Here is a 144179-nt window from a genome sequence, read left to right as displayed (position 1 = left end):
AAGGTCATCTAAGAAAAGGTCTCCAATGGGATAATGCTGATTAAGCCAGAAATACAATGGTACTGGGTGTGAAACAATTAGGGTTGATGCAGAGCAAAAGTCTCTTGAAGCCGACTCAAGCTGATTGAGCAGAAGCCAAGCTGCCCAAGACTCAAGACCACAAACCGACCACCATTTTCAAAACTGACCAATTTTTCCTTGTGTGAAACAGGAACAAAGCAGTGCAAAGAAAGTGGTTCAAAAAAAGAGAAGAAAAAGGAAAGACGAGAGGAGCCGACAAAGGGAAGTTTCTCAAATCTTTGCCTTTATTTGTCTTGCTATTGTGCATAAAATCTTGCCATTGATCTTTACATTTTTCCTCCTAGGATAAAAAGTCCTAGTCTGATGGATCTTCTCCCAATAAAATCTTAGTCTGATGAATTTTTTTCCTAAGATAGAGAACCTAGTCTGATGAACTTTCTCCTAGGATCAGAATCTTAGTCTGATGAATTTTTCTCCTAATATAGAAGACCTAGTCTGACGAACTTTCTCCTAGGATTGAAATCTTAGTCCGATGAATTTTTTCCTAAGATAGAAAACCTAGTCTGATGAATTTTCTCCTAGGATAGATTTCTTATTCTGATGAAATTTTCTCTTAAGATAGAAAACCTAGTCTGCTGAATCTTTCTCCTAAGATAGAAAACCTAGTCTGATGAATTTTCTCCTAGGATAAATGTCTTAGTCGGATGAATCTTTCTCCTAAGATACAAAAAAAACAAAAAAAAGAGAAAAAGGACCTAGTCTGATGAATTTTCTCCTAGGATTAACGTCTTAGTCTGATGAATATTTCTCCTAAAGAAAACCTAATCTGACGAATTTTCTCCTAGGATAATAATTTTAAAAAAAAACGGGGAAGTCTGAATTTTGAAAAAAAAAAGGGTCAATTTTTAGTTATCAATATCTAGTTTTCTTAAAATCAGGGGCCCCGCTTGGAGAATAAGGTCAGCCTTTACTTTAGTCAAGCTTAGTTTATAGTTTTCCTAGTCTATTCTTTAGTTTACTCTCATCATTGCATCAATAGTACAAGTGGTTTACAATTTTGCTAACAACTCACAAATCTTCCTAGTGCAAACTAGGGCAGAAAAAATTTCTTTTGTTTTGTCTGCTTTGTTGTAATCAGGCGTCCACCTGGAGAACAAGGGAAGATAGTTCAAATTTCAAGGAAAAAGCAGTTTCGAAGGAAGACAACTCAAGTTTCAAGGGAAAGCAGTTTCGAAGGAAGACAATTCAAGTTTCAAGGGAAAGCAGTTTCGAAGGAAGACAACTCAAGTTTCATGGGAAAGCAGTTTTGAAGGAAGACAATTCAAGTTTCAAGGGAAAATGGTTCAAGGTGCAAGGGAAAACAGTGTCAAGTAACAAGAGAAGACAATTCAAGTTCAGCAATTAGGCCCCCTCCTGGAAAATAAGAGAATTCAATTCAGAATGCAATTCAGGTCGGCAACAAAAGAAGCTCGCGTCAAGAATGCGAGTCAGCAGTCCGAGATGATCAACATAAGTTAGTCACAATCCAAAAAAAAACAAAAAAAACAAAAACAAAAAGAAAGACAAGAAGTGAATCCAAAAGCAGAAGTTAATGAAGATGTGAGCTGCTCAAGACACGGCTGAGGTTACAAGCTCTGCATGTCCTATCTTGATTTGAAAAAGCTGAAGAAGATTGAACCAACACCTGCAGCTAACAAGCATCAAGATTCAAATCAGAGTCCACATGAAGAACCAACCAAGACTCAAGATCAAGCTTCAGAAGACTCATAGATAAGAATCTTGTAACTCGTAGTTGACAGGCTTAGCTAGTCTTTTTCATTTTTTTTTGATTTTGATGTAATAATAGGACCGTGGATCGGAACCTCGGTGGAATGGCACCTCGACTGGCTCTCCTCCTCGGCATACTCCATCACCTCATTCACCTCTGAACTACATGTGACCTGATTCCTTTATAACCAAGGATATGTAGGCAGCTCAGATACCAGGGCTCGGTCACATTCCCCTCTCTTTTAGTTTTAGTCTCTCCAAATAAGGGTCGGGTCAAAAACTTGTCTAGTCGTTCTTTGTCTGAAAATTATTCGTCTTTCCAGTCAAAGAGGGGCAACTGTAGACATGTGATTTTTGATCCTCCCCAAGATTTTTTATATTTTAGCACGTAAATATTTAATTTAGGCTTAATATAGCTATTTCAACTCATTTTGACTCTTTTACTTTATTTTATTACAAAAAAAAAACGAAAATTACAAAAAAATATTTTAGTTTATGTATTTTTCATAAATTTAAAAAAATACAAAAAATAGTACCTTATTTTTATCTTTATATAATTTCGAAAACACAAAAATAGTTTCATGTTTAGTTTAATTAGGATTAACATTGGCATTGTATAGTATTTCTATCTTATTTTAAAAGGCATTGTGTAGTTTATGGATCCTTCTAGACTCTTCTTTGGGACAAAAATAAATAAATAAAAAGACCCTAAGGACTCAACACAAAAAGATCTAGGGACTAATTGGCAAATACACAAAAAATACACCTAAAACCTAGGCCTATATTATAGGTAACACCTGCAATGAGCGGGGGATATGGATATACACTGAAAGAGAGGAGCGCAACTTTTGGCAATGGATACCCCCACCATGTTCATATCTTCTTCAAAAACAAAAACCATAAAAAATTCCATATCCAATGAACCTAACGCCTAAGAGAAAAGGGGGACATTCTGCAAAGAAGAAGCTAGCGCTGCAATAGTGAAAAAATGAACCCACCCCCCTGAACTTGTCTCATTCAACATGCCCCACCTAACTTAACAGACCTAGAAAATCAGCGACAATCCAAGAGTAGGGCCCATCATCCGTCACCTAGCTCACCGGAAATCCGGCAACCTCCAAATCAGTGACGGACCACACCCATCGTCGCTACTTCTCCATCCCAGCAGTACTGTCATTCACCACCATAGCAGCCTTGTCCCCTCGTCGCCACTCCTCACTGCTCATACACATATACACCAACAGAAGCTTTGGTTTTTGTCACGTTTTAGTTTCCCTGTCTTCGATCAATTGAAAATTGAGTTTGAGATGCTTGAAGTTTTGGACAGCATGGTCTACATCTTATTCCGTCGAGTTTCGAGTGTCGTCCGATGAGATTCCGCCTCATCGAGGTCCTAAAATATTTTTCTTATTTGCTCTTGGATTACCTACTGGAAAGCTCATTATTTGGTTCAAGGTTTTCTTCTTCCTCCATTTCTTTTTCATTCCTCTTATGTGATGAATCAATTGTGATACAAGTTTAATATGAATTGGGAGTTTATGTTTGGTTGATTCTTTTCATCTGATCCTCTATAGTTTGAACTGATTTCCCCCTTGTTTCTATTGAACTCGTCTGATTTTTGTTGTAATGCTCCATGTTATATGTTGTTGAATGTCTGTTATGTCTATTGAACTCGTCGGGATACCTTAAGACTCTTTCCGTTTTAGTAACATAATTTGGTTGTATAGAAGAAAATATGTAGTATAATTCACCATTCAAGTGTTAAACCTTAGCTATATTCGATTTTTAGAACCTTTTGGACATCTAGACATGCTATATACCAAATTCTAGCTGGACCTTTGAAACTAATTGCTATTCATGTGTAGTAGTTCATTTTAGAATTTTGGGTAACTTAAATTGATGTGATATTGGTTCTCTCGGTTGTTATTGCTTGTGAAAGTTGTTCTTGGAAATTGAATGGGAAATTAGTTAACAATAGCGTTAAGCCATGAATCGTTTAATTTCAATTAATAGAAGCTGGTTTAATGTTTGATTGACAGTGGATAGTGGAGTGGCCTAGAGATAATGTTTGGGCCGGTGTTTAATCTGGTAAATTTGGTAGGCCGTGTGGATTTATGAAAGGTCTTGTTGCATTTTGTTGATCTTCTGAAGGATAAGTTTTATTCCATTGCTAAATCATATATGTAGTACTGAGTGTTGGTGATAATTCTGAAGATATGTTAAAGAGGTAGCACATTAGTATTTGTGGAATTCAATTGTGTTCGATTATTATAGTCGAATACAGATCTTTTCTTTTAAATAAATCGAGGTGTGCCATCAATTGAACTTTCCATGGCCCTCGCAAATTTAAAAACGCGTAGTTGCCTTAGGCGCGTAATTTAAAATTACCCTTCTTAAACTCGGGTGCACATTTATGTGACCCAAATCCAAAACCCAACAATGTTATATAAAATGTGTTGCGGACTGCATGTGCATTTATGTGACGTGGTTCAAAATATATTTTAAATGACGTTGCAATTTTCTTTAAAAATGAATAAAAGCGGTTAAAGGTTTAAAATTGCACCATAGGTTAAAACATGTACTAAAATCAGATAGCAGGCCAATAATAACAGTTGAGCGACCGTGCTAGAACCACGGAACTCGAGAATGTCTAACACCTTCTTCTGGGTTAACAGAATTCCTTACCTGTATTTCTGTGTTCGCGGACTGTAATACAGAGTTAATCTTTTCCTCGATTCGGGATTTGAACCGGTGACTTGGGACACCATAAAATTATCCCAAGTGGCGACTCTGATTTTAATAAATAAATCCCGTTTTGATTGTCACTTTAATTGGAAAAAACTCCCTTATACCCTTTCTGGAGGGTGTAGTAAGAAAGAGGTGTGACAGTTGGTAAAAAGGGGAAGTCAGAGAAAGCGCACTTTAACGAAAGTTATAGGCTTTGAAACTGATGATACTCGTTATTATTGATTTTGTATCTGACATTAAGCGAGGCGAACCAGATTCAATTAGAAACTCCTATATGCATGTTTTCTAGGTGTTACTGATTTTAAAACCTTTGAAGGCGTTACTGATTTCAAAACCTATGGACATGATATCTAGATGCTGAATTCTGTTTAAGACATGATGCCCAAGTGCAGTTGAATGTTTAAGTCCTAAGAGCATGGTATCTAGGTACAGAAATTTGTTTAAGACCTATGAAAATGATTTCTATAGGAGAAAATGGATATACAGGATTCAGAAAGACCTATAGCCATATTTTCTATATGCATTTGAGTGTGCAGAATTCGAAAACCTATAGACGTGGCATCTATGTGAGAGTGCAAAATTCAGAAATCTCTATAGGCATGACATCTATGTGAAAGTGCAGAATTCAGAAATACCTATAGGCATGGAATCTATCCTTTGCATACATAGTTACCCGCCCTTTAACTAACCAGCCCCAAATGTTTATTACAAAATTATTATAGCCCAGAATAAAGTAAAATACATCAGAAAAAAAATAAAAGTACAACCAAAGGAGAGCCTGATTCAGACTTCATGTCTGAAATATGAGGTAAACCAACTCCATAAGATCAAGATTCAAAGCCTTTCTCCCATTCGAGTGTGTCAAAGTTCCCTAAGAGCCTCAAAACTACTCCAGGCAATGCTCACACCCAAATGTATTATCAGATTAAGACAAGTACAGTATGGAAGGGTCATCCCTCAAGTGTCCAAGTTTAGAGGGAACTCAAGGTCCCAAGGCAAGGCTCACAAGAGGAGGGGGGCAGAACTTAAAAGACTAAGAGGAAGTGCAAGTGCAGAAAAGAATTCTAAGAGAGAAAAGGGGAAGGGAAGCAGCTACAAATAAGTACACATAGGGGTACAGGGGAATGGGGAGGTTGTAAAGAGCCAAGGGCAGGCTGTGGGCGAACCCAGCAATGGTGAATGCTAGCACACCCATAAACCTGTTAGAACACACTATTAGAGGCTAGGATCCCAAGGGATCAAGCTTAATTCATGGACAATAATATGCATATTGTCATTCCTTAAGCCATAGCTCAAACACATAGGGGGCAGGGGTTTGAGATTCATAAATAGAAACAGGCAGAAAGAAATGAACATGCTAATTTAAGTGTTGAACTATACAGAAACAGTAAGTAGGCATGGATACGAAAGCAGTAAATAAATACATTATCGTGGTGCTAAAGCTTAAATCAGAACATACCAGTTTCAAAGAAACAAATAGAGAAAAACAGTAGGTCTTGTAAACAGGCCACGATGCAAGCAAATAAGAGAGAATACTATTGTGTGTAAGTGTAGTTTCAGAAGAAAATTATGTGAGGGATCGATGCCTTGTGCTAATGAAAATGTAGTGTATTTATAGTGTGAAAAATAGGCAAAAATAAGGTAAGAAAACAATTAAGGGACTGGGGTATCAATTAAAAATCAATCAATACAAGATTTCCTTAATTAAGGAACTCAGATTCAAACGGAAAAACTATTTAAGGGAAGAAATCAAATAAACATCTTGTGCAAAGCATGAAATTAGGGGTAAATACATAAGAAGTTACTTAAGGGCAGAATTTTGAAATACACGGTTACATAAATAAGGTAAGAAAAATCAATTAGTAGCCAGTAAATCAAGGATCAGATATTTTGTAATCACTGGTCCATGAGTGAACCAAGTGAGAAAAGCTGAGAAAAGTTTTAACTTAAGTCGAGTCATAGGGAAATCAGCCAACAAGGAAAGAAATCAATCAAACCTATACAGAAGGAAGTCTGAACTAATCACAAATTTGAAAGCCATTTTAGAGGGAAGTAAGCACATATAACGAGCATATAAGCATGCCAAGCTAAAAGAAAATGATGTGTCATTGCAAAATCAGTAGATAATAAACTACAGGAGCATGGTAGTCATATAGGTTAGCAATGTAGAATATAAGTAGCATCAAATAGCATACAAAAGGTCCAGTGTAAAAGACCTTAGAAGAGTTCAGTGGAAAATCAGAATTGCTTAAAGAGACAGAGGTTGAAAGATTTCGAGACTCAGTTGAGAAACAAATTCAAAAACTCAAAATAGTTAGGGTTTCTGAAATCAGACGGTTTTAAAGATGAAGAACAAACATATCATATAGCCAATGTTCTCAAACTCGGATGAACCCCAAATTCTAGGGTTTTACCATCAATCGAGTGCCGAGATGAGAGGATAAGTAATCAAGAAGAAGATACTAGTCGAAAAACAAGTTCAAAGATCTCAGAAGGGAACTGGGGCCTTCGACATGATTTTTTAGTAACAGAAACTCATGAGAAACATAGTAAAAGAGTAACATGCGAATCACAGTAGAAGAGCTCAAAGAAACATAGTAGAAGAAACTAATAAGAAACATAGTAGAAAAAGACTAATCAGAACACAATAGGAGAAGCATATAAAGAAACATGGTAGAAGAAACTAATTAAGAACACAGTGGAAGAAACTTAATAAGAAACTCACAAAGAACATAGTAGAAGAAACGTAGTAAAAAACACACAAAAGAAAAAGAAAATCAGAGAAGCCTCTAAATAACTCAGAAACCCTAAGTCGGAAAAAAAAATAAAGTGTTTCGAAAACATAGATTTAGAAATATCAAGAAATCATTTAAAAACTTAGGGAAAACATGGATCTGGAACAGATCTAAAGAGATCAAAAAACCTCAAAAGCTAGGGTTTCAGAGGAACCCAAACGGTGAGAAAGGCCTGGATCAAAGAAGGAGGAATCGAAGCCAGGCTCCAAACAGACATAGCTTGCCGGAGCGAGGCCGTAGATGGCCATAAAACTTAAATCAACGAGGCCTGGATGAAGCTTCTTCGTGGTCAGGCCATGAAACCTCAGCAAATGAGCGTGTATGCACCATGGAAGGTTGGTAGGTGGTGAGATCACCATAGATTAAGGCCAGTAGATGGCCGGAGAAGATGGATGAGACTTATCGGAGATGAGGGGGAAGGGGAAGGCTCTAGAGAGAACCAGAGATAGAGAGGTAGAGAGAGCCCGTTGAGTGAGGGACCTGGATTAATTTAGGAAGGGTGAATGGTGACCGTTGATCATTTTGATCAACGACCTGGATTAAATGGGGATCCGAGCGGGTTATTCAAACGGGTTGTGGGTCGAGTAGATTTAGGATTTGATCTGGGTAATTGGGTTTGAGATTGGGTTTAATTAGGGGTTCAAATCTGGCCAAAATTGAAATGAAATGGGCTAACATTTAAATAGCCACTTTTCCCTTGTTTAATTTATAAAAATAGTAAAATAATTTCTGGGAGTAAAATAAAGGTACTAAAATAATTAATAATACATAATTATCCAATTAAAAAAACTGAAGTTAATTTTATAAATATAAACACCATTAAATCTTTAAAAAGGCTAATATCGCAATTACGTGCAATTTAGTTTTAAAAATACTAAAAAAATATGCAAAAAAATATGTTAGCTATATTTAATGTAAATATGAGAACCCAATATATGAGTCACCAAAATGATAGTTTTGGGAACAATTATTGGGTTTTTCTTGCTAAAATAAGGCAATAAATTGATTTAAAAATCCTTAAAATTAAGAGAAAAAATATTAAAACCTTGGGACATACTTATATATGCATATTCATGCTATTTTAAAAGTATTTTGCATATTAATAATATACAGGGAAAGATTGGGTATCAACAGCTACCCCTCTTTACCCGGGAAGGATGAAAAGGTTGTCGGGTAAAGATATGATGGCCAATTTTGACTGAACGAAAGGGTTCGAGGAGACTTAGGCCATACTCTGGTTTTGAGCTGCCTATATATCCCTGGTTTTACAGGAATTAGGCCATATGTAGTTCAGGATCCATCGGCGGAGTAGGCCTGATGGAGACTTTCAAGAACGGATGCAATATTCAGGTTGGGGTGGATGGTTGAAATCTGATAGGGATGCGGGAACTGGAGCGGGATCACTCCTGCTAAGATGGCTGTTTCTCGTCGGTTTACCTGCAAATAAACTAGACAAGCATATATTGTGCGTAAAATTAAACATGATGCAAATTCCCGTCGGACCATGAATGTTTGTCATTGGACGGTTAGGATGTCGTCCTCAGACCATGGTGTCCTGGGCCATGAAGCGAATAATAAAGGATTCGCAGGCCATGAAATGATGCTCTCGGGCTATGAAAATGATGCCTCCGAACCATGATGCCTTTGAATAATGATATGCAAGGGATTAAAAAGGAAAGGGGGGGGGTCCTCAGGCCATGGTATGGTGTTCTCGGGCTATGAAAATGATGCCTCCAAATAATGACACCTTTGGACAATTTGGCGATCTTTCAGCCCATGAAATGCAACAGGTGGAGATCTTTCAGCCCATGAGATGCAAATGTAGAGGTGGCGATCTTTCAGCCATGCAAATGTAGAGGTGGCGATCTTTCAGCCATGCAAACATAAATAAGATGGCGATCTTTCAGCCAATGCAAACATAAATAAGGTGGCGATCTTTCAGCCAATGCAAATGTAAATAAGGTGGCGATATTTCAGCCAATGCAAATGTAAATAAGGTGACGATCTTTCAGCCATGCAAATGTAGAGGTGGCGATCTTTCAGCCAATGCAAATGTAAATATGGTGGCGATCTTTCAGCCATTCAAATGTAGAGGTGGCGATCTCTTAGCCAATGCAAATATAAATAAGGTGGCGATCTTTCAGCCAATGCAAATGTAAATAAGGTGGCGATCTTTCAGCCATGCAGATGGAGGTAGAGCTTAACCTCGGAAGGCAGAATGGTAGCCTTATGCAATGCAGAAATGTAGATGGAGGTAGAGCTTAATCTCGGAAGGCAGAATGGTAGCCTTATGCAATGCAGAAATGCAGATGGAGGTAGAGATTAATCTCGGAAGGCAGAATGGTAGCCTTATGCAATGCAGAAATGCAGATGGAGACAGAGCTTAGTCTCGGAAGGCAGAATGGTAGCCTTATACCGGAAGTAAAGGCAACTAATAATAGAATTTTCTTAGCTGATAGCGGATTGCGATATTACGACTGCTGGGGATACTGTGTCTCCCGGGGACACTACGTGTGGATAACAGCTATGAGTAAGTGCAATAGTTATGAGAGTCGTATTTTTGAGCGATGTGAGTCTCGTGAGTGTATAGTATATTTGATGATTTTGCAACTTACGTGCCTGCATTCAAAGAAAAATTGTGAGTTTTGTAAAGGGGGGAGGTTAGTTCGTATCCCCGTTGGCTTTGCTTCACCTGCTCGGCTTGGATCTGGTGATACTGTACGTATTATTAGGGTAGTGCTGCTAAACAAAGCAATTTCAGAAATAAACATGCATGATTTTGTAAAAAATATGACATAAGTGTATAATCAAGAACAACTTTTAGATGAACCGGCGATTGTGACGTGGTCCAAGACATTGCAACCTTCCTTGTTACGGAATTTTGAGGGTCCTCCTCAAAATTCTGCCCTAGTTTACTGGGTTGCTGCTTCTGACTGCTGCTAGCGATGATTGGCTGAAATTAACTTCAGAATTTTGAGGGTCCTCCTCAAAATTCTGCCCTAGTTTCCAATTGCGGGGTGAAATGAAAGTTTTGTTGAATTGTGACCGAACCCATAGGGCTGCCTATGTATCCACTCTTAAACGGGAATCAGGTCAGGCGTAGTTCAAATTACATCACAAGGAAAGTATAAAGATTACACATAGTAGTTCTTGACTGCATCTGAATTGATCGGCTTTGGCTAGACTTTTCCGTCCATTTCCGCAAGTGTGAGGGCTCCTCCTGTTAGAACCCGGTGAACCATGTACAAACCCTGCCAGTTGGGAGAGAATTTCACTTTGGCTTCATATGGATGCGGGAAAATTTTCTTTAACACCAGCTGCCCTGGTGTGAACTATCTTGGCTTGACTCTTTTGTTGAAGGCTCTGGACATCCTGTTCTGATAAAGCTTACTGTGGCAAACTGCATTCATTCTCTTTCTATCTATAAGAGATAGCTGCTCGTAACGATTCTTTACCCATTCTGCATCGTCTAGCTTTGCTTCCTGTATGATTCTTAATGAGGGAATTTCCACCTCGGTAGGAATGACGGCTTCTGTACCATAAACCAGCATATAGGGGGTTGCCCCGGTTGATGTGCGAACTGTGGTGTGGTATCCCAATAAAGCAAATGATAGCTTCCCATGCCACTGCTTATGCTTCTCTATCATTTTGTTTAGTATCTTCTTGATATTCTTATTGACGGCTTCTACTGCTCCGTTCATCTGAGGTCTGTAGGCTATAGAATTATTGTGTTTGATATTGAAGGTTTCACACATGGCTTTCATCAGGTCACTATTGAGATTTGAACAATTATCAGTGATGATTGATTCCAGAATCCCGAACCGACAAACGATACGGTCGCGGACGAAGGCTGCTACGACTTTCTTAGTCATTGCTTTGTAAGATGCTGCTTCGACCCATTTGGTGAAATAGTTGATTGCTATTAGGATAAACCTGTGCCTGTTAGAGGCGGCAGGCTAGATTGGTCTAATAACATCCATTCCCAAGGCAGCAAACAACCACGGTGAGCTTGTTGCAGTAAGCTCGCTTGGAGGTACCTTTATCATGTTTGCATGCATCTGATAGCGGTGGCATTTCCGAACATACTAGATGCAGTCCATCTCTATAGTCATCCAAAAGTAACCAACACGGAGTATCTTCTTTGCTAAGACAAAACCATTCATATGTGGGTCGCAGGTCCCATCATGGATTTCTTCTAGTAGTTTAGATGCTTCCTTTTCGTCGACACACCTTAGTAATCCCAAATCAGGAGTCCTCCTGTATAGGATTCCTCCACTGTGAAAGAAATTCTTGGACAACCTTCGAAGTTTGTGCTTCTGAGTAGTGTTCACAAGTTCTGGGTATTCTCATTTTGCCAAATATTCCTTGATATCATGAAACCAAGGCTTTCCATCTGCTTCTTCTTCGACATGAGCACAGAAAGTTGGGTGATCATAGATCTTTACTGGAATGGGATCAATGAAGTTCCTTTCTGGATGTTGTATCATGGATAATAGGGTGGCCAATGCATCGGCGAACTCATTCTGGATTCTAGGAAAATGTTGGAATTTCGTCTTTGTGAACCTCTTTCTCAATTCCTGTACATGATGCAGATAAGGGAGTATCTTGGAGTTCTTAGCCGCCCATTTTTCTCGGACCTGATGTATAAGCAAGTCTGAATCCCCCATTACTAATAACTCTTGAATGTTCATGTTGATAGCCATTTTGCGACCTAAGATGCAGGCTTCATACTCAGCCATATTGTTGGTGCATGGGAATCTGAGTTTGGCGGACATCGGATAATGCTGACTGGTTTTCGATATGAGGACTACTCCTATGCCAACTCCCTTGAAGTTTGCGGCTCCGTTGAAAAACATTCTCCAACCGATATAGGATTCTACAATATTTTCTCCGATGAATGATACCTCTTTGTCAGGAAAATACGTTTTCAGGGGTTCGTATTATCCATCCACAGGGTTTTCAGCAAAGTGATCTGCTAGTGCCTGTCCCTTGATTGCCTTCTGAGTTACGTAGACAATGTCAAATTCACTCAACAAGATTTTCCACTTGGCTAGCTTTCTAGTATGCATGGGATTTTGGAAGATGTGCTTCAAAGGATCCATCCTTGATATGAGATATGTAGTATAGGCACAGAAGTAGTGCCTCAGCTTCTGAGCTACCCAAGTTAAAGCACAATAGGTGCACTCTAACAGAGAATACCGGGACTCGTACGGGGTGAACTTCTTACTGAGGTAATAGATAGCATGTTCCTTCCTCCCTGTTTCATCATGTTGCCCCAGAATACAACCGGATGCTCCATCCAATACTGCGAGGTAGAGTAATAGAGGTCTACCTGGCTCGGGCGGGACCAATATTGGTGGTGTTGACAGGTACTCCTTGATTCTGTCGAAGGCCTTTTGGCAGTCATCAGTCCATTTGGTAGTGGCATCCTTCTTCAACATCTTAAAGATTGGCTCAAAAATAACTATAGACTGTGCTATGAATCGGCTGATATAGTTAAGTCTCCCCAAGAAACTCATTACGTCCTTCTTGTTATTTGGCGGTGGAAACTCTTGAATAGCTTTGACCTTTGATGGATCCAGTTCTATTCCTCGGCGACTTACAATGAACCCAAGTAGTTTTCCAGCAGGAACCCCAAATGCGCACTTCACGGGATTCAGTTTTAGGTTGTACCTTCTCAGTCTATTGAAGAACTTCCTCAAATCTTCCGTATGATCAGTGGCTTTCTTGGACTTGATGATAATATCTTCTACATATACTTCAATCTCCTTGTGTATCATATCGTGGAAAATGGTGGTCATGGCCCTTATGTAGGTGGCCCCAGCATTTTTTAATCCAAACGGCATCATCTTGTAACAGTACATCCCGCACGGCATAATGAAAGCCATTTTCTCAGCATCTTCTTCATCCATCCAGATGATGATACCCCGCAAAACAATTTACAAATGACTACAACTCATGCTTGGCGCAATTGTCGATCAGTATGTGTATGTTCGGCAAGGGGAAGTCGTCTTTTGGACTGTCCCAGTTGAGATCCTGGTAGTCGACACGGACTCTAACCTTCCCATCCTTCTTTGGTACTGGCACAATGTTGGCTAACCACATCGGATATTCTACTACCCTGAGAACTTTGGCTTTGACCTGCTTAGTGACTTCTTCTTTGATTTTCAAGCTCATATCAGGCTTGAACTTTCTGAGTTTTTGCTTTACCGGTGGACATGTCGGATCAGTTGGTAGTTTGTGTGCCACAATAGATGTACTCAGACCAGTCATGTCATCATACGACCAAGCGAATATGTCTTCATATTCCCTTAGAAATTCTGTGTATTCCTTCTTTTCTGATGGCGATAAGTGGATATTGATTCTTGTTTCTTTGATGTTCTCTGCATCTCCCAGTTTAACAATCTCAGTCTTGTCTAGGTTGGACTTAGGTCTGTTCTCAAAATTCTCAACTTTCTTAACAATCTCTTCCGGTATTTCATCTTCCTCTGAATCTGTATATGTTTGTTATGTTGTCTCGTTGCATGTCACAGTCATTGGTTCATCAAGATAAGTAATGGTAATGTTGTATAAGCAAAGTAATGAGAGAGAATAATAAGAGTAAGATTCATAAAGAAAATCGAAATGCTTTGAAAAATTCCATAACTGTTTTGAACATTGAAGATCTTATTGCTAAATTTTAAAATGCGAAAGGAAAATCAACTAGTAAAAATGAAAAATAGTGCATGATGCTTGTTCAGCCTTGCTACCCCGAGGCTTTCCAGGCTCTGGTGGTTCTGGTGGTCCAGTTATTGAGGCATGCTCCTCTGCTCACTGCCTGTATGGAAGGGCCTTCCTCCCCCTCCTCTTCGAAAACAACACAACAATCCATATCATTGTCTTCCAGGAACAAATTCCTTACTATTGCAAGTGCTTCCTCTTCTTCTAACCCATAGATAACATCGGCTAGCTGGAATGTCTGCTTCAAATGTGGTATTGGCTGCTCCAGTAGATAGTAAGGATCACACTATAGCGGCGACTAGTTGTTGAATTCCTCCCAAGTGTACTCATATCCCAGACCGGAGGTGGTGCCATGTTTCTTTAGTTTGATAGGCTTAGCGATTCCTTGGAGGTTCTTGCCAAGTCCCTTTCCAGGTTCGTATCCACTCCAGTTCAATATGTTTTTCAATTTTATTGTCCCACCATTTGTCCTTGTCAATGGAATTTACCCGTTCGATGTGATGGTAAGTCTTTCCTCTCAACTTCTTTCTCCCCTCGATTGATGGAATGGTCTGGCGACTGTATATAGGATTGTTACCATCGCCGTGAATGATCACTTCCTGGTGATTCCATTCAAATTTTGCCGCCTGATGCAGTGTTGATGCTACAACCCCTGCAGCATGAATCCATGGCCGTCCTAATAGTAGATTGTAAGATGTCGGCATGTCTATAACTTGGAAATCAATATCGAACCAAGTAGGCCCCATTTGCAAACACAGACTAATCTTCTCAATAGTGGACCTTTAGGAACCATCGAAAGCTTTCACATTGATGGTTCCATCCTTTATCTCGTGCAGTCCCTTACCCAACTTCTTGAGTGCTACTAATGGACAAATGTTGAGACTGGAACCCCTATCGATCAGGATCCTGGTGATGAAGTAGTCCTCGCATTGCACAGTGATGTGTAGTGCTTTGTTGTGTCCCAACCCTTTGGGTGGTAGCTCATCCTCATGAAAAGTGATCTTGTGACTCTCCAATACCTGTCCTACCATGTTAGCCATTTCTCCACTGGTGATGTTTCTTGGTACATATGCCTCACTTAGTACCTTTAATAGAGCATTCTTGTATGCCTCAGAATTTTGTAGCAAAGCAAGTATGGAGATCTGCGTCGGTGTTTTGTTCAGCTGGTCGATGATCGAGTATTCCTTGGTCTGTATCTTTCTCCAAAGATCGTCTGGACTCGTCTCAATGATGGGAGATCGATTGGAGGCCTGCTTGCTTGACTCAACTAGGTGTTCCGGGGTATAGACCCTACTAGTTCTTGTCATACCCTGTGCGACAATAGTTTCCTCGAACCTAACCTTGACTTTCCTCCTTGCCTCAGCTGTATGGTCCCATGGTATAACCTTTGTGTGAAATGGTGTCACGGCTGACATCGCTACTGGGATCGGCGTGGCTATCTTCACCCCGAACGGAGCATGTCCCTTGGGTGGTAAAACTGCAACTTCGAATGGTGTAGGTGCATTTGCTGGTAACATAAATTCGACCTCAATCGGCGTTGATGTCTTTGTAGATGACGTTGTTTCAAACTCATGTGGCATAGATATATTTACCTCAGCGTCCCCAGACGGCTGAATCTGGACTATGATTGGATTAAGAGTAACTATTGGCGTTGTCCAAATCTTCCATCTTCCCTTTGTTCTTGTTTCTGATAGGACTAAGAGGATGAGTGGGTGGAGGGACCCTGGATCTCGTTGAATAAGATGATGTTGCCAGAGTGCACGAACTAACCTTTGGGGAGGGGAATAAATAAACAAAAAGTAGAAACAAAAAAGGTAATAAGTCAGTGAGGATTATAAGAAAGTGTTACGATATTTAAACACATAGTGCAAGAATGTAAATCGTGTCCTATTTGGGAGCCTCTTTGTGCCCGAGGTAGGCCTAGTGACAAGTTGATTTGGAGAACTTAGAATGCTAAATGCCTCATTTTATTGATAAAAAGTAGAAGAATCCCAAATCGACCCTAAATAGCAGGAAATAAAAATATCACTAATAGTCGTTGGCCTTGTTACATTTCTTAAAACTCCTATCTATTTGGTCCCGGAAGGACCTTCCCCAAACTCGGCATCTTTGGCTCCGTCGAACAGCTTTCCTAGCTCGCGAAGTCCCAGCAATAGATAGGCTCTGGCTAGATGTCCGCCCTCATTTCCCTCAGCATTTTGGCAATCCTTGATCCTTTTGAGGAACTTCCTTTCTAGCTCCACTATGCCTCGCTCCAAGTATCGCAGTCACTTGTTGGCACTGATAGCCATGTCTTTCCACTCCTCGATCAGCTTCTGGTTGGCTTCTTATATCTCACGGTGCTCGCTTTCACACTCCCGGATCCTCTTACATAGTTGATTATATTTGACTTGTGCCTCGACCCTCTCATCTATGATCCTGTGGCCCTAGCAAGTCCTGCCTGACCCAGACCATCATGATTAGATTCCAACAACCAGCATGGTATCTGTCTGGTTCGATAGTGTCTCTTCCCATGATGATCTTGCAATGCCACATATGCTGAGCTTGGAACTTATAAGTACTGTCATCCGCTTGGAAGTCGGCCCGTAAGTGACTCATCTTGTCTACCCTTGGTATAACCTGCTTTCTACCACCCTGTCTTATAACTCGGAGAGGGACATAAGGGTAGGTTCCTCTCAGACTGATTAGTATCAGAAACGGCGCATCCCTGGATCAGATGATGAACTTCTCAGTAGGGAACCACTCGAGAATCCATTGTACTTGATCCTCAGTAGATTTTCAAATAGCTCTAACCATCCCTTGACGTTTTCTGGCTAGGCGAACATGTTGGGCATGTAGTTCATTCGTTTCGGATGATGGAAAGTGATATGATCGTCCTAGTCTCTTCGCTGAATTTCCTATCGGTATTCACCCCTTTGGAGATGCTTCATGAGCCAAAGTTGAAGTAGCAAATTCAACCCTCAAAGCGTTTGGCTCCTCATTAACACTTCTCCAAGGCTCGGTATATCTCCGCAATAATCATGGGCACAATGCTGAATGGTTGCCCACCAATTCCTTCCATTAGAGTTTTGGTTACCATAGCTAGCCTGGTGTGGATCCTGACTTTCTTTATTGGAAACACTATCATCCCCAGGAAGCAAAACATGAAGACAAAGACCCTTCGATGAATATGCCCCAATGATGTGAGGGCAAACTCGTCAGGATAAGTACGGTAAGATTTGTTGTGACCGTACCTCTCGTACAAATAATCAAAGGGAATATACGACTCTTTCAAGTATGTAAAATCTGTATTCTTCTTTAGACCCATCATTTTGAGGAAACCTCTTCCCTTGCAATTTTCCGACATTAACAAACCCAGAGTTTCCCATGGTATACTAGCTAATCCTCCTATTTCTTCTAGCAGGGGCGTCATCTCAATGTCCCTGAAGCAGAACACAGACCTATCACAATCCCAGAACAGAGTAGCAGCTTCTATGATCTTGTTTTTGGGTTGGACTTCCAGAAGAGAAGGTAGATTTCCTAGGTATTTCCAAACAAGAGTATGATAATTGGAATGAAGATCCTCCCACCAGCTTAGCAATCTTGGGCGGATATTGGTGACCATGCCGAATCTGGGGACTTCGTGCCTCATAATTCTGCAAGACAAAAGGGTTAGACCTTTACCCCCACCAGACTCGACTAATTAATATCAATAATTGGCATAAACACATTTAGTTCTCCAAATAAATGCACAGAACGTGATGGTATCCATTTGGGTTTTAGGGAAATCTAGTGGTCTTTGGACAAGGCTATCTTAAAGAGTCATTAAGTGGACAACATAACTGACTCGGCTAGGTTTGACCATGATGCATGTGCAGTTAAATAGAGTAAGGTTTCTATAGGGTTTTAGACTGGTACCCTTGAGCGAAAAACTCAAGGGTAAAAGGCACGGAACCGTTGACTACACCGTTGATCGACTGGTTTTACCGCAAATACCCCTTTTCCGGATTTAAATGGGTGATAATATCGGAAGAGCGCAACCACTCATTATAAGAGTTGCTATGGTATTTTGTTTGGCACGAGTGGAATATGATGTTGAGCATGATTATGCAACAATTAAAGCAGGTTGTCACGTATTTGCATGTTAGGAAAGCAGTAAATACAACAATTTTTTTTTCATAATTTAAAGCGGTAGTAAAGGAAAGCAGTAAAGGAAAGTAATAAGGGAAAGAAACAAAAGGACAAGTCAGTTTTGCAATCGAAAAGAAAAATTGAATGATTGAAAGAAATAAACAGATAATTGCGCATAAAGAAGCATAAATTAACAATAATAGTCTGAAGTGGTAAAAGCCTAAGAATCCCCAGTAGAGTCACCACGCTATCGCGCCCCCTTTTTCTTGTGAAATCGGGTTTATGACATTTGGGAGGACAACTCATTCCCTTTTGGGAATTTGAGTTTGCATTTGAAGAGTCGCCACCTAATGATTAAGGTGCATTAGGATACCAAGAAGGTTTGAATTGAGTAACCAAAGATTAGGTACGGGCTTGAAATTATTCCAAGGGGAAGGTGTTAGGCACCCCTCAGAATCCACTAGTGTGGTTTCCGGCTAGACTATTGTTGTGAATTTAGGTGCAAATAACATGTAGGCAAATAGAACTTCAAATAGGAGGGGATTTTCACATAATGGTTACAAACAAAATTGGAAAGAATTAAAAGGAAACTGATTTTCTTAAAAGAAATAGTTTGAAATCTTTAGAAGAAACAAAGAAACAAAAGGGAAAAGGGGAGTCCTAGTTTATTAATAATATGGATCACCCCACACAACATCCGGTAATCACTCCTCAGTGAGGGGCTACACGAGACGTTATCGCATGGTCATCATATCCATATCTACCCTTTCCCACCATGTTGAGGTATTAAAGTGCGAAATGGTCTCGATTACTTATTGCATGCTATTACCTGTCCCAATCCTATCAGTCCGGAGGCATTTAGGACTACTAATCCTAAGAGGGAGGGATATTAGGCTTATTTGTAGTTTCAAAGGTAAAATTCTAAGGCGACATACAAAAACAGGTATAACAAGTTGGGGAAAGCACATAACAAGTAAAAGGCTTAGATATACCCCTCGAACAAAGAAAACACATAATTAGCATGACTTTCACATACTGTTTATGGTCTGAGAAAAACTTAAAGGCTGAGGCAGACTAATTTGTTACATAATTCAGATAAGAAGCCCGAATCAGGCTTGCCTACTGGTTGTAGTTAATAGCACAAATTCAGTTTATAACTTCACCCTAAGGCTTGCTAAGTGTCGGACAAGGATACTATAGGCATGGTATCTATTGAATTCAGGAAATCCATGAAATAATAAGGTCTCAAAAATAAACTGAGTACATGCTGGTAAAAAGGGGAAGTCAGAGAAAACGCACTTTAACGAAAGTTATAGGCTCTAAAACTTATGATACTCGTTATTACTGATTTTATATCTGACATTAAGCAAGGCGAAGCAGATTCAATTAGAAACTCCTATAGGCATGATTTCTAGGTGTTACTGATTTTAAAACCTTGAAGAGGTGTGTCAAAGTTCCCTAAGAGCCTCAAAAGGACTCCGGGCAATGCACACAACCAAATGTATTATCAGATTAGGACAAGTGCAGTGTGGAAGGGCCAGCCCTCAAGTGTCCAAGTTCAGAGGGAACTCAAGGTCCCAAGGCAAGGCTCACAAGAGGGGGGCAGAACTTAAAGACTAAGAGGGAGTGCAAGTGCAAAAAAGAATTCTGAGAGAGGGAAAGGGGAAGGGAAGTAGCTACAAATAAGTACACATAGGGGTACAAGGGAATGGGGAGGTTGTAAAGAGCCAAGGGCAGGTTGTGGGCGTACCCAGCAATGGTGAATGCTAGCACACCTATAAACCTGTTAGAACACACTATTAGAGGCTAGGATCCCAAGGGATCAAGCTTAATTCATGGACAATAATTTGCATATTGTCATGCCTTAAGCATAGCTCAAACACATATGGGGCAGGGGTTTGGGATTCATAAATAGAAACAGGCAGAAAGAAATCAACATGCTAACTTAAGTGTTGAACTATACAGAAACAGTAAGTAGGCATGGATACGAAAGCAGTAAATAAACACATTATCGTGGTGCTAAAGCTTAAATCAGAACATACCAGTTTCAAAGAAACAAATAGAGAAAAGCAGTAGGTCTTGTAAACAGGCCACGATGCAAGCAAATAAGAGAGAATACTATTGTATGTAAGTGTAGTTTCAGAAGAAAACTATGAGTGAGGGATCGATGCCTTGTGCTAATGAAAACGTAGTGTATTTATAGTGTGAAAATAGGCAGAAATAAGGTAAGAAAACAATTAAGGGACTGGGGTATCAATTAAAAATCAATCAATACAAGATTTCCCTTAATTAAGGAACTTAGATTCAAACGGAAAAACTATTTAAGGGAAGAAATCAAATAAACATCTTGTGCAAAGCATGTAATTAGGGGTAAATACATAAGAAGTTACTTAAGGGCAGAATTTTGAAATACACGGTTACATAAATAAGGTAAGAAAAATCAATTAGTAGCTAGTAAATCAAGGATCAGAGATTTTGTAATCACTGGTCCATGAGTGAACCAAGTCAGAAAAGCTAAGAAAAGTTTTAACTTAAGTCGAGTCACAGGGAAATCAGCCAACAAGGAAAGAAATCAATCAAACCTATACAGAAGGAAGTCTAAACTAATCACAAATTTGAAAGCCATTTTAGAGGGAAGTTCAGCACATATAAAGAGCATACAAATATGCCAAGCTGAAAGAAAATGGTGTGTCATTGCAAAATCAGTAGATAATAGACTATAGGAGCATGGAAGTCACACAGGTTAGCAATGTAGAAGAGAACTAGCATCAAATAGCATACAAAAGGTCCAGTGTAAAAGACCATAGAAGAGATCAGTGGAAAATCAGAATTTCTTAAAGAGACAGAGGTTGAAAGATTTTGAGACTCAGTTGAGAAACAAATTCAGAAACTCGAAATAGTTAGGGTTTCTAAAATCAGACGGTTTTAAAGATGAAGAACAAACATATCACATAGCCAATGTTCTCAAACTCGGATGAACCCCAAATTCTAGGGTTTTACCATCAATCGAGTGCCGAGATGAGAGGACAAGTAATCAAGAAGAAGATACTAGTCGAAAACAAGTTCAAAGATCTCAGAAGGGAACTGGGGCCTTCGACATGCTTTTTCAGTAACGGAAACTCATGAGAAACATAGTAAAAGAGTAACATGCGAATCACAGTAGAAGAGCTCAAAGAAACATAGTAGAAAAAGCTAATAAGAAACATAGTAGAAGAAGACTAATCAGAACACAGTAGGAGAAGCATATAAAGATACATGGTAGAAGAAACTAATTAAAAACACAGTGGAAGAAACTTAATAAGAAACTCACAGAGAACATAGTAGAAGAAACGTAGTAAAAAAACACACAAAAGAAAAAGAAAATCAGAGAAGCCTCTAAATAACTTAGAAATCCTAGGTCGGAAAAAAAAATAAAGAGTTTCGAAAACATAGCTTTGAAAGAATTATCAAGAAATCGTTTAAAAACTTAGGGAAAACATGGATCTGGAACAGATCTAAAGAGATCAGAAAAACCTTAAAAGCTAGGGTTTCAGAGGAACCCAAACGGTGAGAAAGGCCTGGATCAAAGAAGGAGGAATCGAAGCCAGGCTCGAAACAGACATAGCTTGCCGGAGCGAGGCCGGAGATGGCCATAAAACTTGAATCAACGAGGCCTAGATGAAACTTCTGCGTGGTCAGGCCATGAAACCTCAGCAAACGAGCGTGTACGCACCACGGAAGGTTGGTAGGTGGTGAGATCACCATAGATTCAGGCCAGGAGATGGCCGGAGAAGAGGGATGAGACTCATCGGAGAGGAGGGCGAAGGGGAAAGTTCTAGAGAGAACCAGAGATAGAGAGGTGGAGAGAGAGTCGGTTGAGTGAGGGAAATGAGCGGGGTTAGGGGGGTCGTTTGGTTTAATTTAGGAAGGGTGAATGGTGGTCGTTGATCATTTTGATCAACGACCTGGATTAAATGGGGATCTGGGCGGGTTATTCAAATGGGTTGTAGGTCGGGTAGATTTAGGATTTGGGCTGGGTAATTGGGTTTAATTAGGGGTTCAAATCTGGCCAAAATTGAAATGAAATGGGCTAACATTTAAATAGCCATTTTTTCCCTTGTTTAATCTATAAAAATAGTAAAATAATTTCTGGAAGTAAATTAAAGGTACTAAAATGATTAATAATACATAATTATCCAATTAAAAATAATGAAGTTATTTTATGATATAAACACCATTAAATCTTAAAAAAGGCTAATATCACAATTACGTGCAATTTAGCTTTAAAATACTAAATAAATTTATAAGAAATATGCAAAAATTATGTTAGCTATATTTAATGTAAATATGAGAATCCAATAGATGAATCACCAAAATGATAGTTTTGGGAACAATTATTGGATTTTTCTTGCTAAAATAAGGCAATAAATTAATTTAAAAATCCTTAAAATTAAGAGAAAAAATATTAAAACCTTGGGACATACTTATACATGCATATTCATGCTTTTTTGAAAGTATTTTTCTTATTAAAAATATACAGGAAAAAATTGAGTATCAATAGGGCCTACTGGAAATAAACTAGCCTGAGCCATAGTGTCCATGAACCGCAGCATTGTAGCCCATGACCTCCTGAAAGCTCGGTGCCATCATGAAATCTATCGGGGCTGGATCTGGAACAGGCACCTCACCCTGCTCCTCCATGATGGGATCCTCCGCTGGATCCGCTAGTGGTTCTACTGGGGTAGCTCTAGGACGCCTTTGTTCCCTACCTCGAGCGGGTATCCTCCCCTGACCTCTGCCTCGACCTCTAGCAATGGGGGGAGAAGCTTCTTCCAGGTTATGAACGCCCGCCATACGCGTCCTCACCATCTGTGAAAGGATAGAAGAAGGAGATTTAGTATACCATCAACTACACGATAGGAGATGAATAAAGAGTAGTTTCCTAACACCTTATAGCTTCTCGAAGACAAGTACATACGTCTCCGTACCGATCCATAAGTCTCTACTAGGCCTACCCATAACTTGTGAAACCTACGTGAACCTAGTGCTCTGATACCATGTTCTTACGGCCCAATTTTCATTTCAGGTCGTGATGGCACCCAACGCCATTGTTAGGCAAACCAACATTAATCATTCTAGTGGTTCTCCATTTTAAATAAGTTTTTAAGTGAATATTATTTTTCTCATTTAATCAAGGTTTAGTAGTTTTCAAATAAAATACAATGTAAGTAGAAGCAATTAAGTAAAATCAAAATCACGTAAACAGATCCAAAATCATAAGTCTACTAGCGTAATATAAAATGTGCAATGCCGAGGGTCGAGCGGCGCGAACCATAGATGCATCTATTCTCCTCGCTTGCGAATCATACATGCGACGCGGTCAAGTATAATTTTATCATTTAAATCATAACTCTTTCGTTGATTCTTTTTAAAAATGAAGACAATTCAACTTGAAACCTTTAATTCCTTAGAAATCTTCAATTTAATTCCTTTGTTACAATTAGCATGTATAATCAAAACACAATGTCCACAAAGCATGGAGTAAACCTAAAACTACCCGGACATAACGAAAATAGTAGCTACGTATGGACTCTCGTCACTTCGTGCGTACGTAGCCGAACAATCCAAAACTATTCAAACTCTCAAATCGAAGTCGAACAATCCAAAACTATTCAAATAGTGTAAAAACCAATCATTATAGGTTCAAAAGTTCATATTCTAACTATTAAAGTGATTACTCAACACAAAAGGCAAGATTCCTAAAATTCACCCCCGGGCCCACGTGCTCGTGTTCCGGAAACTTTTGAAAGAAGTTGTTACCCATAACCTAAGGAACATAAATATATGATTATCACTAAGTTTAATGGTCAATTTCATGGAAAAAATCTCATTCTTGTCAAACCCTAGGTTTTTCATCCAAGCCATGATTTCTACAAATTTTCATGTTGAAATCTACCCAAAATCTATGTATTGAACTCACAATAGGTAGAAATCGTTTACCTCCAAAAGCTAGGTGGAAATCCCTCTCAAAAAGCTCCAATAATCGCCCAAAGAATGAGAGAAAATGAGTGAAAATGGCTTAAGTCCCGTATTAATTGAACCTCACTACCCCAGCGATTTTCGCACATGTGGTGCATAGGCCGCACTTGCGGATCCTCTTCTGCGGATCAGGTGTCCGCTTCTGCGGTATTGGCTGGGCTGGCTGGGATCACTTTTGCAGATGGGCTCCCGCTCCTGCAGTCCAACTTTTGCAGAAAAAGAGCCGCATCTACGGAACCTGGGCTCCTTTCCTTGGGCCGCATCTGTGAGGCAAGGTCCACTTTTGCGGTCTCGCACCTGTGGCTGACCAACCACAGGTGCGGTTATGACAGCAGCTGGAGCTTCAGCTCTTGCTCCAACTTTCAACTTGGTTCGGGCCTCGTCTCATTGACGCTCGGGGCCTCCGGGGCCCCGCCCGAACATACCAACAAGTTTGGAATCATAAAACGAACTCGCTCGAACTCTCGAAATCCCGTTTGGAACTTGATATCACCAAAACCTGCTCTAAACCAAATTTAAAGAACTTTAAAGTTCTTCAAGAACAAACTTTCACTATTAGGCGCCAAAACGCTCTCAGGGCATCCAAAGCCCTATCTGAACATATGCCCAAGTCCGAAATCATTATACGAACCTATTGGAACCGTGAAATCCCAATTCTGAGGTTCTTTACTCAAAATAATAACCAAAGTCAAACTTGACCTTTTAAGCCAACCTTAAGGAACCAAGTGTTTCGATTTCAACCCAAACTCTTCCATATCCCGAACCAACCATCCCTGCAAGTCATAAATTAGTAAAAGCAAGTATAGGAAGTCTTATTTATGGGAACGGGGTTCTAGAAGGCAAAACGATCGATCGGGTCATTACAGTAGATACAGTCAAATCTCTTTATAACAACATCGGTTATTCTGATATTTTTTGGCTTTTATAATGAATAGCTGTTATACACCTATAACAACATTTGATGTTTAAATATTTTTTTGCTTCTATAGACAAAATTATCCGAAAATTAATTATTTTTCCTTTTTTAGTGTACATATAAAAGATAAAAAAATTATTCAAATTTAAAATCGTAAAAGATATACATATATTTCACTAATTAAATATTAGAAAATTAATATATTATTAATAATTTTATAACTAAAGCAATAAAGATTTAAACTCTAAGGCACACATTTGAAAGTTACTAGAAAAATAAATTCTTGCAAGATTGATGAAAGAACTTTGTATTTGTAGTTTGTTTCATAGGTTCCATTCTTTTTCTAGCGATATAATGCTTGAGTTGGCGAAGATTTATATCTAAACTTTCATCAAAAGGGTATCCGATAACCCATGAAGGCAATCAAAGAGTTTAATAGTTGAATCTTCTATCTAAATATTTTTTGGGATTTGTCCAATGAAAAAGATAACTGATGAGCTTATTATTGAGAGTTTGATTTGGTTATATTTCGGGTGATTATTAAATTTTTGGTGTGTAATTTGGTGATAATTTTATTAAAAACTCACATTTGTGTTTTGTTAATGTGCAGGCAAGTTCTAAGTGTAGATGTGAGAAGAAAATGGTGAAAATATCCAAGAATATACAAAATATAGCAAAGAAAAGTTTTTGATGATTCAAAACGATATTTTAGAAGTCAAATGGTGGAAAGGTCTGAAGATTCAAGCATTGAATAGTAGGATTTAGAGGTTGGAGCTAAAGTTTCTCTCTAGAAATACATGATCCAACTTCAACAGATGATATATCCTAATATACAAGGACTTTTATCATTATTCTTGTGGAGATGTATAGGTCTTTGAGTCTAGTTTCCAACAATTCAAACGGCTTGTCGTTTCGACTCTCCTATACAAAGTTATGATATTTTTACTGGACACTACCATAGATGCGCGCCCACATGCGCGCCCAAGCTTCTTGGTGCGCGACCGCATACGTACGTCTCCGGGAAATATTAATCAAGCTTGTTTTTGTAAATTGTGGGAAATCTCCTGACCTATATAAGCCTAAGGTCGTCTCAAATTAGGTATCTGGGATTTTGGAACAACTTTTGGAGAGAAGAAGGCAAGAAAACATCATAGACTTTGACTACTTCATCCGAATCATTCAAAACAAAAATTTGTTTGGATTAGTCGGTTGTAATGTTTTCTTGTTCTCTTAATAATCTTGTGGTGAACAAATTCTCCACTATGAGTAGTTTTTCATAGGGTTATTGACAGATGTTGTGAATTATTTTTATTCGAGGGTTTGATTTTTGTTACTTGCCTGAATTCGTTGAACGAGTTCTATTTGAATTGCATGGTTAATTGTGGTTTTACTTTAATCGAAAGGGAAGTATTGCTGCAATTTGCATTGTGTTATCTTGTTTGGATTGATTTCACGATTCTCATAGGTAATCGAAAGAGCTTGTAGAGTTATCAATTGACCCAGTTTAGAATAACAGTCGAGAGACATTCTTCGTAAGATCATTCATTCAACGTATTCTTGCATATGTTCACAACATGTGCTATTAGGTTGTTTAGTGAACTCTAATTCATTCGGAAGAAGAATCTGAATCCTTAATATAGCCTTATCATCTGTTGAAATCGAAAGAGTCAATTGAAGTTAAGAGTGAACTTAGCACATAGTTACCCAGAATAATAATTGTTCACATATCTTGTCAAAACCCTTATTTCTCACATTCATGTTCATTCGTTGCTACTTAGCTACCCAATTTCCATTATTCGTTCATAATTGATAATCTTGGTTTTATTCTTAGTCCGTTGATAACTCAAAATCAAAGGTTTATTTTCCTGAATAGTGTTGAGCTGAAGATTTCTTTGAACATTATTTAAACCAATTTCTGTGGAGATAATTTAATATTATATTATCGTTGACTAACGAGCCTAAGTTTTATACACCAGTTTTACGCTCGTCAAATTTTGGCAGCGTTGTCGGGGATTGATAATCAATAGTGTTCAAAACAATTTTTGGTGCTAATTCGAAAATTAATTTTTTTCTTCTTTTCCTTTTATTTATTTTTTAGTTAACTTGTATTCAAGATTTCTTTTGTAGTACCTGACAAGTGCTAGGAAGAAAACTTGAAGAAATATTCCTAGTATGAAAGACTAATTGATGTTGAAGATGGAGTACAACCAGCCTAAGAAAATGGTTGAAGAGTTAGCAACGGAATTTTATCACAAGTCTACTATTTGTTTTAAATGTAGTAGAAATCATCTATGGGTTGACTGTCAAGCAAGTAAGTATTCCTCCTATGGTTCATCTTTTGGAAAGTCTTACTCTGTTTCTAGTCCGTACAGGTATGAGGTTTCAATGGGTATAATCTGGACTCTAAATGGAATGAATGCCCTTAATATGACTGGAATGAAAGCAAAGTGAGACAACCACCTCAAGAGGAGAATGATAGTTTAGAAGAGCTTATGTATAAGTTCATGAATAGTGTTGCAGAAAAATTTATACAAAACCAAGAAGGACTTACACAAAATGCTAAAACCATTAAGAACCTAACAACGTAAGTGAGTCAAATAGTTAATATACTTTCAGAAGGCTCATTGAATATATGGAGGAGATACCTTGGGAGAATGAGTCTACCCAAGAGGATGAGCATCTACAGAGAGAGCTTTCCACATTGCAAGAGGACTCTGATTCAACTGAGATAATTGAAGATAAAGCTTTGGTTGAGTCTGAAGTAATGGAAGAAGAGTTCAAACCCCCATCCACCTTTTCATATTTACTACTTTTAGTAGAATAGAATGAGAAACAAATGGTCTTGGACATACCACGGGAATATTCACATGACCTTTCTTCTTTATTTCTTATTCTAACCTTGATCATGTAGATTTTATTATTGGGGATTTACAGGAAGATACATAGATTGATCCTATGAAATAATGCAAGAATAAGTTGAGGATGATTCTACAAGAACAATTCACCGCTCAAAAGAATATCAAGAAAGAAGGAAAAGAACGGGTCTTGCAGATATCCTCAGAGTACTTTGGCCTAATGAGCTCTATAAAGAATCCCAAAGAGCAAAAACAAGGAATAAATTAAGAATTATGGGTTGAGTTTGTAAGTTCTCGAAAGCGAAAAAAATGTAGGGGAGTTTTGGAAAGCTCATTCCAGGTGGATTTGATATGTTTCGGCACGAGTTTTGGAAGTTGAAAGATTCAAAGTTCATTGTGTTTGATTCGAGGTGCGATTCATCATTTTGATGTTGTTATGCAGGATTTAAGGCCTCGAGTAAGTCCATACCATGAAATGGGACTTGTTGGGATGTTCGAACGTGGTCACGAAGGGCTCAGGTGTGTTTTAGATCATATTCGGGTCATTTTCCTTTATTTTGGCATTGTTGGTTCAACTGAGCATCTGATTTCCTTGTTCGCGATCGTGTAGAGCTAATCGCAATCACGTAGATTTGTTTGATGGCTGGGTAGAAGTTGTTCATTGCATTCACAAGTCCTCAGACGTATTCATGTAGGTTGCTACAGAGTGAGTATCGTGTTTGTGCAAGTGTGCACGTGTTCGCGTAGTGGCTTTGGGCTAAGCTGGGCAGAGGTTGTTCTTCTTCGCGATACCACTGATTGTATTGTCATCGCATAGTTCAGATGCGTGTGTTAATCGTGTCTGCATGGATATTTACACGATCGCGTAAGGTAATTGTTGGGAGGCAGTGATAGTTATTCTTCGCGTTAGCAAAGGTTGAGCCGTGATCGCAGAGGGTAACTCTAGGAAGTGCATTTTTCTTCTTCACGATCGCGATGGTATTTCCACGATTGCGGTTCATTCATCTGCCCGATGTTTATAAAGTACTCTATTTCGGAGGTTTCTTCCAATTTTGCACATTTGGAGCTATGGAGCTCGGATTGAGACGATTCTTGAAGCAATTTTTGCCATATGGATTGGGGTAAGTGTTCTCTACTCATTTTTTATTTTATATCATGAATCTGTCTTCGTTTTTGGCATTTGATTGAGGGTTTCAAGAGAAAAATTGGGGGGTTTTGTCTAAAGTTTCATAGAGTGAATTTTGAGAGTTTTGGACATCGATTCGGAGTGGATTTGAGTGAAACTAGTATAGTTGGACTCGTAATTAAATGGGTTGTCAGATTTTATGAGTTTGTGGGGTTTCGAGGAACGAGCCGAGTTTGACTTTTTGGTTGACTTTGGGCTTTTAATTAAAGATCCTTTATCGATTGGGTTTGTTCCTTTGGAATTAATTAATGTTCTTGAGTTTCTTTGACTAGTTTCGAGCCGTTCGGAGGTCAGTACGCATGGGATGGCATTTCTGGAGCATCGTTTGGCTTGCTCGGTGTCGGATTTGGCTTGTTCGAGGTAAGTAACACTTCTAAACTTGATGTTGAAGGTATAAAACCCCAAATTATATGTTATGTGATTGATATTGAGGTGACACGCATGTTGGATGACAGATGTTTGGGCATGCACCGTGTGAATTATGATTTAGTCAATTCCATGGAACTGTGTAGCTATCTTATCTGAACATTTTTACTATACTCTATGTGTTAGAGCACTTGAGCTGTAATTTATACTAGAAATCATATTTAGGCTATATGCTGGTACTATTGGGACTCACAATAGTTGTTCTTTACTGTTGAGTTATTTTTTTAATTACAGTTATGTACTCAGCCACATTCATCATTACATATCATATCCCAGTCTCTGTTATCGTATATTATCACATCTGGTACCATTGATTAGGGTTGCTTAGCATGAGTGTTGTGATCACGAGAGACTGAAGAAATTGATGACTGAGTGAGGTCTAGGGCTTGTTGTGAGTGATATTTATGGGATTGGGCTGCATGTCGCAGCCACTTTATTGATTCATGCCAAGATTTGGCTTATTATAGTGCTTGGGCTGGATCGGCCCCTCCGAAGTCTGCACATCCACAGTAGGCGTAGTTGCTATTGATTTCTGGGTTGGATCTGCCCTGGATTCATTTGCATTAGGCTGGATCTGCCCTGGATTCATTTGTATTGGGCTGGATCTGCCCTGGGCAGGCTGCCCTATATAGTATTGGGTGACTGAGAGTGTTGAGTGTTTAACATGATGAGCGAGAATACGAGACAGTGAGATCGAGTACTTTGAGAATGTGAGTACATGAGTTCATCACTGAGGTGCATTGCATGTGACACACGTACTTGAGAAAAAGGCATAGATATACATTTTCTCATGCTACCCGATTTTGGTGACATTCATGATTTCACTTGCATAGACATGTAGGTATAGAGGTGTACTTCCCCATGCAATCTGAAAATGATACATCTTAATTATTATTGAAAGTTTTTTGGGGGAAAATAAAAGTTTTCAAACTTACTCATATCTCTGGTGATTTGGTGAAAAGAACTGAGTTTTACTAACATCTTTGAAAAATATGCCTATTTTCCCATAACTGTGAACGAGTTGAGCATCTTACCTCTGAATTATTTCTTGTACCATTTTTATTATGTTCTTATAAATTGTTGCTGGTTACTGGAGTTTAATACGGACCCTTGTCCCAGCTCGCCACTACTTTTAACCTAAGGTTAGGTTTGTTACTTATGGAGTGCATGAGGTCGGTTGTACTCATACTACACTTCTGAACCTTACATGCAGATGTTGGATGTTGATGTTGTTGCGTATGGCGGGAGCTTGATCTAAAGATGTACCTACATTCCAATTATGTCTATCATTTGTCCTTGGTGGCATTAGGTTCGGATTCTGTTCATTTACATTTCAAATAGATGTTGTAATTATTTCAATTCTGTAATGACCCAGCCGGTCGTTTCGAGAGTTGTAGCCTCGTTCCCCTATTTTCTGCTTCTTTTGTGTTCTACAGTTGTATTATGACTTACTGGGTTATTTGGTTCTGTCACGATCCAAGTTCACCCTCCGTGAACTGTCGTGATGGCACCTAGTCTCTACGACTAGGTAAGCCTAACAATTGTAGAAAAAGAACCAAAATGCGGAAAACTAATAAAAACTGAAGATAAACAAATATAGAAGTGTTTAAGATGCCGCTCGGCATATACCAATACAAGATCTCAAAAATTAAACAATTCCCAAAACCCAGAATCTCATGAAATCACAAGCTATTTAATAACTACAAGTGTCTAACTCCAGAATGTCTAAACAAAAGTAAATACAGAAGGGCTAATACAATGAGAGAGAATGGAAAGGGACTCCTCGATCTGCGGATGCGGCAGATATACCTCGAAGTCTCTAGAGAATCGCCTCGCCTCAAGGGTATTAGAACTGAGTCAAAGTACCTAGATATGCACATAAAAAACATGCGCAAAAAGGGCATGAGTACACCACAGAGGTACTCAGTAAGTACCAAGCCTAACCTCGGTCGAGTAGTGACGAGGAAGGTCAGGGCCCTACTGATTATAGCTGAAAAATGAGGTAAAATAGTATAGAATACGACAATATAATTAAATGCTAACAGTATGATGCAACACATGATAATAAGAATAACAACGACTATAACAGAGACAAAATAATCACAGAAGGAATACAGCTCAACACAGAGATAACAACCGGGGATCTCTCAGTATCCCGAGGATCTCTTAGTATCCTCAATATGTGTGTTGGGGATCTTTAGGTATCCCGAGGATCTCTTAGTATCATCAATATAGGTGTTGGGGATCTCTTGGTATCCCGAGGATATCTTATTTTCCTCAATATAGGTGTTGGGGATCTCTCGGTATCCCGAAGATCTCTTAGTATCCTCAATATATGTGCTGGGGATCTCTCGGTATCCCGCAATACAGTCCAAATCAATATATGCACAGGGGGATCTCCCGGAATACAAATTTATAGTCCCAAAGTAAGCAGGCAGGGGGACCTTCGAGGATACCGTCCCGTAGTCCCAAAATAAACACACAGCAGCAACATGAAGAATGCTCAATTAAATCCAAATTTCATACCAAAGTAAAACATGTGTTTCTAACCTAGCATGTTGCATATAATCCAAATAAGGCAGTTTGAGCAAGCAAAGCAATTAAGTCAATTAGACATGCTTCCTTAAGCTAACAGCAGGCTTAAATTGCAAGGAGTATAAACAGGAAAGGAAACACAATTATAGTTACCTAATGAAAACATGATTTTCAACAATTAGCACAAGTACGCACTCGTCACCTCACGTACAAGGCATTTCAAATATCAACAATACCAAATCCTAAGGGGAGTTCCCCGGCAAAAGGTTAGGCAAGCCACTTACCTCGAACCGGCTCAAAATCAATACGAAACCACGCTCTTGCCACGAGTACTCGACTCCAAATGGCCCAATCTATTCAAATCAATTGGTTAATATAAATATAACTTCAAGTAATTGATTCCACTGATTAATTTTAAGCTAATACGTGAAATTAGAAAAAATAACAAAAATGCCCCCCGAGCCCACATCTCGGAATCGGGCAAAAGTTATGGATTATGAACCCTCATTCACTCACGAGTCTAACCATACCAAAATTATCCAAATCCAATGTCAAATTCCCAATCAAAACTCAAAAATTAGGTCTAAGAATATTTTCCAAACTTTTCCCCAATTCTCACCCCAAATCCGAAATTAGATGATGAATTCATGTTTATATTAATGGGGTATAAGAAAAAAGGATTTAGGAATCATTAACCAATTTATATCTCTGAAAATCTCTCAAAATCTCGCTCAAATCCAAGATCCCAAGCTCTAGTTTTGATAAAAATGGCCAAACCCTCGGCTTTGAAATTTTATATTCTGCCCAGATAAATTCTTCTTCGCGAATGCGGAAGGACCCTCACGTTCATGAAGTACAACTTCGCTTGGTCCAGTGTTCATTCATCATGAACGCGATGACCTTATCGCGAACGCGGTGACCATCTTCCCCCCTCCTACGCGAACACGGAACCATCATCGCGAATGCGTAGGTATAAGACCCCACAGCCTCGCGAACGCGGGAAAACCTTTGCAAACGTGAAGCATTAAACTTCCACCAGCCCCATCTCCTCTTCGCGAATGAGATACCCCAACTCACGAACGCGAAGAAGGAAACTAGAACTGACGTGCTGCAATTTTTCTGCAAATTCTCTAAGTCCAAAAATGACCCGTTGAGCATCCGAAATACACCCGAGGATCCCGGGACCTCAACTAAACATGCCAACCAATCCTAAAACATCATTAAAACTTGTTCCAACCTTCAGAACGCTCAAAACAACATCAAAACACCAATTTAACATCGGATCCATGCCTAAGAACACCAAAAACTCTCAAATTACGCTTTCGATCAAAAAGTCTATCAAACCTCGTCCAATGACTTGAAATTTTGCAAGCACGTAATATTTAACACTAAGGAGCTACTCCAACTTCCAGAATCCCATTCCGACCCCGATATCAAAATCTCACTATCGAACCGGAAACTTCAAAAATGCAACGCATTTCAAGCCTAAATAAGCTACGGACCTCCAAACTACAATCTGAATATGCCCCTTAACCCGAAATCACCCAATAGAGCTAATGGAAATGACAGAATTCTATTCCAAGGTCGTCTTCACACTGCTCCGACTACGGTCCAAATTCTAAAGCTTAAGCTCTCTTTTAGGGACTAAGTGTCCCAAAACACTCCGAAACTCAAAACCAAACATCCCGGCAATTCAAAATAGCAGAAACAAATACGGGGAAAGTAGTTAATAGGGTATTGGGCATAATTTCTTAAAACGACTGGCCGAGTCGTTACAGGTTCAGGTCTGGAGTGATTTCAGAATGAATTGAGACACTTAGTCTCTTATTTGAAAGCTTAAGTTGGAAAAGTTGACCGGATGTTGATTTATGTGTAAACGACCTTAAATTTGAATTTTGATGGTTCATTAGCTCCGTTAGGTGATTTTGCACTAAGGAGCACATCCAGATTGTATTTTGGAGGTCCATAGTAGAATTAGGTATGAAATGCTGAAAGTTTGACCGGGAGTGGACTTTTTTATATCGGGATCAAATTAGATTTCCGGAAGTTGGAGTAGGTTAGTAGTGTCATTTATGACTTGTGTGCAAAATTTGAGGTCAATCGGACGTGATTTGATAGATTTTGACGTCGCTTGTAGAATTTGAAAATTTCAAAGTTCATTAGGCTTGAATCTTTGTGTAATTCATATTTTGATGTTGTTTGAGGTGATTTGAGGTTTTGACTAAGTTTGTATGATGTTTTGGGACTTGATGGTATGTTTGGTTGAGGTCCTGGGTGTGAGCACGTGATTTTTGCCTTACGAAAACTACTCCAAAATAAAATCAAAAAATAAAATAAATTTCTTTTACTGTGTAATTTTTGAATTTGTGTGGTGTTAAATATTTGTGTTATGACCATAAATGTTTACTTTGTCATAAATAAAATGAAAAATAAAATAAAATACATGTTGCATGCATATAGGATTTAATTATGCATTTAAAAGATAATTTAAATAAAATCACAAAAATATGCAATAGTTCTATTTTAAATATTCCACTGTGTGATTGATGTTTTGTCTATGTGTTAAATAATTTTTATAGAATAATTAATATATTTTTTGCGAAGTTAGATTTATTTAATAATTAAAAATTTAAATTAGAAAAAAATGAAAAAAAAACAATAATACATATACACAAAATCGGACCTGGATTAAAATCCAGGCCCAAATCGAATTAATTCCCCCTCACAGCCCAATCCAAACCAACCTGTCCGGTCCAACTCATGAGTAAATCCAAACGACGACGTTTGGTCACACTCCATCAAGGACCGTTGGATTAAATCAATCCAACGGCTGATATCCCCTACCCTTACCCGCAACCCGTAACCCGACCCATTGACCCGATTCAGTCCGACCCCAACGTTAAACCAAACGACGTCGTTTGGTTAAGTGAGTTGATCCTGGCCCTTCATTCTATCTAATCCAACGGACAATATCAATCCACCCCACCCCTATATAAGTCCCAAGCCCTACCCCGGCCCCAAACTAAGCACCCCCCCCCTCCTACACTGTTCATCATCGTCCCCCAAACCCCCACTCCTAACCCTAGCCGCCCTAGGTCCCACCACCTGAAACCCGGCGGCATCAACGCCGCCGGTCACCAAAATAACACCCTAGAACCCCCTGAACATCCTCTACACGAATCTGACCTTAGTTTCCTTTGAATCAGGCCCCAACTCTTCGAATCTTAAATCGAAGGTTGGCCTGAAAACCTGATCTTCTCCGATGGCTTCCAAAATAACACCACAACTTCCCCTAGATACCCTCATCATGGATCTGTTAGTTGCATGGTTCGAATCATACTGGAACTACTCGAATCTTCATTTGAAGATTCGAGTACAACCTGACCTTATCCCAACCTACTTCAAACTCACACCAATTACCCCCCTGACCTTCCTCGTGCCTAGAACATCTTTGGTTTCCCTCGAATCTAACCAGAAATGAGTAAATCCCAAATCGAACTTTCAAGAACCCTAAAAATACCAGACTTTTGGATTCTGTCCAGATTGAATAAAGATTGAGGTTTAATCGACCTTAGTCGAAGTATTTTCAGTGGAAAATACTTCGACTAAGGTCTGTTTGGTTTCAAACAAAATCCAAATCCAAGTCGAGTTGAGTTCAGTTGAATTTAAAGGTTTAGAGGTAATTTCTGTTTCTTATGTGCATTCTATGTGTATTCTATGTTCGTTTCATTAGTTTGTTTAATTTTTCATAATTTTCTAGTCAAATTTTTGTTATACTGTCCCCTACCCGTCAACTTGATTCTAAATGTGAATTGTTTCTGTTGATTGTGATTATGTACAATGTGTGTAATCGACTCGACTAAGTTCGTCGATTAGTTATATCATAAATCCTGCTTCTGAAAATGTTGACTGAAATAACCTGTTTTGGATGGATTATTTTGCTATAATCAGTTAATTAGTTATTGTTAATCAGTTGGTTCTTGTTTAATAAATCCATCAAATGGACGTTATATGTGTGTTGTTTTCTGAACATTAAGTTCAGAACATTGTCAATATATTGACAATGCTCCTGTTTGTTTGATCTTAGTTCAAAAGCTGAGTTCAGTTGAATTATTAGGCTGAATTCAGTATAATGTTGTTATGATATTAGGTTTAATTTCAATTTCACAAATGTTGGTTAGATACCATTGTGTTAGAAAAGTGCATTCTCAGTAAAGCTTCAGTCCAGAACTTGATAGGATTGATTATAGTTGTTTAATTCAGAAGGATAATCGATTCTGAACAATTTTTAAAATCTGTTTTTTTTATCAGATTCTGATTTCCTTGAGGGCTGTAATTACAGAAGGATTTCAGTTTTATTTTAGAATGAAACAGTAGGGTAATGTGATAGTGTGCTTTCAATAATATGATAGTGGCTATAATTTAAGTAATAATGGGGAACAAGGGATAATGGGGCTGCTGAAAAAAACAGGATAAATAGCACTTAGTTTTAAATTATTCAAAAGTAGTTTTAATGGAAAAAGTTTCTGATTTTTAAAGGAGAAAAGGGTCCATCCAGCACTAAATTGTATAGGACCAGCCCTGTATAAATACAGGGAGCTGGACAGACTTTAGAGGGCAGATTTTTGGAAGAAGAAAAATCTGAAAAGAGAGACAGAAAACAGATTTTAGGAGATTGGAAGAGGGAATTGAGAGAGAAAAAATCTGATTTAGAGTTTTCAGTTAGACAGAGAAGAGAGTTTAGAGAGACTTCATAACAGATTTTGAAAGAGAATTTAAGAAAAATACACCTAGAGTGAGATAAAAGAGAAAAATCCAGCAGAAAAATCAGATTCTTCTTGGAATCTGAAGAGGAAGAGGAAAAAGAAAAACAGAAACAGATATAGAAACAGAAAAGAAAATCAGAAACATACTTTTCTTTGGATCTGTCCGGGTCTATTTGTTTGATATTACTTGGATTAAATCTGAAAGTTTTCCCAAAAATCATGTTACTGTGCATCTGGGCTCCTCGGATCCTATTCTTGTTCAGACTTGTTGTGTTATCGGTACATTCTACTGATTTTGTTACTGCTGCCACTGCTGAAATTTACTCCTTCTACCTTCATTTTCAGGTACATGTCTTTTAAATTTTAAGTTGGAAAGAGATTCAACATGACTCATCAATGAAGCTTGAATTGAAATTCTGTTTTCCATTTGTCCAAGTTCATCAGTTTAAATTTCATTTTTGTTTCATGTTAGTTAATTAGTAGTGAATTCAATTTGATAGCTATGAGCTAATTGTCTTACTTTGAAAGTTCGTATAAAGCTTTGTAATAATGTTAGCCCTTCATCTCATTAGTTTAATCATATTTGAACTGTCAAGGTAGGAAACATGACATAAAGATTGGTCATTAACTAGGCCTTGTGGCGTTGTTAGAATAGAGTGAAAATATCAAAACCATATTGCTAGTTTATTCTTATACTTGATTTAGTTATGGATGGAATGATATAAGTTGTACGTTCTTATGTGGTATGATAACAGGTATTTATAGAACCATTAGTGGATGGTGAGTTGAGTTGTTATGGCTCATTATGATGTTAAAATGCTATGAATGTTTCAAGACATACAAATACGTTGCATGTAAGGCAATGTTGTCAATCAATTTGTATAATAATTCTTTTCTTATCAACTTGATGCCTATTCACCCTCATAAATAAATTAACCAAACAATTAGGCCAATTAGATCAAAAGCAAGTATATGAGAATAAAATGAGGTGTACAAGCATAAATTACAATACTTATATCAATGGTAAGTAGAAATAGAATTTGCACTAAATAAGAAATAAATAAAAATTGTTCAAAAATACTTCTTCCCTTCATAAATCATTTTGTGAGTTTCATATGTCCCTCATTCTTTGGTATATGTATATATGTTGTATTTGTGAAGAATAGTATTAATCATGTTCTTATTCTTTATTTTGAATTTGAATAGTCTTGGATGAACATAAATTATACGCGGAAATTCTAATCGACGGGCAACATTTAATAAATTGTGGATTCTTTTTCAAGAATTAAAGGATATCTTAAATGGAGATTTCTCGTGATATGATAAACAATTTGTGGAAATTCCATAATACCATTACAGTATTTTGCGCTATTAGGGATGCGTTCGCGTACCCTGATTATATTTAAAAGCAAATTCGGATTATGCGTACGCGCAATTTCGAGCGAATATTTTAAAGGATTTCTCCGCGGATGTCAAAATAATTTCATATAACCCGAGATGTGTAGTTCATTGTCCAAATAAAAGGATGATGATGTTCCGGATTTTATTCTTAATTTTCGAATATATATTTTTTATATAACATGGACAATTTTATTGTGTACACGTACGCGTGGCACAATCCCTGGTACTTATAAAAAATATATAATACGAATATACGTACGCGTAATTCGTCCATATAATTGTAAACAATAAGTAAAAAGCGGTAGTAAAATCATGCAATAAAAACGTATTTAGTAAAAATCAAGATAATTAAGCCAAAAATGAAAGCAGTTGAGCGACCGTGCTAGAACCACGGAATTCGGAAATGCCTAACACCTTCTTCCGGATTAACAGAATTCCTTACTCAGGATTTCTGGTTCGCAGAATAATAAACAGAGTCATATTCTCCTCGATTCAGGGATTAAAAATTGGTGACTTGGGACGCCTTAAAATTCCCAGGTGGCGACTCTGAAACAAATAAACAAATCCCGTTTCGACTGTCCTTCAATTGGAGAAAACTCCCCACGCGCCCCGCGGGCGCGGAAAAAGGAGGTGCGACACTGGGGGCCTCAAGTGAGTTTTGAGTAGTTAACGGATTATTTTTGGACATTGGTTGATAGCTGATGTCTGCTGTTGTGTTTTTTTTGTTTCCTCTTACGTGTCCGCGAAAGGAGACTCGTGTTCGCGAAGGGGGTTTTGAGTTGTGAAGATTTTGTTCTTCACATTCCAGAAGAAGAGGATGCGAATGCGAAGGTATATTCTGAGTGTGCATCGCAAACGCGGGAGTGGTGTCGCGTTCGCGAAGGGATGTTGAGGCAGCTGGGGACCCCAAGCCCTTGGTCTATGCGTCCGGGAGGCATGGGTCGCATTTGCAAAGGTCAGAGCTGTAAATATTTGCAAAGATTTGGTCGCATTCGTGAAGAGCTAAGCTGAGAGACAGTCAAATTGGTCTATGCAAATGCGAGAGGACGGTCGCATTAGCGAAGAAGGAAATCTTGGCAACAGTATTTAATTTCAAAAATGAGAGTTTGAACCCATTTTTCATATTTTGAGCTAGAGACCACAGATTTGGGTGATTCTTGAAGGGATTTTCATGGAGTTGATTGGGGTAAGTGATCCTACTTTGTTGTGGCTATATTCCATGATTATGTCTTTAATTTTATCATCTAATTTGTGATTTGGGGTAGAAAATTAGGGGAAAAGAGGAAGTGTTCTTGAGTTTGATTTTTGAGGTTTTGAATGAAATTTTGTTATCGAATTTGAGTAAATTTTGGTATGGTTAGACTCGTGAGTGAATGGGCTTTTAGGTTTTGTAACTTTTGTCGGATTTCAACACGTGGGCCCGAGGGACAGGTTCGGGCCGATTTTGAATTTTTGGCTATAATTTAGTACTTTTATGGTGGTCATGCTAGATATAATGTTTAGGCTTTATGCCGGTACTGTTGGGGCCCATAATGGTCGTTTATTGCTTTCATCTCACTGATTTCATTGATATTTTGTACTTAGTCATGTTCATGCATTTCATACATATCAGTCTAAATTGTTATTTATTGATACATTATATCATTGTTTCGGCTAGTTTTCATGATATTGTGAGCCCGTGAGTGAGACTGTAGAGATTGATGATTGAGTGAGGCCGAGAGCCTGATAATGAGTGACAGTTTTGGGATCAGGTTGCACGCCGCAGTGGTTATTCTGATTTATGATAGTGCTTGGGCTGTAAGAGCCCCTTCGGAGTCTGTACACACCCCCAGTGAGTGTGGTTGATATTATTGAGGGATGGATCTTCTCTAGACATGGATCTTGTCTGAAGTACTTGATACCTGGAGATGGATCTTCTCCACATGGATTGGCGTTCCTTGGTACTGGGTAACTTATGGTCAGTGATGTATATATTTCGGGATGGATCTTCCCTGTGCAGTATGGACCATATACAGTATCGAGTGGTTGAGCATTTGAGAGTGTGAGCACATGAGGCTGACAACATGGTGCATCACATACAACATGTGCATTGGTATGTAGAGATAGAAGATTTATATTCTTTACATTGTTTGAATATATTCTATTTTACTGTTTTGGGTTGCCTATTTAATTTGAAAGCATGCCAACGTTTCTGCACTGTTATTTCTGTTGTTAACTGTACCGATTGAGTTTGTCACTACTTTTCAGTCTAAAAGTCAGACTTGTTACTTACTGAGTTAGATGTACTCACGTTACTCTCTGCACCTCGTGTGCAGATCCAGGCATTTCTGGTCATCGTGGTAGCTGCTGATTGAGGCATCAAAGTTCAGAGACTATCGAGGTAGATGCATGGTATCCGCGGGCCTTGATTTTCCTTCTTTATCTCTATTTGTATTTCAGTTTTTATTCTCTAGACACTGTAGTGGATTGTATTCTGGTTTAGACGCTCATGTACTCAGTGACACCCCAATTTTGGGATGAATTGTATCGTATTTTGGATTATTTCCTGTTTTCAAAAAGGCTTTTCTTTAATATTAACAGCTTCTGTCTTTATTTTTAAAAGTTTTCACTGTGATGAGTTTGTAAGTTGAGGCTGGCCTAGTTCCACGATAGGCGTCATCACGACAGCTTATTTTGGGTCGTGATTAGTTGGTATCAGAACCTAGGTTACATAGGTCTCACGAGTCATGAACGAGTTTAGTAGAGTCTTGCGGATCGATACGGGGACGTTTGTACTTATCTTCAAGAGGTTGTAGAACCCTTAGGAAACTTCACATTCTTGAATTCTTATCGTGCGAATCCATTGATTTTGGTGACTAAACTTTTGTTATTCTATTCTCTCATAGATGGTGAGGACACATACTACTGGGTAGGACGGACAACTACCAGTACCACCAGTTAGAGCCGCGAGAGGCCGAGGTCGCACAGTAGCTAGGGTAGCACCTGCAGATCCACCAGTTGCCCCAGTTCAGGATTAGGTCCCAGTTAAGGATGCACTAGTGGGACCAGCTCAGGCACCAGTTGTGCCCATTGTGATTCCAGGCTTTTAGGAGGCCTTAGCTCAGATTTTGACGGTGTGCACTAGTCTTGCTCAGGCGGTCTCTGTTCCGGCAGTAGCATCCACTTCTCAGGCCGGGGGAGGTACTCAAACTCCCACCACCCGTACACCTGAGCAGGTAATGCAGGGACTCCAGACACCGGGGGCACTACCAGCCCAGTCGGTGGCAGCTGCCCAGGCCCATGTGGTTCCTGCTACAACTGATGATGAGCAGCGAAGACTAGAGAGGTTTGGTAGACTTTGGCCTCTAACCTTCAGCGGGGCAGAGTCAGAGGATACCTAGGGCTTGTTGGACAGATGTCAGAGGATCCTCTGTACAACAGGTATTCTGGAGACTGGTGGGGTCTCATTTACTACTTTTCAATTCACTAGGGCTGCCTTCACCTGCTAGGAGGCTTATAAGAGGCGTAGGTTAGTTGGTGCAGCGCCACTTACATGGCAGGAGTTCTCCATTCTCTTCTTGGAAAAGTATGTGTTGTAGTCTCATAGAGAGGAGTTGCGCAGATTGAGCAGTTACGTCAGGATTATATGATAGTGACATAGTACAAGATGAGATTGTCTAAGTTAGCCCGTCATGCGGTTTGGCTGGTTTCCACTGATAAGAAGAGGACCAGAAGGTTTATTGATGGCCTCACATTTTAGCTACGGGTGCTTATGACTAGAGAGAAGGTGTCTGGTGCTACTTTTGATGATGTTGTTGACATTGCTCGACAAATAGAGTTGGTCCGCAGCTAGGAGAGAGTTGAGAGGGAGGCCAAGAGGTCTCGTGGATCATGTAGTTTTGGTGGTGTTCCTTTTGGATGTAAGTTCCACCACGGCATAGGTCATCCTTACAAGCATGCTCAGACGGCTCGCCCAGTTCACCGTGGTGCATCATCTAGCCATGGTTCTTTCAGTTCTCATCAGGGTCACTCATCTCTCAATGCCCTTCCAACTCAGAGTTCGTCTCATGCACCATCAGCTTAGGGTTCATCTATGTCGAGGCCTTCTAGCAGTTATCTCAGTGCTCGGGGCACCCTTCAGTCCCCACCGCCATTTGCAGGGAGAGGTTTCTTTGAGTGTGGATATTTGGGTCATATCAAGAGGCATTGTCCTTGCCTTTCAGGAGGTTCATCTCAGTAGATGAGTCAGCCTTCGACTTCGGCACCAGTTACTTCACCACCCGCCCAGCCAGCTCGGGTAGAGCTCAGTCAGCTAGAGATCACCTTAGAATGGTAGGCCTATCAGGTGATGGTCAAGACCATTTCTATGCACTCCCTGCCAGACCAGATGTTATTGCTTCAGACACAGTGATCACAAGTATTGTCTTAGTATGTCACCAAGATGCTTCTGTACTATTTGACCCCGGTTCCACCTATTCATATGTATCATCATATTTTCCTCATTATCTGGATATGCCCTGTGAGTCTTTAGTTTCATCTGTTCACGTATCTACGCCGGTAGGCGATACTATTATTGTGAACCGTATGTATCGGTCGTGTGTAGTGACTATTGGGGGATTGGAGACTAGAGTTGATCTTCTACTTCTTAGTATGGTTGATTTTGATGTGATATTGGGTATGGATTGGTTGTCCCCATGTCATGCTATTTTGGACTGTCACGCTAAGACTATGATGTTGGTGATGCCGGGGTTGCCACGGATTGAGTGGCGAGGTTTTTTAGACTATGTTCCCAATCGAGTGATTTCATACTTGAAGGCCCAGCGGATGGTTGGGAAGGATTGTTTATCTTATTTGGCCTTTATGGGGGATGCTAGTGCTCAGACCCCTACTATGATTCTGTTTCGGTGGTGCGAGATTTTCCAGATGTGTTTCCTGCAGACCTGCTGAGCATGCTGCCCGATAGAGATATTGACTTTGGTATTGACTTGGTGCCGGGCACTCAGCCCATTTCTATTCCTCCACACCGTATGGCACCGACTAAGTTGAAAGAGTTGAATGAGCAGCTTCAGGAACTTCTTGGGAAAGGGTTTATTAGGCCTAGTATGTCACCTTGGGGTGTATCGGTTCTGTTTATAAAGAAGAAGGATGGTTCTATGAGAATGTGCATTGATTATAGGCAGTTGAACAAAGTCACAATCAAGAATAAGTATCATTTGCCATGTATTGATGATCTATTTGACCAGCTTCAGGGAGCGAGGGTGTTCTCCAAGATTGACTTGAGGTCAGGGTATCACTAGTTGAAGATTCGGGACTCGGATATTCTTAAGACAACTTTCAGGACCTGTTATGGTCATTATGAGTTCCTTGTGGTGTCTTTTGGGCTGATCAACGCCCCAGCAACGTTCATGTATCTGATGAACAGTGTATTCCAGCCTTATCTTGACTCGTTTGTTATTGTATTTATTGATGATATCCTGGTGTACTCTCGTATCTAGGAGGAGCATGCCCATCATTTGCGGATTGTGTTGCAGCAGTTGAGGGAGGAGAAACTTTATGCCAAGTTCTCCAAGTGTGAGTTTTGGCTTAGTTAAGTGGCGTTGTTAGGGCACATGGTGTCCAGTGGGTGTATTCAAGTAGATCCGAAGAAGATAGAGGTGGTTCAGAGTTGGCCCAAACCGTCCTCGGCTACCAAGATTTAGAGCTTTTTGGTTTGGCTGGTTATTACCGTCGTTCGTGTAGGGTTTCTCATCTATTGCATCACCGTGATGACCGAATTTACCCTTCATAAGGCGTCATTATGGCACCTAGTCTCTACGACTAGGTAAGCCTAATATTGCGGAAAACAATGAAAATGAAAACATAAATCTAAACCACTAACATCAACAGTAATGAAGTAATTGATAGAAATGTCGCTCGTCCTATATAATAACAACTCCCAGAAAGAATACATACAAAATCTTCCCAAAACCCGGAACATTATAAGTCACAAGCTCCTACGAATTTACTAAAAGTTCTACACATCAGTGTTTAGAAATAATAGAGGAAGGACTACACAAAAGATAAAGGGGGACTCCTAGGTCTACAGACGCGGCAAATGTACCTCGAAGTCTCCGTAACAACAGCAAATGCACAACTAATAGCGAGGTTGGAATGATGTACCTAGATCTGCACACGAAAATATGTGCAGAAAAGTAGCATGAGTACACCACAACGGTATCTAATAAGTGCCAAGCCTAACCTCGGTTGAGTAGTGACGAGGTCAGGTCATGGCCCTACTGGTATATACATATATAATAAGACAAAACGAAATATCGCAGTACAATAAAGACTAAAATTTAACAAGAAGGAAATAAAAGAAAATATATTAGCACAGTGAACAGAATATAGCAACAGGGGATCTCTCGAGATACCATCTCGTAGTCCCAAAAGTAAATATGCAGGGGGATCTCTCGGAATACCGTCCCGTAGTCCCAAAGTTAATATGCAGGGGGATCTCCCTAAATATTGTTCCATAGTCCCAAAAGTAATTGTGCAGCTCAAACAATGGAGATAACAGCTATAACACGAAAACATACAGCTTAGATTAAGTACAAGTCAAGGAAGAAGCAGGAAATCCACTAATCATGTTGCACATAGTTCATATAAGCATTTAAGACACGTAGACATGCTATTCTAGGCTAAATAGGATAATTACACATGCTAATATAACTCAATTAAACTGAAACAGATTATTACTCAATGAAAAATAGAATTTTACAACAAATAGACCGTGTATGCACTTGTCACTTCACGTACACGGTGCTCGCATAACACAACAGTACCAAATCCTAAAGGGAGTTCCCCCACATAAGGTTAGGCAGGCCACTTACTGCGAACCAAGCTTAATCAGTCGGTAATAATGTCTTTTCCACGAATATCCGACTCTGAATGGCCCAAATTTAGCCAAAAGAAATTACATATCATAAATATAACTATAAGAAACCGATCTAACTAATGAAATCAAGGCCTAAGCAAGAAATTAGAAAATCGCCCCAAAAAGTCTCCTCGGGCCCACATCTCAGAATCGGGTAAAAGTTATAAAATATAAATACCCATTCACTCACGAGTCCAACCGTATAAGAATTACTCGAATCTGACCTCAAATCGTCTTTCAAAACTCAAAATTTTAGTTGAAGAACTTCTTCCCATTTGCCCCAAATTTTAAACCCAAATCCGGAATTAAATGATGAAATTAATGATAGATTAATGGGATATAACTAAAATCAAGTATAGAATCATTACCCAAGCGATGTCTCTGAAAATTCCTCAAAATCTCGTCCAAATCTGAGCTCCCAAACTCAAGTTTTGATAAAAATGGCCAAACCCTCGTTTTTGAAATGTTTATTATTGCTTAGTGATTCCTTAGTCGCGATCACGAAAATAGCCTCGCGATCGCGCAGCACAACTTTGATGCCCTAGAAATTAACTCTACGCAAAGGGGGAAAGAAACACGCGAACGCGATGCATTGGCCCTCAGACTTACGCGATCGCGAACGACACCACGCGTTCGCGATGAACAAAGCGTGTGGTCCAGCTTCCGCCTCATAAACACTACGTGAACGCGACCTTATCCACGCGTTCGCATACTCCTGCCCGTGAACGCAAAGAACAAATCCTTCCACTGCCCATCTTAGCCTACGCGATCGCGAGACCTCTCTCGTGAACGCGATGAAGAAATGTCTATAACACAAAAATACCAAAATATATACTATCTTCTACAAGTCCAAAATGATTTGTTGAGCATCCAAAACTCACTCGAGGCCCCCGAGACCTCAATAAAACATATCTACCAGTCCTAAAACACCATACAAACTTAGTCGAGCCCTCAAATTATATCAAACAACGCTAAAATCACGAATCACCCTCTAATTCAAACTTAAAGAACTTTAAAATTCAAATTTCCACAACCGATACCGAAACCTATCAAATCACATTCAACTGACCCCAAATTTTGCACACAAGTCATATTCAACATTATGGACCTACTCCAACTTTCAAAATTGGATTCTGAACCCGATATCAAAAAGTTCACTACCGGTCAAAATTTATAAAAATCCAACTTTCACCATTTCAAGCCTAAATTAGCTACAGACCTCCAAAACACAATCTGGACACGCCCCTAAGTCTAAAATCATCCAACGGAGCTAACAAAATTGGCAAAACTCCATTCCGGAGTTGTCTTCACACAATTCCGACTACAATCAAAATCCTAAGGCTTAAGCTTCTGTTTAGGGACTAAATGTCCCAACACACTTGAAACCAAAAACAAAACCTCCCAGCAAGTCACATAAGCATAAAAAGGTACTGGGAAGTAGTTAATAGGTGATTGAGGCTATTACTCTCAAAACAACTGGTTGGGTCGTTACAATCGCCCTTGACCAAATTAACCCAAAAGGGTGTTCCTTTCAGGTGGTTGGATGAGTGTGAGGCGAGCTTTCAGAAGCTCAAGACTGCCTTGACCACAACTCCAGTTCTAGTTCTACTATTAGCTTCAGGTTCTTATACAGTATATTGTGATGCTTCTAGGAGCGGTATTGGTTGTGTTTTAATGCAGAAGAGTAGAGTGATTGCTTATGTTTTGCGTCAGTTGAAGCCCCATGAGAAGAACTACACTGCTCATAATTTGGAATTGGTTGCCATTGTTCAGGCGTTGAAGATTTGGAGGCACTATCTCTATGGTGTGTCTTGTGAGGTATTTACTGACCATCGTAGCCTCCAGCACTTGTTCAAGCAGAAGGATCTCAATTTGAGGCAGCGAAGATGGTTGGAGTTGCTAAAGGACTATGATATTACTATTATGTATCATCTGGGAAAGGCCAATGTGGTGGTCGACGCCTTGAGTAGGAAGGATGTGAGTATGGGTAGTCTTGCATTCATTCTTGTTGGAGAGAGACCTCTAGCAAGTTGATGTTCTGGCCTTGGCCAACCAGTTCATAAGATTGGATATTTCGGAGCCCAGTTGGGTTCTAGCTTGTGTGGTTTCTCGGTCTTCCTTATTTGACCGCATCAGAGAGCGCCAGTATGATGATCCTCATTTGCTTGTCCTCAAGGACAAGGTTCAGCACGATGATGCCAAAGATGTGACTATTGGAGATGATGGGGTGTTGAGGATATAGGGCCGGATATGTGTGCCCAATATAGATGGGCTACGAGAGTTGATTCTTGAGGAGGCCCACAACTTGCGGTATTCCATCCATCCCGGTGTCGCGAAGATGTACCGGGAGCTGAGGCAGCACTACTAGTAGAGGAGAATAAAGAAGGATATAGTTGGGTTTGTAGCTTGGTGTCTCAACTGTCAGCATGTAAAATATGAGCATCAGAGACCAGGTGGATTGCTTCAGAAGATAGAGATTCCAAAGTGGAAGTGGGAGCGGATCACCATGGATTTTGTAGTTGGTCTCCCACGGACTTCGAGGAAGTTTGATGCTATTTAGGAGATTGTGGATCGACTGACCAATTTTGTGCACTTTATTCTTGTGAGTAGTATTTATTCTTCAGATCAATTGGCTGAGATTTACATCCGAGAGATTGTTCGCCTTCACGGTATGCCAGTTTCCATCATTTCAGATAGAGGCACACAATTTACATCGCGGTTTTGGAGTGTCGTGCAGCAAGAGTTGGGCACTTAGGTTGAGTTGAGCATAGTATTTCACCCTCAGACGGACGGACAGTCCAAGTGCACTATTCATATGTTGGAGGACATGCTACGTGCTTGTGTCATTGATTTTGGTGGTCCATGGGACCAGTTTCTGCCGCTCGAGGAGTTTGCTTACAACAATGGTTATCAGTCAAGTATTCAGATGACTCCGTATGAGACTTTATATGGGAGGCGGTGTAGATCTCTGGTGGGTTGGTTTGAGCCGGGCGAGGCTACGCTATTGGGTACTGACTTGATTTAGTATACTTTGGACAAGGTTAAATTGATTCAGGAGCAGCTTCACACGGCGCAGTCACGACACAAGAGTTATGCCGACAGGAAGGTTCGTGATGTGTCTTACATGGTTGGGGAGAGGGTTTTACTGAAAAAACACCTATAAAGGGTGTTATGAGATTAGAAAGAGGGGCAAGCAGAACCCTCGGTTTATTGGGCCGTTTGAGGTGCTTAGGAGGATTGGGGAGGTGGCCTATGAGCTTGCCTTGCCACCTAGCTTGTCGAGTGTGGATCTAGTATTTCATGTTTCTATACTTCGAAAGTATATCGGCGATCCATCTCATATCTTGGATTTTAGCACGGTTCAGTTGGATGGTGATTTGACTTATCATATGGAGCCGGTGGCCATTTTGGGGCGGCATATTCGAAAGTTAAGGTAAAAGGATATAGCTTCAGTGAAAGTGCAGTAGAGAGGTCAGCACATGGAGGAGGCTACTTAGGAGACCGAGTGGGAGATGCGGAGCAGATATCCACACCTATTTGAGACTCCATGTATGTTTTTAGACTCGTTCGAGGATGAATGTTTGTTTAAGAGGGGGAGGATGTAATGACCCTGTCGGTCGTTTCGAGAGTTGTATCCCTGTTCCCCTATTTTCTACTTCTTTTGTGTTCTACATCTGTATTATAACTTACTGTGTTAGTTGGTTCGGGTCCGGAGTGATTTCAGAATGAATTGAGACACTTAGTCCCTTATTTGAAAGTTTAAGTTGGAAAAGTTGACCAGATATTGACTTATGTGTAAACGACTTTGGGTTTGAATTTTGATGGTTCTGTTAGCTCAGTTAGGTGATTTTTGACTTAGGAGAGCATCCGGATTGTGTTTTGGAGGTCCGTAATTGAATTAGACTTGAAATGCCGAAAATTAGAATTTTAGAAAGTTTTACCGGGAGTGGACTTTTTGATATCGGGGTTGGATTGGATTTTTTATTAGAGTAGGTTTGTAGTGTCATTTATGACTTGTGTGCAAAATTTTAGGTCAATCGGACGTGATTTGATAAGTTTTAACATCGCTTGTAGAATTTGGAAATTTCAAAGTTCATTAGGCTTGAATCCGTGTGTAATTCGTGTTTTTGATGTTGTTTGAGATGATTTGAGGGTTCGACTAAGTTTGTATGATGTTTTGGAACTTGATGGTATGTTTGGTTGAGGTCCCGGGGGCCTCTGGTGAGTTTCGGGTGGTTAACGGATCATTTTTGGACTTTGGTTGATAGCCGATGTCAGCTGCTGTGTTTTTTCTGCTTTCCTCTTACGCGTTCACGAGAGGAGACTCGCATTCGCGAAGGGTGTTGTGAGCTAGGAAGATTTTGTTCTACGTGTTCGCGAAGAAGAGGACGCGAACGCGAAGGTATAGTCTGAGTGTGCATCGCGAACGCAGGAGTGGTGCCGCGTTCGCGAAGGGATGTTGAGGCAACTGGGGAACCCAGGTCGCTGGTCGACGTGTCCGCGAGGCATGGGTCGCGTTCGCGAAGGTCAGAGTTGGTAAAGCTTCACGTTCGCTAAGAGTTGGCCGCGTCCGCGAAGAGTTAAGCTAAGAGGCAGTAAAATTGGTCTACACGAACACGAGAGCATGGTCGCGATCGCGAAGAAGAAAATTTGGGCAACAATATTTAATTTCAAAAACGAGAGTTTGAACCCATTCTTCATATTTTGAGCTAGAGACCACGGATTTGGGCGATTCTTGAAGGGATTTTCGTGGAGTTGATTGGGGTAAGTGATTCTTACTTGGTTGTGGCTATATTCCATAATTATGTCTTTAATTTCATCATCTAATTTGTGATTTGGGGTGGAAAATTGGGGAAAAGAGGAAGTGTTCTTGAGTTAGATTTTTGAGGTTTTGAATGGATTTTGTTATCGGATTTGAGTAAATTTGGTATGATTAGACTCGTGAGTGAATGGGCTCTCGGGTTTTGTGACTTCTGTCGGATTTTGAGAAATGGGCCCGGGGGTCGGGTTCGGACTAATTTTGGATTTTTGGCTATAATTTAGTACTTTTCTAGTGGAATTGATCCTTTTAGCCTATATTGATTGTATTGTCTACTTGTGGCTAGTTTCGGGACGTTTGAAGAACGATTTGAGAGGCAAAGCATTTTGGAGTTGAGATTTGCCCGAATTGAGATAAGTAGCACTTTCAAATTTAGTTCTGGGGGTTCGAAACCCTGAATTATGTGTTATGTGATTGGTATTGAGGTGACGCACATGCCAAGTGACAGGCGTGCACCATGAGAATTGTGACCTGGTTGATTCCATGGCATTGTATAGTGACTCTATCTTGTTGATATTAGTGTTTTCATCATGTGATAAAGTAGTTGAACTGTAAATCTTGCTAGATAACATGTTTAGGCTTTATGTTGGTACTGTTGGGACCCATAATGGTCGTTTATTGCTGTCATCTTACTGATTTCATTGATATTTCGTACTCAATCATGTTCATGCATTTCATATCATATCTTAGTCTTAGTTGTTATTTATTGATACATCATATCATTGTTTCGGGCTAGTTTTCATGATATTCTGAGCCCGTGAGTGACCCATCCCACCCGACCCCCTATGTACCGATCTGGGTTTCAACCGATTCTGACTATAGTCAAACTCTTAAGGATTAAGCTTCCGTTTAGGGACTAAATGTCCCAAAATACTCTGAAACCAAAAATAAAACCTCCAGGCAAGTCACATAAGCAGAAAAAGATACTGGGGAAGCAATTAATAGGGGATCGAGTCTATTATTCTCAAAACAGCTGGCCGGATCGTTACAATCGCCTTTGACCACATTGACCCAAAAGGGTGCTCCTTTCAGGTGGTCGGATGAGTGTGAGACGAGTTTTTAGAAGCTCAAGACTGCCTTAACCACAACTCCAGTTCTAGTTCTACCATCAACTTCAGGTTCTTATACAGTATATTGTGATGCTTCTAGGATCGGTATTGGTTGTGTTTTAATGCAGGAGGGTAGAGTGATTGCTTATGTTTCGCGCCAGTTGAAGCCCCATGAGAAGAACTACCCTATTCATGATTTGGAATTGGTTGTCATTGTTCAGGCATTGAAGATTTGGAGGCACTATCTCTATGGTATGTCTTGTGAGGTATTTGCTGACCATCGTAGCCTCCAGCACTTGTTCAAGCAGAAGAATCTCAATTTCAGGCAGCGGAGATGGTTGGAGCTACTAAAGGACTATGATATTACTATTCTGTATCATTCGGAAACGGGTTGACAAGGCATGTTTAACACCCTTAGGTTATGCTGATTTATGATAGCGTTTGGGTTGTAGGAGCCCCTCCGGAGTCTGTACACACCCCCAGTGAACGCGGTTGATATTATTGAGGGATGGACCTTGTCCGAAGTACTTGATACTTGGAGATGGATCTTCTCCACAGGGCTGGATTGGCCTTCATCGGTACTGGGTGACTTATGGTTAGTGATGTATATATTCCGGGATGGATCTTCCCTGGGTCGTATGGGAAATATACAGTGCCGAGTGGTTAAGCATTTGAGAGTGCGAGCACAGCATGGTGCATCATATACAACATGTGCATTAGCATGTAGAGATAGAAGAGTTATATTTTTTACATTTTTCGGATCTGATCTACTTTACTGTTTTGAGCTGCCTATTTAACTTGAAAGCATGCCTACGTTTTTGCACTGTTATTTCTATTGTTAATTATACCGGTTGAGTTCGTCACTACCTTTCAGTTCAAAGGTTGGACTTGTTACTTACCGAGTTAGATGTACTCACGTTACTCCCTGCATATCGTGTGCAAATCCAAGTATATCTTGTCACGGCGGCGTCTACTGATTGAGGCATCAGAGTTTGGAGACTATCGAGGTAGATGTATGGCATTTGCGGGTCTTGAATCTCCTTCTTTATCTCTATTTGTATTTCAGTTTTTATTCTCTAGACACTGTAGTGGACTGTATTCTTGTTTAAACGCTCATGTACTCAGCGACACCCCGATTTTGGGATGAATTGTATCGTATTTTGGATTATTTCATGGTTTCAAAAAGGCTTTTCTTTAATATTAACTGCTTCCGTTTTTATTTTTAAAAGTTTTCACTATGATAAGTTGTTAAGTTAAAGTTGGCCTAGTTCCATGATAGGTTCTATCACGACAGTTAATTTTGGGTGGTGACAAATTCAGTTTTGTAAAAATCTTAATGTTAGAAGCCCATGATTTGTACTACCAGTCCTTGGAAAATGTATAAAGGTTCAGTTATTTTATTTTTCAATTATCTCAATAAATCTCATTAAAGTTGATAATGGTTAATTGGCTTACCTAGTGGGGTGGGTTAGGTGCCATCATAACTAGTTGGATTTAGGGTCGTGACAAGTTAGTATCAGAGCTCTAGGTTCATAGGTTCTACAAGTCATGAGCAAGTGTCTAGTAGAGTCTTGTGGATCGGTATGATGACATCTATACCTATCTTGGAGAGGCTACAGGGCATTTAGGATAAACGTCCCATCATTCTTTCCTTATTTGCGGCATTGATTCATCTTGAAGCATAACTCTTTGAATCCCTTCCATGCATTCATATGCACATGTGAGCATCGGTATCAACTGTGCATCGATGGCTTGTGATTCCATGGTTGAGGCACGAGATGTGATTTTTGTGTGTTGATGATGGGCCAGTCTGGAGGACTTGAGGCCGGGTTTTGATTATAGCTTAAGCACGGGGATTTCGATTGTGTGAGCACGTGATCCAGTAATGTCCTTATGAGTTATGGCTTGATGAGTGGCTGGATGGATATATAATAAGTATGATGTGACTACAGGATGTGTTTAGATGGATTGAGCGTGACGAGAAGAGGTTGCTTAAGACATAAAAAGGACTATTGGGTGCTTGATTTCTGTCTTGATATGACGTATAGACTCGAGTTATAAGTATATTGGAAGGTCTTTCATATTATTTAATTGTGGCACAAATTAGATTCTCGTGTCGTTAAGTAGGTAGGTTATAACATGTAGGGTAATCTACGGATGTGTGAAGGCTTTTTTTTCTGCCAGTGGGTTATATTTGTGCCATTTGAGTTTGGATCAGTTGTAGTAGTTGACCTGACCGTCACGAGGATGAATGTGAGGTTTGCAGATGATTTGAGGTATTAGATGGTTTGTGTTACATGAGCTTATGAAGGATTTAGTTGAATCTCACTGCGGAATTATGGCAGTAATAGGGTATAGTTATTGTAAGTTATCAAATGTTTTATTCCATGGCTTTGAGCCAAGTGGGGGAGTCTGTTATCGATTAGTTGATTGCACGGTTATGTGTTGTATTGGTTTCTGTTTGAGGTATACTTGTGAATAAGTTATGACTTGCAGAGGTTGAGATGGACGATGACTTGAGTAAGAGAATTTCTGGATGCGAGCTATATTACACAGTATGGGTACATGAAAATCATGGAATGATTTGAGTTGTTATTCGTGATAGATATAGTGCGTATGGAGTAGGGATTCGCTCGGTTGCGTTAAGGCGCGATTACTTCTTTGGGGTGTTGTTGTGCTAATTGAGCATAAGTCGCCAGCCCGTTTGGGCCATGTAATTGAGATTTGAGCAGAGTTGAGGACTCTGTTCATTTACATTTTAAACAGATGTTGTAATTATTTCAATTCAATTTTATAAAAACTTAAATCTTAGAAACTCATGATTTGTACTACCGGTCCTTGAAAAATGTATAAAGGTTTAGTTATTTTATTTTTTAATTGTTCACTAAATCTCATTAAATTGGATAATGGTTAATTGGCTTACCTAGCAGGTTGGGTTAGGTTTTAGGTGCCATCATAACTAGTTGGATTTAGGGTCGTGACAAATTGTAACTGTAAAAGATGTAGGTCACGTATGAAGTTATAGGTATTAAAGTGCTTAGGGAGGTAAAGATACTCTTATATAGATTATATCCAACCGTCTCATAGCCTATGTTACAACCAAATGCAAAGTCCTACATGATCTAGGCGAGATTGTTACTACATTAGTGGAGAGTTACACGATAGCCAAGCTTATGGTACTCTTGAAAGCATGATTCACTTCTTTGTGTGGGTGAGTGATTGTTGTGTCATTGCCCTATGCTATTGTTTGCAATTGGTATGTGAATAGGCATTGTCTTTTTCTTGTGAGGTGCATTGAGATTTTCACGCCGATTTAACCATTGCACTAGTGGGATGTCATGACCGGGGTTAAGGTTGAATGTGACCACAGTATAGTATCTAGTTGATTCTGGTCGGCCACTTGTCTAAGGAGGTTACAGTGATATGAGAAATTTATTTATAGATTTGCTCAGGACGAGCAAAAGCTAAGTGTTGGGGTGTTTGATAAGCTATTAGGGTTTTATTTATTTATATTTCGGGTGGTTATTAGTTTTTTGGTGAGTAATTTGATGATAATTTTATTAGAAAAACTCATTTGTGTTTTGTTGATGTGCAGGCAAGTTATAAGTGTAGATGTGAGAAGAAAAAATTAAAAAGGTCCAAGAATATACAAAAGATAGCAAAGGAGAGCCTTTGATGATTGAATACGATATTTTAGAAGTCAAATGGTGACAAGGACTGAAAATTCAAGCAATGGATAGTAGGATTTAGAGGTTGGAGCTAAAGTTTCTCTCTAGAAATACATGATCCAACTTCAACATATGATATATCCCAATCTACAAGGACTTTTATCATTATTCGTATGTAGAAATGTAGGTTTTTTATTTTTCCAACAGTTCAAACGGCTCATCGTTTCGACTCTCTTACACAAAGTTATGATATTTTTACTGTACACTGCCATTGATGCACTCCCAAGCTTCCAAGTATGCGGCCGCGCATGTACGTCTCTGGAAAATATTAATTAGGCTTATTTTTGTAAATTGTGGGCAATCTCCTTGAGCTATATGAAGCCTAAGGTCGTCCCAAATTAGGCATCTGAGATTTTGGAGTGACTTTTGGAGAGAAGAAGGTAAGAAAATATCATAGACTTTGACTACTTCATCCGAATCATTCAAAATGAAAATTTATTTGGATTTGTGGGTTGTAATATTTCTTGTTCTCTTAATACTCTTGTGATGAAAAAATTCTCCACTATGGAGTGATTTTTCTTAGAGTTATTGATAGATGTTGTGAATTGATTATTATTTGAGGATTTTGTTTATGTTACTTGCATGAATTCATTGAACGGGTTTCTATTTGAATTGTAAGGTTAATTGTGATTTTACTTCAATCGAAAGGGAAGTGTTGCTGCAATTTGCATTGTGTTATCTTATTTGGGTTAATTTTACGACTCTTATAGGTAATCGAAAGAGATTTTAGAGTTATCAATTGACCCAATTTAGAAGAATAGTCGAGAGACGTTCTTCGTAAGATCATTCATTCAACGTATTCTTGCATATATTCACCACATGTATCATTAGGTTGTTTAACAAACTCTAATTCATTCAGAAGAAGAATATGAATTTTTAAGATAGCCTAATCATCTGTTGAAATTGAAATAGGCAATAAAAGTTAAGAGTGAACTTAGCACAGAGTTACCCAGAATAATAGTTGATCACATATCTTGTCAAAGACCTTATTTCTCATATTGATATTCAATCGTTGCTACTTGGTTACCCAATTTCTATTATTCGTTCATAATTGATAATCTTAGTTTTACTCTTAGTTCGTTGATAACTCAAAATCAAAGGTTTATTTTCCTGAATAGTGATGAACTGAAGATTTCTTTGAACATTATTTAAATCAGTCATTGTGGAGACGATTTAATATTATACTGTCTTTGACTAGCGAGGCTAAGTTTTATACACCGATTTTGCGCTCGTCAATATCATGTGCATATCTTCAAATCTTATGTTATATGCAAAAGGGAAACTTTATTCAATGGAAAAACTATTATACAGAAATAAAATATAACTTAAAAAATTGGTTCCGAAGAAAAATTAATTTTTATAGTGAATAATTGTTATATATGGATATTATATAGAGAGTTATGACTGTACATCACATTAAATTTTGTAATATTTTATCTTTCAAAAAATTTTATAAGTACGTGAAAGATGATAGTGACGTAAATCTAAAATAAAAAGAAAGAGGAAAGATGTGGTTATTTTTTAATGACTTGGCAAATGCTGGCTATTTTTGAATGACCAGTCCGAAAACTGGCTACCCCGTACTATTTTAAAGTTGTTCTCCTTTGTCCCAAGAAGATCCAATTAGGGATGGCAATCGAGCGGGGCGGGGCGGGTTTGAAAAAACCCACAAAAAATTTAACCCGCCCCGCCCTGCCCCATATAGTTATTTTTTTAGTTTTCAACCCTCCCTGCCCCACTTAATTTTTTTAACAAGTGATATGAGGACTATAACTCAAATAGTTAAGATATCAAAATTGGTTAATAGCAAAGGCATTAGAAGATTAAAATAGAAAGGTCATTAAGCTTATATAACAAGTGAATCTGAGGATAGCTGATACTTCCTCATCTAGTTTTAATTTCAACAACTTAAATAAGATTAAAATAGAAAGGTCGTTGTCCCGTTGAGCTTGCAAATATCAAAGTGCCAGACAACATTCGGCCTAGTACAAGTTGGAGATATTTCTCTGGCTAATTATCACCAAAGATACTTGTGGCATATCAATATACCACGAGCCTTGACATTAAAGGTGTAGCCTGTACCATTCTCTCATAAAATAAAATAAAAAGAGAGAAGAGAATGATTGTATTTGAAAAATAGTTAGTGTTTGAAAATCCTTTGAAAGTCGTCACTTTTAATATGAAATTTGAACTTAACCAGTAAAAAATTCAAGATATTGTCCCATTTTTTGAAATCCTTGATAGTGTCATGGATTTCGAACTTAAAAAAGTGTGAACTCCATGATAGTGTTCGGGCTCCAGGACAATATCATGGAGTTCGAAACCAATAACACCGTCACTCATTAAAAAATACGGCTATTTTTCAATGAGTTTTGAATTCTGTGACTATTTTCAATTATAAGGTTATAAAATGGCTAGTTTTTAACTTTTTAAATTTTCCGAACAAAAACGGCCCAAAATGAAATGTATTAATCCAGACCAAATAGAATGATGAATAAAGCCCATAAACAAGGCCCATCTCCAATCTCAACCATTTCATATTCCGTCCATAGCTTCGTTGCTTCCAATTTCGACCTTTTAATATTCTTTGCGTTCTCCGGTACGCCTGCAGGTACCTCAATAAAGACTCTGAAACCCTAGATCTCCGTCATCGACCAGAATTCACAATCCTCGAAGGTTTGATTTCCTAATTCGATCATGCTTTATATTTTTTCTTATTTTAGGAAAATTTAATTGATTTTGATTTAGATATTATGGAAAATCTACGTGCGCTTTGATATGGTATTCTTATATATTATCACAGTATGCTCAATTTTGAATCAAGTGGTAGTTATCGTGGATATGAAGTGATCCAATAGTGAAAAATTGTTGCTTGATTTGGTTTCTATCAATAACGTAGTAATTCAGCTGGTAAACCAGCTGACCATGCTTGTCAATAATCATATTGCAGCTTATTCTACTCTATGATTCCTTGGAGACAACAATTTTGGTCTAATATATTGCACATGTTGTTATATATACATACACATATCAGTTTGATATTCTGATGGATACCATGTATATGTGAACATTACGATAGATATATGTATATTTGATTGGAGTTCTTTCTTTATAAATGATAATGTGCTTTAAACATTTTACATCAAATATAAGATGCTTGAGGGGTGCTAGTGTGCTACCTACTCGAGCTGCACTAAATTTTACTCATTTGGAATCAAGTAAATTTTGTATTAAGGAAAGTAAATTTTGCTCATTTGGTGTGAAGTAGTTGCACTATGTACAGAAAAAACAATCTCTGTGTTACAATTCTATTCATATATTCAAAAACTAAGGGAGCTGATAAAATTCAAGAAGAGCCTCTGTTATTATTAAATCTACTTTACACCAAAAACCTAAATGATTTAAACGTTTGGCTCTCAATGAGGTGATACTGCCTTCGAACAAACATCCAATTCCTTTCTTTCCATAATAGACCAGATTATAACAGCAGGGTACGTTGGTCCAAACTATCTTGAATTCCTTCTTTGTCTTCACTAAATAAAAGCTTTTAGCTACTTCCGTCATAGTACCTGCCGTAACCCATTTTATCCCCCTGATGCTTAGTATATGTTCCAGATCTCTCTACCACTATACTGTATGTTTGTTGCTTATTTATGTAGTCCTTTGCTCTGGATATTTAATTTATCATGTTATGGCAGAGAATAATATACTGAAGCTGGTGAAATGGCTGACGACATTAAGGCAACTGAGGACCATAACTCCAGTTCTGATAATACTTTAGCTCCAGCGAATGGCAATGAGGTATCCATTGATTCCTTGGCTCGACAGGTCCAAGAATCTCTCTCCCTCGCAAAGAGACATAAGTTTTGGGAGACTCAACCTGTGGGTCAGTTTAAGGATCTTGGGGATGCAAGCTTGCCTGAAGGACCTATTGAACCTCCAACTCCCTTATCAGAAGTTAAGCAGGAGCCATACAACCTTCCAAGTCCATATGAGTGGACCACCTGTGATATGGACTCGGAGGAAATGTGCAATGAGGTCTATGTTCTCCTAACGAACAACTACGTTGAGGATGATGAGAACATGTTTAGGTTCAATTACTCGAAAGAATTTCTTCGATGGGCACTTCGCCCTCCAGGTTTCTACAGGAGCTGGCACATTGGAGTCAGAGTGAAAACCTCAAAAAAGTTGGTTGCTTTTATTACAGGGGTACCTGCAAGAATACGTGCTCGAGATACTGTTGTGACCATGGCAGAAATCAATTTTCTGTGTGTTCATAAGAAGCTTAGATCAAAAAGACTTGCTCCTGTCATGATAAAGGAGGTCACAAGGAGGGTTCATATGGAGAATATTTGGCAAGCTGCTTATACAGCTGGGGTGGTACTTCCAACACCTATATCAACCTGTCAATATTGGCATAGATCTTTGAATCCAAAGAAGCTAATTGACGTCGGGTTTTCCAGGCTTGGTGCAAGGATGACAATGAGCCGTACAATAAAGCTGTACAAGTTGCCTGATCAGACTGTCACACCCGGGTTCAGAAAGATGGAGCCCCATGATGTTCCTGCAGTTACTCGATTGCTTAGGAATTACTTGAAGCAGTTTGTGGTTGCACCTGACTTTGATGAAAATGATGTGGAACACTGGCTTCTGCCAAAGGAGGGTGTGATTGACAGTTATCTGGTCGAAAGCCCCGAGACTCATGAAATCACCGACTTCTGCAGTTTTTACACTCTTCCTTCGTCAATTCTTGGTAACCAGAATCATTCCACTCTAAAGGCTGCTTACTCGTATTACAATGTCTCTACAAAGACTCCGTTGATTCAGTTGATGAATGATGCCCTTATTGTGGCAAAGCAGAAGGATTTTGATGTTTTCAACGCCCTAGATGTTATGCAGAACGAAAGTTTTTTGAAGCAACTGAAGTTTTGCCCTGGTGATGGGAAACTCCACTATTATCTCTACAACTATCGACTAAAGCATGTTTTGAGAGCGTCAGAGCTTGGGCTTGTACTCTTGTAATTGGAGGTCGCAAAAACTGTTTGTCACTGTGGGGAAAGCATTTTGGAAATTTACACTAAATTCTACTGGAAAGTTACCTCAGTTCTGTTATATTTAGCTGGACTCCAACGCTGTATTTACGCTTGGATGTTGAACTTTTGAATAGTCTCTTTTGTTCAATATTTGTCGCCCTCTCAATGGAACTTTGCAGTTTCTGGTCTTCCCTGTTTCCTTGTGACTATGGATAAGATATAGTTCCAACTCCTTTTTCTTGGTAAGCTGTCATCTCGACATCCTTCCTAAGTCCGTTATTTGCTTGATTGTGGTTGCCATTAATAAAGCAGTTTTATCACATTCAGAAATATTTAGGATTGTAATTGGGCTTATTTTCTGTGACTTTATACTTGTTAGATTATACCAAAAGGTCAAATTGGTTATGGATTGTTGCATCAGGCAGTTTCAGTGAGAAAATATGCGTTTAAGGGAAAAATAAAAGAATAAGACTTGTCTAGCTGAGATTCTTGAGTTGTTGGCTTACTTAAATATCGTGCAGTATATCGTTTGAAGCGCATAGTTGAAAGTTGAATCCTCTACCATTGGGAGGGCACTTTTACAACTAATTCCCTTTGGGCTGAGTTTTCTCTCTAGATATGACAAGTCTCTTGGTATTTTTTTAATAATAATTATAATGTCCAGATCAACTTGTGTGCACCTTCATTAATTTCACATAATACTTTTTATTTTCTACCAGTAGAACCGTAGAAATATTGGATAACTCATCCACCAAGGCCTTGTTTCACGTATTACCTTTGTGTGAAAGCCAGAAAGACAACATAATCGTCGAATGTAATATACTCATCGAATAGGAAGCTGCCGCTACATTTTACTAACATTTCATTTTTGACCAGACGTATAATAAAGATTAGAATGTGTTTCCAGATGATCTTTAAAGGGCTTTCTCTTTTCTTTTTTCCTTCCACACCCCCAAGAAATAGCGAACCTCCTTTTTTCCTTTTTGTAGTTACTTGCAGAACTGAAACTGGCATTCCATGGCACGAAATACACAGCTGATTTACGCAAATGACTGGAGAAGTAGAGGACTTTAACAATTGAGCCTCTAGAGAATTATATAAAAAAAGCAGTCAGGTGCACTAAGCTCCCGCTATGCGCGGGGTTCGAGGACAAACCTGAAGAGTTTTTCATTCCTATTTTCTACCTATCCAAGTTCGACAGAAAATAGAACTAAAACTAACGTCAATAGAGAGCATGTTGGCACGCTGCTGGAGTTCGCACATCTAAGAGGTAACTCAAGAGCTAATTTAATACATGTTGTGCATCAGATCAAATATATAGTCAACATAGCCAATTAGCCAGATGCACAAAGGTAACCACAATAGAAACTAGTTGAAAGACTAGCATGCTGAGTAGTTGGAAAACAAACAGATACCCCCAAGAAGCTGGCTGATTACCTATACCCCTCAAAATTAACTCCTCCATCCATATTGTCTTCTCTCCGCTTAAAAAGACAGGAAAAATCATTAGCAAAGCTATGAACAGAAACTAGCAAAACTTAAATGTAAGGGTAACCTATAGCCTGTACTACAGAACTTAGATGGGTAGGATACACCAGATATTAATGACCGTGACGTCTGAAGCTTCAGGTGTGGCCACAATTTTTCTCAAGTATACTACTACAAATAAAAAAAAATAAGTTGGTTCTGGCATCCTGTGAACCCACTGCTATCAGAAAATGAAAATCGTCTCATCTCAATGAGCTGTATATACAATCCGTTGCTCTGACTGATCAAGCCAAGAGAACAATTTGACCTCGTGAACCTGGAAACAAGAAGAAATGAAGCAAATCTTCAATTAGTAACTCCAACCCAAAGGTTTGCTGACGGCTGCATTTAGATATTGAACTGTCAAAAACCTTAGTCATCCATACATATTTAGCGCACAAGGTAACAACCAGACACTTACATTGTTCATAGATCTCTTTGAAGAGTTGTAACATTGACTCAGCATCCTCAGCCATTTTTGACAACCTTTCTGCATTATCAACTGCTTCAGCCGCCAAAAAAGACTTCTCTTCTGCATCAGCAATCTTGTAAGCAGCAATCCTAACAGCTTCTTCCATTGTTTCACAGGACACTTTTACAGCTGAATTTGGGACTGGCCTTGGCAAGACATCTTTTTGTTTTGGAGTAGTTATTTCGGTTTCTAATGTTGCATCCTTAATTTTATAGCAATTCTGGACCTGCATTTCATCAAATAGAGAGAAAAATGCTAAAACTTCACTTCAAGAATGTGGGAAAGCAAGGTTTTCCTGAATTTCCCGTGTGTGAATACTACATCCACCCCCCTCCTCCCCCTTTTGGGGTAGAGGGGGGTGGGGTTGCAGGTTTGCCAAAAATTCTTGTGGCTTGAATCTGAAAGTGATGCTTAATGGCACAGTTGCAGATAACGAGCCAAGACAAGGTTGTGTGAAAATAGTTATGTTTCCCTTGATGTTTTCTGTCGCAAAGAACTGAACATAAGATGCCATCGCTCCGTGTAATTCAAAGAACACAATTCCGATCGAAGGCTGATCTGCAATTACTTTGCAAGTTGGAACTTTGAAAGAACATGGACCTTCATTTTTTTCTGAAGGCTGCAATATCAGGCTTAATTAACCAATGACTGCTGAGTTAAAGCTAAGTGCAATGACACTTAGGTGAATAAAATATAAACTGATGAATTGGTGAAGTTTCTCCCAGATAAGACAATAATAAAGCAATTTCAAGAAGCAGTCAGACTCTCGGAGCATATGTGCAAATGAGCTGGAGTGAGCTCAAAGCAACAGTGCATTTGAAGAGTAAACCGAGAAGAGCTGAGAAAGAAGAAAAAAGTGGGGAAAAAGGAAGAACAAAAGACAAGAAAATTAGGTTCATTCATCAACTACTCTTTACAATGCTTAACTTACACTATATAAAGGGGAAGTGGTGTCAAACTGGAATAATAGGACTAAGGCGGCGTCAAACTATAGTAATAGAAACTTGGCCTAATATCTTAATTCGTTACAGCATAGGATGCATCAATTGAACCACAGCTGTCCAAAATCCTCAAATTGAATGGTAAAACAAGTAGAATCATTCATCAACATGAGATACGTAGTAAATAATGAAGTAGATTAGTGTTGCAGTCAAGAAAATACACCAAGAAGCTTACTAAGGGATGCAAAATTATTTACCCTTTCGAGTTTTCCTTTTAAAACAAGTCTTCGCAGCTTGGAACTTAATAACCTTCTAAAATTTTGTGGTACTTCATGTCGTTGCTGCAATAAAGAGCAGAATAGAGTCAGCATCCTTTAATAAGTATAAATTCAATTAGTCAAACGGAAGTATCACTAAAAAGTTGAAGATCAAAGAATAGCGAGGGATAGAGTCAACTTCCTTTGTCAAGTATAAATGCAATGAGTAGTCAAAAAGGAATTATATAACAAAAACGTTACCAGAAGATCATACAACACTTTTTTTAGTTCATTTTTTTAAAAGCCAAACACAAAGGATCACATGCAGCAGTTGGATCTATCAACAGATCAAAAATCTAAGCAAAAAGGGCATCACTTACTCTATTTGGATTCAGCGTTAAATTTATACAACAAATGTGTGTCTGTATTACACCGAAGCCTCTTTTTCTTTAGTTATCAGTGGTCTCCAGCCGTCTGTCCAGCCCCACAAGCAAAGTTGCCATGGTACTCTTACTAGCCAAGCATGGAAGTGGCCTCGCAGCCACACCAAATTCCGTAGCTGTAATTCAAACCTGGGAACCCCAGGTTGTTACTCCATACCTCAACCGCTAGTATGGTAGCATAAGCTCACAGATTAAAGACAGGTTAAAGTATTTGTATGCCCAAAATCATGTTACTGCAAAACACACTTCAATACATTTTAAAATATCCTTAAATTCAACTGGTAATTTTCAATTTTTGGAAAATAAACCACACTCCAGGAGTGAATGAAGTCATTTTCTCTGCTCTTGTATTTGCCCTATGAGATCTATAATGAAGTTTAGAATTTACAACGTTCTCAGCAAAGGGAAAGGAGGCTGAAAAAAGGAAAAAGGTTATCTTGAATTGCATATTTCAATGTTTTCTAAATAGAGGATGAGAACCTGAAGGGCTGGCCAAGCACAAATCCCACAGGAAACTGAAAATGGTCGAAGCTTCACATGAATTGTCATAAACCTTTGGAAGATAACCATGAGTGTCAAATAAAAATATGTCTATTAACAAGTAGTATTAGATAAACATCTTACCTTGCATTGCCTTGTTATCGTGGAAAAAACTAGGGCAAATCTAGAACCTAGGATTCATCGGTACATTAAACATACATATTGTTTGCTGAAGGAAATTGCCTCCACATCAAACTAGTGCATCAAAAGTTCAAAACATAGTTACATATTGTGCAAGTCCCAATTGTATCTAACATGGCATCTACATCAGTACAGAGACTAGATTGCACCAAGAAGCTAACAAAGAGATAAAAGTTGATGCTTATGAAGCTAAAGCAATTCAAGCAGCCCAACACGCCATGTATAGTTCAAGTGACTTGTTTAAATCTGAAATTCAAGTAAAATTCATTAAGATGTCAACTGGAAAAGCAGAAGAAGCAAAACCAAACATGAAGATCATGAAGCCAAATAAGCATGACTTTCCCATAGAAGTTTAATGCAACAACTATAAGCTGATTGAGCTCACCTCAATAAATCCCACAATGACACCAAGATCACATCCATTTGAACACTTCAAGGATGATAATGCTTCAAAAATCATATCATTATACCTGGAAGAATGACAGAGACATGAACATATGATGATGAAAGCCACCAAACTTGCATAATAAAGTATGAATTTCTACAACAGGTCTAAGGATGGGTCAGTAGTGGAGGTAAAAGCAGGCTGAGAAAGATACATATCCTAAGCATTGCAAATGTAGACCCTGCAGGATCTCATTGAGAAAACTCAAGGTGTCCAGTACCCACAATCCTTAAAAATTGACTATAGCCATTCTTCCCAAGCCCAACACGAGCAACATATACTTTCTCGACCTCAATATGGCACATGCAATAATCTCATATTTACTTTAGTAATAAATGACACACAACCCGATTCTTGTGCAACCCGAGATATGTAGGAAACTCAAATACCAGAGTTCGGTCACAATCTTCAAAACCTCCTCATCCTCACTCGGTCATGTCGGGACAAAATTTAGTATGGCGTCAATATCTTTGTAGTCCCATAAGTAGGGTCTGGGGAGGATAGAGTGTAGGCACACCTTACCCCTGCCTTTAAAAAGGAAGAAAGGTTGTTTCCGGTAGACCCTCAGCTCAGGAAGGATAATGATAAACTTCAACAAACCAAAGATATAACCCAAAAGAAAAGATCCAGGCATCCACGATTTTCAAATATAAGAAACGAATGCAGAAAGCAAACTTTCGAGGGTCTATTGGAAGCCGTCTCTCTACCTTCACAAGGTAGGGGTAAGGCTGCGTACACACCACCTCCCCGACCTCACTTGTGGTATCACACTGGGTTTTTTGTTGTTGATGTTGTTGTTGTTGAATGCAGAAAGCCAACTGCTATGCAAAAGATCCTATTGAAACAGCTTTAACTTCTAGATAGTGAAAGACCAACCGGTACTGTCATGCAAGAAATGCTATTTCTGTTTTTTTGGCCTATATTCGGCTACATTCTTTTGTATCTGCCATCACAAATACACTTACGTAGTTTTCCTCTTTCCTTTCAGACACTTTTGTAGTTTTCCTATTTCCTTAGATTACTCCCTCTCCTTCTCTCCTTCTTCTGCAGGAGGTGGGGCAGGAAGAGGTGAGGCTAGTGGGGAGTGCAGGAGAAATTTCTTTCGCACGAAATTATAACTAATTTCTTGCTCCCCCTTCAGCTAGCGAGAAGAAGGAAATGATACTAACAAGCAAGTTTTAACAAAAGTTATTTCCTGACAGAACTTTTTAAGAAGTATAAATGCATACACAAATACTAAGTCTTGAAAAGTTCAATATAGCTGCTAAGCGTACAAGTAAGACAAGAAGCTAAAAGGAGTCACCTACTTCGGAGCATTCTTGCTTCCTTGTGGGCTTTCGAGAGAACCATCGATGGCGTCATTCTCGGGTGCTGAAGTAATAGCCAAAGGAGTTTGAACAGTAGAAAGTGCAAGTGCACTTATTGTCTTTGGTCTTGCACGAGAAAATCTGGATTTATCTTTAGAGCCTTGCGCAGCAGTGCTAAAACCCATATTTCGCCATTTATCCTATTCATAGAGACCAAAGAAAGTGTAACGACTATCATGTTGAGTCTGAAAACTAGCTAAAATCCTCTTCTGGATGAGAGACTGCCACATTTGCAATACAACAGAAATTGCAGAAGCAGAAATTCCACAAAGAGACTGAGATCTTAGCTCCAGGAGCAAAGGTTTCACTGCATATCTTATAACTAGAGTCCCACCTTTTTCTGATCAAGTTCCTTCACAACTGGAAAGTCCAGTTAGATTAAGATGTTGCACTTGTCTTAGTGATTGGAAGAAAACAACACTCTCTTTTGTAGCATTAAACACTTCTAATATAGTTTTTTTACCTAAATGGACATTGTCCAAACAAAATTTTGATAAGTATGTTAAAGAGGTTAAGTTTGGGCATAAGAACCAGCATAAATAAAGTTCCGTCTTTGATAAATTTCGTCTATCCACAAGTTGTTACCTTGACTCCATATGGGTATTATAATTATATGTTGGTTTAAGGAAGGGTGGGCCAAACTAGAATTAAAGGTAACTTCTTCAGGTTGAGTTAATTAGGTTAAAGTCCGGCCATATGACTTTTAAGATTGAAAAATATTTCATCATGAGGGAAATTAACATGATTTTGAAACAAACAAAAGAAACAAATGAAAGTCTTTTTTGCAATAAAGGAAGAATATAACATAGATCCCACTCCACAGATATACTCCATACTCTGTTCTTCTCCTATGAAAAGGCAAATCAAGGTCACTAACAATGAAAGCCGAATATATTAAACACCAAAGGGAAAGGAAGGTGAAATGACATTTTCGCAGCAAACCTAGTCTTTCATTGCAATCTTAAGCCATCTCATTTCAGGGACAACACAGGAAATGATACTTCATCCGGCTGTATTTGGTATCCTTAGTGGTTAAGTCAACAAAGACGCTATGTTCCCATGGCCGCAATAGAGATATAAAGCAGATGGGGAAAGGGAGACTGTTCCACCTCAGGTCCCAATTGCCAGATGATTTGAGAAGGACCTAAAAGACCTATAATGTGAAGGGGAAAATACACATCGAAGGAACAGCCAGGGAAAAACCAAAGCACAAGGAATTTTATGAAAATTGAGAACAAAAAGTATATACATACATACATATCCAGAATGAATGTTATGTAGAAAGGAAGAACTTAATCTTTGGGAATGTGAGAGGTCATTTATCCAGAAGTTAACTCGTGATAGTGGTCCAGCCCTATATGGAAATTACCTGAAAGTGTTTACTTTTTACCTCAAATTGAGATTGCCACTCAGCATTCCACATAATTGTTTACCAACTTCAGCAAGTTTACTATGAGTATGTAGTATTTTTTAAGATTTTGAAGAGTGGAAAGGTGAGAAAGACAATTTTTTAATTAAGTGTGACAAAGACAACATATGATGGTGATGTTTTCAACGAAAAATATTACGGATGTATTATCAAACAAACATCAATGGGATAAACCAGGAGACGTAAAGCAAAGGGATATAATTAGCTATACTGAAGAGTAAAGCAGCATGAACAACAACATGCAACTCTGTCACCTATCAGAATGGTTAGATGAGCACATAATCAGGGTGGTAAAGCAGATAAAGAAAACAAACCATAATCTAGTTTTACACTAGCATTTTCCACCTGAATAACCCCTAGAAGAGCCATCATAATCTACATTCTCTTAATATACTACAAAGAGTGGTGTATAGCAGTATAGCAATTAGCACCATCAAAGAGGAAGTTGGCTGATGACTCTACTTCAAGTCCTCGCACATGTTGCAACCATATCTTTTCATTGCTACAAAATGAATATAGCAATATTTAACTCGTTGAAACAAATAAAGGAGTTGCAATGCCCAACATTTATGATGCAATAGACCAGAAACCACAACAGTTAGAAGCAGCCTCATGACATATGAACAATATTATACTGATGCTCGATATTCCAAAACAACACGGGACAAAAATCACTACGATAAAACAACACACATTAACATCAAGGGAAACACATTAACCCTAGTCCTGAATTTCAACTTTCAAGTATAAATTCTGCGTAAGATCAACCCAAAACAAGAGTAAAAGAATACAACACACACAAACAAATGAATATACATCAAAAAGAAAAAAAAAACGAGAAACCTTGAGATCGATGTTGGAGCGATTAGTCAAAAAGCGCGCGAATTCAGGATCCCTGAGGATGTTCTTCCACCTTCCGGTTCCGTGCTTTGCCACACCGGCTTTTAGGGCTCCTTCTTCCTCCGACGTCCACTTCACTTTGTGGTTCCCCATCTCCCTCTCTTTCTCTCCGACGCTCAATCTTCTATAACCTACGAGCGTTTTCTCTTTCTATATATGTATCGGAGGAATTGGTTTACGTGTTCTCGAAGAAGAATCCAGAAACTCTTTCGACCATGGCGGAACCCCGCTGAGGGGAATAAAAGCAGAACGTCAACAATGTGCAAGCAGATTTTGTTAATCTGATATTCCCAAAGAAATAAATGAGTAATTTCCTACTATTATGAAGCTCCCGCCAGAGGACAAATTCGATCAGTTATGGGAGCCTCCTCTTTTCACCTTATTTTATTGTAATTTTATATTTTGACAGCGTTAATTATTAGTCCAAATTCAATTACTTTAACTAGGTAAAAATATTATATATAAAAAAAACAAATCAATTAGGTCGGTTTTATTAATTCGTTTTATGTCGGTTTTTGTCAGATTTCGGTTTTTCTTCGTTTACTTATCGGTTTTTCTTAAATATGAGACATGCACTGCCAAACACATATTACGTCGGCTATATTTTCAACGTAACACTGTCAAACTATTTGGTCTTTGAGAAATCTAGTATTTCTCAAGATATATTGATGATAATTGAATCAAATTGTGATGAATAATTTAAGGACCCAATCAAAAATATATTATTTTTATCATAAAATAGATTATTGTACTTAGCAAAAGAAAACTACCAATCAAAGTTGAATGTAAAGGAAAAGAACTAGATTATTATAATAGCAAAAAGCTAGACTAAGGGGTCGTTTGTTCGGGTGTATAAGAATAATATGAAATAAGGTGTATTAGTAATACATAGATTAGTAATGCATAGGTTAGTAATGCAAGCATTAGTTATGCATATATTGTTTCTTATCTATTGTTTGGTGTGATGTATTAAAATTATAAATGCATTGCATAATTTTAAAGAAAAATAGTTGTTTACAAAAATGCTCTCCATATTATCTAACTTTAAAGGACTTTTAAGGACAATCTTGTCTTTAACAATACTAATGCAAGCATTAATGCCTTGATATTACTAATGTCATAGTTTTCTATGCATTACTTATACATATGATAATACCAAGTATGATGTATAACTAAAAGTATTAGTTATACACAGGTTAAAAAATATATACCAAACAAGGTATTAGTAATGCATAGAGCTAATGCTTTCATTATTTTTTCTACGGCAAAGGGCTAAATATACCCCTTTACTTTCAAATATTGTTTACATGTACCCCTCGTTATACTATTGGGTTATCCATACCCCTACCATCATACTATTGGTTATCTATACCCCTACTGTCATACTTTGAAACAAAAATACCCCTATTTTGGATAGAGTGACACGTGGCAACACCAGTTTGAAACGACCCTTTTTTTACCCGACCCGTTTTTAAAAAAACCCACAATCCGACCCCTTTTCATTTTTTTCATTTTTTTAAAAATTTCAGTTTTTAAAAAACCAAAATACTTTGTTAAAAAACAAAAAATATTTTTTTCTATTTTTACAAATTTGTTTTTCTAGTTTTTACAAAATAAAATTCTTTTAAAAAACTGAAAAAAATAAAACAAATATTTTTCAAAAACGAAAATATTTTGTTGAAAATAATTTTTTCAGTTTTTAAAAAATAAAAATATTTTGTTAAAAACGATTTTTTTTCCTATTTTTACAAAAAAATTCAGTTTATACAAATTTGTTTTTGTAGTTTTTACAAAAAGAAAATCTTAAAAAAGCTGGAAAAAAAAATTAAAACATTTTTCAAAAACGAAAATATTTTGTTGGAAATATTTTTTTCAGTTTTTTAAAAACAAAAATATTTTGTTAAAAACTGAAGAAAAAAAATTCCAGTTTTTATAATTTTTTCAGTTTTTACAAAAAGAATATTTTGTTAAAAAAACGATTTTTTCAGTTTTTACAATTTGTTTTGCAAAAGCTTTTCAGTATCTAATCAGTTTAAAAAACGAAAATATTTTGCAATTTCTTTTTAAGTTTTATAAAAAGAAAATTCTTTAAAAAAACTGAAAAATGAAAATATGGTTCGGGTTGTGGGTTTTTTGTAAAATGGGTTGGGTAAAAATAAAAGGTCATTTTAATCTGGTGCTGCCACGTGGCACTCCATCCAAAATAGGGGTATTTTTGTTCCAAAGTATGACGGTAGGGATATGGATAGCCCAATAGTATAACGAAGGGTACATGTAAACAATATTTGAAAGTAGAGGGGTATATTTAGCCCTTTGCCGTTTTTAAAACGGGTCAGGTAAAAAAAAGAAAAAGTGCAAACAATTAACATGTACCATAAAATTTTAGAATGTACATTGTTGTAATAATAAATTTTAAATATGTATTTCTATAGTCGGTTTGGTTCGATGTTTTTATTTTTATTAAAATCAAAACCAAACCAAATTTGATCGGTTTTTAAATTCAAAATCAAAACCAAACCAAAGCAAATCAAAAAAGTATCGAATTTTTTGATCGATTTGGTTTGGTTCGATTTTTCGAGTTTTTAACTGCCATTAGACATGAAGTAGATATCATAGGGTAGACACTTACATGTATGCAGTGTTTATACTTAACAAAATAAAATTAACCTTACGAATCAACAAATTAAAGTAAAAATGCATAACACTTAGCCATGGTTAAGTTTTGAAGAGTATATACAGGACATATACTTTATATTCATTAGTACGCTATAAATACACGCTGTAGCTAAAAAATAAAATAAAAATCATAGCATATCAACACCATTTACTCAAAAAAGTTTATTTCCACTCCACACCGTTCTAGATTGAACACTTTCCAAAGCAAATATATGGGAGTCAAATATATTGAATTGTGTGAAAGAGCTTGCAAGTTTGAACTTTTACAAATAATAATATAGTTAGACAGAGCATAAAATGAATTGTTTAACGTTTAAATTAATATGTGAGCACAAGTTTAACCAGACTTTTAAAAAAGAAAAAAGTTGTTTTGTATAGTAACATACAGTCACTTTGGTCAAGCTACCAAAAACTGCTTCTTTTAAAAATTATTTTTATTCAACAAATTAGCATTTTGTGTTTGACCAATTTATTTGAATAATGCTTTTTGCAAGCTCATTATGTTTGACCAATTTTTTCAAAAAGTATTTTTAAGTATCAAATTATGAAAAAGAACAATAAATGTTCATTTTGCAATTAGTATTATTTAAAAAATTAAATATTTCTTATAAAAGAATTAATTAAAATATAAAAAACAAAGTAAATGTATAAATTAAAAACTCTAATCAATATAAAATATAGTTATTCCAAAGTAATAGCATTGAGTTTCTAGTATTACTTATTGCTTACATGATAATTTAAATATATCAAATTACATTATTTAATATAAATTAAAAATCTACTCTCAGAAATAGGAGAAAGAGAATAAAAATATGCATGATAGAAATAAAAAGAAAAAGGAAAAAATATATATTAAATTAATGAGTAATAATTTAGAAATATCAATTTATTATAAGGTTATTTTTGTCTTGAACAAATTAATTTTCTGTTTCTGCTTTTGTTTCTTGGAAGAAGTTAGAATTTATAGTTTCTCCCCAAAAGCAGATAAAACTGCTTCTGCTGCTACTCAAAAGTACTTTCTTCGTCTTGGCAAACATCTCACATTTTCTGAAAAGTACTTTTTTAACAAAAAAAATACTTTCGACCTCCCACAAGCGTGGCCAAACAGGCTCATAAACTGTTTCTAAGAACTAAGAAGCTAAAAGAATAGCTTCTTCCCCAATATACTTGGTTTCTCACCCAGTATCTGATACTCATATTGGAGCTCGATTATATCCGTATTCGTGCCGCTTAGGGCCCCATTTGAGGGGAAGGACTCCCTACCAAGGATTTTTCCATACCCAAGGCTCGAACTCGTGACCTCTGGTTAAGGAAAGATCAGTCTCATCCACTGGAACACATCATTTGATAGTTACTTTTTTATATTTTAACCAAGCACAAATTATTAATTATAATTAAAGTATTTTTTAAAATTGATTAATTAAATATTCCCTCCGTTTACTTTTATTTGTCTACTATTTATCATAATATACATATTAATTGATGCATATTTTAATGGATTTGAGAAAATGATTTGAAATGACTAATTAGTACTATGGGTCTAACAGAAAAAAAAAATTGTCTTTCTCTGAATATACTAAAAATAATACAAGTAAAAGTGAAAATTATTATGGACAAATAAAAGTTACTTTTCAAGTGGATAGAATACTTGTGAATAAGAACACTTTTCAAAATGAATAAATTTGTAAAGTCTGGTCAAATATGCTATTAAGAACTTTTGGCTTCCCACGCTATTATTATATCACTGTATCAGTGAAAGAACCCCAAATCCGCTAAACGCCAAAACCCACGTTTCTTCGACCACTGTTAAACCCCTCTGCATGCCCAAAATTCATCTATAATTTTTGATTTGCATGCCCAAAAATTCATCTATAATTCTAGAATCAAATGAATGAAAAAATGGAGGAGGTGGGTCCAACGGAGGAAGTGGTTCAGGCATTGCTGGAATGCATGGTGGAACCATTATTAGGGCGCAATTCTTTCAAATCAAAGGAAGTTCCAACACTTGATCAACAACGTTCCATGGCAAAACAGGTAGTACATTATAGCCTGCCACTCTCTGTTCATTCATTTGATATGTTCTCTCTTTTGGTTTTTATACAATAATTTGTAATCAATTTGTTCCATGAAGTTGTCATTTTAGGCTTACCTGGAGTCAAACAAAATTAACTCTGGCCATATCTTTTTACAACAATACTACCCAGCGTATTTCCCACAAGTAGGGTCTAGGTAGGGTAGTATATATGTGGTACTTACCCCTACTTGTGAAGGTAGAGAGGTTGGGCTCGATAAAGCAAAATCACAGAAGTATTGACCTGGCCATATGTTTTTAATACTTTTAATTTAATTATAGCAATAAGTGCAAAAGTTTGCAAGTTTTAGTTTAATACAGGTAATTTTAAATGTAAAAGTTACACCATAAACTAATTCATAGTCTTTTTTTTTCTTTTCCTCCGTATGCTCAACTTCTTTATTTCGTGAAATTGACTTTGGGGAAAAGATCTTATGAAATAGGAATGGAGGAAGTCTATATAAATGATATTAGTAGAGGTGAGCTGCATCATGCTTGAATTTAGATTAATCAGTACGATAGCATACTCAAGCTTGATATGGAAGTTGAATAATGAAGGATATGCTATTTTGATCAGTTGAAAACCTTAATGCAGGTGCTATGGTATGTTTGTTTTGTGGTACTTAATTCATTCTTCTACTGGTTGCTGTGGTTGCTGATGTTGACAGGTGGAAGCTGTTGTGTTGCTCTACAATTACTACTATAGGAAGCAACATCAAGATCATAAAATAGAGTTTCTTAATTTTACATCGTTTTGCCAATTGGCTGTAGTTTTGAAACCAAGTTTGATCACATATATGGAATTAATGCGTCGACCAGATTACACAGACGTGGACGATTTGGAAAGCCAAATCTCACTCACTGAGAGGGCCATTATGAGGGCATGTGATATATCTTCGGCGCTAGATGCTGCACAAGCTGATCCACTATCAGGGACATGGCCTACTTCCAAAGTTGTTGTATTCTTAGTTGACTCAAGGAGGGAGAATTGCTTGCTCATGCGTAGTTCTATGACCTATGCTGTTTGGTCCATTATTGAAAAACATCTTGACGTCTCCTCAGGTTCTCTTTTTAATTCAAAGTGTATAAACAAAAAGAAAAGGTCTACTAATATACCTTCAACCAGTTCTCAGTATGCTGATGGAGCAAGGCTCGAAGAGCTTGCGCTTTCTGCTGCCGCAGAAGCAACAGGTATATGCTTAACGATGAATCACAAATTCTAGAATTTTAAGTTAAGACTTGCAGTAAGAGCATAGGAAAACTAGTGAGGTAGAGCAACTATTAGTGCTTTTCATGCAGACTTGTTGAGCTATCTTCTTTCTATTTGTGCTGGTTCCCAAAAAAAACAAAAAACCTCTCCCGGTCTCTATCTCTGAGTTTTAGGAATCTTTTTCTTATATTTATTTCTTTGTTTGGCTGTTGGAGGTATCGAAAAATGCATTAATATCCTATCCTTGAAGGAACCTCAGTTATGTATATACATTCATTTCAAAATGTATATACACTGTAATATTTGTGGAATGACTAAATATTTCATGTAATTTGCATGTGAAACAGGCATCAATAGAAATGATCTGGTTGTCCTGGAGAGCCACCTTGTATATTCCTTAGATAAAGAAAAAGCAACAGCTCGATTATATCTTGTACAATTCACTAAGTCTGTCCATGAAGATTTTATGGTTCCTATTGGAGACGTCATTGAAAGGTTGGTCCACTTCTCTACATATTCAAGTTCATGCCTCAGGAAATTAACTGACAAAACACAATAGTCAACTGTGGACCCTTAAATCATATGCATCTCTTGTCAAATGTGAGATTTGTTACCAATATTTGATGCATAATCTGGAAAATCTTAATGTTCATCAATTTCGTATTGCATAAATGAATATTGCTTTAAGTTTTATTTCAGTACTATAAATATTGCTCCCATGACGAGGAATGACTATTTTTTTTATGAATCTGCTTCTGAAGTAGCTTGCAGGGTCCTCTAATCAAGAAAATCCTAAGTGGATGGGTGGTTTCTCCAGCTGTTGAGTATTTTCACTTGCTGCCCTACAGAGATATTTTGTCGAATTGGTATTCTAGGTAGAAGTTTCATCTGGTCCACTTACTTTTGGTTATTCTTTTGAAATGTTTAGTCAAATGTTGCACTCTAGTTTCTGTAGCGAAAATGCTCTTTACATTTCAATTTTATATGCTCTAGCAGAAGCTTAGCTGTTTCCCTTCCAGTGAGTAATTCAGAGTTCTAACTGTTCCTTGCAGCTATGTAAGCCCCCGCTTTGAGGTCTCTTACCAATAGGAGACTGTGAGAAATAAACACGAGAGAAAGAGCTTTTGGGAATACATGGCCTTTATGCCTTACGCTTCTATCTGTTTATATACATGTATTAAATGAGTGCTTTCTCGCTTGTCCAATGTGGGACACTAATATTTACAGTGCTATGCTAGCCTATCTAACAAAAATATTGTAGTTGAATAAGTCCAAGGTAACTGGTCGTGAGAGCATACTTAAGACGTTTGGTACTGCTGCTTGATACTGATTAAGATTGTATAAAAACTATGCTTATCGGTTGAAAAGCCTTACCTGTATCTGAGGCATATGATAGCACCGGTACTTTTGCCGTGTTGCGATTAACTGGTTTCGTATCTTGTACTGTGATTCATGTATTCTTTGGAGTGACTACGTGTTTGTTTTGTTTTACTTTATTTTATCTATTTCTCCTAAGAGGTTAAACCAAAACCCGTACTTCCAAATTTGCACTTATCCTGAAGCCCACCTTCAGTTTCTGTTTCTAGATAACATAAATATTTGTTTATTTCCTAGATATCTAGTTTCTGCTCTTTCTAACTATTGAGAGGAGGATACTAAGCATAGTTCCTTTTTTTCTTTTTACTACAATGAATTGTGATCACAGGGAGCTGTTACCAAATGGCCTGCAAGATCTAACTGTAGAACTGGTAGCTGGTCATGCATATGATGTACATATTAGAGGTAGCTCCAGTGAGAAAGAAGTAAACGAGGTGAAAATTAACTCCTATACTAATTACAGTATAAGTTTGTTATTACCTCATGCTTTCAGAGTCGATATTATGGATTTGACAAAATATATATATGATTAGCAAGATTATTGGAGCATGGATGAAAATGGTTGTGAGTATTCAGTTTTCAAGCATGTTGACAGGAGAACGTGGTTCGACTCATGATTAAGTCGTGCAATACTGATTGTGATGATGAAAAGATTATTGAAGCGAAAAGAAGAGGCATGCAGGGACTCTCTGCAGTAAGCTCGTCTCAGTTGGATTCTCAACATTCTGAGGATGTAGTAACCACTTTGGCTTCAAAGGAATCTGCAATATCACGATCTGCCTTGACTGTTCTTTTCTGGAAAAGAGAGAAACTGGTACCTGCCTTGACTGTAGTAACCCCTTTTGCTATTCTGCCTATGTCGTCCTAGGTGCATGTCATTTCTAGTTGACAATCCTTCATTCTATGGTTAACAAAGTATGGTTGCTAGTTTCACTTTTGGGCAATATTATTAACAACAGATCAGAATTTGCCGATGAATCTTTGGGTATTACATTTTTTGGAATTCGTAAGAGGAGAATTTGCACTAGTTTCTTTGACAAGTGACCAATACGCCATTCCCTGTTGATGAATTTTTCCCAATTTCCTTTGACGAACTTCTGACTAAAAAATTAAGAATTTAAAATTATTTGTTTCCTTTTATAAGAAGTTTCCATCGTCTTTCCGTTGATCAGGTGGTCTTGTTTCATTCCCACTTTTCTATTTTTTTTGGGGTGCCCTGGGGGGGGGGGGGGGTTCCCATTCATGTTGGGCATCGGACATGGAAGACCATCTGAGTGAAGGCTTCAAGGAAGTCAACATATTCAGTTATCTCGATATATGGTGGTAGAAAACTGTGGATTATGCTATTTATTTCCACTATTTGCCGTCAAACTTTTAAGACATTGATTACCATCCTGATATCTTCCTTTTTTTACTTTCAGAGTTCTCAGCTACGCACTTTGGAAGATGAGATTGCATTGTGTGATAAAACTATTCGGACAGTATTAAATGGTCTGATCTTTTCTTCTTTTCTAGCGTCATTCATCTTATTCAATGAATATTAAATTCTTTCCTGAAAGTTAGATTCTTATTGGGCAGGGAGTCTTTTTTGGTTACCTTTAAGGCATTGCATAGATAATGTGCGACTATTAGAGTGAATACAAACTGCCGACTGGAGGTTCCAAGTATCATCATTTTTTTTGTGCTCTCATATATATTCTTGGATTGCTATCTATCTTGCTATTAACAACTTGCAAAACTAAGGCATAAAAACTTCCCTTCTCGTGTTTCTTTTCCTCTTTGTTGTTCTTCAAGGATCATGTTCCTTAGAAATTGGTAAGAATTTTTTTTTCTTGTTTTACTTCCATGAGTCAGATAGATTGCAGTAGAGTAAAATAAAAAAAAATTGTATAACTTTGATGCTAAAACAATTACCTGACTGATAACATCATATGTGAAACTGGAGTGTGACAATGGTTTATGCCAGTCAATTTGGTGTCAGAGAAAGTAATTTCCTTTACTTCTCTGTGGTTCAACAGTGCAGTATCTTTGGGGTTATGGCTCTGGTAGACCTGCAGCACAATTTGGGAGCACCACTAAAATGGAATCTTGTCAAACAATTTCATTGCCTGGTTACATTGTTTAGTTTTGTTCTTGTATAAAGGGCATTTCATCTTCACCAATGTATTTCTCTCCTTGTTAAGCAAATTGCTTTTTCTCTCTAAAAAGAGTCGCATCTGATGAAATGATATAGTCAGACTTAACCAAGAAAAAGGAAGCTTCACCATTTTATAGGAAATTACTGTAATTAAGCTAATGTCACCCATTCTTGGTCTGTTCGTCATCTTTAAACCAGCAAAAGTTCCACTAGCTGCCTTTAATGAGCTGAAACAGTGGGCAATATCATCCTTCATGGAGAGTTGTTGCCTAATATTTTAATAAATCTGAAATCCACCTTGTAAGCTCCTTGATGAGTTGGATGAACAGGTGTACACGTGTAGTTTTATACTTCTGAAGAATCTCTTATATAGCTTATCAAAAAACCAAAAAAAAAGAGAAAAAAGTTTGTGTATCTTTAGAGAGGATTCTCACTTGATAGTGCATGCCTTACTAAAAATTCATCGGCTTTGTAAGAGAAGGAAGAGACGTTATATGGACAAGAAACAAGCATAAAAAGCGAGATGAACAATAATGCAAATGGTACGGAAAATGTTGAAACTTGTAGGATGTGAAAAAGTTTGTCAATGGATGAGCCTGCAAACGTCAAAGCTCAGCTTAGTCCATCAAATATATTTCTGGGTAAAGAGTTGGTGGAGTCTCCACATTTATGAAAGGTAAAGATCAAAGGAGGAAAGAAAATTTGATTATTTCTTAATTAGGTATCTTCAATCATACACCCGCTCTGTTCTTTTTAGAGATGCGGGCATAACATAGATCTAAAAGCTGCATTATTGGTAAGTTTCAGATTTTATGAGATAAATCAAGGCCCTGTTGTTTCTTAAAGAATGATACTGAAAAGATGATAAATAATGAAAGGAAATTCTTTTATTAAGAAATTAGCAACAGAGCTGACATTTCTGTGTCGGTTTAATTGGAACTGAGAAAAACAATGGACAGAAAACATTCTGGTAACTTCTCTTATGACAGGTGGCATTATCTGTTGCTAATGTTTGATGTTTTGATACCCATTTTCGATAGTTTATGTCAACCTCTGGGAGACTTTTCACTTGAATAGCATCAGTTTAAACCAATGATCTGAGAACTGTCAGCATAACTTCTTTCTTAATTTATATGCAGGGGGTGAAAATGATTTACCATTGAAGATTGAAGCTCTCGTAGATGGCTCTAATGACGCATGTGTGAAAGGTGAAGGAGTTGAGTACAATACCAATCAACTGGTAGAAGACCAATCTATTCATAGCAAGGGAAAAAGATTGTCCGAGGCCATTCTTACTTTGCAAAACCAATGTCAGGCAAGATGAGGCATCCGAATTTGACATTTCCTTTTATTTCTTCGCTTTTCTTATTTTCTGTTCTCCGTTGTTGGTTGAAAATTTTCTTCATGTTTGGTATTTCTGATATTTCCTTCAATATACATAGGAAGTCATTATTGGGAAATATAAGGGACATGTTCACTTTATTTGAACTAAGAAAATCAGCAGTTATTTTGACTTGAATGCATTTGTTTATTTATATAATATCTTTAGTATTGGATAAGCATATGGCAAAGTTAAGAACTTTCAACTGGTTATTTCTTTCTGAAATCCTATTGTGAATTTTTTTTCCTAAAAGTATTAGTGTCTTCTCTTTATTCTGATTTTTACTTGCTGCATATATGTAACGTCCACGCATTTATTCTTCAATTCTATGTCCGCAGCAATTGGATCAACTGTGCTGCAGGAGTAACTGGGCATTGCCAACATATCGAGTCTTTCCATTTGAGGGTAAAATATATGAAACTTTCCCATCTACCTCAAACGGATATAGTGGTCTTCTTTTATGATGCATGCTATTGCTATTGATGGGACATTTGATGAGATTTCTTTTCCACAAATGTGATAGCATGTGAAAGATTTATTATGAATTCTTGACCATTTTACTTCCACATTTTTTTTCGAATCGGTTTGATCTAGTGAAGAAATGGACCTTGGGCCTAACTCAACCCCAGAAATTAGATCTTGTGGCTACAGCAGAAGAGCCATCTCCCAATTTGTCTACTAATTGAAGCCTTGAATCTTGATTTTTGTTTTAGAATTACCTGTCCAATTGAGTGACTACTCTCCAATTTTCAAATGTCTTGCTCAAGTACTCTGCAAAGTTGAGCTAATCCTTGTCAGTGTTTGCTCCTTTAAAGGTGGATTTCAAGCCAAAGTCATTGTGAAAGGTGCCGATTTCGAATTTACCAGTGAAAGCAACATACATGAGAGTCCGCGTGAAGCAAGGGAGTCTGCTGCTGCGCGCATCATTGCAGAAGTAGCTCGCGTGCCAGGTCAGAATCAATAGCTTTGCATGGTTATGGCTCTTTGCAAATATCGAGATCAGACGTTTCCTAACATCTCATTCCCCTGTGTAAAATCAACGCGAGATATGTACTCAGAAATACTAGTTATGAAGGAATACTAACTTGTCTAACTCTAAAATTGGTATGCGCACAACCAAATAGATATCGGCGCTATTCAGTTATTTTGCTGCTTCTTTTACGTTGTAGTAGTGTCAAGAGTGCCTAAAGCAAAAGCGAATATCATTTCGTTATTTGGAGGAAGCAAGGTAAATAAGCAGTTTCAAGTAATCAAGAATCACCGTTCCTTAATCCGAGGGTCTATCGAAAACAGCCCCTCTGCCTTTCTAGGGTAGGGGTAAGGCTGCGTACACAATACTCTCCCAGATCCATAGTATGATATTATGCTGGGTTTTTTGTTGTTGTTGTAAGTCATCAGGAACAAATGGGGAATATATCCAAAACTCTCAGAATAAAGAAAGCAAAAAAGAAATAATATTATTGATTTTCATCTTAATATGATTTAAAATACTATTTTAATAATCACTTTTTATGGTGTTTGGTAACTTCAAATTGGTCAAGCCGTATCACGATGCTAACTTTGTACTATAAATGCAAGTAACTTTCCATTACAACTGGATATTTTTATTTTTGTTACTGCTTAGGACTTGATAATTTGTATCACCATGCCAGTGCATGCTTTCATGCACTATGTCCCTCCACTACGCCATATGTCATCAATTAATGTTGTGTCTAATCAAACATCTGAAATAAACTTTACAGATTATTAGTGTTGTACAATACAATCTTTTTACTTCTAAAAAATCGTTACTAGAACAAAACAATAGAAGTATTTTACATATAGTAGTGACAACAGTTATAAAGCAAAAGCCAATTTCTTTTCGTCATCTGGAACAAGTGGGGAATATATCCAAAACTCTCATAATAAAGAAAGCAAAAAAAAAAAAAAAACAAGAAAAATGTCGGAAATGGAAAGAGAGCTGCATTTTCAGAAATTGAGAGCTACTGTATCGCTGACCACTGACCTTAGCCCACCTATACGGCTATACCCTTCTTTTTTGGATTTTTTCATTTTTATACACTATTGATGTTCATGTTTAATAAATTACCCTACCTACGCAAGTTTTGTTTATAAAATATTCCACCTTAAAAGGCTCTCAATCCATTATTAGTGTCCTCATTTAAGCTTGTCTTTGATTGGCTTTATTTCCACCTTCTTCCGCCCCATTCTTATTTAATTCCCCTCGACAGTTTAACAATGAAACATCTTTTTTCTGTGAATAGTGAAAGATTAAGAGGAAAAAGAAGTTGGAAACGTTAAAAAACCCCAAGATATGATGATAGTGATACGAAGCAATACATAGAAACAGAATATCACAATTAGAAACGGAATATCTACCTGCTGGCTGCACACTCTGCAACTGACATGGCTCATCACCCGCCCCACTCTCCTTTGCTTCTTTATAATTAGAGTTAACCAAATCTCCTCTTACTTACTGTCGTCACATTCACATCACACTACTTGACTAGAGACCCTTTCACGGAATGCGATGAGCAATAATCCAAAACTGCACTCTTAGGGGTTGTTTGGTTATAGTTATCCCATATTTATTTATTTCGAAATTAATTATTCTAAAATACACTACAATTCCGGGATTAATTATTCCGAGATCAGTTATACCACAATTTTATACATAGTGAAAATAAATTTCATACAACTAATTATATATTATATAACTTATTAAAACTTTCACACATTATTTTTACCCAGTTAAATACAACTACAATAACATACAACTTAAATACAAATTTTATACAATATGTCTTTTGTATATTTTGTATCTGATTTATACATAGTAAAAACAAATTTCATACAACTAATTATATATTATACAACTTATCTACAATTTTCATACATTATTTCTACTCAGTTATATACAACTACAATATCATACAACTTAAATATAATTTTTATACAATGTTGTTCAACTTTCATACAATAGTTAAATAAATAAAAGAAAAATATATAAACAGCATAATACAATTTTTCTACAATTTTACTACAATTTCGTAAATATAATGTGTATCATGTCTTCTTCTTCTTCGACGAGTTTCAATCTGAAATTCAGCAAAAACTAAGTCTAATCTTCACCAAAACCCCTCAAAATTGAGATATAAACTCCAAACCATATTCCCAATTGTTTGCAACAACACCCAATCCAAACAAATAATGATTTTTGAAAACCCAAATTCGAATTCAAAGCTTCAAAGCTTTTTAATGGCTGTCAAAAGTGGAATTGCTGCTCTCTTTTCCTTTGCTTTACATTACTGAAATTAGGGATTGAGAGATAGAGAGAGACGTAGAGAGAATTCCCAATTCTTTGCAACAACATCTAATTCAAACAAATAATATTTTTGAAAACCTAAATTCGAATTCAAAGCTTCAAAGCTTTTTAATGATTGTCAATGGTGGAATTGTGGGCGGGTGCAAGATACGTGGGGGAGGGGGGTGGGACGTGGAGAGAGAAACGTGGGGGAGTGGAAGATATGTTAGAGTAATTTTAGGACACTAATTATTATCATTAATTCCCTTAAAATGTACAAAATGGTAATTGGGTATATAATGTAATTATAGTAAAACTTGAGTAGGGAGGGTAATATAGTTTTATATAGTGTATAACAATGTAAAAATTCCTTTTTTGGGGCAAAATACATAGTTTACCCATCAACCTTGTACCCAAATTCCTCTTACACACCTGTTCACTACGGGGATAATATTACACACTCAAACATTTTAAAGGTGTGCCAATAACACACCACTTTAACTACGTGGCACCTGCGTGTTCTTCACATAACACAAGGCGCGTAATGCTAAGAATTTCATGTCATAAGGTTTAAGAAGAATCCATGTGTCTAATTTTTAAGTTTTTTTTTTCTTTTTTACGCCAATTAACAAATTTAAAAAAATAAAAAATAACCCCTCCCGCTCTTGTCTTCTTCCCCGCCCCAACCCCCACCCCGCGTCTTCCTAGTTCCCCACCCCCAAGTTTCATCACCCCTCCCGCTATTTCGTCTTCTTCCCCGATTCAACCTTTTCCTATTCCATTTTCTTTTGGTTGCTCAAGATTCGAAATTTCTCCGAAAATTTCTTGGTGGTAGTTATGTCACTGAGAAGGACAGAATTGCAGAAGAAACTAAGTTTTCAGTTTCTTGTTTTGGAATTTTGTTGATAAAGTGGTCTTTTTGGTTCTTTCATTGTGCCAAATAAAGGACTGAAATTTTTCCTTTTCGTTATTTTCTTCTGGCTCACCATTATTGAGTTTTGTAAAAAAGAAGAGATAATACCAAAATGAAGGGTTGGTCGGAGATGGAGTTTCAAGCGAAATTCCGACCAGTAAAGTTTTTTTGGATATGTTATTTATGTGTATCTATTTGGGTGTTACGACTAGTATTTTTGTGGTAACTATGGCAGAATATTTTTTTTTTTTACAAAGAAGAAGGGTTTGCAATAGTGGAGAAGGTGGTGCAGTGGTGGGGAAAGTGGTGCACTAATTGTTGGATTTTTTATTTGAGTGGGTCGGATCTTTAAAAGGGTTGGGTGATTAAGTCCTTTTAATTTAGAGACGCGCGTGTGATACCCAGCATAGACTATTACTTGGACTGGTCAAAAGTAGTGTATTATTGACACACTTTTGAAAAATTAAGTGTGTAATATTATTCCCGTAGTGAACAAATGTGTAAGAGGAATTTGGGTACAAGGTCAATGGGTAAACTATGTATTTTGCCTTTTTTTTTTCTCTCCGAGCCACCTATGCGCATATTCGGACAATTAATATCAGAAAATCTCTGATTCAATTAATTTATTTTTATGACAGAGCTGGACACTTTTTATGTTTAAGAATTTTTTCATTTTCGATAATCAAAAGTCTTGAACTCTAAGCCTTGGGTGGCAAATATAATTTTAAGGCGATTGATTCATCTGAACTTAGTATTTTTTATGCAGAATGCAATCTATAAATATTTGTTACAAATATTGAACCTAAACTTATAATTTCAAAAGTAAAATCATTTTAGTACGGTAAACTTGAAAAATTGAATATATCAGGTTCAAACTCTATACATAATTATGAGCCAAAGAAAATAGATAGTCTCGTTTTTTCCTTTTACGTACAATTGTACATAACCTAAGTTTGTTAAATTTTTTATTCACCAAAAAAATGGGTAGTGACTGGGGAAGCTTGTTCTACGACAGCCACCAAAGCACATACACAAGCGAGGACTAATTTTTTTAAAATAAAAAAGACGAGAAGATAAAGAAAAAAGAAAAGCGAGGTGAGGTGGGCGGGGGAAGAATAACGCGATCTAAACCGAAGAATATTAGTCTATACCCTATAGTAGTTATTATTATTAAGAGCCGTAGGAGCCTCCTCCATTTTGGTTGAATCTGTTGTGTGTCCAATTCCACCCTCCACCTTCAGCCTACCCTTTCACACTGCTTTATTAACAATTAAAAGAAGAAAAAAAGGGGAAGATTTTCGATTTGGAGGTTTGGAACCATTATCATGACTTACGCTACTCACGTCCTTCGTCACTCCAAAAAGGTTTGATTCTGATTTCCTTTCTTTTTATCTATTCAATTTTTCAATATTGACTTGTATTCTTGAATCCCTAAAATCTGTGCGAAGAGGTTAATTTGTTGAAGGAAGAATTTGATTGTCTAATTAGTATGTGATCCATATGAGCCTGTGGTTGTGCCGCATTTCTAAGTCAATATTAAAAAGTATATGTATTTCTTATTGACCTTTTTCTTCAGTGCGGCAGACTTGTGATTGCCCGTGTTTTATTTTGTATGAGATTTTGGAATTGGGGTTAGGAGCTATGCTTGCAGTTGAGCTATAAACTAGTTTATGACTGTAGGGCTTAAATTTTATGAATTTGGAGCTTGTGATTTATATTGCTATTAGGTTGAATGAGGCACATTTTCTCACTGGCGATTTGATAGTCGGAAGCTGGTTCAATGCTCCCACCTAAATGAAATAACTCATTGCACATGAAGTGGGACATGAAAGTTCTTTATATTTTGCCAATAGCAGTTGTAGACTTTAGGCATCTGTTTACTGGTAAATATTTGTCTTATGGTGATATGAGCGCGTGGGATAATACTTGGTATGTTGTTGTTGTTATGATATGACCATGAATCTCATGCAATTAGTCTCACCATTTCGATCCTAGAAACTGTATCTAGTTATTTTTTGCCTTCCCTTTCTAGGCAAAAAGTATTCCTTCTTCCTCGCGGTTTTCTATATATGACTGTGGTGTTCGGGACGGTTTGCGCTCACACAAACTATTCCATCAGCTACCTGCTACCTCCTATCAGTATAGGTATCGGGTAACTCTGTCCACCAAGGCTTAGGCAGATGGGAAGAAATCACCTAGTACTTTTTGCCTACGCTGAGATCTGAACCTGAGGCCTCATGGTCTCCTCCCACTATATTAACCACTAGGCCACACCTCCATCACGATGCTAAAAAGGGAGAAAGAAAGAAAGGAAATACTTTAAATTATATAGTGGTGATGCATCTTATGTAGTTAGTCTTTTCGGATGCCATTGCCTAATCTATGTAATTTATCTGGTCCCGCCTTGGAACTTCCAACTGTGTTTTCAATTATTCCAGAACCTGTTCATCTCATATTATTTCTGTTTCCATTGCTTTCAAATTATTTGCAGATCAGAAGTTCTTCGAACTTATTACGGCATGACTCTGCTATTCTTGTCCGCTGGTTCAGTAATGGCACGAGGTCTTCTATGGAGAAGGGAGATGGTAAATTAGTATCTTTAACTATTGATATTTATAATTATCCGTATTATCATATGTTTTTCATTGTGTCCAATTGCTTAACATTGAATATGACAATGGCTGAACATGTCCATGAAGAATATCTTATCGTCATTCTTTTCTTGTTATTGCGACTAACCGTCTTGATGATCTCTTCCTGGTGATGTCTTCATTTTTCCGTGTGATGTTTGATTCAAATATTTGTGGCTTTTACAGATATATTAAGGTGCCAATTTGGTTTTGTTCATGTAGGGAGACACAGCATTCCCAAGTCCTTCAGTGGATGCAACTCAGGTCCAGCAGTCTCCAACAACCGTTGTAGAGCAGTGGCACCCACGGTTGTGACCAGACCTCTATTTCTTTTTTACCCTCCTTTAATACTTTGCTTTTTCCTGTTGAATCTTGAGCAGCAATGTTAACATCAAGATCGTGTTTCTAACTGTAGGTGTCATTTGTAGCAACACATAATGGAAATGCTTTGAGAACTGCAATTGATCCATGTGCCTCCACGGCTAGCATTGCTTTCATGAGAGGGTCTTCAGGGTTTGTTCTCTGGCTTACTTCTACATATTTTTGAAAATAATTTTTGATCATTGTCTTCAAGCAAATTCTGATTTGTCTTATTTGTGACAGATCACAAGTGCCTTCAAGGAGGTGTTTTTCCACTGCTTCAGGTACTTTTACTGTCACTTTGGCCTGTGGCTATTCAATTAGAAAATTTATTCTCAGGGCATCCTCCAGGATGCTTATAAACAATGTTTGATTTTATGGGCATTTATTTAATCACTGCAAGTTTGGTTCCTATTTATTGGTTAAGATTCACGAGAGGACAATGTCATGTCAATCCTCTCTAATTGAGTCATTTGCATTGCCATTTGGCCTATCTTTTAATTTAGTTCTATTTGTGTTTGTTTTTTCAACCTCTTGCTAGAGGGATCCTTCTTATCCTTAGTAGCTTCAAAATCGAAACATGGTACGAAAGTGGAAAACCCCCAATTTGCAATCAAATTAATATTGTATCTTTTCTGTTTTCAGATCTTCCTCCACACCAAGAGATTGGGATGCCATCTCTTTCACCTACAATGACAGAGGTATATAGCTCCTCTCATTAAAGATTCTCAGACCATCATTAGTCTTTTTGCGCTTCTGGTTGTCTAAGCGCCTCAGCAGTTTCTGATACTTCTATGCAGGGAAATATTGCTCGATGGTTGAAGAAAGAGGGTGATAAAGTTTCTCCTGGTGAAGTGCTATGTGAAGTGGAAACAGTAGGAACACTTTTTAGGTGCTATTATCATGATATTGTTGAGGGACTTTTTTTCCTTATGTGTCGTGACTTCTGCATTCTGGTATTTATGGTACTCATTTAATCCTCATAGGATAAAGCAACTGTGGAGATGGAGTGCATGGAAGAGGGATATCTAGCTAAGATTCTTCGAGGAGACGGGGCTAGCAGTATCAAAGTTGGAGAGGTATTGATTCTTAATCTAATTGATTGAGGGTACCAATTGAGTGTGTTTTATGTTGGTGTTACCCAACTTAGAGTCTAAGCCATGTGGTATAAGGGACTCACTATTATCTCTATTGTTGAATTCTTCACTTGTTTGTCTAGGATTTTCACTGTGTGGAATGTTATGCTACTTGTATAGATCAGCATCTATGTAATTGACACATCACACTGCACATTCCACCATAAAGGTTAATGCTTGGACCTCCTAGTTCCTTTTTGACTTGTATCTTTGTTGGTACTTTGTTTCTAAGCCTTCGCTTTGCTGACTTTTCATATTTTTAGCTAGTAGCTACATAGAGAACCCGATGATTCCCCTATTTTGTGATGTAATGCATCTGTTCAGTCACAGTAGGCTCCTAAACTCATATACTTGGCCCAGCAGAATTTTTCTTCCTCTTTGAATCTTTACATGGCAACAATAGCCAAATCATTGTGTGAACTAATCATAAAACTCATTGATGAATGCTGGAAATTCTGTAGGTGATTGCTATTACCGTGGAAGAGGAAGATGACATTGCAAAATTTAAAGATTACCAACCTTCAACATCAGATGCTACGCCTTCACCAAAAGCATCTCCTCCTCCACCTCCCAAAGAAAAGGTTGCCGAGAAACCTGTCACCCCATCAGAGCCAAAAGTTTCTAAACCTAGTGCACCTCCGGCAGATCGCATTTTTGCTAGTCCACTGGCTAGGAAACTAGCGGAAGATCACAATGTACTTATTTGCTCCAGTTAGGCTACTTTTGAAAGTATGATTCAGGTCAACATGTTTTAGCCATGACATTAATTCTGCATTTGTGTGAACATGAGCAGATACCTCTCTCGAACATCAAAGGAACAGGTCCGGAGGGACGAATTGTTAAAGCTGATATTGAAGATTATCTTGGTAACCTTTTCCCGATTCTGCATGTATACTTATATGCTAGATGATGTTACTGTTGGTTTTATGTCACTGAACGTGTCTCCCTTTTCCCTTATGGGAGGAGAGATCTCCCTTTAGAAGTTATGTAATTTAGAAGAATCAATAATCTCTTTTCTTTGATGTAGCTTCTCGTGGAAAGGAAACCCCTGCAGCAGCTCCCAAGGCTGATGCAGCTCTTGATTACATGGATATTCCAGTTTCGCAGATAAGAAAGGTATTATTTACCCCTTTGCGGGATGCACCATCATATTCCCAGAATTAGCCAACTTTAGTTGCTTGTTCGTGTTATCTACCATTCATCCCTTGTATTGAGTGTTAGATATACTTTTTGTTTACCCACTTCTTTTACATGCTCAAGGTTTTGTCCTAGTTATATCAGTTCTGGTGTAATCTGTGCAGGTGACAGCTTCTCGGTTGCTGCTGTCAAAGCAAACCATTCCCCATTACTATTTGACTGTTGATACATGTGTCGACAAACTTATGGAGTGAGTATTATTTTTCATTTCACAACAGCAGAATTAAACTTTCTGTTATTTATGTTGCACGCTGCTCGGTCTGCAGATTGAGGAGCCAGCTCAATTCATTGCAAGAGGCTTCAGGTGGAAAGAAGTTATCTGTTAATGATCTTGTAATAAAGGTATGAAACACTCCATTAAGATCCACCGTGCCACCCAACAAGGAGAAAGGAAAAAGAAACCAATGGTCTTTTTATCTCGTCAGGGAGACAATTCTGGCCTTCTTTCTGTAATTCGTGGAGGGTCCAGAAAAGAGAGAAAAAGTGACTATTCATGGACCTCTGTGTAAAAGTGGAGCTAGAATCTCATATATTCTCTCATAAGAAATCTTGAAAACTCCTTACTGGTTTGCTTAATCGCTGCAGCTTGTCCCAAAAAAAAACCGTTACTCCCCTGTCACATTATATATGAGGCTAGAACTATTTGGGAAGTCAAACATCTTCTTTGGCTACATTTTCTGGACGATAATACATTTTTTAACTATGAAAATTGTAGTTTTCTTTTTATAGGAAAAAATTTGTAACTTTCAGTAATACTTTTAATATAGTTTCTAAATATACCAATATTATTAAGTTGGAGAAACCACTGTCCAAATAGTATGGGGTGTATAAAACATAGTGAATCAATTATCAGTGATGATGTGTCTCAAAGAGAGATGACCTGGGTAACTTCATTGCAGGCTGCTGCTTTGGCTCTTCGAAAAGTTCCTCAGTGCAACAGTTCATGGACCAATGACTACATTCGCCAGTAAGTTAAATATGAGAAGACTTCTATAGTTGAAATTTGCAGTGGATATTAATAGTGCATTATTTCTTGCAAACACAGGTATCACAACATAAATATCAATGTAGCAGTGCAGACCGATAATGGGCTTTACGTTCCTGTCGTCAGGGTTTGTTCTCATCCCACTCTACTGCACTACAAAAATTGGATGTTTCTTGATTCTTACTATCAGTTATATTTTATCTTGGAAAAATTCATGTTGTCAGGATGCTGATAAGAAAGGTTTATCCACTATTGCCGAGGAAGTAAAGAGCTTAGCCCAGAAAGCAAAAGAGAACAGCTTAAAACCACAGGATTATGAGGTGTGCATTACAGTTGTTAAATATCTTCTTTGCATAGTTAGATTAAAGTATATTTATTCAATCACTTTTTTTTTTTTGTAGGGAGGGACATTCACCGTCAGCAATTTGGGAGGGCCTTTCGGCATTAAGCAGTTTTGTGCCATTATAAATCCTCCTCAGTCAGCCATTCTAGCTGTTGGGTCTGGTAAGTTTGCGTCTCAGTGGTTTGATATATTTTAGCTTGTGATATCTGTGCTCATCGTCATTGCTTAAACAGCTGAGAGAAGGGTGATACCTGGTACGGGCCAAGACCAGTATGAGTTTGCCAGTATGATGTCTGTAACCTTGAGCTGTGATCACCGGGTGATTGATGGTAAGTGGCTTGACTGCCTATTAACAGTTGATCTTCCTCTTTTGGAATCATGGTTAAACCTTTAATGATTTCAATTGATACCTTTGTCCAGGCGCGGTTGGTGCAGAATGGCTCAAAGCATTCAAAGGCTACATAGAGAGTCCAGAGTCTATGTTACTGTAGACTGATACTTCCTTTTCGTCTTGTCTTTTGAACTCTTCACGTTTTCCTCAATTAGCCGGATGAAATCTAGATGTATGATAAATGGGATTTTATGTGCCATGGCCTGATTTTATTGCTTGATATAAGCATCTTTACTAGGGAAAATGGCTAAACGACCTAAGAATAATGAGGCTGCAAGGCCATGTACCATTGATTTAGTCTTTCCCTCACGCAGAGTGTATAAACAAGTTTTTGCTCGAGGTCATTGAGTTGATCATCTGTCTGAATAAGTGGAATACTAGCTGGAAATTCATTGTTTTAATAAGATTCACTGAACTGTTAAGGCAGAGATGCTTCAACACGAGGCTGTTGCTTGAAGCCATGATTATCTTCTTTACTAACATATGCCATGCCAGTTCTGTCTGTTACTTTCGATATGTCTCTCCTCAGATAGAATTGAACCTTGTGGGTAATTGCCGTAGAGGTAGTTTACAGAAAATTTTGGGGTATATGATGGTAAGAAGATATTGGTGGAAGACTGAGGTAAAGAAAACAAACACCTCTCTTGCGATCCGCTCCACTTGATTCTAAGATGTACTTCAGCTTCTTCAACTAAGGACGAATTAGCAACTAGGATCAATGCTGCAGATGCTTTAGATCAGCTGGACAATGAGACATCATGTAGCAAGATCATATTGATTCTTGGGCCAAGATCCAACCCCCCATATAATGTCAGCTCGCAAGAGATGGTGTAAAAAATTAGTAAAAATTGCATGGGACGCTCTATTTGGTCGTCCCCTTTTAACTTATACCCGTTTTATTTTTCTGTTTGCATCCGTACCTAATTTTTGTTAGAAGCGTTTTAAAAAGACAATTTTGCCCTTCTTTAATAAAAGACTTTTGACAAATTGCAGGACAAAAACTTAAGCATGTTTAGGATGAAGTTTTAGCAAATGAACTAAAAAACTTCAGCTTGTTTAGATTGAAGTTTCGGATAAAACTCAGGACAAAACTGTAGACTGCGTTACAAAATTTCAGCATATTTTGGTATGAAGTTTTAGCAAATGAACTAAATAACTTCAGCATGCATTAACAAAAACTCAGTAGAAATTACATACTGCAAGACAAAAACTTAAGCATGTTTAGTCTAAAATTTTAGCAAATGAACTAAAAAACTTAAGCATGTTTAATTTGAAGTTTTAGCAAATGAACTAAATAACTTCAGCATGTTTAGGCTCAAGTTTCGGATAAAACTCATGACAAAATTGTAGACTGCAGGATATATAACTTCAGCATGCATTAGCATGAAGTTTTAACTTCAATGTGAAATAACTTCATGCTACATTAGCATGAAGTTTTAGCTTCAACGTGAAACAATTTCATGCAAATGTGATTCTAATGATGAATCTGGATAAGTTTCTAATTATTTATAAAGTTGTTGAGAGGAGAGGAGATCTTTTTTCACGAATGAGGTTGCAGATCACGAGATTAATGCGTGATGTAAGTTTTATATCTTTTGTCAGGGGTATAATTGTCATATTATTACGGATTTTTTGTCAGCTGGCTACCAAATCAATAATTTTTTAAAATAGGGTATAGATTAAAAGGTAGCACAAATATAGGGTAGGACTGCAAACCCCCCTCAAAATTATTATTTAAGACCACCTATATTGGATAGTCAAACTTCTCTATCACAGCCTCGTGTATTCGGTATTTTTTGACTGCTATAATAAAATATTGTTATAAAGGATATATATTATTATAACATGACATAAAAAATCGATTTGGAGAAAAGCGTAATTTGTTATAGAGGTTTGACTGCATTTTCTAGTCGGTTAGAAGTCATTTATATTGGAACCACTGAATTCGTAAGATAAGGATTCCTTACCCTTTCCTTTCTGATTGAACAAAAAATATAAATATCTCATCCACTTTCCCTTATTAGTTCCCTTGTTTCCTTTGTCAAAGCAAGTCTGTACAAGTTAATATAAAAGGGCAATCCCTGACCAGACTATTATGTTAAAGAAGCAAAATAAATTTAATTAAACGCTCACGTGTCAATATTTTTCCATCTTCTTTTTGTTAATGATTTTTAGAAGCTAAAGGAAGTACATCAAGATTATATGTAATGGCACAATAGGTAAAGACCCCCTAAATTTGGCATTTTTTAATAAGTGTACACCTTAACTACACGTGATTTTAATTACCTCCCTATGCTTATTTTTTCGGATTTTATTACCCCCATAAGTTAGTAAACCTCTCTATCGTGTATACACGCGTCGTATACATATAAATGCTTGCTGATATGGCTGTACACGTTGGAATAATTCGGGTATCCAATTAAAATACCCGACCCGCCTTGAAAATTAATCCCTCAAATTTAACCCATCCCTTTTACCAACGTTCATTTGATCGATAACATAGAAAAACTAGGGTTCACCACTTCACTCCCATCATCAATGACAGAGACAATTGTGCGTTCTTGAGCTTGATTTTGTGAGTCGATAGGATTCTCCGTTGAGGTACTGCTAAAAGCTACTGTGGAGGAGCTAAAAGCTACTGGGTATCTTTGATTCTCGCCAATATTTCTACCGTTTTCACTCTGAGTTTGAAGGTATGCGTGCCTCTTTCTGTTAGGGTAAAATCAGGGGTTTTATGTTGATTGTGACTTTTGCATGCATGCCGATTAGGGTAAAATTAGGGCTTTTATGTTGTTTGTTAATTTGTGGGGGTCTTTACCGATTACTGTTTATTTGTAATTTTCTGTATATAATTTTACAAACTTCTATCTTGAGAGTTGTTTTTTCCTTTTTCTTATTGCTATGTAGGGTCCCATGGATACTGAATCTAAGATGGAAAATTGGTGGGATATTGGTGAGTGAGGTAGGACCTCTATATGTTGGGGGTAGGGTTGAACATGTGACTAATGTCGACTGTGACCACTTGTCAATACCAGAGTTAGTTGATTATGCTAAGGATTTTGGGATTACAAAGTTAGGAAAAACTTATATTATGAGTGCTAAGGGTGGCATTTTGGTTGAATTAACAAAAGATAGGGATTAATATACCTTGCTATATTATTAAACAATGGAGACACAATAGACATTTTTGTCTCTTCTGACGCACAATTTGAGGAGGTGGATGCTATAGAGGGTAGCCAAATAAGCCACGTGGGTGAGCCTTTTAATGCATCTTCTAGCACACAACAAGACAATAGGGAATCTTTTGTTCCTTGTGGTCCTCCTTTAAATACTATTGCTGCAAATTCAGATCTAGGGTTACCTACTCCTTTGAATACCACTCAAGAAGAGGATTCACCCATAGATTGGACTTCCTCTTCAGAGGAAGAAGAATCTGTTGTTGTTGCTGATGATGTAGTAGACATTGCTGCTGATTCTCAACAAGTAGAACCAGCTGGAGAAGAAGAAGAAATATGGTTACCTACTCCTTTGAATACCACTCAAGAAGAGGATTCACCCATAGATTGGACTTCCTTTTCAGGGGAAGAAGAATCTGCTGCTGCTGCTGATTCTCAACAAGTAGAACCAGCTGGAGAAGAAGAATAAATAGCATCTGGTGATGAATCCGGAGGTCATTTGATTGTGGAAGTGATGTCCATGAAGAGTTAAGGGTTGTTAAAGAAGATCTAAAGAAATATAGACAAAAGAATAGGAGAAAACTTAGGAAGGAAAAACCTGATGGATCTTTAGGTGAAGTTGGAGTTGATGAAGGTTATGAAAACATAGATCAACCCCAAAAAAATATGAGTGACAAATTAGGAGGTGATGATGAGCCTTACTATGATAGTTCAGATCCATATAGTTTTGAATCTGAATCAGATCTGGAAGAGGAGGGTGATCCTGTATCTGATGATGATGTAGATGATATGGGACATTTAAGGGGAAGGAAAAAAACAAATAGAGTGTCTTATAATCCTTCTGCCAAAATTGTTACTTGGCAATTAGGGATGGTATTTGAGAATGTGAAGGAATTTAGAGAAGTAGTTACCAAGTATGCTATAAAGAAAGGTATTCAGCTAGTTAAGGATCCCAATGAGCCCCATAGAGTCAGAGTTAAATGCAAAACTGATTGTCCTTGGTTGTTGTATGCTAGCAGGGAAGGTAGGAGTACGAACTTCACAATCAAGACTTACAATCCAAGACACAAATGTCATAAAACCACTTACAACTATCTGTGTAATTCAAAATATGTGGCAAAGCAGTTCAAAGATAGAATTACCTCACAACCTAGAATTAAAGGTTGGGAAATTCAGGATATGGTGAGAAAAAAGCTTGGTTTTTATGTTGGTAAGGTTGTTTGTTTGAAGGCCAAAAAGATTGTGTTGAAAGAGATTATAGGGGATCATGTTGCTGAGTTTGGTAGGATTCTGAACTATAGGGATATGCTACTCAAAACAAATCCTGGTAGCACATGTGCAGTAAAATTGACAGACACAGATGATGGGAAGAAGTAGTTTGCCAATTTCTACATTTGTTTTGCAGCGATGAAACATGGGTTTATGGAGGATTGTAGGAGATGTATAGGGTTAGATGGATGTTTTTTAAAGGGTGTTTGTAAAGGGCAACTGTTGGCAGCAGTAGCAAAGGATGTGAATAACGAAATGTTCCCAATAGCTTGGGTTGTTGTAGGCACTGGAAAAAAAAAGCAAACATGGAATTGGTTCCTCAGGCTATTGCAAACTGATTTGAACTTGGGAGATGACAGGGAACTCACCATGATAAGTGACATGCAAAAGGTATGTAATATTGTTTTTCTATTTTTTTGTTGTTTAAATACTACTATTTTTCTGTTTTTTTGCTGTTTAACTACTACTGTTTTTCCAGTTTAAAACACTGTTGTTTTTCTAGTTTAAGTATTACTGTTTCTCTGTTTTTATGCCGGGTCTATGTTCAGCTGTTGAAGAGATTTTACCTGAATGTGAGCACAGAATGTGTGCTAGACACATTCTGGCAAACTGGGCTATAAAATGGAGAGGGATTGAAAGGAGAAAAAGATTCTGGAGTGTTGTTAGATCAACATTTGAGTCTGAAATGAAAAGAAAACTAGATGATCTTGATAAATTGGGTCATAACATTTGTGAAAACCTAGTTAAATACAACAAAGAAAGATGGTGCGAAGCATTCTTTCAAACATTCTCCAAGTGTGACAGTGGTGACAATAACATGTGCGAAAGCTTCAATGCTTGGATATTGGGCCCTAGACACAAGACAATCATATCAATGCTAGAGGAAATAAGGGTCAAAGTTATGATTAGGGTAGCAAAAATGAGAGAATTTGCTGAAACTTGGCAGGATGGTGTATCTCCAATGGCCATGATAGTGTTCAATACTAATGTTAAGAGGTCAATGAGGGTTGAATTCATGTTTAATGGAGATACTGGATTTGAACTCAAAGATGGTCCATGCAAGTTCATTGTAGATTTAAGAACAGGTTATTGCAGTTGCAAGTCTTGGGAACTTAAAGGCATTCCATGTCCACATGCTGTAACAACAATTTACTTCAAGAGACTTGATCCTTCAGAGCATATTGTACACTGGTACAGGAAAGAGACCTATATGAAGGCATATTCACACTTCATACAACCAGTTCCCAACATGATAATGTGGCCAGAAAGTAGTAACCCCAAGGTATTATCTCCTCCAGTTCAAAATATGCCTGGAAGGCCAAGAAAAAATAGAAGAAAGGAAGTTGGAGAAATAAAAAGGGTTGAAAAATTATCAAAGAAGGGAATAACTATGACATGCTCCATTTGCAAAGCAAGTACTCATAATATGAGGAGTTGTCCAACAAGACTAACAAGTAATCAAGAGGTACTTTCCTACCTTCTTCCTTTATTACTATATTCTTAGTTATCTAAGAGCTAATTCCTCATTTTTCTCATATAATAGACTACTAATTTCTCACAACAATCAACAACAAAAACTTCACAAAAGGTAGGCAGAAAGGAATCTGACAATGCATCTACAAGTAAGGCATCTACAAGTACTGGAGGAAAATCTGGGGGGGAGGGGGGGAAGAAGCCAATACAAGAGGCCTATGCTTCAAGGACATGGTGTATTTGTTGCACAATCTGATTTACAAGTATTAATGTAAGTGTATTTTTTTTGTCCTTACATTTTAGGCACAATTGTCTAACTTACTATATGATGTTATTGTCTAACTTTAAAATGTATCTTTTGGTTTGAATGTTATCAGCATGGTTTGCCTACAACCAAAAAGGTTTATACTGGCCCTTTAATTGATTCTACCCATGTTACTGGTGATATTGGATATAAGCCTTCTAAAGATTTGAAATGGAAAGGGAAGGAAGTTGTGACTCAAAGACAACTTCAAGTCCAAGCTGCAATGGCTAGAATCAAGACAAGGTCCCAACCCGGTGGAATACAAACAAGATCTAAGGTTATGGGAAAATCTCCCTCCAAGAAGACCACTTGAATTTCTTTACTGTTTGGATGTAGTATTTGATATACTAGACTTCTTTTTTTGTTGAATTCATGGGGTGGCTATTTTAGTTGAATTCATGGGGTGTTTGTTTTTTGTGGATACTCATGGTGGTACTAAACTTTATTTTGTGAACCTGTTTGTCATGTGTATGTCTAGCTGTATATGGACAACATAGTTTAACTCTATTGTTAGATGTTAAATTCCGACTTTCTTTGTCAAATTACCAGCTATGTTGACAAAATGTTGTGATTGTGTTTGGTTGTTTTTGTGGATAGCAGTGTCGAACAGCATATCATGTTGCTTAACTTCTATTACATACTACCAGATAACCATTATTTGTACATGAACAAAATCAAATTCAAAAGTAAACTGAAAAATAATAGAAACTTTAGCATTCTTTCCCTCTTCGATAGTTTGTTAGTCTTCTTCAACAATCCAGAAATAACAATGTTTGCTTGCTCCGGAAATGGAGGTTCATACCACTGAAAAAATCGACAAGAATTTTCTTCGGATAAAGACTACATCCAAAGAATCGTCGCCCAGGATATGCAGTAGTCCACGCAACTTTTAAAGGAGCTGGCTTGCCATATCTACAAAAAACATTCACCTTCTATCTTCCTGAAGACTTGGAAAGAAGCCAATAAATAGGGGTTGTTACCGTTGGGGGAAATTATTACCGTTAGGGATGGTAAATATTCAACTGATGTGGCAAAAAATATACTCCCCCACGCGCACTCAGCCATTTGAACAAACTTCCACTGCCATGTGGCATGTTAGGGGGGTAATAAAATCCAAAAAAGTAAGCATAGGGGATAATTAAAATCACGTATAGTTAAGATATACACTCATTAAAAAGTGTCAAATTAGGGGGATCTTTACCTATTCTGCCTATGTATTATTCATAAGAAGAATTTAATAACACAATTTCAAATCAGTCCTTCCTAATTCATTTTACGTCTCCGAGTTGAACCTCAATTTCAACGAAATCTTCCGCTATACCAAGACATAGACACGGTGTTCAAACTCAAAAGCAATTGCACATAATTCTACCAAAGAAAAGAGTGAAAAACAAAGAGATGCACCCCACTGCGGATTTATACACAACTCTGTTTGATCGGCCACGTAGCAACTAGCAACCTAATATCTCACCACAATAGCAAGACAAAGCGACTAACACCAAGGGGAAGAGAAAAATACATCTCGCCAAGAGACAAACACAGAGAGTTAACAACCAAAACTAGGAATCCCAGTGTAATTGCTGCTTTTTATTCCAATTTCAATCAACTCTGTACTTGGTAAAACAAAGCATACATATACGACGGCTCCATAAACAAAACCTAAAATTGATAATTATTTAAAAATGATGTTAGAGAAGTTGCACTTTTTTTTCGAAGTCGAAGAAAACTTAACATAACACACAACATAGAAAAAACTTTTACCTTCCCCCTTTATTGCAATATAACAATAGGACAAGACTTTGATATTATTAATGGATCAAGGCTTTAAACCTCTATGATAACATTGCTTTGTTTTCTCAAGCTTTTGAGGGGTTTTTCCCCTAATCTCATTGCGTTTGTCTCTTCGAGATTTTTAGTGTTCTCAACTGTGCTACTCGCGAGTGAACATACATGGCCTCTCATGGCATTTTCATAAGAAAAACTAAGGGGGTAATGCCCATGAATCAGGACTCCAACCTGAGGGTCAATACTGCCTCTTGTCGAGATCGAGACTTATTGGGAGCGAGAGAGAGAGAGAGAGAGAGAGAGAGAGAGAGAGAGAGAGAGAGAGAGAGAGAGAGAGAGAGAGAGAGAGAGAGAGATTAGATGAGTGAGTGCAAAGAGTGGGTTCACAGGATGGGCCAGTAAGATATTGGGGAGGAATGGTTTGTTGGAAGAAAGAAACGGGAGCACACCATAGCCAGATAAGGTAATAACCAGACCCTCTATGACTATGAAAGGAAGAGGAAATGAGAGAGAACAGAGATCGAAAGATCCAGGAGGGGGGGGGAGGGGATCGTAGAGGACGTGGCAAGAGAGGGGAAGGAAAGCATGGCTGAGGGTGTGTTTGAGCAACTTAGAGTTACAACTAAACTGCAAGACCCTTTACTTTGGACCAGTTTTGTGATAAACTACTCAAATACCAAAAAGAAGAAAAACTGAGAAAGGGAACTAAAAACTAGCTGGAAGAGCACATGAATTCAGACACTTGATAACAGTCATTGCAAAAAAACTAACTCCATCCTAGCAGCACTAGCACATGAATTCAGAGACACTTAACAACAGTCATTGGAAATAATTGCCATCAGAAGGGGTGAAAAGAATCATTTCAAAGTCCCATCCTTTATCAAGGGCAAGGAACTCAAAGCCCTTGCGCAATTACCCAAACATCATATGGCAGTACAAAGAGCTGGAAACAAGAGAACCAATAACATTCGACAATAGGGAAATACACAAGTTAGTGTAGTGCAAGAAAGATGCTATTTTTTTCCAAAATGCCAGTCAGCTCCTCCAGAAAACGGAGTATAAAACTCAATTCTTCCATTTTATCCTATTTAGTAGATATCTAAGTCTACCACCATCTTAGCAGCACTAGCACATGAAATTCAGACAATTAACAACAATAATTGGAAAAAGAACTGCCATCAGAAGGGATGAACTCAGAATCATTTCAAAGTTCCATCCTTCGTGTATCAACAGCATGGAACTCAAAGCCCTTGCGCAATGACCCAAACATCATATGGCAGTACAAAGAGCCAAAACATATAGACAATAAGGAAATATGGAAGTTAGTGTAGAGAAATAAAAGATTGTGTTTTATTTTCTCAAAAGTGCCAATCAACTCCTCCAGAAAACAGAGTATCAAAGTCATTTTTCCTTCTTAATCCTAGTCAGCATATATCTAAGTCTACCACTCTTAGCAGCGCTAGCACACAAAACTCAGACACTTGAAAACAATCATTGAATAAAACTGCCATCAGAGGGGTGAACTCAGAATCATTTCATAGTTCCATCCTTTGTGTATCAGTGGCATGGAACTCAAAGCCCTTGCGCAATTACCCAGACATCATATGGCAGTATAAAGAGCTGCAAAACAAGAGAACCAAAAAGCAGCACTAGCACATGAAATTCACACACTTGGCAACAATCATTGAATAAAAATGCCATCAGAAGGGGTGAACTCAAAATCATTTCAAAGTTCCATCCTTTGTGTATCAATGGCATGGAACTCAAAGCCCTTGCGCAATTACCCAAACATCATATGGCAATAAGAAAGATATAGCAATAATACTCTGCCATACATAGTGCACTGTCCAGAAATCTATTTAAGAGAAAAACTTCTCACATAACTAAAACTTTTTGCTGATAAATACTCTCATGTATAGCAAATACACTGCTTAAATCAATAAAAATTCACATTACAGTCTCTTTGAACAGAAAGCATGAGGATGAGGCACAAGGCATCTTATGATAGCATTGATTCTTCTCCAATTAAGGTTAGCTAAAATTCAACTACTTGGTGCCCCAAGTCTTTCCACAAACACTGCACACATGTATATACAGATGCAATTAATAACTAGCAGACTTCTACTCGTGAGAACCACAATTAAATTCCATGAGGTTATTCACCAAATGCTAGAACTATCTGGAATCAGAAAGAAACTCTTCCACCACCAAAACAACTAGCTGGAGCATGCCATCAACATTGCAGCTAGCAGAAAGTTGATCAAATGCACGGTATCTACTGAGCACACTCTTCAATACAGTGACACTTGACAAGTACACTTGGAAAAAAATTTAAGCACGAAAATAGTGCATTCTATCATCTATATAAAACTTCAACACAAGGAAGGATCGACATAAAAAGAAGTAATGAAATAACCATATCAAGATTTAGTTTTGTCAACTTTATTGGAGAGCAAGTCTCCTCTAAACCTAATTTCAGCATATATATTCAATAAATATGTTTAAATATAACTAAAAAGCATGCAACTTTCATGCCAAATTACATTACTTCGCAGTGTGAGAATCACATATCTCAAAGGTATCATATCAAAATTTTTAGAAACAAATAACAGCTACCAAAGATTGAGTGTCGACAAACCCAAAAGCACACATTCCTCAGATCGGCACATATCGTTTTAGCGCCTGTTTTCCGGTGACCCCCAAGCCAACAACCACGCCACCAATAACCCCAGCCACAGCCGCCGACCTCAGCCCCGCCGCCGCCCTGTAGAAAGCTCCAGTCCCTAATCCAGCAACCACACTGTTGATGACATCGTCCGTATCCCTAATAGCCACCATCCCACTCTCCATCCCAGCATAAAGCAGCCCAATGACGCCGGCCCGATTCCCAAACTTCCGTCCCGTGTGACCCGACCCGTTTAAGATTCTATTGATCTTAAGCTTCATGGTGTCACCTGGCTCCGAAGCTCTCACGCCGTCAACAAATCCTTTCCCGGCGCCAACAACGGCGCCGCCTAGATAACCGATGCCGGTGTAGTAGGTCAAATTTTCACCCCATGATCGACGCTGGGCGACGGATTCTTCCTGAAAAAGGAACTCCGGTGAAGTTGGAAGCTTGTAAAGTGTTTGAATTGGAACGTGTAGGTCTTGGTAAGGGTTATAGAGCCGGCGATTTTGGCCGTCGTCGTTTTCGCCGTTGTGATTAGGTGATTGGTGCTGATATGCCATTGCTCTTTGGGTTGGTCTAGGGTTAGGAGCTAGGGTTTTGGTTTGGCTTCAGAAAAAAAGAGATCGCAGAGAACCCAAGAGAGAAAGTGGGTTCCTTTTTCTTGAATATTACTACCACTTCAAAATGTGGCTTCGGTGTTTCTGCGGTGTTTTAATAAAATCGGACCGGTTCAAGTTTTTAGGTCGGCGGGTTAGGGAACCGGTTTTATGAAAGTGGGACTTTGACTGGTTCAATTCCATTGAATATTCCCATCCAATTCCCACCTTTGATATTCGAGTTTTTGACATAAATGATCCCTAGAGTTTAAGAGTTGGTCTCATCTTGTCCCTATTATAAACGAACATTGAACAAAAACAAGTTTTGGAAGCACTTTTGGTTTTCAAACTGAGAGAACACATAAAACAAGTTAAAATAAATGAAATTCGATCACAACCAAAAGTACATTGATATGTTTGACTATCTCCAACTTACTTTTTTTTTCCTTCATATTTTTGCGTATATAATATATGGGTAAAAAGGTCATTATTATCCCTGTACTTTTGAAATTCATGCACGTTCGTCCCCCGTTACATTTTACGTTCAATCTCCACTTTATCGTTAATAAAGTTTATGCAATTACCCCTAGCCCTAATGCCCCGTCCAAGTGGCAGCTGACCCCATCTCTTTTTTCCAAGTCAGTTGCCAACTCAGCTGCCAATTGGGACTTCCACTAACTTATTAGACCTAAACCCAAACGTACTCCCAAATCTTATTGACCCGTAACCCGTAACCGAAAACTCATCAAATAAATAAATTAAACCCATCTGAAAACACCTTATTCACTCATTTGCTCGAACCTTCTGGTACTTCAAAGAAAAAAAGAGAATCAAAACCGGTCAGGATCCTTGCTTCCAGTAGCGATATCAAGTAAGGTAAGAAATTTTTCTCCTAAAAATTAATTTTTTTGTTAGTTTAATCTCTTATCTTGAGTTATCCCAAAAAAATTTCCGAAGAAAGTTTTTCGAATCCCTTTCAGATTTGTTCTTTGTTGGTTATGGTTTTCATAAACCCTTTTCTTTTTTCATTATTTGAAGTTGATAGGTGCTTGTAGTTGTCATAGGGTTTCTAATTTTTTCTAATTTTGTATTTATTGAAGTTATGGTTTACTAAATAGTTCTTTGTTGGTTAGGGTTTTCACTTCTCCTATCTTTGACGATAATTTCAAGCTGGTAGTGTGTGTTTTGCTTTTGTATTCACTTGCATGTGATTTTATAGTAATAAACCCTAATTTTACTCTTTTTGTTTGCATGTGCCTCATCTGGTATTGGAAGTCTTTTGGTGGTTTAGGGTTTCGATTATAATATTTTGTGGTCCCAAATTATTTTGTTTTTTTGTAGAAAAGAAGTGAATCATAATTTTAATATTGAAGGGTGGGGCTGGGACACTTTATTTCGTATAGTACTTTAATGTATGATCCTCATATCCATGGCTGCATATATTAGTTTATTAATGTTGACTTGCATTATTCAATTTGTGGCTGATTCTATTTTACTATCTTTATGCTTTATTTTAATTGTCCTTATTCTTTTTCCCAATCCTAATTTTCTCAGTACTAATTTATTCAGCAATTTATTATCAATGGTCCTGCTGGATTTGATCTTTCATTATGGTGGAGAGTGGGTCAATAAGTCACTCATAGCATACTCAAGAAAATTCTGACACATTAAGAAATGTTTTGACTCTGACTTGCTTTCCTATAATGATTTAATGGATGAATATGTTTCTAACTTGGGTATATAGGAGTCCAACAATTAGTAGTTAATGGTCCTTCTGGTTCATATTATAAAATAGAAGGTGATTATGGCATTAGGACTTTACTGGACCTTGTGAATGAACAATTTAATGTTATTAACATATTTGCTGTAGAGGATTGTGAGCCAAGTAGTAATGTACCTAATATAATCCATCACAATGAGCATGATGAACCTGATGAACTTGAAGTTGCCACTAATTGTGATGAAAGTGATAGTTGTGATGATAATAAAAATGTTGTTTCTTCTAACTATGACTGTGATATACTAGAGAAACTTTTTAAACAAAAGAAGAGAGATATTAATGATAAATTAACTGACTATAAAGAGTTAGATAGGTCAATGACATTCAAAGATATTGCTGAAGCTAGGAAAGTTATAAATATGTATGCACTTGTAAATAGTTATGGGTTAGAGCAAGTTAAAAGTGACCCAACTAGGCTTAGGTACATTTGTGAAGTTGACTGCCCTTTTGTATGCCACATATCTAGGAATACTTCAGGGGGTGGGGTTGAATTCAGGACTTTACATTCTAAGCACACTTGTGAACCCTGCATATGAGAATCATAGGGTTAATTCCAAGACCATTGTTGAATCTGTACATATAGATTCTCATACTTCTTTTTTCCTATATATGTAGGGGCTAATTGACTCAATCTTAGGAGTGCTTCCCGAGGCACACCACAGATTTTGTGTTAGACACATAGAAGCAAACTGGTGCAAGAGATGAGGATCCGAGGAATACAAGAAATATCTGTGGTGGGCAGCTTGGAGTACCTATGACGAGGACTTTCAAGATCAGTTGTAGAGTATGAGCCAAGTGGATGATGATGGTAAAGCTACTTTTGAAGCTTTGTTAAGGTATCCACCTACCTGTTGGAGTAGGGCCTTCTTTGATACTACATGCAAGAACCAGTCAGTTGATAATAACTTGACTGAGTCCTTCAATGCATGGATACTTCAAGCTAGACAGAAGCCAATTATAAAGATGTTAGGGGAGATAAGAATCAAGGTTATTAATATGTTGAATGATAATGAAGCTGAAGTTATGGGGTGGGGAGGTGAGTACAGTCCTAAGACTCTAAACTTGTATAACCAATTTATGAGGATTGCACAAAAGTGTCATATGAATGGCAGTGCTGACCAAGGTTATGAGGTGACAGAAGGTAGTGATAGGCATATTGTCAATCTGGGGGCAAAAAAATGCACTTGCAGGACATGGGACCTTTGTGGAATCCCATGTCCTCATGCAATCTGTGCCATCTTGTACAAGAAGCAAGATCCTTTGAGTGAGATTCACTGGTTTCTTTCAAAAGAGGCATATCTCCAGACTTATTCTCATAAGTTGCAACCTCTGAGAGGAGAAAAGTTCTGGAAGATAGAGCCCTCCCAGAAAATGGAACCACCTGAATTTGTAAGGCAAGCTGGCAGACCAAAAGTAAAAAAGAACAAGAGAGGCAAATGAGTCAACCAATAGGCAAGGGCAATGGTCTCAATCCAGAAAAGGGAGAGTTATGACATGTAATAACTGTGGTGAAGATGGACATAATGCTAGAGGTTGTGCCAAGGTAATCTTGTTTGTTGAATATAATTGTGCCTTGTTCTGATTTTTTCTGCCTTGTTCTAATATATTATTGTGTTCTATTTGATAATAGCGCTCTAAAAGAAAACAACCAATGGGTGGCAATTCAAGGAGAAAGCTGAACAAAAAGCAAAGAACTTTGGTTGATGAACCTGTTGCTGAACAACCTACATCACCAGCAGCTGCAGATATTCCAACTGAAGATGACTTCCATTTATCAGCATCCCAACCAAGTCAAAACTGTCAGTCCAGCAACTTTGTGTTTATGCCAACCCCTACTGTTCAACAACAACTTTCAACTACCAATGATCCAGATTTTGAGATCCCTAACTTTGAACCTAAGCCTGACATATCTGTAAGGCCAAAGAGCATTTCAGAAGCAAGAACAAGACTCCAGCTGAGGCAGCAAAGTATACCAATTGCAACCAGGCAAATCGGAATTGTTGATGATTCAAGTGGTGCAAGTCAGCCTTCAAAGCTTACTTTCTCAGCAAAAGGCCTAACATGGCTTGGAAAATCTACCATCACTGGAAATCAGTTGAACAAGCAAATGTTGAAGAAGTTGAATGCAAGAAAGGGTAGTGGTAAGGAGCAAAAATGATAGGACTTTACTTCAAGTATTGAACATTTGTAAATTTTTGGATGTGTTGTAATTACTGCCATATCAGTAAATTTTATATTTTGGTTGTGGTTGTTTAGTTGTGACAGTTGGATGCCATGATATAAATAGGTGTTAGACATCTTTTTGGGGTTATAATATGGTATCCAACTGTCTTATAAACTCACTTTATGAATGTTGGTGAATGCTATGAATGTTGACAGTTGGTGTTCCATTTTTAATTTTAGTTTTCTGGTAATGTAGTTAGCAATTTTTACATCTAGATAATATGGTATTTAGTTTTCCAATTTTCCATTTTGTAAGTGTTTCAATTTTAAAGCAAGGTATCCAGTTATCTGCAGCTTGGATTGTTGCTGTAGTTTGTTTTATTTTGTTTTTCAATTTTGCACTTGGGTGTAGTTATTTAGAAAGCAAACAAAGAACATATTTAGGAACAACCAAACATATCTTATAAAGAAAACAAAAATGTTTAGGAATTGTAGTATACAATAAAGGAAAAAAATCCTTTCACAATAAATACTACTACAACATCATAATCAAAGAACATACAAATACTAGTACAACATGGCTACACATATAAAACTCAACATCAGCAACTTTGAATTTGCAAAATAGTCACTTCATCATCGAGGCCACAAAATAACCAATAAACAATCCCCAAGAAATCATAAGCAACATCCTTGTCTTTACAAGTTTATCTTCCAACTTGACAACTTTATCCACTTCATATTGGTGTATAGCCTTCATGACAATTACTTCTTCGTTCAATTTGTCCATTTTCATCTTAATCTCCTCAATCGACGATGTTACATCTTTAATATTAGTCCAATCCCTTCGCGGGAAGATTTCATCTTCCCATTCCCAAAACCCACATGAATTAGCCTGTCAAACATAAATCAAAAGAAGATTTAAGTTTCAAAATTGAAATAAAATTATTAACAAAAAAAGAAGAAGAGAACTGAAAAATATGGTAACCTTGGGCCTCGAACATTTGTAGAATTTTCTTCCAGGGTTATATGGAGTAGACGAAGTGAAATGCTTGGCTATAATGCCACATCGACACCTAATCTGTGATGAACATCTAGCTTGCGACATTTAACAACCAAAACTACGACGAGAATGAAATAAAGAGGATTTTTTTGGGAAGATTTCAGTCACATGGAAGGTTTTAGCAATAGAGTTTATTTTGGGGGAGAAGAAGAAGACGCCGGGTATGTGTCAAATTGATTTGACTGAAATTGGGTTGTGGGGGACTAGATGGTCGTTGGGTTTGGGTCTAATAAGTTAGTGGAAGTCCCAATTGGCAGCCGAGTTGGAAAAAAAAGAGATGGGGTCAACTGCCACTTGGACGGGCGTTAGGGTTTCCATAATAAAATTATCACCCCTACTTAGTGCAGTTTCCACCACGGTCAACGGGCTATTAATAATGCTATTATAGTTCAAGAAGCAATCCACTCTTTTAAAAAGACCTCCGGTGGTAAAGGAAAAATGATGCTTAAATTAGACCTAGAAAAAGCGTTTGACCACCTAGAATGGTCATTCATTAGAAATTCTCTACATGCCTTAAAGTTGTAAAAATAGCACGGTATAGCCAGTTTTTGGACTAGTCATTCAAAAATAGTCAACGTTTATCAAGTCGATAAAAAATAGCCACTATTTTGTTGCAGCAGAGACTGGTCCAGCATAATATACTGGAGTTCGGTGCACCTATGTATGAACTCCAGCATATTATGCTGGATCGGTATACTTTGCTGGCTCCAGCATAATATACTGGAGACAGGAGCACCGGTGCTCCAAACTCCAGTATATTATACTGTACAATTATACTTGCTGAAACTCCAGTATATTATGCTGGAGTTCTAGTGTACTTATGCTGGAATTCCATCATATTATGCTGGAGTTCTAGCATACTTATCCTGGAACTCCAGTATAATATGCTGGAGTTCCAGCATACTTATCCTGGAACTCCAGTATAATATACTGACGTATTTTTCGGGTTTGAATAGTATTTTCGCTCAGATTTATCTTTACATAAAAATTAGCTAAATTTCGATTACTTTTGAAACTTGGCTATTTTTGAATGACAAGTTGTAAATCTGGCTATTTTTAAATTTCTCCCCATTTTTAACCGTTGCTTTGGAAGTTCACTGTAGATTCAAATTAAATATGTTGCTCTCAACTTTGTTATATATGCTTCGTTAGTTGAAACCCAAAACTAACCGAAAAATGAACTTAAAGGATTATTTATGTGAAGTCTTTTAATTTAAGGATGATATAGTGCTAACTCTAAAACTTAAGGGAGCATTTATGTAAAAGAAACTCTGCGATATTACAGCATCGTAAGCTCAGCGTAAAAACAACAGCTGTTACAGTCCCATGTCAGACTTATACGACGACGTTTCAGCTTACTTCATCCATAATTTCCCACAAGCGTAGAGCATTTTGGGAGGGGGAAGAATGCATGCCGCCGGTGCTCCTCCGATTACGGCGTCGACGTCGACGTGGCCAGTTTATTCAGCGCCACGTGTAGACCGGAGATATTTGAGTATTCGAGCTTGGACTTCATTATACAGTGACAGTGAAAACCACCATTACAGTAGAAGGTCTCAACAGTACTGGGATAAGTTCTACAAGCTCCACAAAAACAAGGTATAAAGCTCCTGCCTTGTCCGCACTCCACAATAATGACCCAATTGCTTGTATCAACAAATATTTCTCAAAAATCAAATCTTTCATTTATAATCCCATATATTATACTTCCTCCATTCCAATTTACGTAATAGAAAGGAAAACTTTGAAACTTGTAGTTTTTAATGTGTCATAAAATTTAGGTGACTGTAAGAATTTCTAAGTTTAAAGTTGAAATGTTACCAAAATATGGAAATGCATTTTGGAACGGATTAATAAGAAAATAGTCACATAAATTGGGAGCGAGAGAATAGAATTCAGTTACATACATTTGCATATTCGGCAGTTTTTCAAGGACCGGCACTACTTGGAGAAGGATTGGAGAAGTTATTTTGATGATGAAATTGAATCTTCCCATGGGAAGGTTGTTTTAGAGGTGATTTCATTGCTGCTACTTATATACCTTACTCTAGTAGCTACCTGAAGAGTGTAACTGAATAGACATTAACAGGTGGGCTGTGGAGCGGGGAATACGATTTTTCCTCTCATCGCTACATTTCCGAATCTCTATGTTCACGCTTGTGATTTCTCACCCAACGCAATAACCCTTGTTAAGGTTTGTCAACCTTCTTATGTTACATTGCCATCAAGAGTAAGTTTACATTCATAGAGACTGCCAGTTTTTACTACTTGCATACCTTGAAAGAATCAATTTTTAGTTACAAGTTGAAGTATTTGGAAATTTGTTTGTATTTTCTCTGTCACGGTTTAATGGCTAAGGAGTCTTTCCAATATGGTCTGAACCTTATGGTAAATAATTGGATTTGGCATGATTCATCGTGTGAAAAATGAAACTAAAATTTAGTTCTGAAGGTCCTCAATGGAACTCTATGTTGCTCAGCATGGATCATATCTGAATTTTCTGCTTTTTGCGTAGAGGAACTTTTCATGTCTTTTGTATGTTTCATCTGCAACTTTTTAAGATCGTTACCAAATATAAGTATTTAAGTCTTATGGCTACTTTAGCCCTGTTGCGTTAGTTGTAATCTGGTTAGGATCTCAGTCAGTACCCCGATCATTTTTCTCTTTAGATAAACTGCTACACCAGTTTTTGTTCTCTAAGCTTTTTTAGTTTCCATTGAGTTAGTCTATTGGTTAATATCAGCAAACTTAACATTTCATATCTACAATATTTATTACTTTGTCATTTGCATTTTAAGTTTGCAATATTTTGCCTGCATTGCATTAATTGTAGTCTTCTTAGAATCTCATTGAGCATCATGACTTTGTTCTCGTAATGGCTCTCTGTTGAACTAATTTTTGTTCTTCAAATTTTGTTAGCTTCAATTGGATTATTCCGTTATTTGCATTTACTGTGATATGTCTGAGGAACTGTGCTTGTTCTACATTGCATGACAAACTCAAAGTGTAATCCTTTCTTTTCTATGGCGTGCTTGTGGCGTAAAGCTACTTATCCTATATGATGCAGCAGTTACACACAAACTCCTAAAGCTATTTGTCCTATATGATACAGTCACATGCAAATTTCAGTGCGGAAAAGATGAACGCCTTTGTTTGTGATGCCACAAAGGATGATCTCTGTGTTAACGTCATGCCTTCTACTGTTGATGTTGTAACCTTGGTAAGTGAAGGGAGTAAGTATAGTAATCAAATCATCACTTAAAAAAGGCAAAAAGTATAGTAATCGAATCTGAATCTGTACAACTGCTTAAAGCACAGAATATCCATATCTTCTTCCTTAGGGGAAGTCCAGAAGATGTATGCCTATATGAGCATCTAACTCCTTTAAGTAGATTTTTACATTGTCTGCAGTTTCTCCTGGGAAGATGGCTTCTATTCTAGAAAACTGTAAAAAAGTACTAAAGGTAAAACTTGAATTCAGGAGCATGCTTTGCCTCATTTTCCTTTTTCTTTCTCTAGTATTTGATAATTGAATGGATCTGCCATGCTCTTGCGATCTCATTTTGCAGCCAAATGGTCACATTCTTTTACGAGATTATGCAGTTGGAGATTCTGCTCAGGTAAACCCCTGTATATGCAGCCCTTGAATCTTCATATATACTGATGTGAGTGAGTCTTTTGTGTCTAGCTTCTACTTGTCACAAACCAGAGTTACATGCTTAATTTGTAATAGGTTAGAGATATGAAATGCATAACACAAGTCACATGACCAGCTTTGGTGGTACGGATTTGAAGTGGAAAGGGATTGCAATTGGGGGTGATGGGATCTCGCATATTAAGAAAAGACTAAAAGAGAGGAAATGGATTCGTTGAACCATTCACTTTTTGAAAAAGATGGCTGAAAATTAGGTAATTTTTCACTTTTGTTCCAATAGCTCAGTAAACAAAATTTTAGAGAGTTACATACTCACCACCTTACTTGAACAGGAAAATAGTGCTGCGTACTTGGGCCTTATTTATTTCAGTTGGCAAAGAAAATAAAGCACCTATTCGAAAAAGACAAAAAGAAGAAGATAAAGTCCTCTCTCGTTTCCTATCATTGATAACTATGTTATTAGATACTTGGTATGGCTAGTGCTGCAGATACCTCTGCCAAAATGGAAGTATGTCGGGTGAAATTTCAATGTGGCATTAATTATCATCTTGTTTCAATAGATCTTTTTGATTAGTGGATAACTGTTCTTTATAGCACTTCATAGCTCAGCAAAATGAAGAACTCTAATGGAGCTTTGCTTAATGATTTAGCTAACAGGAGAATATGATTACAGAGCATTCTGTATGGGATGTTTTCTGTCTAAAAGTGAAACATCATGCCTAAACATTTTTCATACTGAACTTTGTAATTTTGGCCCGTTTCTTCTGTTTCAAGTTTCTTGCATAATAGTAGTCCAAATTGGAAGCAGTTTTAGGTGGCATGAAATTTACACTCGGAAAGTTTCAGGTGAAATTGCATGACAGAGACCAGATGATTAGTGAGAATTTTTATTTTCGAGGAGATGGAACTGTAAGTATTCTCTGGAGGTTGTTTGTTTATCTGCATTTCCCTGCTGTAATATCAACTTCAGCTAAATCGCTGCCATTATGGCCTCAGTGTTCATTTTACTTTTCGGAGGCTTTCATGGCAACCTTGTTTCAAAGTGCTGGTTTTGTAATCGTGGATATTAACACGTATTGCAAAGAAATTACGAATCATTCTCGGAATATTACCATGCAGCGGTATCTCTCTTGATTCCTTTTTCTTACTGCTACTTATTTATTACTGACTGTACTATCGTCTATGAAATGAGGGAAAATAATTTCCTTAATCAACAAATTGGGTAAATCAGGGCTTTGTTGTAGAAACCTTCTTTTTCTACATTAGTTTCTCTGTATACGTTCGTTTACTTCAATAAATCTTTCTTTTACTAACATCTTCCGTAATTAAGTTAGATGTTGGACATGAATACCTGCTTAGAAAGGAAAAGAAAGATAAACGGATGATCCTAGAAAAGCATTACTATACTAACTTTATATTGGTGTATTCATATACTTTTGCTCTATTAATGCTCTACCACCTCCTGAAACTTTTTTGATCATGAATCTAATAATCAATAATAACTTATGCTTATTAACTTTGATTCCGCTGGGCCTTAACCTCTGTTTATGTGACTCCATATGCTTAGGCGCTGGATACGTGCCATATTTGGTCGTTCATGATTGCAAGTTCCTTTCTCCTCTTCCATCGTGGGTCCAAAGCCGGTAATCCATAAATTAACATGCCATTATCTTAGCTGTTCAACATGGTTTGTGCTGAGGTTTGTATGTTAGAGCAGCCCTTATTGATGAAGCCTGTGAGGCTGGAGGATATACTCGACAAGCTAGCACCTGAAATCGAGATACAGTTGGGAAAATGAGTATTTGAAGTTGAAATTGAAGTGTTAAAAAGCTACAATACAGTTTCCTGTGCCTAAAGTGCCTGATTTAGATTTTGTCATGATGCACTGCACTCTTTCCATTGTAGTGCTCTTTTTGTAATAGCTTGTTTGGCCAAGTTTCTCCGATCCTAGAAGCATTTTTCTTCAAAAAAAGTGTTTTTTCTTCAAAACAGGCACAAAAAGTGGTTAGCTAAGCTTTTGGAAGAAAAAAAGAAGTGTTTTTGAGGAGAAACATAAAAAAGTAGCTTCTCTCCAAAAACATTTTTTTTAAAAGCACTTTTGAGAAAAATATACTTAGAGCAATTTTTAAAAGCTTCGCCAAACACTAATTGTTGCTCAAAAGTGTTTTTCAAATTAATTAGCCAAACACAAACTACTTCTCACCAAAAGTACTTTTGAGGAAAAACACTCCTCAAAATAAGCTGATTTTTGCCCAAATAGGCTATAAGTTAATTGACAGGCTTCAATAAAGGGGAAGGGAAAAAAGGATAAAAGAAAGGGATGCATTTCATTAAATAACCATTTAAAAGATTCTTCAACTGTCTCTATATCTTTATCATCGTGTAGAGGTGACAAAATGGTTAAAAGAAAACAGTTATCCACCCATATTATTCATTAAAAATGGGTTGGATAATGAATTTTTTAAAACACAGGTCGAATATGGATAAAAACCATATTATCCACTTAGAAAATGGTTAACCAAATGGATAACTGATGTGTTTAACTTTTACATTTGTAAAGTCTCAAATTAGGGGTTTTTCAAGTTTGGGAGACTAGCAATTCTCTCATAAATGATCATATTCAAGAAGTCATGGGTAATATGGATATCCATATTATCCGCTGGATAATCCGTTTTTTTATCCGTCTCAAATACGGGCCGGATTAACTAATTTATCTATTTTCGACCAGCTAATATCCAAACCGACTCGCCCGTTTGCCACCCCTATCCTCACATAACAATATAACCAAATAAAGAGAGAATCTCGTTTCATTGTCTCCTATAGCTCCTCCTACATATCGGATAACTTTTCTGATTCTTTCTTTTTTCCAGAAAATATAGAGATCTTTTAATATTTATTCTTTCTTTTATTTTGTATATTTTTGGCTTGAGCATTTAAATGGAGAAACATGGTTATTGAGTATTCATACAATTGATCTCAACTTGTTTGAGATTAAGATGTATTTATCATTATTGTTTTTTTTTTCTCCAGAATTTGATTAAATATAAATAACGTGACTTATCACGTAATAGTACTATTAAGGATAAAAATAGTAAAAGTTCAATAGGACAGACATGGACTGCTCTCTTTACATGGATAATGCAGAAAGCTAAAGGGAGAACAACTACAACAAAGATTATCAGAATGACATGCAGAGTTCATACATGCAATATGGAAGGAAAGAAACAACAGAATTTTCAAAAGAGAAATTAGAGATCAAGAGAGCATAGCTAGAGAGTAGCATGTGTATGTAATATTAGAGGCACGAGTGATATGAGGAACCTGCTACAGAAGTTGATCTTTTAAATATGCAATCCATAGCCTAGCTTTACATGTATAGAATTAGACGGCTGGATAGAAGAACCAATAGGACATGAGAGATAGATTGTACTATTTTACTCAGAGTAGCTAGGTGTGTATAACTATGCTTGTTTTGTAATGATTTCACTGGTGATTAATACAAATATTTTAATTACCAAAAAAAAGGATAAAAATAGTAGTAATACTTTTTATTACTCAATAATGACAATGACAACTACGTTTTAGTTCTAAACAATCTATAATTCATTATATTATACGAAATAAATGTCGATAGAGATAAATGACGTGAAGTATGAATACACATATTTATACGAGAAAATTTCACTCTTCCACGAGTAATGGAAATCACTTTGTCCTTTTTAGCGAAAAATATTGTGTTTGATTGTATACGAAGTTTAATAAAAAGAAAACTTTTAAAAACTTGTAATATGAAATGAGTCATAGATATTTTTGTGTCTATAAATTATCTCATTAAGGTAAAATAGGTATTTTAAAGTTCAATTGTTATTAAATATAAAAATATATTATTTTTTTGGGACTGACAAAAAATAAAAATGTAACACATAAATTAAAACGGGGAGAGTACTACTATATATTTTCATCATTTGAAGAAATCAAATATTAAAAGTTATTTGATCAAGATACAAAATACTACACAAATGGTGCGGTGATCCTCTTCTATAAAAATGGACAAATGGTGAAAGCAGAAGTAAAGGCAAAATGCTACCCCTGTGTGACATAGCCACCAAACTTGGTTATTGACCTACCATCTTTAATCCAAAACCTTTCTTTATTAAGCCAAGCAAAGTAAAACCTACTCATTGCTCCCTTGTCCCATTTTCATTGGATTGTCAAAAATAGCCATTATTACTTTATATAATTCAATTCTTTCTGCTCTTTGATTGTAATGTTTGACGTGTTATATTTATAACGTTTTTGTTATTTTTCTTTAGTTCTAAAGTTGATCTGGTTTCCTTCACCAATCTTATTGAGCCATCAATTCAATTCTTATACGTTAGCCTTCTCTCTCTCTTTTTTTTTTTTTTTTAAAAAAAAAGAAAAATCTCAGAACGTAGAGAAAAGAAAAGTCTATTACGTATATATCTTGACTTCACCACTCTTGTAACGTTATGGTGCTTACTTGTCATTTTCTCCTCCCTTTTTGTTTATTTATATTTTTCTTGGTTTTACTTTTGTTCTGCTTTAGATTTGTCTGTGGTTGGACGTATCTTGAATTATTTGTTGTGGAACAGTATGAAACAAAACAAAACCCAAAAAATATATTTCAATAATAATTGGTTATAGTACTTCTATGCAAATTATGAGACTCTCTTTGTACTCTTATATCCATTCTGAAGTATTATTAATGGATAAAAAAAAGGGCTCCATATAATTAAATTTAACTTCTAATGTCTTGGAAAATATATTACTCCTAACTAATAATGCTTGACTAAATCAACTTCTCAAGCATCATTTTTGAGAAAGTCTAAAAATTGGTATGAGTAGGACACATCAATGCATTTTTAGATGCACAAGGAATCATAAAAGGAGACTTGATTTAGGACATTTTAGTTTGAAGAATAACCCAAATAGCCACTTATCCAAATGTTTAAACTAAAAATAGTTGGTGAAGGTGCAATATATGCATAATTTATGTATTATATGCGTATAATTATGTATAATCAGTGTGTATAATTATGTATATAGCTAGAAAAGTAAATAATAAATATGAACGGCTATTTGTGTAAAGATCCCTTTTAGTCTGAAACCTTCCAAGTTCAACCACTTATAAAAAAAATAATAATAAAAGAAACAAGCAAAGAAGAAGCACACATTTCAAGTTCAACCATTGCCTTTCAATGTATTTAGACAAACATTTTTTTGATGCACTTTCATGTAAATGATTTAAGAACATAGTTGACATAAATTTGCACAAAAAGAGGAAAAACCAATAAACCTTGTTTTTGATAAAAAAGAAAAGAGAAAGAGGGAGTGAATTTAATGTCAAATTTAATAGTTAGATACATTAGTTGAAAACAACATATAACCCCAAATACCTAATTTCAACAATAAAAAGGAGATGCAATATGCAAAGGTAGCAACAGACGTACATAAGTAGTAAACCCTTTGAAAAGAATGGAACACATGATAATTGACAAAGAAAATAATGGAGACATAATTTAGGTAATGGCTGACCTGCCAAGAAAGGACACGTGGTGTTCTCATGGAAAGTCCATGAACTCCCTTTTGATTTTTTATGTAAAAAATGTACAAAACAATTCATAAGCATTGTCTGTCTGGTGCATTGATTGGAGTTAGATAATTGTATCTACACGTGTCCTCTTTTGGAGTACACCAAGTGGTAAACATCTTTTCTTGAATCCCTTTGTTCAATTTCTCTCTCATGTGCATCTTCTAAAAAATAAAAATCTTGAGAATGAGGCATTTCTTTACTGGCCATAGTTAAGAGCCTGCAAGCTGTTTGATAAAAGGATTCTTGTTGGTAAGCATGACTTTCCTCTGTTTTGAGCTGAAGTTTTAGTAAATTTGGCAGCTTTTTTATGTTATATTAGGCAACTTGGATAATTTGTACTGCTCCTTAGAATCTGTTGTAAAAAGATTCTTTTTTTTTTCGGTTGGGTTGGAGGGAGAAGAGAATTTATTTAGTAAATGACTCATATTTTGAGAGGTGGACATGAGTTACCTCAGATCCATGAAACCCAAGTTACATGTGGCAAAAAAGGTTGTATCTTTTTAGGGTTTTCTTGTGATTCTTGTTTAGGTGTCTGTTTTTTTACCTCTCCTAGGTTCTTTTTCCATGATTCTTTTGCTTTCCTTTCTTGAATTTGTGGATAAGGCTTTGATTTTGTCGTTTTCCCCATGTTGTTGTGTATTTAAGGGTTGGTGGTGGTGGAGATAGGATTTGCTCTTCTTGTTCTTGATTTTTTCTCCTAAAGGGAATTGCATAATTCTAGTTTACAAGAAGTTTGGATCTGTTTACAGCTGCAGATCTCCCTCATACCCTTGTTTGTCTCACTAATCTGGAGCTTGTTCCACTTATTATTTGGTCTTTTTTAGTGTACCCTTTATTTCTTGTAGAGTACTGTTGACTGAGATCTTCTTGCCCATTCAGTTTTATCTTTCCCCATTTTGTGGATTCCTAGCTCATCTCCTTGAGCTTTAAATTTAGCTGTCTTTCCCCATTTTTGTGGATTCCTAGCTCATCTCCTTTTGCTTTAAATTTAGCTGTCTTTCCCCATTTTTGTGGATTCCTAGCTCATCTCCTTGCACTTGTAAATTAGCTGTCTTTCCCCCCTTTTTTGGATTCCTACCTCATCTACTTGTGCTTTTAATTTAGCTGTCTTTCCCCATTTTTGTGGATTCCTAGCTCATCTTTTTTTGCTTTTAGTTTAGCTGTCTTTTACCATTTTTGTGGATTCGTAGCTCGTCTTCTTGTGCTTTTAATTAGCTATTTTATCGCGCTTGTGAATTTTCCTTTAAAGCAGTCCTACTCTGCGAAACATAAAGCTTGGTGCAAATCTGTTGGTGGAACCGCGGAAGGGGCTTTCATGGGCTAATGTGGTTGACTCGCTAGTTTGGGGAGATTCATTGGTAGCTTTTGCATATTATTTTCCTCTAGAAAGAATGGAGGAGTTGTCTCCAGCTGTTGCTGTTACACTCAGCTTAAGCACCTCTATCTGTGATAACCCTGCAATTTCGAACAATATGGAAATCACAAGGCTCAAATTAGTGACTGACACAGCTAGCTTACTTTCAGATCATCCATCTTTGTTGCATGTTGAGCCCAATACCAGTTGGGATGGAAATAGCAACGGTATGAAAGCTGAGGTGGGTAGAGTTCCCTTTTGTGGTCCATTGCAGACTGTATTGGGAGCTGAAAATGGCCTGATTGTTAGCGATAGCATCATTCAGGGAAATGAAGAAGACGAGATTTTATCTGTTGGAGAGGATCCTTGTGTAATTAATGGGGAGGAGTTGTTGCCACTGGGCGCTAGCTCGGAGTTGAGTTTGCCAATTGCTGTTGAAATCGAGGGTATTGACAATGGTCAAATACTTGCCAAAGTCATAAGTTTGGAGGAAAGGAGTTTTGAGAGAAAGATCAGTAATCTGTCCGCCGTTGCTGCTATCCCAGATGATGAAATTACTACTGGCCCTACGCTAAAGGCATCCGTAGTGGCTCTTCCGTTGCCTAGTGAGAATGAACCTGTCAAAGAAAGTGTCAAGAGTGTGTTTGAATTGGAATGCGTGCCACTCTGGGGCTCTGTATCTATCTGTGGAAAGAGACCAGAGATGGAGGATGCTCTTATGGTTGTTCCTAATTTCATGAAAATACCTATCAAAATGTTTATTGGTGATCGTGTGATTGACGGACTAAGTCAACGTCTGAGTCACCTGACATCTCATTTTTATGGTGTATATGATGGTCATGGAGGATCTCAGGTATAGTGTTTCTTTTATGTGTTTATATTGATTGATTAGCCAATTAAATACTCCTTTAGATAAATCAAATTTTCCATACATCATTTATTTCGGACCTTACAAGTATCTTGTACACAGTGCACCAACCATTTCTCCATCCCATAATTTCAGCTGTGTAGTATTTCAGTAAGATCAAAATGTGTCAATTTAACCTAGTTCTCCAGGTCGAACTACCTGGTTATGTGTTCTACCATCAGTTTAAATCCTCATCAAGTCGACTTAATGAGAACTAAGTTTAATATAACTGACTGCTGTTTTGTCATGCAGGTTGCGGATTATTGCTGCAAACGCATTCATTTAGCATTAGTTGAGGAGTTAAAACTTTTCAAAGATGATATGGTGGACGGGAGTGCAAAGGACACACGTCAGGTGCAGTGGGAGAAGGTCTTTACTAGTTGCTTTCTCAAGGTTGACGATGAAGTTGGGGGGAAAGTGAACAGTGATCCCGGTGAAGACAACATAGATACCACTAGCTGCGCCTCTGAACCTATTGCCCCGGAAACTGTGGGGTCCACTGCGGTTGTAGCGGTGATATGTTCATCTCATATTGTAGTTTCTAATTGTGGGGATTCAAGAGCAGTCCTTTATCGTGGCAAAGAAGCAATGGCACTGTCAATTGATCATAAAGTAAATCACACATTTAGCATTACCTTTTGTCTCCTTCTTCTCCCTTTTCTTTTTCTTTTTTTTCACATACACGCTTGTCTTATTCTGGCAGGAAAGAATGTGGTTGATCCATTACCATCTCACTCTTTTACCTTGTATTCTTTTACCAGCCAAGCAGAGAAGATGAGTATGCTAGAATTGAAGCATCTGGTGGCAAGGTCATTCAGTGGAATGGACATCGTGTTTTTGGCGTCCTTGCAATGTCAAGATCTATTGGTTGGTCTACTAAAACTTTCAGCTTGCATATATTGAGTATTATCTACTGATGCTGTGCTGTGCAATGGATTTGTTTGATACCTGTTTTCTTTGGCTTCCATCAGACGGCTACCTTCTCGTCTTGACAGTCCGTTAAATTTGGAGAATTCTATTTGCTTCACCATAATCCAAAATGCTCCTTAGTGATCACACATGGTCCTGTTAGTCTATAACTATGACAAATGATGACTAGTTTGCATTTGAATTAATAAACTACATTGGCTCCTGACCTTAGGTCATTATATATGCCGACTGAGCTCTTCATCTGGTTTTTGTTGGAGATACTCTCTACATTTAATCCTCTATTTAAGCTGTTCTGCATGGCTTTGAGTTCTAGTTACAGAGAAATGCTTACTATTTGATCTGTAAAGAGATTGAGATGTAGCATCGCTGATTATTAGTTCCGTCAAACTTGAACTAAAACTTTTCAGCAGCAACAAATATGCCTCAGTCCCAAACAAGTTGGGGTCTGCGATATGAATCGTCATTCCGTCATTGAGCTCCACTCATATCATCATCATTACCAAAATAAATTGTAAGGCCCCGTAAAATTTCGTCAAGGAATTTAAGGTTTTATGGTGCCGAAGTAGGCAAACGTGTCGGAAAGTTGTAGAAAATTTCGCGGCGAGGGTTGTGCAATGCAAAGTCTAAAACCTATTCCCAACTACTCCAATTACCTATATGGATCTTTCTCGTCCATTGTGCCCCATTTTTTTAAGCTAAGTATGCATTGAGTCTAAGCATTTGTAGGTCTAACTAACACTTTTCAGGAACTAGACAAATTGAATTCTCTGGGAAACAATCAATAAAAGAAAAAAAACACAAAGAAATAAGGAACTGAAGATAAAAATGAGATTTACTGCAAAAAACATTGGTAAATGTAGTATGGTGAAATGTGACTTGGTAGAAATTTCATGGTAGTATCCATAAAAAAGAGAATTTGTGGGATTTTTAGGGAATGTACATCAGATTATGCATGCTAAAGCTGAGATTCAGCTATTATTGCCCAAGTTAGAAGACAGCTGCTGTTACAGAAGATGTTTTCTGCGCTTTGTTATGTTATTTTAGGTTCAATGTTGCCTAGGTGTCTTCTTGTCAGAGATTATTATGCCAGTAGAAAACGTAGGGAAAACTAGTCTAGAGAACTTAAATTTTTTAAATATCGGGTTGGATCTAAGTAGAGCCTCATGGATAGTGAGGATTCATATCGCCGACCCCAACTTAGCTTGGGATTGAGGCGTAGTAGTAGTTGTTTTTGCCTTTCCAAATTCTCACTTCTAGTGGACAGGATAACATAAGGAAATTTTTGGGAACATCTCATAGAAACGTATATAACAGTATAAACAGGCATTTCTCTGATTGCCATCAGTAAGTACTCCCGTGATCAATAAAATCTAGGAATACAATTTGGGAATGAGCAAAGACATTTATCCTTCTATGGCCCTACCTCTGCAATCTCGAAAGTATGTCTAACTTGATTTGTGTCGTCATTAAGAGTAAATGTTTGACTTGATTTTTATATTGAGTATATGTCAAGGTGTCATGTCGTTCTGCAGTCTCTTCCATATCATCCTGTTGAGTCAAATTATGCTCTTGAATCCTGATTATCGTCACAATTTCTACCAAACAAAACTTGATTTGTTTGTGGAAATGGTTGCCACCTTATGCGATGTCTGATAATCACAATGCATATTCATCATTTTGGTAGTCAATTTTTTATTCGTGTATACCCCTTTTTTTATCCTCAGGTGACAGATACTTGAAACCATGGATTATACCCGAACCAGAAATTATGTTTGTACCACGAGCCAGAGAAGACGAATGCCTAGTTTTAGCTAGTGACGGGTTGTGGGATGTCATGTCAAATGAGGAAGCTTGTGAAGTAGCTAGACGACGAATTCTGCTATGGCACAAAAAGAATGGGACTAATCCTCTGCCGGAAAGGGGCCAAGGAGTTGATCCTGCTGCACAAGCAGCAGCAGAGTATCTCTCGACGATGGCTCTTCAAAAAGGTAGCAAAGACAATATATCTGTGATTGTGGTGGACCTTAAAGCTCAAAGGAAGTTCAAGAGCAAATGTTAAGAGATGACAATGTTCACCCGCACTTTGGTTTTTAGTATAAATCTATATACGGCTATGGGGTATAATCTCATTATTACATAACTCGGTCCATCCATTTTTTATGGGCTTAAGGTCTGTGTATGAGAATAGTGTTTAGCATGTATTTATAGAAAAACAGTTTAACAAATGACGTTTATCCAAATTTTTGGTGTTGTTATGCCAGCAAGTGGCTATGTAAATTGAGCATGTTGTAGCAATATCAAAGATGCAAGTTCTTTGTTCTTCCGTTGTTTAGTTTATGATAAAAAAGAAAAGCCACAACAGCCGTTACGGATTCGCCTGAACCCGTAGTAGCTTTAGTTCAAATCCGTTGTATTAACAATTTCACTCAATATATATTAGAATCCGGAACAGTATTCCACGGTTATGGAAAAAATAATTCAATGATGACGTTGGCATCACTAGTTAATTCATTAATTTCTTTACCTACAGAGGTAATGCTCAAAATTGAATAAAAATAAAGTTATTTGTTTTTTTTAATCAGATAGATTGTATCCGGGTCAATAGCATCTTAACTTCAATTCCCTATAAGTAGTTTATGTATAGATTCCTAGGTTGGACGAAAACTCTAAAATGTAAACATTAATTAAAATTTAATTAATTTTCATGGATGAAGAATGAAGAAAACTGGAACACAAAAATCTATATATAATAAAAGTAGAGGCAAAAACACCATATTAAGACAAGTGGCATAACCAGAAAAAGCTAAGTGGCATTGTTAAGACAAAATAAACTACCTTTCTAACTAATTTTTTTTTTGAATTTTAAATTTTGAATTAATAAATATAGATATTTTATGATTATCTATAAAAATGAAAATATATAATAATAAAAAAAAACTACCAATTCAAATGGAGGAGTAGTTTTAAGTTGGAGTTTTAAAATTATTTAAAATAAAAAATAAAAAAACTTTTAATTTGAATTTGGGAGTAGTTTATTCCTAATATGATAGTCTATATCTATATCAATATCTATTTATATATCTATGTCTATCTATCTTCTATGTGTAATAAAAGGAGAGACAAAGACACCATAGTAAGCCAAGTGACATCATAATAAAAAATCACTTGACAATTTTAGGACAAAGTTAGTTACGTCAAGTAATGATTGTTTTTTTTTTAATTTAAATTTTCAAAAATTAAATTATGTATCATTGCTTATTCCATATTATGTAGATAATTTTTTTTTTATAAAAATACTGATACATTTTATATAAAATAATAGATCACCCGAAAGTTCAACCCCACAACTATGTCAACTGGCAACCTATCGGTTACATAAACAACTGGCTCCAAAGAGCACAAATAACTGGACAGGTTCACATTTGACTGATGCATCACCGTTTGGTGTATAAGCACCGGAGAATGTAGCAGTGTCTTCTGCAAGAGTTTGTTATTTTTGATATGTGATTTAGGAATAGCAGCCTCAACAAACCATTGACACTAAATATATTGTAGGAACTAAACCATCGACACTAAATATGTTGTAGGAACTCTAACTTCATCAATAAGGAGTGCTCGCTAATGTTGTTAAAATAGGTATTTGGATCCACGAAGAACTAAACTAAAGTGAACTTAATTTTATGTGCAGTTATCTTTTTGTGATAGGACTATATGTAAGTCCTCAGTTAGATTAAAGAACTTGGAAGAATAGCAATTGAAAGGGGAAGGCTATTTTCAAGAACTTTGGGCAAGACCAAGGTCAAGAGAAGGTTATATTATATATTTCTCAACCTGATAAAAAAGAACCTCTTTCTTAGTTCCATTTATCATCCTCTTTTAATATTATGTTGTTCATAAAGTTACGATTTGCTATGCTTATTCTTTTTAATGAATAAATCGTCCTTGGATTCAGGAATTAGTTAAGTTTGTATTTAATCATGTCCTGTATTACTACTACTTCTACTTCCATTCTAATAAATGGAACCCGCAATTCCTGTTTTAACCCTTCATGAGGCATTCGTCAGGGGGATCCTTTGTCATCTTACCTCTTCATAATGTATATGGAAATGTTCTCGCATAGTATTACTATATCAGTGGACTATCTCAACTGGCAACCTATTCGTCTTTCAAAAACTGGCCCCGAACTTGCACATCTATTCTTTGCAGATGACATAATTCTGCTTTTTAAGATCATTACCAAAAGTTATCATGCGATCATAGATGTAATCGACCACTTTACTAAGAATTCCGGGCAAAAAATAAATTTCCAAAAATCCATGATCTTTTTCTAAAAAAATTGCTCCCAAAATAATAAGAACTTTGTTCTTCAATCATTCCCAATCACGGCAGGGAACTCTTTTCGTAAATATTTAGACTTCCCTATATTTCATTCCCGTCCCAAAATGAGTGACTTTCAATTTCTATAAAAATCAGTTAGCTGGACGGAAAACAAAATTTATGACCATGGCAGGGAGAACTACTCTCGTCAAATCAATCCTGAATACGCTCCCCCAACCATGTTATGCAACACATCCATATTCCAACAAGTATCATTAATAAAATGGAACAGTACCAACCAACTTCCTTTGGGGTACAATTGCTACAAGAAAAAAATTACATCTCTTACAATAAAGCAAATTACAACCGCCATGGATAGGGGAGGATTGTTCAAACACTTAGAACTAAGAATAACGCTTTGCTTGCTAGCTTGACTTGAAGGATTTTTTAAACCCCTCATTATCTTTGGGCTAAGACTTTATTACGTAAATACCCCCGTAACATCCATCACTAATCACTCGCCAACTTGGCGAAATATTCTCAAAGGGTGGAACATTGTCAACTTGGTCTCCAGTAGAGAATTGAAACATGGCACAAGATTAACTTATGGCCAGACTCCTGGATTAAATCAGGGACGCTTTTGTGCTCTCTAATCCAAGGACCTCTGTCACAGTTTCATCAAACCTTTAAACTTTCTACTATCCTAACCTCACATGGATGGAATTGGGCCAATATACCTTTTGATATTCCTCCAAACTTAAAAAATACTATCAACAAGCACTACCTTTCGATAAACACACACCAATCAGACCAACTATTTGGGCCCTTACTAACAACAGACAGTTTACTATCCAACCTATGTATAAAGCCCTAGCTAATAACGACTCTCACATCACTCCTACGCACAACCTTTTTAGATGGATTTGGATATTGCCAATCCAACCAAAAATCAAAACATTCCTTTGGCTCCTCCAACATAATAGACTACCTACACGCCATTACCTCAATTCTATTGGCATATCAACAATAGCAAATTGTTCTACCTGTACGGTTGCCAATGAAACTCTAAATCACATTTTTCTAACATGCCCTAATTCTCAACAATATTGGGATTCCAAAGGAATCTAGGGTTACATCAATAACCTTTCAACAATGGATTCACCTAAGCTTTGGCTACACCCACTCATACATTCAAAGGCACTTCACTTCCCACATAAATTGAACCCTCACACTTTTATACTATTAAGTCTATGGAATATCTGGCTTACCCATAATCACAATCTCTACGACCATACATCCCTAACAACTAGTCCAAATTTTATGTTACATCAAGCTATTGAATTTGCATACATGGCTGCATCACAAACCACACAACCTAATAAGGTATGTCTAAACCTTAGATCGATACCACCCAAACCAAATTTTTACAAATTAAATACGGATGGTGCAACCCTATGTAACACTGATACAGATGACATCAGAGGAGTCATTCGAAACCACCTAGGTGCTTGTATTGTGGGTTTTGCTGGCCCAGTCACACATTTACATTGTATCACAGCAGAGTTGCATGCACTCATACGAGGACTAAATCTAGCAGTACAAATGCAACTATTGCCACTAGAAGTGGAAATTGATGCGCAGGAGGTAATAATACTATTAGCTACAGACAACATTAGATATACTAATATGATTTCTGATTGCAAGCACTTCCTCAGGATGCTACATGATCCAATAGTTCTACATGCGTACAGGGAACAAAATGGCATAGCAGATCAACTTGCAAAGTTAGGCAGTAGGATGCAATGCGATGCTGCTCTACAAATATTTGTTGAACCGCCACTTTTTGTGTCCAGTCAGTTGCAGGCAGATCAACTAGGAGCCACTACTCAATGCATTGTTTCAATCCTATGAGCACGGGAACCAAACTATCAGAATACCCGACTATGTTTTGTTTGTAACTTGATAGCTCCAGACACTTTTCACCCTACTATTTTGACTACTGTTAAGGCAGCACCAACCACTTGCAGTACTGGGGGTCGTCAACATGTTAGTATTAGGGACGACAACTCTAACTTAGCTGATACCGTGACTAATGTCTCTGTATGTACTAGGGTGCATGAGCACCAACACATGTACGCAAACTTTTAATTAATGTAATCTATCGTTTACACCCAAAAAAAATTATTTATGCAGTTTCTTCTTTTAAGATCCATATTATGCCAAGTGACAACCTAATAATAAGTTATGTGACATTGCTTAAGACAATTGATAATATTAGGATGAGATACGTAATTAATAATGTAATAAAATTAGTTAGTTTAAAATTAGTATGGTTAATTTGGGAATATGATTGTGAAATGCGGCATTTCTAATTATATTAGACAGATGTTGAAGCTTTTTTTTATAATTTATTTATGATTTTTGTTGCTAAGTTATGTGAAAGTTGGATGTACTTTTGTAACTATCAATATGAAAATCTATAAAATTATCCAAGCAGCAAAATTCCTACAAATTTAATTTAACATTTAAATTTCAAGAGATACTATTAACTTTGTTCCTAGAAAATACCTAACCCCAAAACCTTCTTTTAAAAAATAAATTATTGCCCTTAAATCCATCACCAAGATCTTCTCAATTAAAAATCCATTATTCTCAAAATTTCTATTTGATCCAACTATGCCAGCAGATTTCAGCATTCTCAGAAATGCTGCCAATTGTTACGAACAATATTCAAATGGAATTGTGTACAAATACTGCATATATCAAATCAACATTTGTGCACAATTCAGGTAAATTTTTAATCTATTAATTATATTATTACTTATTTGTTTTCATATTATTGCACGAATATTTATCAGTTTACGGGTTTATATAATAATATTATTTACTATTTCATGAAGAAAAAAATGATAAATATGTTACATCTCCCGTTTTCGTACATTAAAAGTTTCGTCTTCAGTTAATCGACGTAGACTCGGGATGAGATTATCTTGAGGTTAACATATTTACTCTATTTATAACAAGCGAGAAGTAAGTGTCATGAAGGATAAAAGGTACACGAATTAAAGAAAACGAGGTAGTTGAGTCTTGCGTTACTTTGTACCTTTGTAAGCCTAATCCGGTAGGGTTTTGTCTAAGATAGCTAGGGGCAATGTCGTGTCTTACTATTTTCTATTTTCGACGCAGGATCCATTTACTAGCCATTATTTTTGCTTTGCATTTTTCTTCTGCATTTTATGTTCCTTTTTCCCTATGATCTCCTCTTGATAGGAATATGTGGAGGTTGAGTATTAAGGTTGTAGGCTAGGAGGTAGCTGAGTATTGTCTTATGTCATAACTTTGGGGGACTAGTTTGGTAAGGATACTATTTTGCTTTTGCTTGGTATCATTCCTCTTGATTTCATGTTGTTCTTATTTTTCATATATATATATATATATATATATATATTGATTTCATGTTGTTCTTATTTTTCATATATATATATATATTTCTTTCATATTGTTTCTGTGGTGTTACTAATATTGTTTTCTTTTGTCCTTTTGTCTTATTGAGCCGAGGGTCTTTCGGAAACAACCTCTCTACTCCTTCGGGGTAGGAGTAAGGTCTGCGTACACACTACCCTCCCCAGACCCCACTAGTGGGATTACACTGGGTTGTTGTTGTTGTTGTTGTTGTTTCCCTATGATCTCCTTGGTGAATCTAATATTCTCTCCTTTTGTCTTTTTATTATCTTGAGCCGAGGGTCTTTCGGAAACAGCCTCTCTACCCCTTCGGGGTAGGGGTAAGGTCTGCGTACACACTACCCTCCCCAGACCCCACTTGTGGGATTTTACTGGATTGTTGTTGTTGTTGGTGTTGAATTAAAGAAAACGGGTTTCGCTGAAGGTTACCGATTTGGGATAAAATACGGGTGAGCGATAATATCCGATAACTATAAACTAGTACCATACAAGGTAGCATATGACCGTGATAATATGATGTATAAAGTATATTAAAAATAAGTAATTTTTTAGGTAATTTGAGATAATTCTTAATTATACGGATAATTGATTAATTATCGGGTAACAAGACATTACTTAATCACCTAACAAATGGATAAAGATTTAATAATACCCACCCCCACCTCCCCATGTGGCAGCATGCCACTTAATGTGGCCTATGACTCTTAGTCACAGTGGCTTAGTGGCCATTTAAGGATTATAAGGCATTTACAAGTGTAACACTCATAAAGCCTAGTTTTTAACATTACCAAAATTTAATTCTTCAATTCTATACAAGATACTGTCAAACAAGAATTGGTTTTATGAAACCTTACGATTCAACCACCATCCAGCATAATTTCCAACTAAATTCAATTCCAACGAGAATTTGTTAGAATCGTAGCAACGTAAAATTTTGCGATTTTAAAAGAGTACGGTGCAATCTTCGCCAAAAATATTATACGGAATTTTTCCTACTCTAGGTATGTTAAAGCCATCCCTTCTTTCTTTTTGGCATGATCCAAGTTATACAGAAGAAACAAGCAAATGCACAGTTTTCATAAACGACTCTATTCATAGAAATATTAGGGGTCTCTGTGTTCTTGATTCCCCATGTGACATATTATTATATCTTCTGTTCATGGGTCTCAAAATAATATGCAGTTGATAAAGCTTATCCGAAAAGAATATTGAGATTTTTAACATATTTTCATATATTTTATTCATTTATGCATGTACATTGACCCATGACCAGATGACATTATATATGCGTATATATATATATATATATATATATTTATGTATATGGGATATGAGAAAAAGGTTACGACGTTATATACATACCACCACCTGATCAGTTAGTATATACTGATGATGTTGTCCACAATGGCCAAGATGATATGATAGGATGCCCTCAATTGCTTGATGATGTTATGTACAACTATACCCATACATGACACGACATTTATATGCACATGCATGACATTATAAATGTATCAGAATTTACAAAGTTATACAGATTTACAATTGGATCTCTTTATTCCATATTTCATCTATGTCTTTTACGTACTGATTTTCATGCCTTACATACTCAGTACATTTTTCGTACTGACGCCCTATGTCACGTGACCTGCATTTCATGCCCGCAGGTGCAGATAGGCAAGCTGACGGTCCCCTTTGTTAGGACCCTTGATTAGCGAGAGTTGGCGTGCTCCACTTGATCCGGAGCTGCTTTTAATTTTGGTACGATATGCTTATATATATATGGCTCAGTCCCGTCTTTGTACAGTTGTATTTCTATTGGAGATCTGTAGACATTTATGTACAGTTGGATAGTATGTGGCCTTGTCGACTTTTAGTTTGGGTACATAGTTGTCTATCACGGCCTTGTCGGCTCGCCCGCTGTAATCTGCACGTATATGTATATGTCTTTTGGACAGGTTTTCCTCGCGTATATTATTCTCATAATTCAGTAGATATTATTCATGTTTATATCTTAGTCGCATGCTTAAGGGTATTCGAAAGGTAGGACTCAGACACTCGTCGCAACCCATCGGTTTGGGTCGTGACAAAAGTGGTATCAGAGCAGTTCTGTCCTATGGTTGTCTATAGACCGTATCTAGTAGAGTCTTGTTTATGAGTGTGTTGTGCACCACACTTATAGACAAGAGACTACAGGACATATAGGATGTTATCATCTCTTCTTATTTTAGATCGTGCAATATAAGAATTTATGTTCCTAACGAAATATTATATGTTCAGCGCCAAAAACTACAGCCGCCTAGAAGGGAAAGTTCGCGGCTGGCGAGACTACTAGTCGACCGCCATGAGTTACCAGGGCTCGGGGAGAGTCTCATAGTGAGATTCTATCTTAGACTTCACATGCCCCGCCCTTTCCAGAGGAGTTCTGAGGGGCACCAACTTCAGCGCCCGCCCCTGTACGTCCAGCTCCTCATCCAGATATTGCCAATCCAACCAAAATCAAAACATTACTTTGGCTCCTCCAACATAATAGACTACCTACACGCCATTACCTCAATTCTATTGGCATATCAACAATAGCAAATTGTTCTACCTGTACGGTTGCCAATGAAACTCTAAATCACATTTTTCTAACATGCCCTAATTCTCAACAATATTGGGATTCCAAAGGAATCTAGGGTTACATCAATAACCTTTCAACAATGGATTCACCTAAGCTTTGGCTACACCCACTCATACATTCAAAGGCACTTCACTTCCCACATAAATTGAACCCTCACACTTTTATACTATTAAGTCTATGGAATATCTGGCTTACCCATAATCGCAATCTCTACGACCACACATTCCTAACAACTAGTCCAAATTTTATGTTACATCAAGCTATTGAATTTGCATACATGGCTGCATCACAAACCACGCAACCTAATAAGGTATGTCTAAACCTTAGATCGATACCACCCAAATCAAATTTTTACAAATTAAATACGGATGGTGCAACCCCATGTAACACTGATACGGATGGCATCAGAGGAGTCATTCGAAACCACCTAGGTGCTTGTATCACACATTCACATTGTATCACAACAGAGTTGCAGGCACTCATACGAGGACTAAGTCTAGCAGTCCAAATACAACTATTACCACTGGAAGTGGAAATTGATGCGCAGGAGGTAATAACACTATTAGCTACAAACAACATTAGATATACTAATATGATTTCTGATTGCAAGCACCTCCTCAGGATGCTACATGATCCAGTAGTTCTACATGCGTACAGGAAACAAAATGGCATAGCGGATCAACTTGCAAAGTTAGGAAGTAGGATTCAATACGATGTTGCTCTACAAATTTTTGTTGAACTACCACTTTTTGTGTCCAGTCAGTTGTAGGCAGATCAACTAGGAGCCACTACTCAATGCATTGTTTCAATCCTATGAGCACGGGAAACAAACTATCAAAATACCCAACTATGTTTTGTTTGTAACTTGATAGCTCCAGACACTTTTCACCCTACTATTTTGACTACTGTTAAGGCAGCACCAACCGCTTGCAGTACTGGGGGTCGTCAACATGTTAGTATTAGGGACGACAACTCCAACTTAGCTGATACCGTAACTAATGTCTCTGTATGTACTAGGGTGCATGAGCACCAACACATGTACGCAAACTTTTAATTAATGTAATCTATCGTTTACACCCAAAAAAAGTTATTTATGCAGTTTCTTCTATTAAAATCCATATTATGCCAAGTGACAGCCTAATAATAAGTTATGTGTGACATTGCTTAAGACAATTGATAATATTAGGATGAGATACGTAATTAATAATGTAATAAAATTAGTTAGTTTAAAATTAGTATGGTTAATTTGGGAATATGATTGTGAAATGCGGCATTTCTAATTATATTAGACAGATGTTGAAGTTTTTTTTTATAATTTATTTATGATTTTTGTTGCTAAGTTATGTGAAAGTTGGATGTAATTTTGTAACTATCAATATGAAAATCTATAAAATTATCCAAGCAGCAAAATTCCTACAAATTTAATTTAACATTTAAATTTCAAGAGATACTATTAATTTTATTCCTAGAAAATACCTAACCCCCAAAACCCATACCTTTTAAAAAAAAAATTATTGCCCTTAACTCCATCACCAAGATCTTCTCAATTAAAAATCCATTATTTTCAAAATTTCTATTTGATCCAACTATGCTAGCAGATTTCAGCATTCTCACAAATGCTGCCAATTGTTACGAACAGTATTCAAATGGAATTGTGCACAAACACTGCATATATGAAATCATCATTTGTGCACAATTCAGGTAAAATTTCAAAATATTAATTATATTATTACTGATTTGTTTTCATATTATTGCACGGATATTTATCTATTTACGGGTTTATATAATAATATTATTTACTATTTTATGAAGAAAAAAATGATAAATATATTACCTCTCCCGTTTTCGTACATTAAAAGTTTCGTCTTCAGTTAATCGACGTAGACTCGAGATGAGATTATCTTGAGGTTAACGTATTTACTCTATTTATAACAAGTGAGAAGTAAGTGTCATGAAGGATAAAAGGTACACGAATTAAAGAAAACGAGGTAGTTGAGTCTTGCGTTACTTTGTACCTTTGTAAGCCTAGTCCGGTGGGGTTTTGTCTAAGATAGCTAGGGGCAATGTCGTGTCTTACTATTTTCTATTTTCGACGCAGGATCGATTTACTAGCCATCATTTTTGCTTTGCATTTTTCTTCTGCATTTTATGTTCCTTTTTCCCTATGATCTCCGTGGTGAATCTAATATTCTCTCATTTTGTCTTTTTATTATCTTGAGCCGAGGGTCTTTTGGAAACAGCTTCTCTACCCCTTCGGGATAGGGGTAAGGTCTGCGTACACACTACCCTCCCCAGACCCCACTTGTGAGATTTTACTGGATTGTTGTTGTTGTTGTTGTTGTTGTTGTTGAATTAAAGAAAACGAGTTTCGTTGAAGGTTACCGATTTGGGATAAAATACGGGTCGAGCGATAATACCTGATAACTATGAACTAGTACTATACCAGATAACATATGACCGTGATAATATGATGTATAAAATATATTAAAAATAAGTAATATTTTTAGGTAATTTGAGATAAATCTTAATTATACGGATAATTGGTTAATTATCGAGTAACAGAACATTACCTAATATAAAGATTTAATAATACCCACCCCCACCTCCCCATGCGGCAGCAGGCCACTTAATGTGGCCTATGACTCTTAGTCACAGTGGCTTAGTGGCCATTTAAGGATTATAAGGCATTTACAAGTGTAACACTCATAAAGCCTAGTTTTTAACATTACCAAAATTTAGTTCTTCAATTCTATACAAGATACTGTCAAACAAGAATTGGTTTTATGAAACCTTACGATTCAACCTCCATCCAGCATAATTTCCAACGAAATTCTTGCAGCAAATTCAATTCCAACGAGAATTTGTTAGAATCGTAGCAATGTAAAATTTTGCGGTTCTAAAAGAGTACGGTACAATCTCCGTCAAGAATATTATACGGAGTTTTCCCTACTCTAGGTATGTTAAAGTCATCCCTTCTTTCTTTTTGGCATGGTCCAAGTTATACAGAAGAAACGAGCAAATGCATAGTTTTCATAAACGACTCTATTCATAGAAATATTAGGGGTCTCTATGTTCTTGATTCCCCGTGTGACATATTATTATATCTTCTGTTCATGGGTCTCAAAATAATACGCAGTTGATAAAGCTTATCCGAAAAGAATATTGAGATTTTTAACATATTTTCATGTATTTTATTTATTTATGCATGTACATTGACTCATGACCAGATGACATTATATATGCGTATATATATATATATATATATATATATATATATTTATGTATATGGGATATGGAAAAAAGGTTACGGCGTTATATACGCACCACCACCTGATCAGTTGGTATATATTGATGATGTTGCCCACAGTGGCCGAGATGATATGATGGGATGCCCCAGTTGCTTGATGATGTTATGTACACCTATACCCATGCATGACACGAAATTTATATGCACGTGTATGACATTATAAATGTTTCAGAATTTACAAAGTTATACAGATTTATAGTTGGATCTCTTTATTCCATATTTCATCTATGTCTTTTACGTACTGATTTTCATGCCTTACATACTCAGTACATTTTTCGTACTGACTCCCTATGTCACAGGGCCTGCATTTCATGCCCGCAGGTACAAGTAGTCAAGCTGACGGTCCCCTTTGTTAGGATCCTTGATTAGCGAGAGTTGGCGTACTCCACTTGATCCGGAGCTGCTTTTAATTTTGGTACGATATGCTTATATATATATATATGGCTCAGTCCCATCTTTATACAGTTGTATTTCTATTGGAGCTCTGTAGACATTTATGTACAGTTGGATAGTATGTGGCCTTTCAGGCTTTTAGTTTGGGTATATAGTTTTCTATCGAGGCCTTGTCGGCTAGCCCACTGTAATCCGCACGTATATGTATACGTCTTTTGGACAGGTTTTCCTCGCGTATGATACTCTCATAATCATCAGATATTATTCATGTTTATATCTTAGTCGCATGCTTAAGGGTGTTTAAAAGGTAGGACTCGGACACTCGTCGCAGCCCATCGGTTTGGGTCGTGACAAAAGTGGTATCAGAGCAGTTCTGTCCTAGGGTTGTCTACAGACCGTGTCTAGTAGAGTCTTGTTTATGGGTGTGTTGTGCACCACACTTATAGACAGGAGACTATATGACATATAGGATGTTATCATCTCTTCTTATCTTAGATCATGCAATATAAGAATTTATGTTCCTAACGAAATGTTATATGTTCAGCGATGCCTCCAAAAACTACTACCGCCTAGAAGGGAAAGTTCATGGCTGGCAAGACTACTAGTCGAACGACACGAGTTACCAGGGTTCGGGGAGAGTCTCATAGTGAGATTCTATCTGAGACTTCACATACCCCGCCCTTTCCTTCTGAGGGACACCAACTTCAGCGCCCGCCCCTGTACGTCTAGCTCCTCAGCCAGCACCGGGTTAGGAGATGAGAGATGATATTCAGCTATTAACCCGATTAGTAGTCGCACAGGCTCGGCGTCAGGAAGTAGGTATTGTTCATGCAGATAGGTCTGTCAGTGCGAGGGTTCGTGACTTCATTAATTTAGACCCTCCGATATTCACTAGGGCATATCCAAACGAGGACCCTTAGGTATTTATTGATAGAATGCAGAAGACGTTAAGGGTAATGTAGGTCATTGTGACTTAGTCAGTTGAGCTAGCTTCCTATAGGCTCCAAGATGTTGCAGTTAGTTGGTACGATTCTTGGGAATTGTCCAGAGGTGAGGATGCCCCTCCAGCAGTATGGCAAGAGTTTACAGAAGCTTTTCTTCGTCATTATCTACCACTAGAGCTTAGACGGGCCAGAGTTGATAGGTTTTTGGCCCTTCGGCAAGGTAACATGAGTGTTCAGGAATAGATTATTCAGTTTGATTTATTGGCTAGGTATGCTCCCACTATTGTATCTAAGATGGAGGATTGGGTTCACCGGTTCGTGATGGGATTAGAGCCGCACTTGCTTAACGATTATATGTCGATCTCACTTCAGTCGGACAAGGATATTTCTCATATTCAGGCATACGCTCATGGTGTAGAGGACTGTAAGCAAAAGTAGAGGATGGATCATGAGCATGATAGGGCCCAGAATAAGAGAGCGAGGTCTTCGGGTCCTTCTGGTGAGTTTCGAGGTGGTCAGAGGCAACAGTACTCGAGGTATCCAGCCCAGCTATCGGCTAGTGCACCCCTCAGTTTGGCGGTAAGAGATTAGATCATTCCACATATACAGGGTCTGGTCAGAATTTCAGGGCCTCAAGTTCTCAATATAGGGGTGAGTCAAGTCAGATGAGGCCGTCCTTTCCATGATGTGCTTAATGTGGTAAGCAGCATACCGGGCAGTGTCGTATGGGATTGGGTGTTTGTTATACTTGTGATTATTCGGGCCATGTTATGAGGGATTGTCCGACGAGAGGCGATGCAAGCATAGCTCACCCAACGGGATCTGTAGCTGGTTCTTCAGCATCAGTATGCCCCCCCGAGCAAGGTCCACAAGCATCAATGAGTCATGATAGAGGCAGGTGATCGAGGCTAACCCTGTACTAATATGAAGTAGCAAGAGAGGTCGAAACAGCTTTTACCCGAGATGGTCGGGATCGATTTCCACAGGGATCTAAATATTAGAGTTGAGTTTCTATCTAAATGGGAGTTGTGTAATTGTTCCTAATTACACTTCTAAATATTGTTGGTTTTGATTTTACTTCTAATTTTATACTACCACGATGCTAAATTAGGCTAAGTAAAGCTAAGATTAAACTATTGCAAGTTGTTCAAATAGATAAAAGGCACTAGGGTAGTGACTTTCTCCTAGGTGGTCAATTAACAGATTCTTGAGTCCAAGGCTAGATTGTCACATTTGGGGAGTATGATATAACCATTGCACGATTCTACTCACTTTATACCTCTTGGTAGTTCGAGTGATTTTGCCCGAATTGACTTTCTCAAGACCAATTAGGTATGCAAATTTGTGCAAGCAATTGAGGTTCAAGCCGGGTATTACTATCTCTAGGTTTAACCTTTTAATTGGGGCTATCAATCTCTTGAATATGCCCTAATTCCTTGTTGGACCAATTTCATGGACTTAGGCTCTCTTTCTCTAGAAGAGCCAAAGTCTACTAGGCATAAACTAGTGTTTGCAACCACTAATTCAATATTAAATCCCTAAATTAGTCCAAATATCAAACACCCATAGACAATCAAGCATCAAAACACAAGATATATCAATTACCCACACTAGAGTTGAACCACAACCCTAGCTAATGGGTCTAGCTACTAATAATTATAGAAGAAAATAAAGAAATAGATGAAGAAAAACCCATAATAATTAATTACTAAATAAAACTTGAAGATTCAATGTTGAAACTAAGCTAAAATTACTCAAAATGGTAAAAGAGAAGAATTCACGAGCGCAACTCTACGTCCAAAACTATCTGATGACCTAAAAATGAAAAGAAACTATTTATACTAGGCTAAAAATTTCGGACAAAAATACCTCTGCGGGGCTAGTGCAGACCGCACAAAATCGAGTGCGACCGTACTAAGGCTCTTAGCTTGACTAATCTACTCTCTGAAGTTGGCCATCGCGGACTGCACAAAATGCACCGCAGCCGCGGTGGCTTCTATTGCGGTCCGCACAAAATAGACCACGGACCGCATTGACCAGGTTCCCCAAAATGTCACCTCTCTGAACTTTGGCTTTGCGGACCGCGCGAAATCAAGTGTGGCCGCAGTAGAATCAATGCGGACCGCACAAAGTCCTTTACGGCTGCATTGCCTGGCTGACTGAGAAGCATACTCTCTGATCTTCATCTTTGCGGACCGTACAAAATGGTGTGCGGCCGCATTGTCCCTGTTTGACTGAGCTTGGTCTTGGTACTTGTGTAAGTTTCACTCCTTTTTGAGCTGGTTTTTGACACCTTGTTGATCAAACATGCAATCAAGTACAACTTGTGAGTCTTTGAGACTATTTTGTACACATTTCTAATCAAAACTTAAGCAAGAAGGAGTGTAAAATGCATCATAATCCCTAGTTATCAACTCCACCAACCTTAAGCTTTTGCTTGTACTCAAGCAAACTAAATAAGACCCACCCTTTAAGAGTCAATCCTAGAAAATTCAGCCGACCTAAAGTGACCTCATCTAGCATCAATTGGGACTAATAATTGCCCTCAATTTTAATGAATCATTAACAACATTCACTTTTTTTAAACACCATGGATTTAGTGCGACACAAGAGCATCAAGATTTGACTCAACACATCAAAGAAACTCTTTCTATTACTTTGGTCATTGTGGAACCCAAACTCACACATCCTCAACTTTGCCTAAGCATACCCTTACCTTTAGGATAGTGGCACTCAAAACGAGGTTAATGGAACTACACTCATCTCTCTTAAGGAAAAGTCACAAGTCCGACTCTAAGTATCATATGCTTGCCCCTTTTGTAAGTCACCACTAATGAAAGTTTCATTCAACTCAAGATCATATAGGACTTTTGTGGAGACATATTGGAGGCTTTTGGTTCAGGGTAGGAAATGTTTTGTCTAAGTAGGTTCCATCTTCTCTTTAGCACTTCTTTTGCTTAATTTTGGCGCACATTCACATGCCTTTTTAAGTCATTTTACTTCTTTCTAAGGGGTTAGAGAGACACACTGTCACTTTTTTTTTTCATTTCAAATATTTTCTCCTTTTTCAACTTTCCACACCTTTCATTCTTTGCTTTTATTGAATCCCTTTATTCATTTCTACATTGAACATTCTTTTTGTCCTTTTGTTTTTCTTTATTTTTTATTGCCTTTTCTTTTCTTCATTTTGTACCTTTTTACCACTTTGTTGCAATCCTCGTATCTCCCCCAAACTTATACTTTTGCCATGTGCTAAAGAAAGATCGGGTGCCAAGAGAGGGTATCTTTAGAATGGGTAAAGGCTTGTATCATGGTTCTTGAAGAGAAAAAGGCAAGTTCAAGATCAATGGCTCGATACTTGGGCTTGTAATGCAATTTCTCACCACACAAGCTATGGGACCGCTAAAGACACAGAGTCGGGGGTCCACAATAACCTTAGATAAGATTTGAGCACACAATGGTCCCAAAAAACCACTTGATAATTATCGGCCAACACAAGAGTCTGAAGGTCACAACTTTCACCATCCTATACACCACGATTTATTTTTGACCATAGGATCAAAGACAAATGTGTTAGGTCCAAGTGAAGCTTTGCTTGAGGCACCCTTACCACTGAAAAGCAAAAAAGAAAAAAAAACAGTCTCAAACCCTTAAGAAGGTTTTTATGTCATCCATCATCGGGAAGAGCCACCCGGTTCATACATATTCCACCTTTGGAAAGAACCATGACATTAAGAAAACCAAAGACTTATTGCAAAAATCAAAATAAGAAGCTACGAATATAAAATAAGAAGCTAAGAAAAGGAAAAATGCGGAAAGTAGAATGAATATGTACAAGAGGAGATTTAATCGAATATACAATAGGGGAGATGAATATATACAATGAAACGTAACTTTTATATATAGACCTAAGGTAAAAAGTACGAAAAATATAATGAAATGCTGAAATTATATACATACCAAAGATAAAAGGAAAGAAAGAAATCATAAAATCTGTCATATATATATAGAGTCATCCAAATCCAAATAGAGCCTACCCCCTCAAATGAAAGCTGGCATTGTCCTCAATGCCAACTAAGCAAAATAAGCACAAAAATAGAGGAAAGAGGAAAAAGAACTCCCTATGGGCAGTCCGTCTGCATGGGGTCCTCTCTCTGGGCCCCTGGGTCCTCCCTATGCTCAGGAACCTGAGACTGGCTCCCTGTGATCTATGGCTCTACTGCTGGGACCTGGGCATGGACTGGCTCCTGGGCTGCATCCTGAGGCTGACTGGAGGACGTCTCCGGTGGGTCTGCCAACTGAATGACTACATCATCGGACTGGGGATCACACTCTTCCTCTTAGGAGGCCTCTCAGGCTGCTCTGGCTGGGGATGGGCTGCTGGTGCTGGGTCATGGAGTAGCAAATCCAAAGGCAGGTGATCCGCCTTCAATCTCTCAACCTCGATCCGTAACTCCATCATTGACTCTTTGGAAGCCCGAGTTTTCCTCAACTTCTTTGCCTCACTAGCAAGCTCCTTGAGAGCCTTTCTGTGTGAATCAACAACGTCCGTGAGTAATTTATGGTTCTCAAGGATCTTCTTCTGGTTGTCCAAAAGATCCTTGAGAGTGTCCTCAATGGACTGTGGTACCTGTGGAGGAGGAGGTGCTGACTGAGCTGCCACGTAGTAAATAATATAGACAGCTTAGAAGTAGCTGTCTGCATCTAGTTATTGATACTGGTGAGGGTCTGGCTCAAATGGTGGACAGTCAATGGATAGGCAGTGGTGGAGGGTATCTCTGGATCTGCTGAAGTGGATGGGCCTGGGGCCATATCGGTTGTGGAGTAGTCACTACCACTACTGGCTCTTTAGACTGGCCAGTTGAAGTAGTGGATTTTCCCTTAAAGTGCTCGCCCTTAGGGTTGTCATCACCCTGCAGGCTATACCACGAGAAAGGTGCCTTTGCCTTAACTTTCACGTCAAATTTGCACTTCTCCACATTTTGGTCCTTCAGGTACATGGTTAGGAAGTTGGGGAATGGGTAAGACATGTCACCCTCATTCACTACCCGTGTAATGACCCGAGATATCACATTCCCGAAATTGATCGGGTACCCCGCCATGATGGATGCCACTAAGAACGCCTGATGAATTGGGAGTGAGTTGTCATGGGTGGTAGGATCTAGCCTGCTGCATACTAATGTATCCCACCCCTTCGCCTCGAAGTTCAATGTCCTCCTCAATATCTTCGCCCCCGCAGTCAACCACTCGGGGGTGGTACCTAGGATTGCCAAGTACTCCGCCAACCACAGACGAGCTTCTTCACCCAACTTCATTTTGTCCAAGCACAGGGACTCATCCTCCTCCGTGAAGCCCAAATAGTCAGTGATGGTCTTGCCATCAAACTTCACTTTCAAATTCCGCACTTTGGTGACCGTGGTACCCTTTTTGATGTGGGACACGTTGGGGTAGAATTCGTTCACCAAATACTCATTGGCTCATCCACCTGCCCTATGAAGTAGTCCCATCCAGCTTTTTCTCTGAATTGCCTTAGCAAAGTGGGATTGTGAGGAAAAAGATCCTGGGTGATAATTTTTCTCTCAAGTATTAACCTCTTTACTGGCCACCACTCTCTGAATTTATGGTAGGCAATCTTACTGACGAACCGGTCCTCCCATGCCTTCGGGTTTCTAGTCCGCTCTACCCCACCAACTTGAGGCTCACCCCCTTTTGCTTCTTCCTCTTCTTCTGCTACTGCACCCTCTCCGGATAATGAAGCTGTAGGATAGGTGGAGTACTCATCCCCACTGCCTTTAACTAAGACCTTAGATAACTCAGAAGATATATGAACTGAGGCTTGGGTAGTGGGAGATGTTGGAAGTGTATCTCTCAATCGATTCCTCTCCGTCCAGTCAGGAACAAACTTTGGCACGGAATCTGAAGATGCCTCCGGGGAGGGCTCATACTCACTCCCGACTGGTCAATGGCCCTGTCTGCAGCTTTTATAACCTTCCTTATGTTTTTATGTTTTGTCGGGCTTGTGGGGTTAATTTTATCATTGCTAGCTTCCCACCCCGGGAGGAATCTCCTCTTCCTGTTTGTTTACCACCTTTTCCTCTTGATCTCACCATTGTCTGCAAACAATATTCATTAATGCTTTGTTAGTATCAATAGGAACACTGAATTTCAAAGATGCAGAAAAAGAAAGTTGTAGAGTGCGGACCGCACAAAATGCAGTGCGGCCGCAAAGAGGCCATTGCGGACCACACAAAATCCATTGCGGTCCGCACAAATATGGGGTTCAGACTACCTACTCTCTGAATCTATGCACCACAGACCGCACAAAATGGCAATGCGGTTTGCATTGAGGCACCATGAACCGCACAAAATCCAATGCGGTCGCGGTCCTCAAATGATCAGCTTTCAGGACTTTGTCATTGCGGTCCGCACAAAATAGCATTGCAGACCATACAGGGGCACCGTGGATCGCACAAAATCCACCGCGGTCCGCACTGAACGCCCAACAACAATACCAACCTTGGGTTCATGTTTTGATCAATTTTAGTCCAATTTTACACCTATTGATGAGTCCCTAAGTGTTGGTTCAGTGTATTCTACCTAGTCCTACATTAAACAAAAATTAACTAACCTAAGCTACAAAGTTAAAAGAAATATGGACAGGGAAAGAAGAAGAACTAAGGAAAATAAAAATTCAAAAAAAATAACAAATTAAACAACTAAGAAGAAGTTAATGTTACCAGAGATGAGATGAAATGCTGAGTAATGAACTTGAGCAGTTAATTTCGTGCAGATTAAAGAGAGGAACAATAACTTTTATGTTCTGAGAGTAAAGAGATCAAAAAGTTTGAATATAGGGCCTCAAGTCCTATTTATAGAAAAAGGTCCTGGGCCCCAGCTTACCTACCCACCGCGGACCGCCCAAAATGGCACCGCGGTCCGTGGTGCTCAAAACCATAGGGCACTGACCAATTTACCACTGCGGACCGCACAAAATGTAATGCGGCCGCAATAGACCACCGCGGACCGCACAAAATGCAATGCGGCCATGGTGGTAAATTTCAGAGAACCCCAACTTTTGTCAAATCACCAGTGTGGTCCGCACTGATTTCTTGCCCCCGCACAAAGGTCTTTGCGGCTGCATAAAATGAGTGTGGTCCGCATTGACAACTTCAGAGAGCGATCATTTCCTAGCTTTTTCCTGCACTGCATCAACACAATCCTACATCATCTCACAACTAGTCAGTCCAAAAATAAATCCTACACTACAATAAAAACCAAAGAAAAACAAGAAGAAAAATTCATGGGTTGCCTCCCAAGAAGCGCCTGATTTAACGTCGCGACACGATGCAGGTTACCATCAAATCATTGGAGATGAAGAAGTGCCACCACATGACTGTCATCAATTTTTCCCAAGTAATGCTTGACCCTGTGCCCATTCACCCTGAAAACTTCCCCATTTTTGTTCTTCAAGTCAAGTGCACCAAACGGGGTCACAAATGCCACTTTAAAGGGTCCACTCCATTTTGACTTAAGCTTTTCCGAAAATAGACGTAACCGAGAGTTGAACAAGAGAACTAAATCACCCACTTTGAACTCCTTGCCACGAGCATATTTATCATGAAGGTACTTTATCTTGTCCTTGTACAAGAAAGAACTGGAGTATGCATGGAATCAGAATTCATCAAGTTCATTAAGCTGCTCCACACGAAGATTTGCTGCCACATCCCATTCAAGAGTTAATTTCCTTAAAGCCCACATGACCTTGTGCTCTAACTCAACCGGTAGATGGCAAGCTTTCCCAAACGCCAACTGATACGGAGGCATACCAATCGGAGTCTTGTAAGCAGTCCTATAAGCCCATAGAGCATCGTCCAACTTCTTTAACCAATCGATCCTATTTGCATTGACCGTCTTTGACAATATACTCTTGATTTCCCTATTTGAAACTTCAACTTGGCCACTCGCTTGAGGATGATAAGGAGTAGAAACTTTCTAGTTGACACCATACTTTGCAAGCAAAGTGTCAAAAGCTCTATTACAAAAATGAGACCATCCATCACTTATGATTGCATGAGGAGTGCCAAACCTTGTAAAAATGCTCTTCTTGAGAAATGCAACAACACTTCGGGCCTCATTGTTGGGTAAAGCCACGACTTTAACCCACTTTGAAACATAGTCCACCGCCACAAGAATGTATGTGTTCCCAGACGAGCTAATAAACGGGCCCATAAAATCAATGCCCATACATCAAAAATATCAACTTCAAGAATGGTATTGAGAGGCATCTCATCTTTCTTCGAAATTCCACCCGCTCTTTGACATTCATCACACCTCTTCACAAGTTCACTTGCATCTTTGTACAAAGTTGGCCAGTAAAACCCACAACTAAGAACTTTGGAAGCCATCCTCGCCCCGCCGTGATGGACACCATAGGAGGAGGAGTGACATGCCTCCAAGATACTCAATTGCTCTTCCTCCAGGACACACCTTCGGATCACACCATCCATGCAAATCTTGAACAAGTACGACTCATCCCAATAGAAATCCAAACTATCCCATTTGAGCTTCTTCCTTTGGTCAGAAGAGAGCTCACACGGGATTATACCGGTCATAAGGAAATTAGCAACATTCGCAAATCATGGCATACCATTCACCGACACCGAAAGGAGTTGTTCATCGGGAAATGAATCATTGATCTCTAGGCCATCACGAGGCCTCCCCTCGTCCTCCAAGCGGGACAAGTGGTTCGCCACTTGGTTTTCACTACCCTTCCAGTCCGCAATCTCCAAATCAAACTCTTGAAGTAACAAGACCCATCGCATCAGTCTAGCCTTGGAATCCTTCTTCGTCATCAATTACCGAAGTGCAGCATGATCGGTATGGACTATGACCTTGGCACCCATGAGATACGACCGAAATTTCTCCATTGCGAACACAATAGCCAAAAGTTCTTTCTTGGTCACCGTGTAGTTCACTTGAGCATCATTCATTATCTTGCTTGCATAGTACACCGGATGAAACATTTTGTTCACTCTTTGACCCAAAACTGCCCTAAACGTAACATCGCTCGCATCACACATGAACTCAAATGGCAAGCTCCAATTAGGTATGGTAATGATATGAGTAGTGGTCAACTTATGCTTGAGAAGTTCAAAGGCTTGCATACATCTCTCATTGAAAACAAACTTGACATCCTTTTCCAATAGCTTGCATAATGGATTTACTACCTTCGAAAAGTCTTTGATAAATCTCCAGTAGAACCCCGCATGCCCAAGAAAACTTCTAATTCCCTTGACAGAGGTAGGGGGAGGAAGCCTTGAAATCACATTAATTTTTGCTTTGTCTACCTCAATACCGTGCTTTGAAATTTTATGACCAAGAACTATGCCCTCTTCTACCATGAAGTGACATTTCTCCCAATTAAGAACAAGATTGGTTTTTTCACAACGGGCCAAAACTCTATCAAGATTTTTCAAACACTCATCAAATGAATCAACCACAACACTGAAGTTTTCCATGAACACCTCTAGAATATCTTCCACTCTATCGGTGAAAATGACCATCATACACCGCTGAAATGTAGCCGGTGCATTACACAACCCAAAAGGCATCCGAGAAAAGGCAAAAGTGCCAAATGGACAAGTGAATGTGGTCTTCTCCTAATCTTCTAGAGCAATAAAGATTTGGTTGTACCCAGAATACCCATCCAAGAAATAGTAGAAGGCACGCCCAACAAGTCAGTCTAACATCTGGTCAAGAAAAGGCAATGGAAAGTGATCCTTGCAGGTCACTTTATTCAACTTGCGATAGTCCATGCATACCCTCCAACCGGTGACGGTTCTAGTAGGAATCAACTCATTTTGTGAATTTGCAACCACGGTCATGCCACCCTTCTTCGGTACACATTGCACCGGCGAAGTCCAAGAGCTATTAGAGATGGGGTACACAGCCCCGACATGCAACCACTTGATCACCTCTTTTTTTACAACTTCTTGCATTGCCTCATTCAACCTCCTTCGATGTTCCAAGGAGGGCTTT

At 37.7% G+C, this 144179-nt stretch overlaps 9 protein-coding genes across 19 annotated transcripts; 7 read left to right on the top strand and 2 right to left on the bottom strand.

Moving 5' to 3' along the window:
• The first annotated feature begins 57291 nt into the window (after positions 1-57291).
• On the top strand, positions 57292-59974 carry LOC107804593 (glycylpeptide N-tetradecanoyltransferase 1-like). The gene is made up of 2 exons (XM_016628510.2): positions 57292-57428; positions 58451-59974. The coding sequence occupies exon 2, from the start codon at positions 58476-58478 to the stop codon at positions 59772-59774; it is 1299 nt and encodes a 432-aa protein (XP_016483996.1). The 5' UTR covers positions 57292-57428; positions 58451-58475; the 3' UTR covers positions 59775-59974.
• A 1082-nt stretch (positions 59975-61056) lies between these two features.
• LOC107804592 (telomere repeat-binding factor 4) lies at positions 61057-68560 on the bottom strand. The gene is made up of 6 exons (XM_016628509.2): positions 68191-68560; positions 65859-66058; positions 64492-64576; positions 62983-63066; positions 61734-62010; positions 61057-61589 (listed from the first exon to the last, which is right to left on the bottom strand). The coding sequence occupies exons 1-6, from the start codon at positions 68338-68340 to the stop codon at positions 61558-61560; spliced, it is 828 nt and encodes a 275-aa protein (XP_016483995.1). The 5' UTR covers positions 68341-68560; the 3' UTR covers positions 61057-61557.
• A 4071-nt stretch (positions 68561-72631) lies between these two features.
• Positions 72632-80241, top strand: LOC107804594 (uncharacterized). Of its 5 annotated transcripts, none has more exons than XM_016628511.2 (10): positions 72632-72957; positions 73663-74185; positions 74552-74699; positions 74966-75079; positions 75910-76015; positions 76177-76395; positions 77003-77072; positions 78858-79033; positions 79438-79504; positions 79915-80241. In XM_016628511.2, the coding sequence occupies exons 1-10, from the start codon at positions 72811-72813 to the stop codon at positions 80061-80063; spliced, it is 1719 nt and encodes a 572-aa protein (XP_016483997.1). In that variant the 5' UTR covers positions 72632-72810; the 3' UTR covers positions 80064-80241. The 5 variants fall into 5 exon arrangements, with proteins under 5 accessions (XP_016483997.1, XP_016483998.1, XP_075112265.1 ...); XM_016628512.2 differs by having other exon boundaries at positions 72633-72957; positions 74969-75079; XM_075256165.1 differs by having other exon boundaries at positions 72667-72957; positions 73590-74185; positions 74969-75079.
• A 4112-nt stretch (positions 80242-84353) lies between these two features.
• Positions 84354-90819, top strand: LOC107772318 (dihydrolipoyllysine-residue acetyltransferase component 2 of pyruvate dehydrogenase complex, mitochondrial). Its single transcript, XM_016591810.2, has 19 exons — positions 84354-84680; positions 85808-85901; positions 86169-86254; positions 86362-86459; positions 86550-86590; positions 86952-87007; positions 87107-87181; positions 87293-87385; positions 87904-88137; positions 88236-88308; positions 88470-88558; positions 88744-88829; positions 88906-88981; positions 89539-89606; positions 89685-89751; positions 89849-89944; positions 90026-90128; positions 90201-90296; positions 90388-90819. The coding sequence occupies exons 1-19, from the start codon at positions 84642-84644 to the stop codon at positions 90456-90458; spliced, it is 1641 nt and encodes a 546-aa protein (XP_016447296.1). The 5' UTR covers positions 84354-84641; the 3' UTR covers positions 90459-90819.
• A 4122-nt stretch (positions 90820-94941) lies between these two features.
• LOC107772323 (uncharacterized) lies at positions 94942-96893 on the top strand. The gene is made up of 3 exons (XM_075256358.1): positions 94942-95193; positions 95306-96268; positions 96654-96893. Exons 1-3 carry the CDS (start codon positions 94942-94944, stop codon positions 96891-96893), a joined length of 1455 nt encoding a protein of 484 aa, XP_075112459.1.
• Positions 96894-100753: 3860 nt separating this feature from the next.
• Positions 100754-101731, bottom strand: LOC107772319 (mitochondrial import inner membrane translocase subunit TIM23-2-like). The gene has a single exon (XM_016591811.2). It carries the CDS (start codon positions 101591-101593, stop codon positions 101021-101023), a length of 573 nt encoding a protein of 190 aa, XP_016447297.1. The 5' UTR covers positions 101594-101731; the 3' UTR covers positions 100754-101020.
• A 2464-nt stretch (positions 101732-104195) lies between these two features.
• LOC142182236 (uncharacterized) lies at positions 104196-104849 on the top strand. The gene has a single exon (XM_075256357.1). The coding sequence runs from the start codon at positions 104196-104198 to the stop codon at positions 104847-104849; it is 654 nt and encodes a 217-aa protein (XP_075112458.1).
• A 3081-nt stretch (positions 104850-107930) lies between these two features.
• Positions 107931-112212, top strand: LOC107772320 (tRNA N(3)-methylcytidine methyltransferase trm141). Of its 4 annotated transcripts, XM_016591812.2 has the most exons (9): positions 107934-108234; positions 108560-108649; positions 108725-108829; positions 109748-109855; positions 110028-110099; positions 110205-110255; positions 111137-111199; positions 111287-111411; positions 111858-112212. In XM_016591812.2, the coding sequence occupies exons 1-9, from the start codon at positions 108043-108045 to the stop codon at positions 111889-111891; spliced, it is 840 nt and encodes a 279-aa protein (XP_016447298.1). In that variant the 5' UTR covers positions 107934-108042; the 3' UTR covers positions 111892-112212. The 4 variants fall into 4 exon arrangements, with proteins under 4 accessions (XP_016447300.1, XP_016447299.1, XP_075112263.1 ...); XM_016591814.2 differs by lacking the exon at positions 108560-108649 and having other exon boundaries at positions 107931-108234; XM_016591813.2 differs by lacking the exon at positions 111287-111411 and having other exon boundaries at positions 107932-108234.
• Positions 112213-115922: 3710 nt separating this feature from the next.
• Positions 115923-121415, top strand: LOC107772321 (protein phosphatase 2C 16). Of its 4 annotated transcripts, none has more exons than XM_016591817.2 (5): positions 115923-116012; positions 117157-118111; positions 118418-118777; positions 118927-119032; positions 120820-121415. In XM_016591817.2, the coding sequence occupies exons 2-5, from the start codon at positions 117296-117298 to the stop codon at positions 121152-121154; spliced, it is 1617 nt and encodes a 538-aa protein (XP_016447303.2). In that variant the 5' UTR covers positions 115923-116012; positions 117157-117295; the 3' UTR covers positions 121155-121415. The 4 variants fall into 4 exon arrangements, with proteins under 4 accessions (XP_016447303.2, XP_016447301.2, XP_016447305.2 ...); XM_016591815.2 differs by having other exon boundaries at positions 115934-116153; XM_016591819.2 differs by having other exon boundaries at positions 115962-116153; positions 117429-118111.
• Positions 121416-144179: the final 22764 nt, after the last annotated feature.

The sequence above is a fragment of the Nicotiana tabacum genome, chromosome 6 (genome assembly GCF_000715075.1).
Source record: "Nicotiana tabacum cultivar K326 chromosome 6, ASM71507v2, whole genome shotgun sequence".
NCBI classification, from domain to species: domain Eukaryota; kingdom Viridiplantae; phylum Streptophyta; class Magnoliopsida; order Solanales; family Solanaceae; genus Nicotiana; species Nicotiana tabacum.
The sequence above is the reverse complement of the archived record's forward strand: the minus strand, read 5'-3'. Positions and strand labels throughout refer to the sequence as shown.

Coding starts and splice junctions, on each gene's coding strand:
- LOC107804593 (XM_016628510.2), top strand. CDS start 58,476: ATGGCTGACGACATTAAGGCAACTGAGGACCATAACTCCAGTTCTGAT.
- LOC107804592 (XM_016628509.2), bottom strand. CDS start 68,340: ATGGGGAACCACAAAGTGAAGTGGACGTCGGAGGAAGAAGGAGCCCTA. Junction 66,059..68,190: donor GCTCCAACATCGATCTCAAG/GTTTCTCGTTTT, acceptor CTCTATGAATAG/GATAAATGGCGAAATATGGG. Junction 61,590..61,733: donor CAAAGAGATCTATGAACAAT/GTAAGTGTCTGG, acceptor TCTTGTTTCCAG/GTTCACGAGGTCAAATTGTT.
- LOC107804594 (XM_016628511.2), top strand. CDS start 72,811: ATGAATGAAAAAATGGAGGAGGTGGGTCCAACGGAGGAAGTGGTTCAG. Junction 74,186..74,551: donor TGCTGCCGCAGAAGCAACAG/GTATATGCTTAA, acceptor CATGTGAAACAG/GCATCAATAGAAATGATCTG. Junction 79,034..79,437: donor CTTTGCAAAACCAATGTCAG/GCAAGATGAGGC, acceptor CTATGTCCGCAG/CAATTGGATCAACTGTGCTG.
- LOC107772318 (XM_016591810.2), top strand. CDS start 84,642: ATGACTTACGCTACTCACGTCCTTCGTCACTCCAAAAAG. Junction 84,681..85,807: donor TCCTTCGTCACTCCAAAAAG/GTTTGATTCTGA, acceptor AATTATTTGCAG/ATCAGAAGTTCTTCGAACTT. Junction 85,902..86,168: donor TTCTATGGAGAAGGGAGATG/GTAAATTAGTAT, acceptor TTGTTCATGTAG/GGAGACACAGCATTCCCAAG.
- LOC107772323 (XM_075256358.1), top strand. CDS start 94,942: ATGAAACATGGGTTTATGGAGGATTGTAGGAGATGTATAGGGTTAGAT. Junction 95,194..95,305: donor TGATAAGTGACATGCAAAAG/GTATGTAATATT, acceptor TTGTTTTTCTAG/TTTAAGTATTACTGTTTCTC. Junction 96,269..96,653: donor GACTAACAAGTAATCAAGAG/GTACTTTCCTAC, acceptor GAATGTTATCAG/CATGGTTTGCCTACAACCAA.
- LOC107772319 (XM_016591811.2), bottom strand. CDS start 101,593: ATGGCATATCAGCACCAATCACCTAATCACAACGGCGAAAACGACGAC.
- LOC142182236 (XM_075256357.1), top strand. CDS start 104,196: ATGAGCCAAGTGGATGATGATGGTAAAGCTACTTTTGAAGCTTTGTTA.
- LOC107772320 (XM_016591812.2), top strand. CDS start 108,043: ATGCATGCCGCCGGTGCTCCTCCGATTACGGCGTCGACGTCGACGTGG. Junction 108,830..109,747: donor ACGCAATAACCCTTGTTAAG/GTTTGTCAACCT, acceptor TATATGATACAG/TCACATGCAAATTTCAGTGC. Junction 110,256..111,136: donor CAGTTGGAGATTCTGCTCAG/GTAAACCCCTGT, acceptor GGAAAGTTTCAG/GTGAAATTGCATGACAGAGA.
- LOC107772321 (XM_016591817.2), top strand. CDS start 117,296: ATGGAGGAGTTGTCTCCAGCTGTTGCTGTTACACTCAGCTTAAGCACC. Junction 118,112..118,417: donor ATGGTCATGGAGGATCTCAG/GTATAGTGTTTC, acceptor TTTGTCATGCAG/GTTGCGGATTATTGCTGCAA. Junction 119,033..120,819: donor TGCAATGTCAAGATCTATTG/GTTGGTCTACTA, acceptor TTTTATCCTCAG/GTGACAGATACTTGAAACCA.